At 45.2% G+C, this 144,179-nt stretch overlaps 1 long non-coding RNA gene across 1 annotated transcript; it reads left to right on the plus strand.

Moving 5' to 3' along the window:
- Nucleotides 1-47,991: 47,991 nt before the first annotated feature.
- On the plus strand, nucleotides 47,992-112,045 carry LOC146861425 (uncharacterized). The gene is made up of 4 exons (XR_014979258.1): nucleotides 47,992-48,295; nucleotides 108,998-109,089; nucleotides 110,614-110,736; nucleotides 111,720-112,045. It is a non-coding gene; the product is annotated as an uncharacterized LOC146861425 (long non-coding RNA).
- Nucleotides 112,046-144,179: the final 32,134 nt, after the last annotated feature.

The following is a 144,179-nucleotide window of genomic DNA, read 5'->3' on the forward strand; positions in this document are numbered from 1 at the left end:
TGATAGACTTGCATAAACTTTTAAAATCATACATGCTTAATTTATGTTAATTCTTTTTAGTCCATTTTACCTTTAGAACCATGAGGCTTGTTGCGTATGTGCGCTTTAGACGTAAAATGCAATACCTCAGACTTGTTCCCTCTGCTGTGCAATTAGGGAAAAGTCTCAGATCCTCTGCTTCATAACCTTCCTATGATTCTAAACTGCATCCTTACTCCTGCAAGATTCACCCCACGGTGATGCTGTGAAACTTCTGTATTTGAACACATTTACTTTCCTGACCTCTTTAGAAACATTCCGGCTAGTCTGTCAGTCCTCACATACTGTCTGCATCTCCTGTTGCTCTATACAGTGCTGAGCTGCCCTGTGTGGCTAGATTTATGCTTTAAAATCATAAAATAGGTGGCCAAAGGTGTAAACTCTGCTGACTACCAATAGCTCAATGTCTAGATATCACTTGATTAACCAACCTTTTCCCTTCTGAGGCAGCTGTAGTAACAACAGATCTGTACATGGGCCATTACTATTAAAATGAAGCCATTAAAGTGCTCTGGAAACCTGCAGGATGTTAGATTGCATAGTTAAATCTATTCACCATTGATATCCTTAAAATATAGCACAGGGTTAGTCTAAACTGTTGTGGCTTTGGTGAAGCGGTTCTTGAGCTCCATGTCCTTTGCGCATGAGAACAAAGACCCAGTGTATCAGAGAGAGGGTCTTTAGATATTCTAAGCAACCAGCTCTACAAAACAGCATCTTCAGAGGATCCTCGAAGATGAAGGTGCGATACTATCGTTTAATCATGGCTGCCCTTCAGAAGACGGCGCTCACATCAGACGCGCGCCCACAGGGGACAGGAGGCATCTCTTTGTATTTAGATGGCTCTTTAGAAGAGTGCGTGGCACAAAGATATTACCTGGGGACTCTGGCTGGCATTGTCTAAACAGGTGCCTGACTTCAGAGCTGATTATCAAAGGGCAAAAGCAGTGGAGACAATTGGCACCAAAAGCGCCCCAGTGTTGCAGATCTTGTATCCAGACTCTCCAGGGCGCCTCTGCCAGACATTTGTGGAAGTTAGGCAAGGGAATATTGCTTCAGGTTGAAGGAGAATGAACAATATTGTATACATGCTCACAAGTATTGAAAGACTTTGGTCATGGGAATTATGCATCTTTATTGCTGATTCTGAAAGTAGGTGTGTAAATGCTGTATACTTTGAAAGATGTGTTATGTTGCCGTTAGTTACACAACTTTCAGTTTTCTTTTCCTTGGTGAACATTTTCTTTTTCTTTCCTTTGCCCGTATTATCCCTTTCTTAATTTTCTCTTTCCTTTTGAGAAACGGGAAACGAAAGAGGATTCAATTTAACATGGCATGTATTCCCTCTTGTGTGACCTTTCTTTTACTTTTATGAATTAGTGAATCTGTGTCTTAGAATCTTTTCCCTCTTTACTTGGAACTGTATCTTTTTTTGTAAATCACCTTCAATTGAGCCTATGTTTCTTTTCTTGATGCCCTATAGTATTCCCTTTCTGTCCTTTTTTCCTTCACTGTCTTCTTTTACTCTTTAAATCAAATTCTCTTTTATGAAGTGTTGCTTCCATTTTCTGGGTTACTTTCTTATCATCTGAAGTCTTTCTTTCATTTCTCATAGCCTTTTTGCCTTACATAGGTTATTTATTCCATTTACTTGAAGCTATTTTAACACCTACATTCCATTCTCTGAAGGCTTTCTTTTTTCCTTAAGATGAAATTTCCTTTACCGGAGACGTTCTTGGTGTGCATATGGGGTTTTCCGGAGTCTTTCTTCTTTTTGTGCTTTTCAGGAGACTCCCTTTCTATCTACTTAGTTCATGGATCGTCTGAAAGTGGAACGCAAGAAGTAATTGCAATTTTTGGTGGCTATTTGATGAAGGTTTTGGGGGGGAAAACAAAACTGGCTAATCAAACCTTTTTTTGCATGTATTATGCCCTTACCGTTTTCAGGCAGCATCTCTCTTCAAAGGGGTGGAGTTAGATATGTTTACAGCTAGTGCAGTGCTAGTGCAGATAGTTAACAATGTTGAGTAATGATAGAGGCATATTTTGGGAGAATTACTTTAAATGACCCTCCCTCCAACAGTTAAGGTGATCACAAAGCCAAAGAGAAAATATATTATCCCTACATCAAATGTAATGAGCTGTAAAACTGAATTGGGGCTTAATGTAGGTACAGGAGGGTCAAAACTCCCTGGCTGTACCTCTAACACCTACAGTAACTTTATAAAATGATGAGAACCATCAATATATGAGCATAACGATATCAGTATGTTCGGCTGGAATATTGAACATCAAAAAGAGCAGAGTATTCAGTAATTACTGTGAAGACGATAGTAATGCAAAACAATCCTCTGTATGAGGTCACAGGATCACTGCTTGAGAAGCTGTCATTGGCAGAGAGGGCCAATGAGCAGACCTAAACTCATAGTTGTCAATCAGGGAACAGACAACCGCATTACATGCCATTTTATACAGATAACACAACAAGAGCCCTTTCTTTGCAGATTAATCAGTAACCACCAGATTAGGCACCTTGTTGGCAGACCAAAATCTAATCAGCAGCCAGGACTTCCTAACTGCCAGGCAGAGTTTGACCCATCATCCCAGCCCAGTTTTCCAGCAGACAAATGTCTTACCACGACACTGGATGCCACCGCGGAAGGATCAGTTTTTATAATTATCCCCTGTTTCGTGGACAATGCCTACCATCTCAGTGGATCACAAAATTGGCAGCTGTGGACAGAGGGCATCAATACTAACGGTAAGCTAGGTTTTTTTCCCCACCCTCGTCTGATCTGGAAAGAGAATATGTGGGACACGTCGCTACCAAGAAGTCATCGAAACTTGTCGCTTCTGTAACCAAAAGCAGAACATTACATGCAAAAAGTCATGATTAAGCTTTTCAAGCCGGTCCTAGACCGGATTTTTATAGTTTTACACGCATGCTTTGAATATGACCTTGTAACACATTCTGTCATGACGGATCGTGGAGTGCAAACATTAAGACATTTTCTCCACATTTCATCCAGAGATGAGGAAAATATGAGTTGGCATTTTTGCTGCGAATTAAGCCACTTTTTCCCTCCAATGTATTTCACGTACAGATGGAGGCAACACGCTACTCGCCAACCTCTTAGAGTCCCCACTGACAATAGTCAAGAGCAGTTCTGCAGCTGTGTCTCGCCTAATTATCAACACACAGACGTCTGAGCCGACCTCTTTGAGCTCAAAAGAACTGCATTGGTTCCCACTCCGTGGCATAATCAACTGTAAAGTTTGCGGTCAAATCTATACGGCACTCCACTCTATAAGCCTCCCTTGCCTCTAAACTGAGGATGCCTGGTAGTGTGTGCACTGCTAGTAACAAATCTTGTGCCAGACTGGAAATCCAAAGGTCACACAAAGAAGGCACATATGAATAGGTTTTCTTGACACATGGACCTCCCTTTGCACTCCAGACATGCTCCTTAGCAGTGGAGTAATATTAGCCCCCGTGGTGCGGGGGGGTGAGATCCAGGGGGTCACCTCTGGCACTCTGCAAGGGCAGTGGGCCTCTGGCCTGAGAGCTCCTGGCTATATCTGGAGGGTCGGGGAAATCCACCATGTACTTTGCATGGGGTCTCCTCAAGTTAGGTGGCGCAATGTTGAAGAGATTTCAAATCCAATCGAGTCACAATCTTCCCACTATGCTAGAAAGTGTCCCTTCCCTACCCTGCCTCGCCATACTGTGATGCTATGTTTCTTCTGCAATTATATTAATTTACTGTTCTGCTTCTAAATGTAGGCTCATGTCTCTCTAGCTTCACATTTTGGCTGCTTATCCCGGTGTTTCTACAATGCCCTGCTGCCCTTTGTCATTGGTTGTTATAAAAACCCACAAATACAATTATATAAAATAAAACCTCGGAATGACAGCTCTTCTAGATCAAACCTCGCAGCCTCTTTTATTGTGCACACATGAAGGAGCTTTATTTCCACTTTAACTCCTGGAGCCCACTTATTTTCTTCCTCACACCTAAGGTCTGCTTGCCTCATATTTTCCTAACATTGCATTCTTCTCTTCTTTTTGATGCCACTTCTCCATGGCTTCCTCTTTCCACCATACTTCTCTTTTGTTTTTCTTCTTCCTCTTCTCGCATCGCCTTCTTCGCTTCTCATTCACTTGCTGCACACACACTCCTCCCTTATATTGTACCAGATACTAAATGTTTGGGGACGTTTGAGGGGAATGAATTGGCACAGGGAGTGCTAATGAATTTAAGTGTGCATGCCTTCATGACTTCTTTCCATGCAGAATTGGAACACTTCAAACAGGAGTCCCTGAAATACTGCATGAAAGAGGTCGATGATTGTTACATGCTGGTGCTGTGTGTGTCAGAAGTACCAACTCCTGGTGTTAGTCTTTGGGACTTTGAACTCATACACAAATCTCCTATTCTTTTCATGCCAGGCTTCTGGATCCTGTGATTTGCTGCTGCTACCTGTTGGTCAGCCAAGAGAAGCTGGCTGCAAGCCAACAGGTGTTGGGAGCAGATTTTGGGACTTGCCTACCAGTGCATCTGAGCTTGATAGTGGTTGCCTGACTAATGGCATTCTTGCATCTACTGGGGAAACCCAGTGGGGCACAGGGTCAAAGTGGACCAAATGGATAAGGTACCTGCATAGACAAGGGTTCGTGAGAGACTGCTACTAACTGATAATTACATTAAAAGCAAGGCGAGGAGAGGTTTTCATTGTTATTGTTTTAATACAGCATACTTCCTGTCACCTTTGGTGCCATATGAATGAGAAGCACCATTGAAAAGAACCATCTTTTGCCAGTCTGTCAAGGAGAGGCATAGGTGGAACTCCCTGCAGAAGATGTGCCTTGTTAAAGCACCCAAGGAGAAACATCTGGTAGCACCATATCAAAGGAGGACTTCTGAAGGCACACCTTGAGTAAGAAGTTTCCAGTGGCACCCCCTTTTGAGAGGAGACCAACCGCTTCCACAGTCCACTGCCCCTTGATGCTCCAGACACTTTCTCTAACTCTCTCATGGGACATGAGATGGTACATAATATATATGGTTATCTTTGTTTAAAATTATCTTAAGAAGAAGAAGAATGACTGCAGTTGAGTTACAGATTTAATTCACAGCTTTTGCCTCGTCAAGTGTTTGTGTCCAGCATCCTGATCTTCTCACACTAAGCCACATAACTTCCTCTTCTTGCAAGGCAAGTCATGGCAGAAGGTATTCTCTATTAACTGGGTTTTGCGGTAGACTTTGGCAAGGGTCTCTCCGAGCTGGTGCTGTTTTTAAAGACATGAGAAAATATAAATGATGTATGAATGGGTACAATATTTATCCGGCTTTCAAGGCATCATCAACTAAGACACAGCTTAGTTTAGTTCAATATTCAAAAATCAAAGTTCAAAATTCATGCACTCTTTCAGTGAGGACGGTGTGTCTCTTCCTGGGTTTTCTAAGGTCTTCCCAGACATTCTGGTAAGGAAGATTTTAAATTAAATCAAATTTAAGTTTCTATGCCACAATATCCTTGCTGTGAGATAACATTCAAGACAACAAAAAGGGGAGAAACATTTGGTGCAGCGCATGGATGTTGATTCAGCACCCTTTTACGCCAATAACATCACAAGAAGCAACTTCCTGTGGCCTGTGACCTTAAATCACAGGAAGCTGTGCCACATATGACTGTGATCCTGATGACATGATAATAATTGACATTACTGAATCCAATTGTGCCATAAAGAGAAAATATATTGATAAAATCACAGGGAAATGCACAAAAAAGCAGTCATGTCCACCTTCATTAAATCATATGGACCATAAGTTGAATGTGACCCATGGTATTGGCTTCATTTATTCCTTGACATTTAATAAGGTTTGATTTATGATCATTAATAACACACGTCACTCCTGCAAAGCACAGTGCTGACAATTTTGTTTAAAACATAATATTTCATGTAATCACATTAAGCAAACATGAGAGGTTGTATAAAAATGTGTATTTCTTAATTGCTTCAATTTATGGTGTATTATAAACAGTGTGTATTGCACTGCTGGATTTATTTAGCTTGAAGCACTGAAAGTGTAATGTCCTACGGAAAGTAAACTTCGCAAGAGGACATAATTTATATTCACTTCCTGTCACTGTTTCTGCCGTCTCTTAAATCACAGGTTGCACGGACAGTGACAGGAGTTAAAAGGACAGTACTAGGTGTAACAGTTGCTACCTCTGGCGACTTTTAATTGACGTCCATGGGAAAGTGGCAAGCAGAAGCTGGCTGACAAGGAAGCAGCTGTAGTTTAGTTCAGTCAAACTTTACTCCATTATTTAAAAATAATCTTAACAGTACATACAAAAAAATCTAAAATCGCAGGTAATCAAAATAGTACAATGAATCCTCCGACATATGCATAAATATCAGATTTAAACTGATGCCAAACAGGTTAAGATGATAATGATTTACGAAAATGGATAGCGGCATTTGAAAAGAAATAAACCCTGTAGCATTGAACATCAGCTAGAAGTGTTTGGAGGAAAATTAAAGCAGGTTTTTATATTTTTAAGCTCCCTTAACATTGGTTTTATAAAAAAAAAAAACTTCCTTGGCGCTTCATAATATGTCCAAAAAACATGATATGTAACTAAGATTGCTGTAAGGGGTCATTACAAGGACAGGGGGTCAACCAGCCTTAATTAAACTCATGGTGCAGATGGTGCTGGTTCTAAACCTTGTCAATATGGAGCTCTCCCGTGCGTTAGTAATTAAGGTGAGATACAGCTCCATTCCAGGAGTAGTCACAATCCCTGCATATTCGTTAGCAGCCACATTTTGAAATGCCAGCATTCCTTGCTCTTTTCTCTTTTCCTCTAAAAATTCTCTTTTACAAACAATTCATCCGAACTCACAATCTCTGTTGGTCAATAGCTCACACTTTCCAAGAGCCTCAAGGCTGGACTTGATATAGGATAGCCAAGGAATCTTTAACCCGTGCTCACAGGACAAACAGTACTTGATAATATCCTAATTTGCTGGTTAATCCACAATGAGCACCACAATAAAAGCCAACTTGATTTGATTCTTTAGATGGCCCCTGAACTGTTCTTTATGAATGATATCATTAGAAGTATAGGAGGTTACTCCCAGCAACCACTGAAAGAAGCAATTTTCCTCTATTTGAAAACAACTAACATCCCTGTAGCTCCAAATACTAGAGCATAGCACATGATTAAAGATTTCCATAAGGTCCAAGGAATATTTGTAGTAATGATGATACGCTGGTAAATTGTAATCCAAGTAGATTTATTCAGGTAAGTAGACAGGTCATCATTAACAGGTATATAAGTCCTGTAGAGCAGCTTGTATGCTCTTATCAACAGCCCCACCAGGAGCAGCCTGCTAGCTGCTCAGCCCCTCTCACCAATTGTCACTCCTCATCCAGTCACCCAGGCATTCTACTCAAGGTCCTCTCACCAACATTCCATACAGAAGACACACACACAGGCTGAGAAGCTAGAGCAGAGAAACATAGGGAATAAAACATCATGCAAGAATACTACATATCTCTTTCCTATTGAACAGACGAATAAACGAATCCAGTGCATTAAACTATAAACATAAAAATACAGCAATAATAAATAGTCCACATCCCAAAGATAAAGGAAACAAAGCCCGCATCATAAAGTGGAAATTAACTATATAAAACAGAGTCAAAAGCCCAGATCCAGGGATGATGGGAACACCGCCCCACGAGAGGGAAAGGAACAAAAGACAAGAAGGAAAGATGGTTATAAAATATAATACCCATCCCCCTCCTCAAATACGAAAATATATATACAACAAAATGTCATGTGGACTAAAGGGACAAAAAAAAAAACAATATCCTCCCCCCAACGTAACCTAGGGAAAACAAAGTATGTGTATGCTCTCCATGTAGAGAGACAAGTCGTGTAAACTAGAGGGACTAAAACCCAATGTCCTGCCCCCACCATTAACAAGGGACAACATGTGAAAAATGTATATGCTCTCCGTGTGGGGAGGCCCACAAGGACTGAACCCTACAACAACAACAAAACGTGCGGCACAAGGGGTCTTACGCACATTGGGAACCCGGCCCTGCAACAAACAAATAACGTGCGGCACAAGGTGTCTTATGCACACAGGGAACACAACCCTGCATCAAAATTGATCATGCGGCACAAGGTGTCTCACGCACGCAAGGAAAGTGTCTCCTTGCAACATGTTTAGTGTAAATGGGACCCTGACCCATAACCAAATGTAGTGGGACACGACCCATACAAACCAACCCTGTGTAAGGGTTAAACGTAATGTAAATGTGCAAAAACTCCAAAATATACCCCATGTTAAGGTTACAAAAACGAAATTGTGTATATGAGAACAGTTCCCATGCCCCTACCCATGCCCATCCCTCATGTAAAAGAGTAAGAATGGGAACCTAAACTGTGGCATACTAAAAACTTTAAGACAAATACTTTAGGTCATGGAAACACCAAACAACATTAAGATTGGAAATGAATGCTGACAATAACCACTCTGAAACTAAATATGAAGAATCAAATCCTCCAGTGACAGATGTCTCACAAAATGAGAAAAGGCATACTCAATATTTCGTGCATTGACAGCAAGCCATTAAAAAGTCACAGCTAAGACGAAACCTTCAACAAAGTCAAAACAGAAATAGAAGACTCTGGGGCAGTGTCATGTGCATCCTGGGGTCACAGCCAATACCAGCTGTGTGTCTCCAGTCTCCCCAACCGTGCAAAACATTCTGTTAATAAACATCCCATAAAGAAAAGTACCTTGAAAATCTTGTGTACCAAACAATAAACTGTGGAAAACCAGATGAGAAGGAGTGGAGCCGATCCTTTCACTGCGACATCTACAAATGCTCAACTGTCAGTAATGGAAGGACAACATGGTTGTCGAAGTGAAGACAGATCACCATAGAATTAAATGTACCTCCACCAACCCTAAGATGGCGGTACATTTTCGGCGTCGCACCGGGTGGCTCCCGGTGAAAGCGTTCTTCCCATTATTGACAGCAGCAGGCTGTGGCGCGTAGAGGAGTGTCATCACAGAAGATCCGTGGCAGGCAGCAAGTCGTAGGTAAGTGTATGCGCTAAATGTGACAAGCGCCACTCTTTTGAATATGTGTGAAGCGGTTGAACTTGCGCTCGCTCAAAGGTGGATCAAAAAAATGCCAATAATAATAGACGAAAGCGTCTCACCTCCAAAGGTCAATCCAATGTTCCGACACCTATTCACCATGCGTGGCCAAAGTACTCCATACATCTGTACATGTAGAGTGGATGGCCAGGAACGTGATCTTTTCCAAAATGGGCTCCACACGCTACCAACTTCATTTCATTTTTCATGCACCTCCAAAGTAGTGCCCACATCTTGAAATAAACAGACCATGCGCAGGACAGATAGCCATGTAGAACATGAAATGTGCTGCATCCAAGCATTGTATGCACATGCGGAAAGTCATTTTACAGGAGCAAGCTTCCCTTGATGGTGTAGGTCTTGTGGCAAATATACAGTAAGGCACGCTATTGTTGGGCTCAAAATGTTCATAATAATCACACAATGCGCAGCGTCCATGTAAAAACATGAAGAGGCTTACAGTACTTGAAGGCTCACTCTGCACAGCATTCATGAAGTAAAAGAAACGGCTTACCGTACTTGTAGGCTCAGATCTTCTTGTTCTTGTGACCTCTTGAGAGAGGGTACAGCACGCTTGGGTAGGGGCTGTCCAATGTGATGGACACCGGTGGGGCAGCTTGGCGTGCTGTTTATGTTCCCTTTGTGGTTCCTTATCTTTCTGTGTTTCATCTTGTGGTTCCTGCTTTTTGCGTCTTTTTCCTGTAGTCTGCGCCTGTTGTCTTCTCCCTGTTGTAGCTTGTTCCCAACATGTTGTAGAAGGCATCTATACCAACTGTAGAGCGTGGGGAGGTCTCCAACTCGTCACCAAAATTAATGTAGTAATGATGATACGCTGGTAAGTTGTAATCCAAGTAGGTTTATTCAGGTAAGTAGACAGGTCATCATTAACAGGTATATACGTCCTATAGAGCAGCTTGTATGCTCATATCAACAGCTCCACCAGGAGCAGCCTGCTAGCTGCTCAGCCCCTCTCACCAACTGTCACTCCTCATCCAGTAATATATGTGTAAAGAGCAGAGGGATACCCCTAATTATTTTTCCTAAATCAGGGTAAGGAAGAGCTGAATGTGAAAAAACATAGATTTAGGAAACAGATTCAAAAACATAATCAGCGATACTCTTGAACCCAGAATTAATTAGAGCCTAAATACTTTTTATTAAACATTTTATTTTTATGATTTTGTAGAAAAAAGTATATATATATTTAGAATTTCATATTTAGATTTGCTATTCATATGAGGATTGATCACATTTCTTTAATTGATTATACATGTGTAAATTGTCTGACACAGATAACATGGGAAGTCTCCTCAATGTGAACATCAGTATATAAATTACACATTTGACATGACAATATTCAAAGACTGCTGAGCAAAAGGTTGAGTGTTACTATGGCCTTAGGATGTATCCACAATCCTACGTGCGTTTCGGCATGTGCCTTCATCAGGGGGCCATACAATATGTTCACCAGTACCTAGGTGAAACATAAACAACTGTCAAGAGTGTGCTGAATATTAAGGTTAACAACAAACAGAGATGCTCTCAAATGTCCTGTAGTGGCATTCTCTACGGAATAACATTTAAAATCACTAGTCAACTATATATTATTGGACATCTCTTAAATGTGAACTAAAAAATGCTTTACACCTTATACAAAACCATCACCAAATGTGACTTTTGATTGAATACCCCATTGATTAAAAAATGTCTAGAGATAAGACTAAAAAGTAGGCAGAAGGAAGAGAGAATGAAGATGTGACCATGGACTGAAGCTGGGTCATTTTACAGGGAAGCAATGAAAACTTACGAATAATGAGTGGAATAAGGGGAGCGGGCTTGTGCGCCTTAAACGTGTATCACAGAGATTCTAGGTTCCTTGGTAGGTATACGACTATTTTGTGTCTGGAATAAAGAAAAAAGAGATGTATATGGTGAGAATATATGGAGACCGGCGTGCCAGTATGTCTAAGTATGGAAAATATGAAGCTGACCTACGTCCAAACGGATGGAGTATGCAGTCTCGCTATGAAATTTCTAAAGGTACGATAAACGTGGTATTCCATATAGATTCAGTCTGGATAGACTACGACCCATACGATTGTCTAAACAGAGAATAATGAAAGCAATGACAAAGAACTGGTCTTATGATTGTTTAAGTATAACGTATCTTGAGAGTAATGATATAACTTACAATCGGAAGAATCCAACTCTCGGAGTTTCATATAAGAAGGAGAAGGAAATTGCATACGGAGGTCTAATAATTGAAAAAATACAAAACCGTATGTTGGTAGTTGTAGCTAACATTACTCTCAAGATACGTTATACTTAAACAACTATCCAGACTGAATCTATATGGAATACCACGTTTATCGTACCTTTAGAAATTTCATAGCGAGACTGCATACTCCATCCGTTTGGACGTAGGTCAGCTTCATATTTTCCATACTTAGACATACTGGCACGTCGGTCTCCATATATTCTCACCATATACATCTCTTTTTTCTTTATTCCAGACACAATATAGTCGTATACCTACCAAGGAACCTAGAATCTCTGTGATACACGTTTAAGGCGCACAAGCCCGCTCCCCTTATTCCACTCATTATTCGTAAGTTTTCATTGCTTCCCTGTAAAATGACCCAGCTTCAGTCCATGGTCACATCTTCATTCTCTCTTCCTTCTGCCTACTTTTTAGTCTTATCTCTAGACATTTTTTAATCAATGGGGTATTCAATCAAAAGTCACATTTGGTGATGGTTTTGTATAAGGTGTAAAGCATTTTTTAGTTCACATTTAAGAGATGTCCAATAATATATAGTTGACTAGTGATTTTAAATGTTATTCCGTAGAGAATGCCACTACAGGACATTTGAGAGCATCTCTGTTTGTTGTTAACCTTAATATTCAGCACACTCTTGACAGTTGTTTATGTTTCACCTAGGTACTGGTGAACATATTGTATGGCCCCCTGATGAAGGCACATGCCGAAACGCGCGTAGGATTGTGGATACATCCTAAGGCCATAGTAACACTCAACCTTTTGCTCAGCAGTCTTTGAATATTGTCATGTCAAATGTGTAATTTATATACTGATGTTCACATTGAGGAGACTCCTCATCCAGTCACCCAGGCATTCTACTCAAGGTCCACTCACCAACATTCCATACAGAAGACACACACACAGGCTGAGCAGCTAGAGAAGAGAAACATAGGGAATAAAACATCATGCAAGAATTCTACAATATTGGTTTACCTCCCAATACCAGATGCCAAATTTAACTCAAATCCTACCAACTGCAAAAAGCGTTTTCTAAAATGCAAGGAGGGTTCCCAAGTCCCAGCATCATCAAAAGTCATACCCAGATAGGGAAAATTATGTGCCCTCTCTGACAGTCCTTGATTGAGTGAGCCCTTGTGCTCAATTTTCCACAACCACTGTTAATAAAAAAAGGTTTGCTGAGATTGGTTTCAAGGTTAAGTCAATCCATAAAATCCACAAAGACAGCCTTTAACTTTTTCATGCTGTTTGGGGTTTTGTCTATGCGAGTTGCGTCATCCATGTAGAGGAGTACTGGCATAGGTCTATTCTTAACTATAGATATATCCATCGCCTTCTCAGAAAGCCTCATATCCAAATCATTTATATATAAGAGAAATAAAAACAGGGCTAGGACACATCCCTGTCATACCCTCCTAGACAGTGGAATTGTGCTTGTACATTCTCCATACTCCCCAAACCTCATGCAGGCAGACAGGTCCATTTGTAATGCTCTGAGAAAGTCCACCAGATCCTTATCTTGTCCCTTTTTCAAAATATTAGTTCACAATTTTGATCTATTTACACTGTCAAAGGCAGATGATAAGTTTGTAAAGGACAGGTCTATGGGCCAGGATTTTGCAAAGGTGTATTTACTGATTACCAAATGGAAATGTAGGCATTGTTCTAATGTACCAATGCCTTTCCTGAACACATACTGGACCTCAGTCAAGATGCTTCTGTGGTTCAGGCCATAATTCTACCCATAACAATATGCCCTATGACTTCAACCATTGAATCCAACTCCGAAATGGGACGCTAGGATTGTGGGTCATCTCGATTACCTTTTTTAGGTGGAGCCTAGGCAGCGCATGCACAGTCTCTTCCAGACATGCTATATTCAATCTGTGGGCTTGTAGCCCACTCATTGCCTTTATATTCGTCTCTTTGATTGTCCTTTAGAAATGCTTGCTTGTAGTTGTGAGCCCTTCCTTTTTATGCCTCCATTTGGTGTTTTGTTTCCCCCCATGGAGCACAGCCCAAGTACTGGTATCTTTGCGCTTCCGTGTTTATGTGTTCGGGGTTCTTTTCTTCACTGGATCCTGCTTGTGTTTGAGGTTAAATGGTTTTGGGGAGGATTCTGTGTCCTTCACGTTGTAAAGTCAGCAGTGGCAGCCTCTCCATTAGGGCATTGGTGCGCCGCCCCACTGCTTTCTCACAGCGCGAGAAGCAGAAAATAAAATGGTATTTAAATACCATTTCATTTTCTGCTTCTCGAGCTGCGAGAAAGCAGACAGCAAGGGTATGCCTGGTTGGGGCAGGCGGGAGCATATGCCTGGTTGGGGGCGGGTCGGAGTGGTTTGCACCACTCTGAGCACCCTGACTGCTTGGTCGGCCCTGGGGCTGACCAAAGCAGTCATGCTGTAGTGAAAGAGGCACTCTTGTGGTTTGGCACCCTATGATGACCTTCGACTGCCACCATTTTAATTGACTTTAGTGTGTTATTTTACCCTAACCTTAATGTAGGATGGTTCTGCATATGCCTGCTTCTCTTCTGTCTTGTAATCTTGCTGTCTTTTAGTGGGAGCTGTCACGGAGTAGAACAGTACTATTGGCTTTGACATAGCCTCATGTCATCTTGTTTTCTGACTTTGCCTTGCTTCTGCGTGCACAGCAGTGCTTGCAAGTTATTTGGGTTATGAGAATTATAAGCGCCTACTATTGGCTTTGACATGGCCTCATGTCATCTTGTTTTTTGGCTTTGCCTTGCTGCTCGCACGTAACTGCAAAGTGGGGAGGGCAGGTTTCTGCTCTTCACTTGTTTTTCGCTCCTCACTGACCAGAGTGAACTGGATCTTATCTGTGGAATGTGCAACTCTGCCTCGAAGTCAAAATACGGGATCTTGGCCAGCCTCCGTCTTGGCCTTGACGCAGACTGGTACAGCCAGCTCGGTTCTTTCTCATGAGAATTGAGCGAGGTTTTCGAGAAGCTTTGCCTCACGTTGAATAATGGTATTAAAGCTGGGAGCCTTTGGGGCCAGGTGGAAGTTCACCACAGAATAGATGTATTGCTGTGGAAGTGACGGAACTTGAGTCCTGATTGAACTCCTACCTGGGCTGTTGAAGAGCTTCCCCAGCTTGAGTTGGCAAAGATGATGCAAATTCGATCGGTGAGGTGTTCCTAACCATTCTGTATATATTTTCTACTCTTTGCTATTTGTATATACTGCATTTTATTTCAATTGTTCATTTAATTGTTCACTTGACATTTGGGAATCTGCATTTACTGATACATTTGGCCTACAGTTCATTAATACATTTGTGTGTGTTATTCTAAATGCACCTGAATTTGTTTTCTTGCCTGGGAGTGCTGTGCTTTCCTCGTCTTTAGGGGGTGCTGATCAAAGTGTATTATTTAAAGGTGCAGTGGTATATTTGCCTCCAAAGTGGGAGTGCAGGGTTTGGGTGTGTCCTTTTAGTGAAAAGCACATTCATTACACATGCGCACTCTACAATTTTCTCTATGTAGGCTGAATGCAGCCTACATAGAGAAAATGGACTCCCTACTGGTGCCCGGCTGGGCGCCGTCCGGGACTCCGCGCCAATCACAATGCTGCCATTGCAGCGTTGTGATTGGCATACAGGAGGGGAGGGAGCTGCAGCATGCCTGCCTATTCCTGTTCCAGGAGCAGAGGTGGCACGGACCCGGTCAGGTTAGTTTTCTCTCTATTTTAATATTAAATCCCCCTCCACCCCCGCGCGACCTCCCCCCACGAGACCCCTCCACGCGAGTAGTGCGACCCGTGACGCCCGCGACTGAAAATGAGAGATGCCTCCGGCTAGAAATGGAAACGGATGCTGAGTGGGGAAGGGTTCAAGTACAGGGCGAAGGTAGCTAACCTGAGCGGTTCGTGGCTAAGAGGGTGAATGGTAACAGGCTCCAAACCGCTGATGTTCAGCCCGCTTGTAGCTCCAGTTTGGGGCTGCTAAACAGCCGCGGCCCGTGGAGGGAGTTCCGTGGGGCGGTAAGGCGGGGCGGGGGAGGGGCAGGGTGGGGGGTTCTAAAAACCTGAATATGGATAATCCATATTCCGGTTTTTAGAACCCCCCACACTGCCCCTCCCCTGCCCCGCCTTACTGCCCCATGGAACTCCCTCCACGGGCCGCGGCTGCTGCTAAAGATTAGTAAAGAAGCCAGGGCATGGGACATAAAGTTGGCTTTGTAAGGGTCAAGTTGCGAGTAAGAATTGAATTTGTGCCAAAGAAATGAACGATTCAAGGTCTCTTTTTGCAAAGCACATGTTTGCCGATTACTGATGAACTCGGGAATAGAACAGATAAAAGAGGCACCTTTGTTGCTTCCAGTCAATTTTATCATTTATTAAGTGTGCCTTCAAGCTGGCTATGAGCTTTCAGAAACAGACAGTGTGTTATGGACACTTTATTTTGTTACAGCAGCGAGGAATTAGCTATGGGATTCGTTTTAGCCGCTATTCAAACTGTGTTAATTGGGTTTTTCTCCAACCTGTGTGCAAGTGGGACAGAGAGTGAAATGCTGGTTCCGTGACAATTAATATTTCAGAAGGCGTTATCATTACTTTAGCCTGCCTCAACACCAGCCTGGCTGTTTTTTGCACAGCTTGAGAACCAGATGTCAAAAGTTGGATGTTTTCACCCACATTTTCAGTCAGTATTTATTTAAAAGCAAAAGAAACGCTAGACGTAATCCAAATTTGTGACCCTTTCTGTGAATGTGTGAAATTCAGGCTCCTTTGAATGTGTGGCATGGGTTTGTTGTCTCATTTTAGATTACACCAAGATGGAGTTTCAGAGAATCATTTGTAGTTTCACAGGTGTTGGAAGGTGACGAGTTTAGATTAAAAAATGTCCTTGCTTTCCAGACAAAAGTTGTCCAGTCTAGACAGTAGCTGTGAAAGGCTCAGGGCGCTCTTCATGGCAAATAGTTGTGGTATCTTCTAAAACGTCTAGCACTTGCGGTGGTGTGGTGTACTAGTGTGACGCAGTGTGTGTGACGTTACTGCTTAAAGTGAATACACGTTTGGAGTCATACGCTCTGCTCACGACTAGAGCTGCTCCAGGCCTCAGCCTGGCTTCACCTTCTCAGTTTGTTCCATAATTTTAGAGTATGCCAGGGTATCCTGGTCTGATTGGGGCTGACTTTTACGCCTGTTTTCAAAGATTTTAGGAAACTTTGAGATTCATTTACGAAAACACGTTTTGAGACTATACATGACAGAGCAAAATTACAACAGAGTGGAAATCACTTGGGGGGTTGGGCACGGGAATGGGGGTTTGTATTGTGTTGCACAGCATCTGAGTTGAGAATTTTTGTTTGGAAAAGGGAGGTTAAGTCACAATCTGAGCAGGTGATGAGGAATGTAATTGAAGCATATATTAAGGGTCTGTTTCTATGGAGGGCCTACAATTATGTTGTAACTTAATGAGCATAAGGATTGGTTCAATTAACGTGTGCGAGCTGAACGATCCGCTGAAAAGACAACGTGTCGCGGCTGCTCTAAGATTAATGCGACTGGATTTTGTATGTCTACAGGAGACACATGTAGAAGCCGCAAAGAGTTACCTAATGGAACAGCTTGGGTTTTCATTGTTGGCTTTTTCAAGACAGGGGGTTAGAACTAGGGGGGTGGCTACCTTGTCCAAAAGAAGGGATGTCAAGGTCATCAGAAAGAAGGAGGATCAATGGGGGAGATGGGTCTTGATAGAGTGTTCAATTAATAATCAAATAGTTACCATTGGATCAGTCTATGGTTCTACTGAAGATGACCCGGGTGTTATTCAATATTTAGATTCGGAATTGGCTTTATGGCCGGAACCTATTATTTTGGTGGGGGATTTTAATATAAATGGGATTGGTGGACTAGGTATCGACGAGGGACAGCAATATCGGGGGTGGAAGAAAAAGGTATCCAGAGCAATCATTAGTATGGCTCACCATAACTCTTTAATTGATGCATGGGGGCGCCTGAACCCTTCGGATGATGGTATAACCTATTATTCTGCCCCCCATAGGGTCTGTGTCAGGCTGGATTATTTCTTTATTTCAAATTCTTTACTTTCAAATAGTAAGATTGAAAAACTCCCTCGGCTGGTCTCGGATCATAATCCACTGATTTTAACAGTAAAATTACAAGGAGGTGAAAGGTGTCGGACCTGGACATTTGAGAGGAGGTTACTTAAAGATGAGGATTTTGTCAAATATATGCACAGATGAATAAAAACCTTCTGGGAAATAAATAGAGGTAGCACTTCCGCGGGGATGATTTGGGATGCTTTTAAGGCTGGGGTACGGGGAGAGACGTTAAGTTATAGTCTACATAAGCAAAAATTAGAGCAGGGCAGAGTCAACAAATTGGTGAGAGCTCTCGCAGAGGCGGAACACGAGCTGGCCCTTCTGGTCCGAGCTGGTGTCTCCCCGACTTCGGTATTACTAAATATAGTACGTATCAAGGCAGATCTTATCGAGGGGCTCGCTATAAAGGTAGCTGCAACGTTTCTGTCCAAAAAAGAACAATGCTTTGAGTTGAGTGAGCGGGTGGGCCATATACTTGCTATTCGCACTAGACAGAGAACAACGGCAGGACGGATTAATGAGATTTCTGACGGCAAAGGAGGCAAAGTCACAGATACCGAGGAAATTAAAGAGGTTTTTAGACAGTTCTATGGTAAATTATATAGTAAAGATCAGCTAGGAGCCTCCTCAGACATCCAGAGGTATCTGTTGGATTTATCTCCTCCGCACTTGTCTGATCAGGACAGGGAGGCACTTGATCTACCTTTTAAAGTTGAGGAAATATTAGTGGCTCTCAACAGTCTCCCCTCTGGTAAGGCTGCGGGGCCTGATTTAATTCCTATTGAGTTTTAACGAATGTTTCAAAAAATTCTAATTCCTGATCTGGTAGATACTATTCTGCAGGCTCAGTCTGGATATTCTGTCCCAGAATCATGGGCAGGGGCAGATATGGTGGTGATTTTAAAAAAGGGCAAGCCTTCTCTGGAACAAGGCTCATATAGGCCTATCACTCTTATGAATGCGGACGCCAAAATATTCTCAAAGGTAATGGCTATTAGACTCTCTAAGATAATAGCACAGTTGGTTAGTCCTACACAGTATGGGTTTATACCAGGGAGGGGGATGGCGCACCATGTTCGGAAAATAATTACCTTGCTGGACACAACGGAAGTCTCAGGAGACCCCATGTCGGTTATGCTTTTAGACGCAGAGAAGGCATTTGATCGGGTCTCCTGGGACTACCTTTGGGCTGCCTTAGCATGGTGTGGTATTGGGGTAGACTTCATTAAATCAATACAGGCACTTTACCGGTCACCTACAGCTCAGCTTAGAACTAATGGAGAGCATACACTGCCTCTCCAGATTGACAGAGGCACCCGACAGGGGTGTCCATGCTCGCCTTTGCTATTTGCAGTTTATATTGATCCGCTGATCCGCAGGCTTGAATTAAATGAACAAATCGCTCCGATTCATATTCAAGGGCAGCTCTGCAAAACTCTGGTCTATGCAGACGACGTGGCGATAGTGTCTCCCTCCCCAACTAGAACAATGCTGGAAGTAGAAATGGAGGCTGAGGCCTTTGGACGGATTTCAGGATATGCTCTAAATAGCTCTAAGACACAGATTATAAAGAATATACAGACGACCTGTAACGATGGGCGAGTAGTGGATTCAGCGGTCTATTTAGGTATTAACATCTCGGCAGATGTAGGAAAGACAGGATCCACAATCTTCATCTTTCTTTGGCGGGTCGATCAAATGTGATCAAAATGCTTATTTTGCCCAAATTTCTTTATTTATTTAGGACAATTCCTCTGTTATTTGAAGGTAAATGGTTTCTTGCAATTGAACACTTGATTAATAAATTTATTTGGGCAGGAGGGAAAACTAGGAGGGCACTGCGGTTCCTATCTCTATCTAGTGATAGGAGAGGCTGGGCAGTACCGGACTTTAAGTTATATTACTGGGCATCAGCCATACAATATATGAGGGGGCTTATGGGAGGAGATAACTTAGATATCCAGATTAAATCAGACTCAACTGATATTTATGCAATGCTTATAGGGGAAGATGCTGGCAATTGTTTTTTGAAATATACGGACCCTGGGTATTATAAACGAACTAAATTTAAGACACTATCAGCAGGATTTAAAATATGGGCAGCATTGAGTAAAAAACTTGGGATGGGCAGATTTAATGCTTATACTAGGATCGAGGGGAATAACTCTCTTCCAGGAGAGATATTTGCGGACGGGATCATGAGTGATTGGGGACGGCGGGGGATCTGCAAACTTGGGGATTTTATGGGAGATCAAGGTTTCCTAGAGTTCTCAGAGCTTCAAGGGAAGTATGGTTTCCCCAGGAATAATTTCTTTAAGTTTTTACAAGTTCGGAGGTACCTGCAGAATAAGAAGGGCGGGTCTGCTGGGTTTAGTAAAAATAGGGTTTTTGACATGATTGAGTCTGGAGCAGACTGTTCCATAAAAAAAATTTATGCTGAGTTGTCTTTATTAAAAAGTGATGATTTGGAAAAATATGGAAGGAAATGGGGCGATAAACTTCAGATCAATCAGGACTGCTTCCAGGACTCTCTTGAATTAGGGCGGACCATACTTTGCTCGGCAGCCCTACAGTCTCAGCATTACAAGACGATTTATTCACTATACCATACTCCCGATAGGATTCTTAAATGGGGGGGTACGACGGGAATTACGTGCCCTCGATGTAATAGTAGTGAGGCTGATATTGTTCATATTTTCGCACTGTGTCCCCATCTCAATCTTTTGATTAAGGCTATTGAATCTTTATTAGACATAAGTTTAGGGATTAATGTGGTCCTTACACCAGTATGGATCCTTCTGGGAGTAGGAGGGGCAGAAGAGCAATTTGCCTCATCTCTTTTTCTGTTCGTAGCTATGTCCGTTTACAGAATATGTATTGCATCAGCCTGGTTGGATAAGACAGCTCCAACATTCCATCAATGGTTGGCCAGATTATTGTCAGCATATAATTTGGAAAAAGGGATATACGATAGAAAGGGGAAAAAGGGTAGAGCCTTAGGTAAGCGTATATGGGAACCTGTTAGGAGATAGAAGGAGGCTCCCTGAATATAGTGAGATTGTTGTTGGAACGTAAATTCTTGGGTCTTTGGTTGTCTTCTTTATTAATGTTCCTCCCTTGTATTGTTTAATGCTATGTGCAAATTATTTTGATGTAATGAGTACGGAAAAATTCTAAAAAAATTTATAAAAAAAATAAAATAAAAAAAAAGATTGGAAATCACTTGACCTGGTCATAATGCATGCACTCATTTCTACTTCAATCAGTGGCAAGACTCCCACCGCTCCTCATTTGTGCTTTTTTGATGCCCTTTACGTCGGCATTTTGGCTCAGTCAGTTAGGCTCACACTGACAGAGACATGGGGGAGGAAAACGCTCAGTCTAGATCAGATGTAGTGCTGCCTCTTTATAGAGCCGTATAAACTGTGAATGACAGATGCATACGGCGCACTCTCGGTGTATAAACCACATAGAGCTCAATATAAACTGTAAACAGCAGGTGCATGTTGGCTTCTGTGCTTTGCGCTTTTCAAAAACCGCTCAGCAGAGATAGGGTAGCCAGTTTTATAGGTCTGGACGCACTCTCAGTGGACGTTTATTCGCCTTACCACTTTGAAATGTCACCAGCCGCCACTGAAAGTCAGTGGCTGTAAAACGAATGCACCTGTGCACTGAAAGGCCTTAGGATGTTTGCCATGTCTGCCTGAGCTTCGGTCAGGATGCAGAATGCCACGAACAAACTGGACCTCACATTTCTCGTAATGTTACATGACAGTGTGTGCTGGTTTGCTATAGCAAAAGGTCATGAAAAAGCAGTGACAGATCATTTGTCACATACATTCACCTTCAGCTATGAGGTGCCGTACTGTGGAATCTGCCTGTTTGTTATCCCAGACTGCATGGCTACACAAGCAGGTACACTCCAACAACACAGCTTTCAAAAACCGTAGCAACCCCTCCCCACCCCCACACTCACTACTCTTGCTGGAGTGGCTGTGGAGTCACAAATGAACAAGGGACTGGTGAAAAAAGAGCCATTTTTAAAGGGACAAATCATGCTCTAACAGAACTTTATGTATTCTTGAAGCTAAACATCAGGGATGATTGTATTTAATGTTTCTTTAACAAAATTATACACAAAATGTTCATTCTACAGAAAGCAGGTTATTTTTTACAGTATGAAAAGTGAAATAATGTGTTTGCAATTTCAAAACATTAATAGCGATGTAAACCCTCACACTGTGAAGAAATAATAGTTTCGCTTTTCGGCGTGCATATAATTATAAACAAAAAATGCAGTACCCATTGCATGGGTACAGGCAGGATTTAGTTCAAATAGCTTCCTTTCAATCAATCAATTAGGGACTTATAGAGCGCAACTACTCACCCGTGAGTGTATCAAGGCGCTGGTGGAAAAAGGTCTGGGTCTGCAGTTCAGTCGAAGAGCCAGGTCTTGAGGTCATCCCTGAATTGTGGCAGAGATGGTGCTTGTCTGAGGTGCAAAGGCAGGGAGTTCCAGGTCTTCACAGCGACGTTGGAGAAGGATCTTCCTCCAGCCGTGGTCTTGCAGATCTGTGGGACGTTGGCCAGGGCCAGTTGGGTGGAGTGGAGATGTCTGTTGGGGATCTAGAAGGATAGGCGGTGGTTGAGGTATGTGTTGTGGAGGGCTTTGCAGGCGTGCATGAGAAGCTTGAAGGTGATTCTCTTGCTGACAGATAGCCAGTGAAGGTCTCTCAGGTGGGCAGTGATGTGGTTGCAGTGTGGGATGTTCAGGAGAAGTCTGACAGAGGCATTCTGGATGGTCTGCAGTTTTTTTGGAGTTTCTGGTTGGTGCTGGTGTAGAGTGTTTTGCCGTAGTCGAGTCTGCTGTTGATGAGCTCATGAGTGACTATTTTCATGGAGTCGGTGGGGATACACTTGAAGATCTTACAAAGGAGGTGGAGCGTGTGGAAGCAGGCGGACATGACGGCATTGATTTGGCAGTTCTTTGAGAGCGAGGAGTCCCAGATGATGCCGAGGTTTCGTGCGTGGTCCGTGGGTGTAGGGGGGATTCCGAGCACTGCAGGCCACCACAAGATGTCCCAGGTGGAGGGAGAGGAGCCCTCTTGTTTAAACTACACTTTAACTCCAAAGTGGCGGTGAGGTGATGACGTTGCAATGTGCCATGTACGTACAAGTTTGTCAAGAGGAGGAGTTAATGATGGGGTGGGGGTTATATACAGCAATGCTTATGCAAGGGATCATTCTGAAAGTGGTGTGTATTATCTGTATTGGCTCTGTATGTGTGAAGGCGGCATTGATAAAAGTGCCTATATGAACTCCAACTCTCAACCGTTCATGCTGTGATGCAGTATAACACAGATGCACAGCTAGATCATATCAGGGCACAAATCAGCAAATTATTAATTGTAATGTAATGTAATGTAAAAAGAGCTTATAGAGAGCACTGCAACTCATCGAGCATCCTGGCGCTAAAGAGGGAAAAGACGGGACAGTTATTATAATATAAGCAGAACGATATTAAATTCAGGGGAAAAGCCAGGTTTTGAGTTGTTTACGAAAAGATAAAAGATCTTTCATCTGTCGCACCTTTATTGGCATTTTTTTCCAAAGTCTTGCAGCAGCAACACTGAAAGCTTGTCCCCCCAGCTTAGCTCTTCTGATCCGGGGTACTTTCACCCAGTAAGCTGTAGAGGATCGAAGGCAGCGGGAAGGGGCATACCAGCAGAATTTACTCTGCAATGGTATGGGACCCAGACCATGCAATGCCTTAAACACAACACAGAGGGGCTTAAAATAGATCCTCTGTGCTATGGGAAGCCACTGCAGCTCCGCAAGGGCCTGAGTAGAGGAAGATTAGCGGGGGCGCGCCAGAGCCAACTTGGCTGCCATATTCTGAATTCTCTGCAATCTCCCAGTCAAAAATGTAGGGGATTCCAGCAATAATGAATTACAATAATCCAACCTGCTCAAAATCACGGTCCTAACTACCAGAGGGCGCGTTTGAGCAGGGAGCTGGGGAAGAATCTTCCTCAAGATCCTTACAAGAGAGAAACAGGTCTCCAAAATCTTGTTGACGTGTGTTTCCAAGGTCAGTTTCTCATTAAATGTAACTCCCAAATTGCGAAGTGCCTTAGATGGTCGCAATGGGGGGTCTCCAGGAATAGGCCAGAAGTTGACCGGAAGAGAATGGGATACTCTCCCACCCTCAGTACAAAGGATTTCAGTTCTATCTGCATTAAATTGCAGAGAGTTCATTCTTAACCAACAAACTACACTTAATTAATTAATGGTGTTATTTTATAAAAGTCTGTTCAGCGGTGAGATGGCAGTGGGCGGTGCAGGCCAAGGAGATTGATGAGGCCAAGCGTTTGTCGGCGGCCAGCTGTGCACCTGATTAAGAGAGAGTCTTGTCCTGGGTGCAGCCTATCCAGGGCTGAGGCACCTACAGGGCCTGGCTTGCCTCACCTTGGGAGCAAATTTGGACCGTTATGTCCTGGTGCTCATGCCTGCATGAGGTGGAGGACACCTTGGAAGTGAAAAGTGTCTTGAGGTCCATTTTTGCCTTCTCTATCCATCTGCAGATGGGATTTGTGTGGCAGAAGGAGTATGATTGGGTCATTTCACACATACCTGCTTTCAGGGAGGCCTGTTGAGCCACTCACTGCTTCTAAGGAAGGGCCACTTCATGCATGAGTTGCCCCCTGATAGTGGCTTTCGTTGCCACCCAGAGCATCTGTGTGGATGCGACAGAAGCTGCATTAACATCAAGATTCATTTGGAGGTGGGTTTTGAGCATCGCCTTCTACTCAGCCATTTTACAATAGAGATATAGAGTCTCCAAGGCTTATGGACCAGCCTCATCAATCCCAGGTGAAGCAACAAACAGAGTGAGAAATGATAAGAGACTGAGGGGCATATTCACAAGGTAAGTGGCGGAGTGAGGCGTTAGCCTTCCTGGCTTAGCGCCTCACGCCGACACTTCAGAGACGCAGGGCTGCACCATATTTACAAGAATATGGTGCAGCCCCGTGTTTCCCCCTGCGCTAGCGCTACACTTAGCATCCTAGTGCCAATGCAGGCACCTATGCACCATAGTGCAAGGGTGTCTGCATGCAGGGGAAGATTGTTTATGTGCAGGAAGGTCCTCCTTCCTGCACGTAAACAATCTTTAAATGCAGTTTTGTAACTTCTATGTGTGCTGCTTAATGCAGCACACACAGAAGTTGCAAAACGGCATTTTAAAAAAATGATTGTTTATGTGCAGGAAGGGGGACCTTCCTGTACATACACAATCATTGGCCATTTGCTGTTTTCATGTGTGCTGCACAATGCAGCACACATGAAAAGAGCAAAAACAAGGAGAAATGAAACATTTCTCCTCGTTGCGCCAGGGTATGACCAGGTTTTCCCTGGTCCTAATTCTGGCGCTGCCTCCTATTTACGCCTCCCTTGTAAATAGGGGGCAGCGTCAGAATCCAGGGGTATTGCGTTGAATGCCCACAGAAACACCCATTGCCCTCCCCTTTCACGCTAGGCAAAGCGTGAAAGGGGGCCTTATTTACAAGGCAGTGTTAAGCCATGTTAAGTGGCTTAATGCTGCCTTGTAAATATGGCAAAGCCCGTATCACCACAGGAACGTCGTAAAAAGTGACTTTCCTGTGGTGATAGGGGCTTGTGAATATGCCACTGAGACTTCAAAGATATGGGCATCAAGTACGTGCACCAGGAGGGACTCGGAGATGACAAAGTAGTTGAGTCTGGATTGGGTGTCATGTACAGGTGGCAGATAGGTGTATGATTTTTCGGTTGGATAGAGAATTCGCCAAACATCATGAATGCTATGGTCCATTTGCATGTCCTGTAATGGTGCTCTGTATATTGTATTGGCCCTGTCTAGCAGGTCAGTCCGATCCAGCACAATGTTGAAGGCTGCATTACAGGCCCCCTCCATAGGAATACAGGTAGAGTGCCCAGTTCTGTTAGGGTGTGGTTGAAGCTAAGGAGAATGTTGCTTCAGTCCCCATTGGGGCATGAACCAACCCCACGCACAAGATCTTAAGACGGGCAAATTTATACCTTACCCCGGAATCTGTCCACGTCTTTAGTACAGTACAAGAGAGTGATTTGCGAAGCAGGATGACCACTCCCTATTTCCATGGGGTGGGAGTGTCGCCAGAGGCCGGCTGGGAGAAGTTGCTGCTGTGGATTACTCTACCCACCCAATCCTTTTTAAGCTTGTCTGCCTCTGGGCCTGTGAGGTGGGCTATGTCCACATGTTTGGAGTTCAGATATGCAAGGACTTTTTTCCGTTTGATATAATGGATGAGGCCATAGAAATTCCATGAGAGGACTGTCAAGTGTGTCATTGTCACAACTAATGGATGGTGGGTGGGGCTGCAATCAACTGCCGGGTGGAAAAGGAGCAAGGGGGAGAAGAAGGAAGGCGTGTGTTTATGCGAAGTCAGAAGGGGGACGATAAAGCCCCATGTCCCCACTTAAGGAGGACTGAGGTCATGAGAAGGAGTGCTTGGGGTACGAATAGGAGCATTCCCAGTGGTAACAGGGAGGGATGTCATGTCCGTAGCAGAGACCTGTAAGTTGTGCATAAACTCGCGAATCTTCAGGTTTTTAAAACATCACTGGACTTGCCATCCAGTTTTATCCAAATGCAGGCAAGTTCAAACAGTCCATACTTAATGTCCCACTTATGTAGTGTAAGCTGGAGAGATAAGAAGGCCTTCCATTTGTCATTTTCCTCTCTTGAGACTTCAGCTGAAATGTGGATTTCATGGCCATTGTTGTTGTAGGGTCCATAATTGAGGGCAGCGCCCAAACATTTATCTGACCTACTAGTGCCTCAGGAGGCAGGCTATGCGCAGGCGGGGTGTGTCTCCAGTAATGGGTCTATGGGTGTGGATGTGATGTGCATGTTGGATCGCCAGAGGTGGGGTAAAGGTTAGTTCCATAAGACGCAGAAGTAAGCAACACAGGAAGGCCAGTTCATCATCCTGTTCCGCCCTTACTGGGAAAAAGTGTACCTTATCTCTCCAGCTCCTGTCCTCTATATTGGTGATCTTGTGCTGCATTTGCCAAAGTTCTGGTTCCAAGGGGTTTAGCTGTGTCTCTTGGGTTTCCAGCGTAGTAAGACAGTCATCCCTGGAATGTGCCAATGTTCTGATGGACCTCATGTCAGCAGTGAGGTCCATAATGTTGATGTTCATCAGCTCAAGTCTGCGACTCACCACAATAATCTCCTGTAGGATGTGGTCCATCGGGCCATCTGGCCGACCCAGTGGTGACGATGCAGGAGGTTTTTATTGGGCCATGACCTCCACGAAGAGCAATTAATGCATTGCCTTCCCGGACACCACAAGTGGTGGTTACAGTCAATGGTGGAGGGGCAAATTGATATCCTCCTAGCACTGTGGAGCACAGGAAGTTGAACCTACGCCCTTCACGACCCCCTCAAAACTGCCAGATCTGTAGCCAGGAGGTCTGGGGAATCCAGGGTACGGAGTGACTGTAAGATGATTATGAGGCCGTACACCACTGAGTTGGGAGGGGTGAGGCTCAATTTACCAAAAGGGATGAGAAGAAAGAGGTCCCTTCTGGACTGGCAGTTTTATAGTTGGTATCCGGTAGCTGGATATGCTAATCAGGAGGTACGGAAGAATCCCAAACTTGTATGGGAGGTGAGTGTTCCCCCCCTTGAGCAGCCCTGGAGTTGGCGCAGTTACTAGTGGTGTATGCCCCATCGGACTGGAAGAAGACCAAGACAGGAAGACAGGTCACGGGCCAATTGCTCGGAGAGTGGAGGGAATTATATCTCATCCCCGTCTTTGGTGGCCACCCCTGGAGCGGTGGAACGCGGGGTTTCTCCTATCTTGTGTGCCTCAGAATGTTGGAGGAAAGTGCCAACAGTTGAGCTACCGTGGCTTGACAGAGCCCTGAGCCCAATCCTGGTGACCATGGCCAGCCAGACCAACCCAGGAGATCGCCCCTGTGGAAACCCAATGTTTGAGTGGGGTGGAAAATCTGGGTCAGTGACCGTAGAGGAGGCCTGTGTCAGGGACCAGTCAGGTGACAGCTTCTTATTCGAGAATGCTTAGAACACGACCTCAATAGTAAAACAGCAATGCCAAAGTGAAGAGGAGTTTGTCTTCATGTCCCAAACACACAGTGAGTTCATCCCAGCATTCCCCAATGAACCAGGTGATTTAATGCCAATATTTCCGAAGAGGGGCATGGGCTGTCCTGTCACTGTCAGAAAAATGAAACACCTCGGGCCTGGATGCATGGTCTGTTTTTTCTGTTCATTTCTCTCTCTCTTGCTCTTTTTCATCAGGGCAGTCTTACTGCTCAGTAGCCCTCGTTCACTCTCCCCTGACATCTGGCTCTCAGTGAGAGCACTAATCGTGGCAGTGTTTTCTCAGGCAGGAGGCGCACTGTCACCAACTGACACACACAGCTGTATCAAAATGTATTTTTTATGTAAGAAAATGGTCCCCTTATCACAGTTCAGCCAGAGGACTCTTTATTGGCCACAGGCCATATGAGAATTGATCTGCAGTCTGTCCTGCCGGACCATTGCAGACCGAGTGCCGGTGCTTAATTTGTAAAAGTATAAGTGCTCAGAAGCCCACGGCCAGCGCTACTGGATGTCAAGAATACCTAATTCCAAGGCTGTGTATCTTTATTTCACATTATGCCTTTTTTATCGCTGCCACCACACAGCCACTGCCCCTTTATCTCACTCTTAACAGGTTCGTTTTTACCCCTGCTTTCTCCCTTTGACAATGTTTTCCCGTCTTTCTCTCCCGCCTTTCTACCTTTTGTATCTTCCTCTCTGTTATCCTGGGTCTAAGTCTCATAATGAAAAAAAAATCCGACTCCCCTAAAAATGAGTACTGGTGGGCCCCACCTGCAACTATTGGCTCATGTAAAGTTGTGTTTCTTGTGTTGTGTGACATTCCAAATTAGGGGATGCATAACCCCTTCAAGCAGGTACTATAAACATCCCCTACAGAGTGGATTCTGGACTTCAAAAATGTCAATGCATATTATGCTTCGACGCCAATCTGATAGTGTGAGGTCTTATTTTCGAGGCCTCCTCAGGAGGCATTGGATGGTAAAGGTGTTGTACCTTAATTGCCTCAAGTGCATCCTCTCCTTAGCTGCTCAGCCAGGATGAATGTGATGTCTGCGTGGAATGTTGGAATGCTTGATGAGAGAGAGAGTCGAATGTTGGTGTGCCTGCTTGTGTGGTGAGAGTGGCAGTTGGAGAGAGTGGGCTGAGCAGCAAAGATGCTGCTCCTGGTGGGACCTGTAATATACTTCTACTGAACCAACCAATAAACCTTCTACTTGTGTTATACTTCCTGGCTACCTCTGGTCATCATTGGATCCAACATTGTATCTTTGTATCAAAAGGTTTTGATGGAAGCTGTAATTACTTTCTTATAAGCTTCTTTCAATCAGGTTGAGATACTGAGTCCTCAAGCCTCGCACTCCCAAGCACGCTTTGTGAATCCTTACCTGTCCATCCAAATCCCAGGACGCTGCGTTATCATTCCATACAAAACGTCCTCTTCTCGCGCTCTGACAATAGTGGAGGCAACATCCGGCCTATTTCAAGCGTCTCTCGTCCTCCCTTTGGAGGCTTCTAATCTGTTTTATGTTGATTCAATGAATTGAGAAAACATTTTGCTGCACCGTCGTCAGACAAGTGTGAAATAATTTGATGTATCTGTCTCCAGAATTGTTTGTAGCTTGAGTTTTACATTTTTTTTAAATGTTTGTCTTTCCCAAGTTGTTTGGTTGAATTCCAGAAACATAAATTGATCATGCTCAGTTTATTTTAGGAAGAAAGTGCAATCCTAGACGTTGTGTTCTAGACAAATTAGGGCGTTCGATGCAAAAAAGAGCTATAGTAAAAATCAGTCAATTTACCTATACAAAATGGAGGTTCAAACAGTTTGCAACGAATGTGAGATTTACTCCCAAGCTACAATATATGTATTTTTCACTTCTTGGCAGCTGCCCGCTGGCCTGTCACATGGCTGGATTTCTCACTCTGAAAGAGGTGGGACTTTCAGTCGCAGGCAAGCCTCTTCTAGTCACCCTGTGCTCAGGAATGATGGCAGTCTGTTAAATAACTGCCTTAGATTGGAACGACTGTCATCTCTCCCTAGCACCTTTAAATAAGGAGTAGTTCAGTATTTGAGAAGCCCAATTCAATATGCGTTATTGTTGCTGAATGCCTGGCTCTTCCTGCTTAGAGAATGTAGGTGCAGGAAGTACTTTGCTGTGGCGTAACTAGGTTGCCGGGGGCACTACTGCAAGCGAAGGAACTAGGCCGCCTCACTAGGGTGACATCTCAGTCTGACAGTTGCCCCACTCCTCCTCAACCAACTTAGACAGAGTCTGCATTTGCCATATTAAAACTCACTACCAGTCTCATACTCACACTATTGTATTTCCACTTCCTGCACTGCATTTCTGCACGTCAAAGCCATAACCCTTAAAAGCATTACAAAAGCCAATAGGTTTGGCCCTTGTGAAGTGCATGCACACAATGACAAAACATGCTGGGACCTCATATTCACACTGCTGCCCTCATATAAGCAAATCTCATGTGTTGCACTCACACAGGCGTATACAACACTCTAAACTCACAAGGCACAACTTTCAACATGTGGACCACTTACACTGCACTCACAAAAGACAATGTTAATCCTGTATTCACACAGACACATTCCTCATAATGCACTCATGAAGCATGGTGGCTATCCTGCACTAACACAATCCACTCCTCACACACAGGCACACCACTCACTAGGAAGAAGCAGAATTTAGACAGATGGTGGCACAGGACACACAGGTTGAGCATCTGGTGCATCAGTCCACTAGTGTAATTCAAAGCTCTTGAATTAAGCTACACTGAAACCTGAATGAGCACTGAGGTTATCTAATCTCCGATATGCCACACTTGGACTAGCGCTGCAGCCTATGTGAGTTGGATCTTTGTGGACTTTTTCGGGAAAAAAGTCTTGGCATCAAAAACAATTTCCAATTGCATTCTAGAAAACGAGGTCCTGGTTATATGTGTAGTGCAAGCGTTTTACGTTTTATTAACTTTATTCGACAATAAGTCATAAAAGTATCCCAATATACATAAAACATGTTACAAGTCATAAAAACAAATTTATAAATAGCTAAAATTGTAAAAAAACAATTAAACTACATGTAATTAATGTCGAGTAAGTTTCTTTTTTTAAAAAAAGGGGATGAAGAAAAGATCCCCATAACTCAATTAATTATACCTGGGACAAGCCTCCATATCCTGATACTATTTGAATTTCATATACCTAGCGGTCTTCCTTGACTCGAATTAACCATGCCCATTTCAGGAATTTTGCCATGGCCAATGCAATTGGGATGCTAGAATCAGTGCATAGTATTCTTAATGCCTCTTCATGTTTCCGTAAGCCAATAAGGCGGCATATTGGTTTAACCCATTTATTTCTTGGGGCTGTATACAATGGGCAAACAAACAAGAAATGACTCATCGACTCTATCTTATCCTTACATTTAGGGCATTTATCGTCATCAATCCCCACCCATCTAGACGTAAATGCCCTAATGGGAAGGGTTCCTATCCTAAATTGAAAATAAAGCTTCTGATCTAATGGTTTCTCTATTATATCCCAGTAGGGTTCCAATAGTGGGTAAGATTTAAATTCGAGGAAACGCTCTGTGAGGTGGGCAGAAACATTAACATAACACTTTTCGGTGATAATCATCTCCCAATATATCTTCTTGATTTCTGCCTTAGAGGGGAAAACAGTGTTAATCGGATCATCCCACAGATCCCTCAACCCCATTCTCCCTAGAAGAGATCCAATTGATTTCAGCCACTTAATTTTGTGAAAGCTATCCTTCTCAATTACTTCCTTGAGACCCCTTGCATAATGATACAGTTGCTCCGTGGTCCATAGCCTACGCCAGTATAATACTGGTCGCAGCATGGCAAGATCATACACAGTCTTCTTACTAAGATCACAAAACAAGGGAACTAAAGGAGTGCTTTGGGGGACACAGGTAACTTTCCTCAAAAACTCATTTTCTAAGGTAGTCAGCTGCTTGATATTAGAAAACCCCCACAACACAGCACCATAAAGAACAGAACCCAAAACTTTCATCCCATAGATCTCTAGAACTGATCAAATTGTTTTAGTAAAGGAAGACTTGAATCTTTTGAGTAATACGCCTGCTTGTTGTTTAAACTTCAATATGCTTGTGTCTAGCTGCATATTCCAGCTTATATCACTCTGAAGGTTGACCCCTAAATAGGTGAAGGCTTCAACCCGCTCTAGCCGACAATTGCCCATATATATACTTCCTTTGAACCGTTTTATTTGCTTTTGGCATCTAGGTTCAGTAAGTACCATACATTTTGTTTTTGCACTATTAATTTCTAGCCCTCGCATGTCACAAAAGTCCATAAAACGCTGAAGTGCCTTCTGAAGACCACTTGGGGTTTTAGAATTTATTAGCGTGTCGTCCGCGAACATAAGGACCGGGACACACTCACCTGCCATCACAGGGGCATCAGTTGGAACCAGGGAGAGGTATTTGGCCACTCCATTTATAAAAAGTGAGAACAGGGTAGGCGCCATAAGGCAACCCTGTCTCACACCCCTTCCTACTGAAAAAGCATCTGTAACTTCACCCTGCCTGCCCCATCTAACTCTTACATAAGTGTCCTCATGAAGGCGAACAATCAAAGTTAGCAGTTCCAATGGCATACCTAAATCCTCCAATACTTGCCAAAGCTTCCCTCGCGGGACAAGATCGAATGCTGCCCTTAGATATACAAAAACTGCATAGAACGCACCTTTTCCCAAAACCACAAAACGCCAGTATAAGACAATAAATCTAAAAACCTGATGTATCGTACTAGTCCTTGAACGGAACTCAGCTTGCAACGGGCTGAGGATATCCCCCTCTTCCATCCAGTCCTGGATCTTTCCCAGGACCAATCGCCCCATTAATTTTTGCAATGAATCGATCAGGCTGATGGGCCTATAGTTACTCGCTAAAGACTTATCACCTTTTTTGTAAATGGGCACAATTTCTGCGCCTTTCCGTGAATGAGGGACAGCCATCCCCTGGGCAATAGCATTAGATAAATAGCTTATATATAATCTCCATCTCTCTTTATCACTAAGGAATAAGTCCACAGGTATACAATCCATCCCTGGAGCTCACTCTGCAATTACAGCATTCAGTGCCCTATCCACATCCCCTAGACTAAAAACATTACCTTCATAGAATTTAGGAACAAAATCCGTCCCACTTAGGTTGCCTTCGGTGTTTGCATACTGAGACTTGAAAAATTCAACCCAAGAATTTTGGGGTACATTATTTTGGGGACTATCCGCAAGCCCACCTCCTTCCCATTTATAAATATCCCAAAAAAGTGCCTGGTTCTTTAATAGACATGCGTCTTTAAGATTCAGCCACACTTGGTCGTCCCACTGTCTTTTAGCCCTGCAAATTATTTTCCTATAGTTGCAACGGGCTGCTCTAATTGTATCCAAATTCCTAGCTTTTAATGCTAAACTCAGGCCAGCCCGGGCATCCCTACAGGATTTGTTATACCACCTCTCGGGCTTTTTACTCACCATTAGCTTGGTAGTGCCAACTTTACAACAATGGGCTTTGAGATTAATAAACAAATTATTATGATCATACTCAAATCGGCAGAACTTCACCCCAGAATATACACCGTCTCCCATCTTATCTAATACTTTATCAAGCTGGACATTAATATCAGTAAGTATATCAGCTTGGTTACTCACTTTAGTCCACTTAAGATGCAGCTCATCATTTGATAAGATGGTCTGGGGGACAGGTAAGTCTTCACAAGAGTTAACTATTTCCTCCTGCTCTAACCTAAATAATGCTACAAGAGGGTTATGATCACTCTCGACACGAGTCCTAACTTCCATGTCCAACAGGGTATGCCAGAGCTTCAAGTGTACGAGTAAATAGTCAATAGTGCTAGACCTTATTCCATAATCATAAGTTTTTACTCGCTTCCTATCAGACGATGTCCGACCATTTGCAGCTCTTATTTGGTTACCTAAACAAAGCCCATTTAAATACAGCGCCGCCTCAGTCCATTTAACTGATGGCCCTGCCTCCAATTCAGGAACACCCCATCTAATAATCTCCGCTTCCGACATGTTAGTATTACCCAAACCTAACGGTTCAAAAGTTGTGTTAAAGTCACCCATAATTAATGGTAAAACCCCGTCTGGCAGAGATTCAATCAGGGATTCTAAAGCCGTAAATACCTCCGATTTTGTCCCCCCTGGAACTCCTCGAGCATACACATTTGTTAGATCTGGGGGTCTCTAGTTGGCAGGGTAGGTACCACTGTCCAAGTAGGGACCCTTGCTTCTAGTCAGGGAAAGGGGGATACACTGTTAAGATAACCCCTGCTCACCCTCTAGGTAGCTTGGCCTGAGCAGTCTAGGCTATCAAAGGCAATGTGTAAAGTATTTGTACCAACACTCACAGTAACACAGTGAAAACACCACAGATTTACTCCACACCAGTTTTAGAAAAATAACGTATCTTTACTAAAAACTTCACAAGACCAAATACTACAGACAAACCAACATATAATTCAAAAAGGTTACTTTAAAGATAGTTCAAGAGTTTGCAGAAAGTAATCCAGGCTGTAAAAGTCATTGTCTTGCACAATGCGACTCTCAATGCACAAAATGCGACACTTTCGTGCCCAACAGTATCTGTAGTTGCGATAAGGTTCCCAAAAGCTATAACAAGGAAGATGGCAAAGGCGATGCGATACTCCTGAGATCCTGGGGAGGCTTTGCAGCAGCCCTGCTTCATGCAGCAGAGGTGGATGCGCCGGCTCCGATCTGTAGGGGGAGGATGCGATGACTTTGGCTTTCGTTGCGTAGGTTTCTTAGGGGGAAGCTTCACGCACAGGTTCGATGCGACACGCTTCGATGTGGCACGATGCGTGGCGCAGCGTTGACTTCCGGCGCCGCAACTCTCGATGCGCCACGGAACGGGACTCTGCGTCGGCGCACACGATGACTGGAGACTTTCACGCACCGGCAGTGGTGCGGCTCGCAAACTGGTTCTGCGACGACCCTCGCAATGTCAGGAATCTTCACGCTTCGGGACGATGCTCGACGCACTCGGCGATGCGGGGACCCTGCGTGTTGCGATGGTGCCGCGATTAAATTTTCCACGCACTCTCGTTCTTGTGACACGCAATCGGATGATGCGTTGAGTACCAGTTGCTCTTTTTCACGCTTCTGATTCCCAGCTCCCAAAACAGCAAAACGACCTCCTGAGGCCCCAAGACTGGGCAACCACTCCAAGGCAGGTCAGAACTCCTTCAGCAGAGTTCCAGGGGAGCTGGTGGTGAAGTCCTTTTGTTCCTGGGACTTCTTAACAGGGAGCCAGCTCTTCTCAGGCCCTTGGAGATCAGAATCAAAAGAAGGGGACACACAGCAAAGTCCTTCCCCTCTCCTTGGCAGCAAAGCAAAACAGCAAGCAGGCAGTCTTCTCCTCTTCAGTTCTTTTCAGCTTTCTCCTTGGCAGAGGTTTCTTCTTAGTTCCAAAGTGATCTAAAGTTTAGGTGTCTGGGGTCCTCTTCTTATACCCCTCCAAGTCTTTGTCTCTCTTTGTTCCAGTGGGGGGATTCCCCTGCTCAAACCGGTTCCTGGGTGTGCTCTGCTCTGGAGCACCTGGTTCCTTTCAGAGTGAGGGGCAGGGTCGTTAGACGCTCAGCAGAAGGTGGAGCCTTCTTTGTGCCAGCAGAGGCAGAGTCCTCAGCCTGGCCAGCAGGGGGTGGAGCCAGCATTGTGCTGGCAGGGGCAGCCCTATTCAAACCCAGGGACTACTCCTCCGACCCATCTAAAGCAGATCTCCCTATTCACCCTGCTGCTGACTCATCCAGGCTCCTGGAGCCACCTAGCCCATCACATGACACCAGTCAGCCAACCAGCACACAGGCACACAGAAAGGTTAAACAGGAGAATAGCTACTTTCTAAAAAGTGCTATTCTCACACAGTGAATTTAAAAACCATCTTGCTAAAAAGATGTATAATTAAATTCTGAACACAAAGATACCAAACTTGGATTTTCTATCTTGCCCTTATGGGAAGATAGGGATGTAAACAGCCTTCCCCATTCTATCCTATGGGCAAGATAGCCTCTCAGCAGTGAAAAATGAAAATGGCTGTAATTCACTACCAGGGCATGTTACACACCTCGGTACATGCCCTACCTTTCAGATACACTGCACCCAGCCCAGGGGGTACCTAGGGCCACTATAGGGATGCCTGACATGTACAGAAAGGGAAGGATAAGGCCTGGTCAGTGGGTGCACTGGCCAGGTCGACATGGCAGTCCTGGACTGCACATAGGCACTGCAAGCAGGCCTAAGACATCATTTTAGCGCTACTCCTGTGGGTGGCACAATCAGTGCTGCAGCCCACTAGTAGCATTTGAATCACCAGCCCTGGCACACGCAGTGCACTTTACTAGGGGCTAACAGGTGAAACAAATATACCAATCATGGATAACCAATCAATATAACAATTTATACAGAGAGCATATGCACTTTAGCACTGATCAGCAGTGGTAAAGTGCCCAGAGTCCTATTGCCAACAACCACGGGTCAGAAAAAATAAAGGGGGAAGAAGCAAAAAGTTTGGGGATAACCCTGCAAAAAGGGCCGTTTCCAACACAACCCCCTTCCAGCCTAAAGCCAGGGTAGACCAAGCGATACCTTGATGGGATTCCCTGCTTAGGGCGATAGAACACGGAAACTGGCCCAAACAGCAGGGCACTATTCCTGTTCTACGTCTTCCTGAACCCGGTTGGGTCCCTCCATCCATACTCTCAGGGTCCACCAAGCCAACCCATGTGGAACCCTTCTCCTCACCTGTGGACACCACCTGTGCAGCACCTAGCCTTAATTTGCTCACAGGTGTGTCCCAACAGACAGACAGCAAGCCGCAGTGACCCCTGACAGTGGTCAGGGATGAGACCCAGCCCTTATGCCTCTCAGGGCTCTCAAATCCCTGTGGCGTCAGAGGGTGGGGGGCAGTAGCCCCAGGTGCTTGGCACCCCTTGTCCACTCCCTTCCCTGTCAGGTCGGGTCTGACAACCTTGCACTGACCCACCAGCCCCGGGCCTGTATCCGGTGGCTGGACAGGAGGCTGGGGTGGGCTGTTCCATACCCGGTCCTCCTCTTTCTTGGGGCTCTGTACCCTCCCACCTGGAGCGGTACCCCCTTCTAGAATAGTCAGGGCACCTGTGACAGGTGTCCTGCACCATTCGCCCACCAGTTCAGGGGTTCTATCCTGCAACTGGGATTCCAGGTCAGGGGGGACACCCCGGACCTGGCCCTCCAACCTAGGGTCTAAACCCTCCAGGTGAACCGGGGTCAGAGGCGAGGGCTCCATCCCTCTGCACCCCCTTCCAGAATTCTGCACCCTCCCACTCGGAGTGGTACACCTCAAAGACAAACTGGTAGAGACACTGCTTACGGATGACCCTCCCTCCAGGTCAGGAACACCTGCACCTGGCTTCCCAACCCAGGGACTAAACCCTGCGGTTGCACACCTGCCTGGCATGCCAGGACTTCTGGGGACTCACACAGTATCTCCCCGAGGGTGACACATGACTCATGTGTCCCGTGACAGTCTGCCTGGCGCAGATCTCCCGGTCCCTGTCCACCTGACAGTGCGCGAAGATCCCCCAGGACAGAAGTGGTGTCACCATGGTCACACCTAGGGGACTCAGCCCTTCTGGCTGGTCCCTGACCCACTGGTTCTCCCACTGGGGAACACATCCCCCTCTCACCCCTCAGTCTGGACTTCTGCACCCTCCCAACTGGAGCGGTACCGCCAGACACCAGAACCACTGGAGCTCTGTTTACAGAGGCTCCAGGTTCTCCTGACACTAGGAGATCCTCCTCAAATGGCCTACTAGCACTGTCTAGGCTCCCAACCTGGTGTTCCCTTAAGGAACCCTCCAGGCCCTGAGACTGGGTTTCGGGCACCTTGAGACACACAGTCCCACACTCATCCCTTCTCCACTGAGACAGGACGTGAGCCCCTACACCCCTCCCACTACACTGGGACCTAACTGGGCTACACTGAACCTCTTCCACCTCACAGGTCTGGAAGATATCTGGGCCACTCCTTTTGGGATCACTCCCCAAGGCCTCTCCAGACCTTTTGGCATCCAACCAAAGGTCTGCCTCCAATGCAAGCTCTCTGGAACCAGAGAACTCACACTTCACCGGGTGTTGGCATAGCTCCGGAAAACAGGGACTTAAAATATGCTCTCCAACAAATGAATCACACAGCCCCCCACAGTTGTTAACCAAGCTACCGTTTGCCTCACCCTCCAGTGCCTCACACAAGTACCTCACACCACTCTCCTGAGATTGGCAAGACAGTACCTGACTGTCTCTGTCACACAACTCACACTCTTTTGGGTGGTCTTCACACTCACACACCAAGGTTTCTACCATGGGGGAACCCCTCTCCCTGTACCTCTCATCTAGGGTCAGTAGAGTGTCCCTCCCACCACTAGGAATATGGTCCCCTGTGCCAGTTCCCCAATCCACTTCAGGGGCACTGCACTCCACTGGAACTACATCATAAACCTGAACCCCCTGGTGTATGTCAACCCCCTCCTTCAAGTCAGGTGCCACATCTTGGGGTGTTTGTACCTTTCTCTCAGCACTAGAACTTACAATCTTGCTGCCACCATCTGAGCTGGACTCCACCTCCAACTCAGCAAAGCTCACTTCTTGAGCTACCCATTTTTCTTCTTCAGCTGAGACACTCATGGCCTCAAGCCTCTCGAGCTCCAAATCAAGCTCCCTCATCCTCAACTCATGAGCCAGAAGCAATTTCTTCTCTTCCAAGGCACGGGCATTCTCGCTCTCCTCCGCCGCCTTTTCTACTTCCAATTGCTTCATTTTCATTTTCATTATTTCCAATTCATGGTTTCTCACCCTTTGATTCTCCTCCAACTCCTCTGGAGTGAGCCCCCTACTGGAATGGGAGCTGCCAGCCCTTGAGACTGGTCCGACCACGGGCAGATCTTGGGGAATAAAACCATTCTCTTCATCTGCATCATCTTCCTCTTGGGCCTCCCAACAGGCCTTCAAGAATCTTTGTAGCACATCCTTTCCAGATCCGCTTTTCACAGGGCAACCAAGGTCTTTGCAGAATTACTTGAGCTCCTCAACTTTGTACGAATACAGATCCTCAATGGAAAACTCCAATCCTGCCCTCTCACTTGTTGCCACCTGAGACATGATGCTCTTGAAGAATTACTCAAAAATACAGTATGTGGTTGCGTATTGGTCTGCACTTAAACTAGTGATTTACACCAATTACTGTGGGTCAAGTACAAATACAAGTTCAATCCTCACCGCTGACCACCAATGTTAGATCTGGGGGTCTCTAATTGGCAGGGTAGGTACCACTGTCCAAGTAGGGACCCTTGCTTCTAGTCAGGGAAAGGGGGATACACTGTTAAGATAACCCCTGCTCACCCTCTAGGTAGCTTGGCCTGAGCAGTCTAGGCTATCAAAGGCAATGTGTAAAGTATTTGTACCAACACTCACAGTAACACAGTGAAAACACCACAGATTTACTCCACACCAGTTTTAGAAAAATAATGTATCTTTACTAAAAACTTCACAAGACCAAATTCTACAGACAAACCAACATATAATTCAAAAAGGTTACTTTAAATATAGTTCAAGAGTTTGCAGAAAGTACTCCAGGCTGTAAAAGTCAGTGTCTTGCACAATGCGACTCTCAATGCACAAAATGCGACACTTTCGTGCCCAACAGTACCTGTAGTTGCGATAAGGTTCCCAAAAGCTATAACAAGGAAGATGGCAAAGGCGATGCGATACTCCTGAGATCCTGGGGAGGCTTTGCAGCAGCCCTGCTTCACGCAGCAGAGGTGGATGCGCCGGCTCCGATCTGTAGGGGGAGGATGCGATGACTTTGGCTTTCGTTGCGTAGGTTTCTTAGGGGGAAGCTTCACGCACAGGTTCGATGCAACACGCTTCGATGTGGCACGATGCGCGGCGCAGCGTTGACTTCCGGCGCCGCAACTCTCGATGCGCCACGGAACGGGACTCTGCGTCGGCGCACACGATGACTGGAGACTTTCACGCACCGGCAGTGGTGCAGCTCGCAAACTGGTTCTGCGACGACCCTCGCAATGTCAGGAATCTTCACGCTTCGGGACGATGCTCGACGCACTCGGCGATGCGGGGACCCTGCGTGTTGCGATGGTGCCGCGATTACATTTTCCACGCCCTCTCATTCTTGCGACACGCAATCGGATGATGCGTTGGGTACCAGTTGCTCTTTTTCACTCTTCTGCTTCCCAGCTCCCAAAACAGCAAAACGACCTCCTGAGGCCCCAAGACTGGGCAAGCACTCCAAGGCAGGTCAGAACTCCTTCAGCAGAGTTCCAGGGGAGCTGGTGGTGAAGTCCTTTTGTTCCTGGTACTTCTTAACAGGGAGCCAGCTCTTCTCAGGCCCTTGGAGATCAGAATCAAAAGAAGGGGACACACAGCAAAGTCCTTCCCTCTCCTTGGCAGCAAAGCAAAACAGCAAGCAGGCAGTCTTCTCCTCTTCAGTTCTTTTCAGCTTTCTCCTTGGCAGAGGTTTCTTCTTAGTTTAGGTGTCTGGGGTCCTCTTCTTATACCCCTCCAAGTCTTTGTCTCTCTTTGTTCCAGTGGGGAGATTCCCCTGCTCAAACCGGTTCCTGGGTGTGCTCTGCTCTGGAGCACCTGGTTCCTTTCAGAGTGAGGGGCAGGGTCGTTAGACGCTCAGCAGGAGGTGGAGCCTTCTTTGTGCCAGCAGAGGCAGAGTCCTCAGCCTGGCCAGCAGGGAGTGGAGCCAGCATTGTGCTGGCAGGGGCAGCCCTATTCAAACCCAGGGACTACTCCTCCCACCCATCTAAAGCAGATCTCCCTATTCACCCTGCTGCTGACTCATCCAGGCTCCTGGAGCCACCTAGCCCATCACATGACACCAGTCAGCCAACCAGCACACAGGCACACAGGAAGGTTAAACAGGAGAATAGCTACTTTCTAAAAAGTACTATTCTCACACAGTGAATTTAAAAACCATCTTGCTAAAAAGATGTATAATTAAATTCTGAACACAAAGATACCAAACTTGGATTTTCTATCTTGCCCTTATGGGAAGATAGGCATGTAAACAGCCTTCCCCATTCTATCCTATGGGCAAGATAGCCTCTCAGCAGTGAAAAACAAAAATGGCTGTAATTCACTACCAGGGCATGTTACACACCTCAGTACATGCCCTACCTTTCAGATACACTACACCCAGCCCAGGGGGGTACCTAGGGCCACTATAGGGATGCCTGACATGTACAGAAAGGGAAGGATAAGGCCTGGTCAGTGGGTGCACTGGCCAGGTCGACATGGCAGTCCTGGACTGCACATAGGCACTGCAAGCAGGCCTAAGACATCATTTTAGCGCTACTCCTGTGGGTGGCACAATCAGTGCTGCAGCCCACTAGTAGCATTTGAATCACCAGCCCTGGCACACGCAGTGCACTTTACTAGGGGCTAACAGGTGAAACAAATATACCAATCATGGATAACCAATCAATATAACAATTTATACAGAGAGCATATGCACTTTAGCACTGATCAGCAGTGGTAAAGTGCCCAGAGTCCTATTGCCAACAACCACGGGTCAGAAAAAATAAAGGGGGAAGAAGCAAAAAGTTTGGGGATAACCCTGCAAAAAGGGCCGTTTCCAACAACATTGATAATAACATTTTTTAAGTCACCCATCACATCAAGCCTGACAGCCATAATATCGCAGTGCCCGGATGGAAACAGTTGGATTCTAGAGCTTAAGTGCTGTTTAATCCAGATTATCAATCCTCCATTCAGTCCTCTCACTGCAGGAACATAAAAGTTCAAATAGCCTGGGTTAAAGACTGCTTCGACAGACCAAGTCTCTTGAAAAAGACAAATATCAAAGTTATTAATAAATTCAAGCCAACATGGTAAAGCAGCCTTAGACCCAATACCAGCTAGGTTCCACGATACCACTGAGGTCAGGCTAGACGTGATCTGTGTACCTTCATTTGTTACAATCCTATCCATAGTAGGGCACGGGTATGTTGTCATATACGCAGCTATAGTTAGTGGTTCCTTACTTGGTGCATTCCGGCCTAAGGTAGAACAAGGGTGTGTCATTAGACAATCACCTGTGGTATGAGGTTCCTCAGTTAATACATCCCTAGTTATAATGGTGCTAGAGTAGAACTTCTTACACTTATCCGTAATCGGTGAATAAACTGCCCTATGTAAGCGAGGATGGAGGGGGCTATTAACACCTAGTCGTAGGGTTGTGCCAATGCTGACATTTGTCCTAGGACTTAACCCTCCCTCAACTATACCTATACCATCAAACATTTGTCCTTCACCTTCCATGAAGTTTTGGTCCAGAGATCTTTTTATACCACTAAAGCTTAAGGACTCACCCCCTACCTCCATTTGCTGTCAGTCACATTCCTCCAATCCTGACAAGACAGAAAACCTGTTATATAAGCTTAAGTTCCGTGCAATCGGGTAGCTAGATCGATCGTTCCTTAAAGGCATTTCTCTGAATAGATCTTGCACAGGAACATAAAAATAGGTTAAGGGAAGTGATTGGATCCGAGATCTGGGGTCAATTTGTGGCCAATAAAAAATGTGTTCAACACATCTTCTGTCTCTGAAATTGACAATCACACAATGCCCCCCAATTGTTTTTACACTTCTACCTACCCAAGTTACTCTTCTTACGGACAAAATCTCAGCCCTGTTATGCAGGGGCAACGGCCTATTTGCATTAAGCCAGAATATGCACTTATTTTTTAGCTCTGTGTGTGTCTCCCTCCTACCCGGCCCTAATGATGGCACCCCCGCCAATATAACAACATAAGGGGCAGATTCACGGGGGAGATCCACAGTAGGTAGGTTTGGTATCACAACCTCTAAGGATTTAGTTGGTATAATGCCCCCATTTGGTGCCGATTTACTTATCCCCACACTTTTATCCTTGGCTCCCTGCTCAAGTTGACTAGCCTCAGCAACATTTTCTAGTGGGATAGTAGCACAAATAGACTCAGGCATGTTTACAACAGCAGTACTACCACTATTTGTCAATCCATTTTGGGTATTACCGGCAACATTTTGGCATTGAGATATTAATAACATCTGTTTACTGTTTAACTCGCTAATCCGATTACCCAAAGACTTCTGGACTGATGCAAGCGAAAGTTCAAGACATGACAGTCTAGATTCAATGCGGTCCAGTCTTTCATGAAATGGATGAGTCGTTTTTTTAAGCATATCTTCCAATTTTTTCCAAAACAAAGTACCCGGCTCCTCTAGAGAGTCTCTCTCAACACCCAGCTTAGGGGTTATTTCTTTCCTTACTGGACAAAAAGGACCAGAGCAATCTTTAGTTATGGTACTCTCCTTGGTTAGTCGTTCATTTCCCAGCTTCCTTTTTTTGCCCTTGGGTTTTGATTGAATTAAAGTTTTATCGCCCAGACATTTGCTTTCCACAGACATGCCCTTGGGTTGGTTCATCATACCCTTTTTAGCTATAAGCGCTGATCTAGTTTTGATAATAGGAGAACTCAAAGGTTTCTGGATGGTGTTTTTATTATTCTTTCCCGTGGTGGCTAAAAGCTGTTGATCCGGAACCACATCAAGGTCTTTTGGAGAAACATGTGGGCTACTTGTAACTTCATCCAAGGAGCATAATGTGCAGTCTAGCTCTGTATCGATAGGAACTTGAGATTTGATCCCTGCCAGGCTTCCCATAGATGACCCTTTATCAAAAACAGTATCCAGGGATAGCCTTTTTTCTGTCAGTTCGATATCTTTAGCCAGAGCTGACGACACCCTTATGAGAAAGTTATCCAGGGTGCCCATCATTGACCCACCTATACTAGCATAGGTCACACTATTATCTCGTAGGGATGTTGTAGTAGCAGATGCCATAGTGGATGCTTTATGACCACTACTGTTCCCACAAGAGATTTTAAAAGGATAACCGGGTAGTTTTAACACGGACACTAGGGTAGGGCGAGATAACAATAACCCTCACCTTGTATTAGGCGATAGAGAGGTGGTCCGTCCCGTCCTTAACCGATCTTGAACGGGCTTAAATGGGCCCGCCCTTGGCCCGGGCTTTGCCCGGCGCGCGTCCGCGCTGCGGAGGCAATGATGCGCTATATAGTCGCCGACTGGCAAGTTGGCTCAGGTGAGGCACACCAAGCCCCCTGGGACACGTAGTCCTAGTCCCGCTGCTCTGCAACAACGATGCGGCTCCCGCACCAGCGGGAGCGGCGAGGCGCTATGTAGGCGCCGACTGCCAAGTTGGTTCAGGTGAGGCACACCAAGCCCCCGGGGACACGTAGCCCCAGTCCCGCTGCTCGGCAACAACGATGCGGCTCCAAGCATATGTTTAAAAAAATAAAGAAAGACATAACGAAAGAAAATCAATAATATGCCAACTAAATGTGGAGGGCAAGTGTATCAATAAAAATAATAAAAAGTAAAATTTCAAACTGGTCTGCCATCTTGGAACAGCACAAAATTATGGATTATGCAGAATACCATTTCAAAATGGTAGAAGTGCTTTGAAGTCTGGGGCTCTGCATAAAAAACTTGTGGTTCAGTAGCAAAGGCAGCAGAGCTGCTAGTATTCTCATTGCTCAATTAGGACTAGTCTGCATTTGGAGGTGAGCTGCTGGAGGATGAACCAAAGGAAATATCTCCTGAGGTTAGACTTTTCTGGATTTAGAATAACACAGAGTAAGGAGGCAAAATACCACTGGCATAGCTTTGGGCTGTCAACGCCGGGCGGCACTGTTTTTTCGAGGTGGCGGCAGTCGTGTCTGTCGACTACCACCATCCCCCTGCACCGACCTGCGAACAAGTCTTCCAGCAGCCGCCACACCCCCACCCCCACTTTTACCTGCACCCCTGAGGTCTTACTAGATAGTGGTGATGGAACAAATTTCAGACTGGGGGATTTTGGGATTCTGAAAAATCCAAGCATCACGCAAAGAACAAGTGTCACAAATGAGCCACTCCCATTCAGAAGGGGTGGTAAAGGTGTAATATGTAGCTGGTGTTGCATTTAGGACCACTCTATCACAAATATATTACTAAAACATGGTGTGGGAGACATTATCATTTACAGACAGCACATTTGCCATTGAAATGATCACTAAATTTGCACTGATACAATTTTACTGATAAAACTATGCAGCAAACAAACGATAATTAGTGGAAACTGATTTTCAGCAAATAATTGTCATTTGCGCATCATCAAGTAAAGTGCGTTGATTTGTTTTGACCCAATTAAAATCTTTGTTTCCATCACATTTTAGAATTAGAAAAAAGCAAATCATTTGCGTTTTTCTCTTTGAAAACAAGATCATAGAGCTTTTCCGTTCAAACCACCAAGATTTTCAAATAGTTCACTTTACAAAATCATCACATTTTGCTATAAGTGAAAGAACAGTAAACATCAGTCACCCTGTTAAAAGAATAAGCAGCAATTTCACATTCAGAACTCCAGCATGGTTATTTAGGTCCCCACTCACGTTTCAAAGGGTTGCTGTACTTGGGCCCCCTTCTACCCCTGTGCCCCAGTCCATTGCATTAGCTGCACCACTGGTAGGTAGGCTCCCGGTCATTCGCTGGAATGGGCTGGTTGGACTGAACTTTGTCTCAGGTGAAGTCGGGCCACATTGAGCAATTTTGCCCACCTATTTCTAAGAGAAAGATTGACAGATTTGTGGGGAAAAGGCAATGATTCTCTTCCCCTTCTTGTTTCAATCAAATTATATTTGAAAAAATGTAGACTGTCAAAGGCTGTGGCGTAACATAGGTCCCTGCAGCCCCTGCGGTGCAGGGGGGCCCAAGCTCCATGGGGACCCCTCAGCACAGTATCTTGCCCTGAGCTCTCCTAAGTGAGTCTGGAGCGGGGTCCCTCCCTGTATGTTACAAGGGGGCCCCCTCAAGTTTTGATATGCCACTGGGCAAAGGCACATGGAGGGGAAAATGATTCCTTGAATACCAGGTGCAATGCTTAAAGGAACATTGATCCAGTAGCGACCTTCCCAAAAAATCCAAAGAACAAAATATGGAGCTCAGGGTCCAGGCGACATTTATAAATCACTTGGACTTCAGCCTCATGGTTTGTCAATTACACCAGATTCCCTTTTTTGTCAGCTATGGGTTGGCTTCACCAGAACCAAGAAAGCCAAAACGATGACCATACGCATCATTCAGTGTTGAGTCATCCACTGGATCAAGATCTGCTCTACATTAGCCAAAGAAGACCCTCCACTAGGACCTGATTGGCACCACAGTTCTCACCAGAGGTATCCAGATGACTGACATCTGCTGGGCAGCCATGTGGTCATCCCTGCATATGTTTGCTACACAGTATTGTCTCACAGACCAAACATGCAGTGACGTATACCCCGCAAGGGCTGTGATGCATTACTTGCTTGATTAAAAGGCACTGCTCACGCCCACTTCCCAGTGCTTATTGCTTTGTAGCACATTCTAAAGGTAAGGAAACCACAGGGGGAGGTATACATCACAAGTAAATGTTACTTACATTCAGAGAAGATATTTTTATTCATTACATAATCTTCCTGAAGACTCTACACCATCCTCCCTCTTCCCCTGATGAGTCAGTGCCTTGTGAAATAAGATCCCAAAGTATGCAAATGTGTTATGTGCTGCAGTTGTCAATGTAGTTGATGCTTTCTCGGTTACTCACCTCACACCTTGCAGGAGTGCAGAAAAAATATCAAGAACTGATATCAGTGGGCAGGTTGCTGCTTATTATACACCGGTGATCTCACATCCGGTGGGGAGAGTCGTGACTGAAGCCACATGATGCCTCTTGTTCATATTTGAAAGCTTCTGCTCGAGGAAGAGCTTTTCTAGACCAGTCTGGCATCTGAGGAATATTCTAAAGGTTTGTAATCTCTTAGATGGTTATGTAGTCACCAGAAATCATATATATATATATATATATATATATCCAAAAGCAAAAGTCTGACAAAAAAGAGCGCCTCAACCTTGCGGGTTGGGGCCTGTCTCAGGTGTGCCAGACACCTCCAATATTCCACAAGACAAGATGCACTCCTCCCACAGCGTGAAAACAGGCCAACTCCAGTCGTGCTTCTGAGTATCTTTATTTGAGGCCAGAGAAAGGTAGGCATTACGCGTTTCAACTCATGCGAGTCTTAATCATATGCCACTGTGTGTTTGGTGGGTTCGTTAGATTTTAAATAACGTGACTCATAAACATTGAAAAGGGACAAGTGTCCAATTAATCAGAGATTTTAAAGGGGCAGTCAGTTTATATTAATGGATTTCTCGTAATATATTTTAAAGCAGCAAAAGAAAGTACCATTGTTTCAATTTCAGTCAGGTTCAATCCTTCGAACAAAAGTGTTCATAAATAAACGTTCCACTTTGCTGCATTTGTTGTTTTTGTAGTCACAGTACCACAGTTCCCATAATGCTCCAAAACTGTTGTTTTTTCCCACATTTTATATTTCAATGTTTGCTATTGGCAAAATGTCCTTCGTTCCACTGTGCTCCGAATGCAATCACTGCCTTCGAAGGAAAATTCCATAAGACGGGCACCGTGTTTCACAGGACATCCTGCTACCACCAAAATATCTTACAGTTTATGACTTGCCTTTCAAGCTGGTATCCTCGTAGCATGAAGTGCACAGGGAAATCCCTTCTGCATACCCTGGCTGTAGAAAGGTTCAATCACCAAGTTGCGGCGGGCCTCTGAATGTGGCCCTGCCATCGAAACTCCGGTCATGTCCAATATCGCAGCCGGTGGGCACTCTTTACATGAAATCCAAAAGCAAAAGTGTGACAAAAAAGAGCGCCTCAACCTTGCGGGTCGGGGCCTGTCTCAGGTGTGCCAGACACCTCCAATATTCCACAAGACAACACGCACTCCTCCCACAGCGTGAAAACAGGCCAACTCCAGTTGTGCTTCTGAGTATCTTTATTTGAGGCAAGAGAAAGGTAGGCATTACGCGTTTCAACTCATGCGAGTCTTAATCATATGCCACTGTGTGTTTGGTGGGTTCGTTAGATTTTAAATAACGTGACTCATAAACATTGAAAAGGGACAAGTGTCCAATTAATACCTTTCTCTTGCCTCAAATAAAGATACTCAGAAGCACGACTGGAGTTGGCCTGTTTTCACGCTGTGGGAGGAGAGCGTGTTGTCTTGTGGAATATTGGAGGTGTCTGGCACACCTGAGACAGGCCCCGACCCGCAAGGTTGAGGCGCTCTTTTTTGTCAGACTTTTGCTTTTGGATTTCATGTAAAGAGTGCCCACCGGCTGCGATATTGGACATGACCGGAGTTTCGATGGCAGGGCCACATTCAGAGGCCCGCCGCAACTTGGTGATTGAACCTTTCTACAGCCAGGGTATGCAGAAGGGATTTCCCTGTGCACTTCGTGCTACGAGGATACCAGCTTGAAAGGCAAGTCATAAACTGTAAGATATTTTGGTGGTAGCAGGATGTCCTGCGAAACACTGTGCCCGTCTTATGGAATTTTCCTTTGAAGGCAGTGATTGCATTCGGAGCACAGTGGAACGAAGGAAATTTTGCCAATAGCAAACATTGAAATATAAAATGTGGGAAAAAACAACAGTTTTGGAGCATTATGGGAACTGTGGTACTGTGACTACAAAAACAACAAATGCAGCAAAGTGGAACGTTTATTTATGAACACTTTTGTTCGAAGGATTGAACCTGACTGAAATTGAAACAATGGTACTTTCTTTTGCTGCTTTAAAATATATTACGAGAAATCCATTAATATAAACTGACTGACCCTTTAAAATCTGTGATTAATTGGACACTTGTCCCTTTTCAATGTTTATGAGTCACGTTATTTAAAATCTAACGAACCCACCAAACACACATTGGCATATGATTAAGACTCGCATGAGTTGAAATGCGTAATGCCTACCTTTCTCTTGTCTCAAATAAAGATACTCAGAAGCACGACTGGAGTTGGCTTGTTTTCACGCTGTGGGAGGAGTGCGTGTTGTCTTGTGGAATATATATATATATATATATATATATATATATATATTATCTACTGGCGGTCGCCAGTAGATAGTTATAGCTTGGACCGTTTTTCCATAGGAAATCTGAAAATTCTATTTTGAATAACTTTGGCGCCGGTTGACGAATCCTCGCGAAATTTTCAAAACTAATGGGGCGCTCCGCTCAGCTCCTACCCTGAAAGTCTCGGGGTGATTTGTCAAGCGGGGGCTGAGAAAAAAGGGGGGTCCCAAAACGCGTTTTCCCCATACATTTTCCCATAGGACCTTTAGTCGAAGGTACAGCCCGAACGGCTGAACAGAATTACTTGAAATTTGGCAAAGAGGTAGTCCTCAGGTCAGGGATGTGCCTTTTGTATATATGGAGTCAATCTGCTCAGTAGTTCCTGAGAAAATTGCAGTTAAAAGCACATAAATATCTATAAGCGCGCACCATGCGCGCACCTTAACGTGCGCGAGCGTAATTGTGATTGGTGGTTTCATGTCAGTCAACGTTCGAATCGGTCGAAATCAGGAAGTGTCGGCCGCCATTTTGTGTGTTGTGTGTGTGACAGGGAAAAAGAAAGGTGAAGAACCTGAAAAGGGGGCAGGGTAGAGAGTTCCTGACCCCTAGCCTTTGTCAGGGGGTCCCTGAAGGACCCCGAAGGGTAAAAAAAACATTTTATTTTTTTTTCAAAAAAAACGCGGGGTGCGCGCACCGTGCACGCACGGTGCACGAACTGTGAAAAACCTTTAAAAAAAAAAATATATATATATAAAATATAATAAAACATACATAATTTAGCATTTAAAAAACTTTACAAATTCACTTAAAAAACCATAGGTTTCACACACGTTATAGTTAGGAATTAGCATTTAAAAAACCTTGCAAATTCACTTAAAAAACCATAGGTTTCACACGTTATAGTTAGCTGGACATTTCACTCGAAAAAAACCATTGAAATTCCCCCGTTCTAGTTAGTTCAGATAACTATAACTCGCGCGACCGCCACTCTATCACAAGGATGATGTCATCAGTGATGTCATGAGTGATGCCACTGACCATGTCATGAGTGATGTAATATGTGACGTCATGAGCAGTGGATTGCGGTCGCGCGAGTTATAGTTATCTGAACTAACTATAGGGGGAATTTCAATGGTTTTTTACGAGTGAAATGTCCAGCTAACTATAACGTGTGAAACCTATGGTTTTTTAAGTGAATATATATATATTTATAGATATATATATAGATATGTATAGATAGATATATCTATATATTTGTAATGATTTCTGGTGACTGTAGAAAAGGTTTGCAACAGGGCAAAGATTCTACTTAGAACATACTGAGGGCCTAATTATGATTTTAGCAGGCCATGGGACCCCATCAGACCGCCTCTAGCAGTCTCTGGACCACCCGATTGGCAGTCCACCCATCCTATTGCGAATATGGTGAAGGGACCGCCACAGGAGCGCTGCAACCACTGGGGATCATGGATCCCGCGGCAGTGGCGCAGCGGTCAGAGGCCCTAATATGCTGGTGGTGCCGCTGCAGCACTGCCAAGCATATTAGAAGTTAACTCACCACCACAGTTTTAATGGCGGTGAGGCCGCCATGAAAACTGTGGCAGTGAGATTAGATTAGATTAGATTAGATCAGATTAGATTAGATTAAAGTTTATAGAGCGCTTGGTCACTCCCACGGAGTTAAACAGACGAATCCTATCTACCAACCCCTAGTCCTAACAAATAGACCTATCTGAGAAAAAGACAGAGATTAACACCATGAATGAACCAAGTCTTAAGTTTTCTCCGAAACATAATTTCTGAAGGTTGCATCCTCAACCCCAAAGGCAGTGTATTCCATGCTTTGGCTGATAAAAATCCAAAAGACCTCCCTTCCAAACGTGCCTTTTGGGTTTTTGGCACTACCAATTTAGCTGTGCCTGCGGACCTAAGATTCCGAATCGGTCTGTAAGGGGTAAGTAAGGGGCGAAGATACCTAGGCCCTCTTTCATTGATAATGCTATGGCAGAAACACAGAGCCTTAAAAGGCCTGCATTGGTAGCCAGTGTAGCTCACTCAGGGCTGCTCCCACCGGGGTACGCCTCGGGATGTTCAATATCATCCGGGCAGCTGCATTTTGAACTTTCTGCAGTATATTCAAATAGCTTTTTGTGACCCCTAAATAGAGGATGTTGCCATAGTCTAAACGAGATGTAACCAGGGCCTGCACAATGGTCTTTTTGGCATCCAGATGAAGAATATCAAAAAAAATTCGTAAGATTCTTAGAAGGCCAAAACACGTGCCTGCCAGAGTTGATATCTGTTCTGTGAAAGATAATGTGTTTTCAAACCAGACTCCCACATTTTTAATCTTTGGTTTGCGTGTCGGAGTTGTTCCTAGTTCTTCTGCCCACCATCTATGTGACCAGATGGAAGGCTGTTTACCGATTACCAAGATCTCAGTTTTGCCTAAATTTAATTGCAGGCAGCTGAGCTTCATCCAATTTGCTAGGTCATTTAAGCACGCGCTAAATTTAGGCACCGCCTCTGTATGTCTGCCAGAATTTTAACTTTTAAATAGTGCCACTCACCTGCTCAATTTGTGCCCCCCTGGTCCGCCGCAGCTTGTGCCCTTTGCGTGGATGGACAAGCACCACCATTTTTAGCCCACATTTGACTTTGACATCAGATCAGCACTCCACACGCTGCTGCAGTCCTGCCCACTTCCTGTCTTTCAAAAGGAAGTGCGCAGAGCGGACGCACGCAGCGGCGCGCCAAAGGCAAGCCCGTCTGCACCAGTCTGCGCCTGACCGCCGCCAAGCACCAGTCACTCTACCCGTTTCACCCACCGTTCTGCCTCTTCGAGCCCGTGATGGCTATCCTTCAGTATACCAGTCAGCAACGCCACTCGTTTAACAAAGTATCCCCCCAGGAGGTAGGCTACATCCCCTTCCAACCGATCACAGGTCTTACGACCCACGAGAACTACCCACTCAGCAGGCAAGCCAAAATAGCAAGCTGTAGCACGAAACACTCCCAAATAAATCCCGCAACACCAAAACATAAACACATGATTGGCCTAAACTGCAATGCACGCTCCCTTCCAAAACACGCATTCGAAATTTGGTCCTTACTGGACTCAGAGAAACCTGACTTCTTCTTCATTGCAGAGACATGGCTCCACGAATCTTCACAACCCGACCTCTCCTTAGCCCTCCCCCACGACTACCAGCTGACTAGGCTGGATAGAAAAGATAAAAGAGTTGGTGGGATAGCGATTGCCTTCAGAGCAAACACCAAAATACACACTGTAGAGTCCTTTCAGGCAGAATGGGGCGAAATCTGTATATTCACAATAGAGAGCACCAGCAAGGAGTCCTGGAAAGGTGCACTCCTCTACAGGCCCCCTGGAAACAAAGCCCACTTCTCCAGCAATCTAATAGAGACAATTGCACCGCACGTGCTGGCCGCCGATAACTTCATCCTATTAGGGGATTTTAACTATCAAGCAGAACTCCTATCTGATCCTCACACAAATGATCTTACCACCAGCCTAAACACATTAGGCTTAAACCAACTGGTGATAGGTCCCACCTAAAACGATGGTCACACCTTAGACCAACTATTCACAAACTCCCCCTATGTAAAGATTGACCAACTACTTTCAGTCCTATGGTCTGATCACTATGTAATAAGGTTCCATATACATGGAATATCGACTCAACCACATCCCATAAAAGTATCCAAACTAAGTAGGTCATGAAATGAGATAAACTTAGAGTCATTCTCAGCACACTTTGTCCCCCTATCTCCTTCGAAACTGGCCCACCCCAACAAGGCAGTCAAATGTCTTGAACTAGCCATTAGCATGACCCTAGACATAATCGTGCCTAGGAAAAAAACTAAATGTCCAAGCAAACTTTCCCCCTGGTTCACCCCAGACCTAAAAATTGATAAACTCGCAGTTAGGAAGGCAGAACATAAACAGAGGCATACAAAAAACAGAACAGACAGACAGCACTACAAAACCCCACACCGGCATTATATGGACTATATAGCCACAGCTAAAAAAGTCTACGTAGGAAATAGAATAAATCAGGCCTCCAACTCTCATACAGAGCTGTACAAGATTGTGAAGGAATTCACCAACCCCCCCTCCTGCCAACTAATTCAAAACGCTTCCCAGGAGTGGGTCGACTCCCTCTCATTCTATTTTGTAAACAAGATAAATGGCATTCACAAACTCTTTCCCCAGCCAAACGATAAACCACCAAATCAGAGAAACACTGAGATTCCTCCCTTGCACACAAACTCTCAGCAAATTTCATGCAGTCACAGAGGAAGAAGTATCCGCCATTTTAAGCAGGATTAAATCCGGTTCACCGACCGACCCCGCCTCTTCCCAGATTTTATCTAAAATTGGACCTGCCCTTCTCCCCAATCTGACCAGAATTTTCAATCTCTCACTATCGTAATCCACCGTACCTACACACTGGAAAGAGGCCATAGTCAGACTGATCCTAAAAAATCCGACAGCCGACCCTAAACAGCTTTCAAATTACCGACCAATCTCTCTCCTACCCCTGTTTGGTAAAATCATGGAATCACTGGTCAATAACCAACTATCTAAATACCTAGAAAGCAACAATCTGTTGGACCCATCCCAATCGGGGTTTCGGGCTTTCCACAGCACCGAAACTGCCTCACTAGAGATAGTCGACAACATCAGGCTTTCTCTCGATGCGAGACAATCTGCCATCCTGATCTTACTTGATCTATCGGCTGTTTTTGACACCATCTGACATGGCATCCTTTTGGAGCGCCTATGGGAGTTTGGTGTCGAAGGCTCCGCACTGAACTGACTCAAGAGCTACCTGAAGGATCAGTCTTCCATGGTCCAAATAGGAGATTTCTCCTCCAAGAGCCAGCAAATCGACAAGGGAGTCCCTCAGAGATCCATCCTAATCCCCACACTCTTTAATTTATATGTGTCGCCCATGGCTAAGATAATCAGAGCCTATGGTTTTGAAACAGTGTCATACGCTGATGACATGCAATTACTAATCACCCTCGGACCTGATCCCACTGGCACTAAACACAGATTTAAGCAGTGCATGATGGCCATAAATGACTGGATGACAAATAACCACCTATTACTCAATGCTGGTAAAACAGAAATCATGCTCTTTGGTGATGCACAGAAACTATGGACCAACGACTGGTGGCCGCCCTCTTTGGGACCCTGCCCCCCACCCAAGACAGCAGCCCGCAATCTTGGAGTGATAATAGACAGCAAACTCTCCATGGCGGACCACATCAACAATGTAGTTGGAACCAGCTATGGTCTAATGCGCAATCTTCGAAAAATCTTCAAATGGATTCCCCTTGCCTCTCGCATGCCCCTTGTACAGGGACTAATCATTAGCCACTTGGACTACCGAAATGTGCTACTGGCATCCATAAATGAAGAGCATCTGACAAAGCTTCAGGTCCTGCAGAACACTGCGGCCAGGCTGGTCCTAAACTTCCCCCCCCCCCGCTCTCCATCGGCACCGAGTCTGAAGACCCTCCACTGGCTCCCCATCAGAAAGAGGATCAACTTCAAACTCTGCTGTCTGGTACACAAAACCCTTAGCAGTAAAGGGCCACAATATCTAGCAAAGAAACTGATAAACCACCAACCAATTAGAACCCTCCGCTCCACCAGTAAACAACTCCTAACTGTTCCCAAGGTCTGCACAGTAAGGAACGGTGGCAGATCCTTTTCCAGAATTGCTCCTGAAATTTGGAACACATTGCCTTTACATCTTCGAGTGGAAAGCGATCTCAAGAAATCCCGCAAGGCCCTCAAAACCTGGCTATTTTAGCTCTGTCGCCTCACCTCTCCTGGTTTCTGAGTATCAGCTAGCGCTATGAGGCCTATGCGTAATACATGCGCTTAACAAATACCAAATACATATATACATTTCCTTTTGCTCCAATGTGATAATCAGCTCGGTGTCTTCGGCATATGACACCACTATCACCCCATGTTTCAGTACAATATCTGCCATTGGGCGCATGTACACATTGAATAATGTTGGGCTGAGGGCAGAACCCTGTGGTACCCCTTGGGACAAAGCGCGTATCTCAGACTTGAAGTGGCGTTGTAGAACCTGGAAGGATCTATTCTGTAGGAAGTTTTTGAGCCACTCCCATATGTCACCTCTGATACCGGCCTCTCACAGACGTTCCAGTAGAAGGCAGTGCGATCCAACAAGAGAATGCTGCTGTCCTTCGCTCATCAGCTGCTATTTTTAGTGCCTCAGAAGCAAGGAGTAAGACCGATTTGGTGCTATGTAGCGCCCTAAAGCCAGATTGAGTTTCAGGAAGTACCTGGTACTCTTCCATGAACTTAGTCAATTGGGTATTTAAAAAATGTCTCAGCAATTTTTGCAAAGAATGGGAGCAATGATACTGGTCTTAGATTTTCTGGAAGTGCAGGATCCAAAGATGGTTTCTTTAATAACGGCACCACCATTACATGTTTCCAGTTGTTTGTAACCAGGCGTGAGCTGAAAGAAAGATGCAGCAGGCTTGTTAACACCGGTGCAATAGCTTCCCTCCCTCATAATAGCATATATGGAGGGATAATATCCATGGGGGAACCCGATTTGACTACTGACAAGTTGTAGTACGTCTCTTTCCACTGGTGGATGAAAAAGTGAGGAAACAAAAGGGGCCCTACAGGGTTCCCTGATGCCTTAGGGCCTTGGGGTGCCTTCAGGGGGAACATGTTAAGCCAACCTCAGTGCAATCATCCCCTTTCCTGCATAGCATGGACTTTACAGTCCACTTTACAGTCCCCAATAAGTCTAACAGGCTTTGGTGTTCCCATTGCTATGCCTTTTTAATAGGCACCGCTGTGGGACCACCAAAGGACCAACAGCCAGACCACGATATTAGTCAAAATATGGCGGGTGGCCGGTGGTCAAGTTTTGTGGTCCTGGAGCGGGAAGCTGGCATGGCGGCCCGCTCCAGGGCCACTAAACTTGTAATCAGGCCCTTAGTTTTGTAAGTAGCCTTCAGTTATTAGACAGAATCGCTGCAACATGACTATTTCTACATAGCATAGAAGACAGTGTGCACCAGGTATTAAACTGTTAAATGTGCTACTTTTGCTTTAAAAGATGGTTTATCTGTAACATTTTCACCACATTATGAAGGCTTCAGGTAGTGTAGTCTTTAGCATCTTCAGACATTTATCTTTAGCCAAGTTTTGGATATAGTCTCCACTCTTCTTAATAGAAACTGGTGGTGTATTTCTCATGAGAGTTTCACTGTCTGCAAATAGTGTGGCACAGAGAAAACTCTCTCCATAGAGTGCATACTACTAACAGTACCCACTTCTCTGCTCATATCAACTTCATTTCTTAATATAGGTTCAGTGACTGTTAAGGGTTCGATACAGGTAAAAGGCTTTCCCTAGTAGGGCATTTGTTTTGGTACAGGTGTTCAGTATTTTTAGGAACTTGGATTTCTTTGAACAGTTCTATACAGATTGAACAGAGTATGCAATAAGGATTTCCCATATATAGTTGGTTCATTGATAATGTGAACTGCACTATCCATGAAGTGCATGGTATAGGGTCAGTTTTGCACATAACCTATGCTTTCTACACCTAAGGGAGAAGTATCTGTGATGGTATGAATGATGCATCCTATTCTTCTGAGCTGTTTTGTGCTTACTTTCAGGCCTCCTTTGCCATACTAATTTATAGAGCAATATGTACATAAATGAAGATTGGATGATGTAATCACTGATGTCATTTAAGATGCCATCAATGATGTCATAAATGATGTCATAGAACATGTTATGTGTGATGTAATATGTGAGGTTATAAGGACTTCATGAAGCGGGTGCAAGTTATAGTTAGCTCTGCTAAGTATACCTGGTGGATTTCTGTGTTTTTTTAGTTCAAAAGGTTGTCACTGACATATTCGTCTAACTTGACATTAGATCAACCTTCAGTCAATTTCTAAAATGTAAAGTAATATTTCATTACCATACGTAAAGCCAAACCACCCCCCCCCCCCCCCTGGGCCTTATGTTTTTTAAAGGGGGGGGGCTAAGTGTCCCCCCTCCCTGAGCCTCATTAGGCCCTGGGGACCCCATCCTATATGGCCTTTTTTTTTTTAAAGGCAGATGGCGCCACATGGTTTTCCTACCTGAGCCTCATTATGTTTTTTAAAGGGGACGGGGACCAAGTGGCATCCCTCCTCAAGGCATATTAGGCCCTGGAAGCCTTATCTCCCAGGACCAATTTTTTAAGGGGAGGGGGGCTGCATGGCTACCCTTGCTGAGATTGATTAGGCCCTGGGGACCCCACCTGCCAGTTTTTTTTTAAAGGAGAGGGGAAGCCACATGTTTCTCCTCCCTTAGCCCTATTGGGCCCTAGAGACCCAATCCCTCAGGACTACTTTTTTTTTAAGTGAAGGGGGCTACATGCCCCCCCCCCCCTAACTCATTCTCTCAGCATTATTATGCCCTGGGGAGTCTATCCCCCACTTTGTTTAAAGGAGAGGGCCATGGGGAGCCCCACCCCAGGGCCAAAACTTGCAAAAAGGGAAGGGGCCGCAAAGCCCCCCACTCCCGAGTCTCTTTAGGCCCTGGGTAGCCCATCCCTCAGGCCCATGAAACAGATCAAAAGTCTGCTTCCAGCTGGCAGGAGAATTTCTAAATCTCTCTCCCCCTGGGAGCAGACTTGGTGTTTGATACTGCTTAGCAGGAGATTAAAAAATTATCCCACCAAGCGGGAGCATAAACAAGTTTCCTTGGGGCAGGGAACTGCTATGTCCTGCGGTGGGATCCCCAGGACATGTCTAGTTATCTCGCCCTGCGGGATTGGGTACCCAGGGTCATTAATGGTACAGGTAGGGGAACTATGCAGCCCACTCCCTTTTAATTAGATTAGTTGCCACAGGGGCGTGGTCCCCTGGGCCTTATGAGGCCCCCTTCGCATTATTTAAGAAATGTCATCCCTGGTGTGGGCTCCCCGGAACCTGTGATGGCTCGGGGAGGGAGGTCACACTGCACCCCTTCCCTTTTTAAGACATTTCTTCCCGGGGGTTTACTTCCATTTTGTTTAGTTTTTTACAATCCTGCAGACGTCCTGCAGGATTGCTACAATTTGTGCCAAATTTTGTTTTTGTTTTTGGCCCCAGGAGGACCTACACTCTCCCTTATATTTTTTTGTGACTTGTTCAGTACAGGGGACTAAGTCCCACAGTCCTGAAAAATAAAGGTTAAAATGATATAAGTGGCCTGTGTAAGGATACCATGACCCCCTAGCTGTTGTGCGGGGCTCCCAGAGGAACCTTCCTGGGCAGAAAGTTCCCTTCTCAAGCAATACCTGTGCCATTGAGAGAGTAGTATCAAAGGGAAATCCAGAGTGCACTCATGTATCATGAAGGAAACAGCAAGGCTGCTCACTTGGCAACCCCCTGATAGTTTCCAGCCTCTAATTTATTCATTCTTTGGAATTGCTGCATGTAATGTGGTCAATAATACAATGTCTTCACCCATTGATCATTTCCAAATTTTTGATGATGATAAGTTACTGGAAAAAACCGCATAGCAAACTAATTTGTATGCTGAATCAGTTTGAGGAGGCATGAAGCCATCTGGAACCTGATTCTAGTGCATGCTTATGGACTACCATGTCATTAGTGGAGTGCAAAAACTTTGGGGGAATTAATTTTCTCATGCTTCTATTTTATAAGCCTTCAATGTAGTCTTACTGGTCTTCTTGCTCGGTTTTATCAACATCCAGCTTATCATCTGTCGTGAGCAGAGAGCAATCTTTTATTCTGCAACATATTATGTATTAAATAGTAACTCTGCAGCACTGGCATGCCATCTGGACCAAAGGAGACTGTTAAAAATTCAGATGGCCATGAAACAGTTTATGCAACATTTCCTGTGGTTTACTCTTCAGAGTAGAGTATAGAGGTGGATGAGTCTTTAGACCTTTACAAAGGGAGGGTGTTGTTCAGAGAGCATATACTAAGTAAGAGAGCTCAGTATGGCCTTTGGATTTAGATGTTGTGTGAAAGTTCCACTGATTATGCATACAGCCTTAGAATGAATTCTGGAAAGGACTCCAGTATAAAACCTGCTATTTGGGTGGCAATTACGATCCGGTAAAAAAAAATTCCGTACGACTCGTATCCGGTCTTTTTACCGTACGAATCGTACAAGTGCCGTACAAACTGGCAATCACGATTCGCATGGTAAAAAGCCCATACGAGTCGCATTGGGAATAATTCCCCACACGTCCTTGGGTCGGAAAAAGTGTCCGACACGTCCTCGGACGATTTACCGTACAAACGTGAAAAGCGAAGTCCGACCGGGGAATCTCAATCCGTCCCGGGCGTCCGAATGTACAACCGTATGGTTAAAAGACCGTCCGCACCGAACTCCTATAACAACCATGGAGACGTCCAAACAGGTGCCCGGTACGTGCCGTACCCCCCCCAGCCCCCGCATGTACGCGCCGTACCCCCCCCAGCCCCCGCATGTACGCGCCGTACCCCCCCCGGCCCCCGCATGTATGCGTCGAACCCCCCGTGTATGTACACCGAGTACGTGTCGAACCCCCCCGTGTATGTACACCCGAGTACGTGTCGAACTGTACGTGTCGAACCCCCCCGTGTATGTACACCCGAGTACATGTCGAACCCCCCGTGTATGTACACCCGAGTACGTGTCGAACTGTACGTGTCGAACCCCCCGTGTATGTACACCCGAGTACGTGTCGAACCCCCCCGTGTATGTACACCCGAGTACGTGTCGAACTGTACGTGTCGAACCCCCCCGTGTATGTACACCCGAGTACGTTCGAGTCGTACCCCCACCCGTGTATGTACGGTGCGTAGCGCTGGGGGTACGCACCGTACATACACGGGTGGGGGTACGACTCGAACGTACTCGGGTGTACATACACGGGGGGTTCGACACGTACAGTTCGACACGTACTCGGGTGTACATACACGGGGGGGTTTGACACGTACTCGGGTGTACATACACGGGGGGGTTCGACGCGTACTCGGGTGTACATACACGGGGGGTTCGACGTGTACTCGGGTGTACATACACAGGGGGTTCGACACGTACTCGGGTGTGCATACACGGGGGGGTTCGACACGTACAGTTCGACACGTACTCGGGTGTACATACACGGGGGGGTTCGACGCGTACATGCGGGGGCTGGGGGGGGGGTACGGCGCTTACCGGGCCACCTACTCTGGTCGTTTCGCGCCGTACTTCGCTTTTCCGGCATTTTTTGGGTGCCGTAAAAATATTGCCGTCCGGACTGCTGTCGGTTCGAATCGTACTTCCTGGGTCGTGAAACGCTGCCTGGAAGCGTCCCGACGTCACGTCGCAGCATTCCCGGATCACATTCGTATGCATATTTTCGTCGGTCGGTGTTTTTTACGATTCGTACGGAAATGGTGTTTCCGTGCGAATCGTAATTCCATGTTTGTAATGTTTTACAACCGAGTACGAGTCGGACGGAGAATACGCTCCGACCGACGGTTCGTACCCGGTTTTTACCGGATCGTAATCGGCACCTAGGTCTTCTTCAAGAGTTACTATTGGGGATTCTTTTGTGACGTCTGGCCCACTCTGTCTTTCATTAAGTTTATAACAAATATGAAAACTATTGCTGAAAAGGAATACATCTGTTGAGCAAACTGAACACTGTACAACATTGGCGTTGTGATTTTTGGAACAAATGAAATTAGTCAAAAATTATTCCCTTGGAAGCTGTGGGCCATATCTATCATTCCAAATTGCGATCGCAAACGCCGAAATGTGCAGAATTTCGGCGTTGCCGATCGCAATTTGGCTCAGTGGTATGTATTAAAGAAAAACTGCCTCGCAAAATAAGGAATCGCAAAATTCGTGATTCCTTATTTTGCAATTGCATTTAAGGAATCGCAAATTGCTATTCCTTAAATGCAATGTAAGAAGCACAGAAAAAGTGCAATTTGGCCATGAGGAATCGCAAATTACCACCAAATTCAAGTTGGTGGTAATTTGCGATTTCTCTGAAAAATACACTTTTTTGCATTTTTCAAAGTGCCATGTGGCGCACATACATGCCCTTAGTGCATGTATGTGTGCCACATGTGCACACATGCACATTTCAGGGGTGCAACAGGGTGTCCTTTTGACACCCTGGAACCCTTGAAATTGCATTCTCAATTTGCGATTCTCCAATTGAGAATCTTAGAATGTCTTCCCATTCATTCCTATGGGCCTCTTGACCCATAGAATGAATGGGGAGGTATTCCTTAATTGCGAATCGCAATTTGCAATTCGCAATTAAGGAATATGTAGGATTCGCAAAATTATTTGCAAATCCTACATACATAGCGTTTTGCAATTCTCAAATAGCGATTCGCAAAAAAATCGCTATTTGAGAATCGCAAAAATGTATTTTCATACATATGGCCCATTGTTTTTTAAACAAAAACCTCCCCAAAAAGTCAGTGTACTGAATTGCATTGCAAAAGGCTTCTATTTTGAAATTCTGGAACAGCGGCAAGGTAAATGTTTTCACTACAATTCATGATAAGAGTATTTCTCTTGTCATGGTTTGGGGTCAGTTGGTAGAAATACATATATATACTTGATAATAACGTGAGCACGGGTGGAGTTGATAAAACTGACTAGTTGCTTCAACTATGTGATGAGAATCATAAAACCAGCATTTTGTACAAGAAGTTGGCTGTCTACTTGATCCATTTGGCAGCTCATAATGCTTATGTTGTCTATCGTCAGTCTAACAATGGTAGACTGATGTCCGTCAATGATTTTGAGTTAGACAATTATGCTTAGTCTAAGTGCTATAGAAGTAGCGGCTTCCACCTAATCTGCTGTAGATTGTGGTGGATTTTGAAAGGCTGAAAACATTCCTGCAACAGTGAAGAAGATTAACCATATCAAATGCGATATGTCAAGTTTTCTATGGGCTGTTTTTTATGCTAGAAAGAAAATGTCCTACTGTCCTTAACTTGCACTTTATTATAGTTCAAAAGAGATTAACTGATTCCTGATGTGTTATTACTGTGTTTGAAGGAATTTTTAATAGTGTGACTTATTGTACTATTTTGAATTTACTACGAAAAAGTATAAAGTATTGAATTGAAATTGATTAACCATATCAAAAGTGCAAAGTTTGTACTTGGCAAGGAAGGAGGTGGAAGACATGGTACTGCTGTCCACAGTGTCCATTTAGGCTGCACCTGTGCATTTTGACCTGCTTCAAATTATACCACACAAAGCAGACGTTCTGGAGAATTGATTGAAGTGGAACAGTCAGTGTGAGAGTTAGTATACAACTTCAAATGTGAGCTCATAGTCAACCACACAAATGGGGTATTGTTTTTTTGGGGAGTGGTGTGGGACTTTTGTCGATCCTTGCAGATGCCAGATCATTCCATCACCGCAGTGTGAGGAAAATGTATGACTTTAACCAAAGTTGGACATTTGCCGGATAGTGGGTGTACAGGCAAGCCTTACTGCCCTGGCCTTCACCCGGTATCTACTTTTCATAAACTGAAGGCTTTGGTAGTTTTTCCTGGGTGCTGGCCGATCCCGGGCTTAGATACAATAGCTACAACATCCCTGGATTCATTCACATACAATAGAAACATCTTGATATTTTAATGTTGCAGTTTGGGAACTTCCTGGTCTTGGGCCATAGGCTGACCCACACAAGTAGAGTACCATTTTTAGCGGGAGAAGAGTGGGAAGGCTGGGGGCTAAGGGTTTTGTCTATCTTCACGGATTTCCAAATTTTCCCTTACTAAAATGTGAGGGAAAAGCTGTTTCTTTAGCCAAAGTTTGACATTTGTGGGTTGTTCTACATACGAAAAGGTATTGGGATCCACACAAGTTTCATCGACCTCGACTTCTATGTGTGTCTAATTGTCAGAAATGTCTGAAGTTGATAGGATTTCCTGGGTCGTGGCTGACTCTAGGTAAAAAACAACTGGAACTACCCACGTCATCTTAGTGATTGAAATTCAAAGGGAAAAGTTTGATGAGTCCACATTGCATTGTGAGGCTATTCAAGCAAGCCTGGCTGAAGACGGCTGAAATACCAGAAACCGATCCTAGGAAGCTTGTTTCCGGTCCAGGGAAGACATGGCTTGGCAGTTCGGGCTGGACTGTTCCCATGAGGCACAGGGTCAGACTGATTTGCATATGGCCATGTCTGAACTGGGGTGGCAGAGTGGGCTAAAGAACGGTGATGGATTAAACCCAGATCAGTTGACTGGGGGTGAGTAGTTTACGTAGTGGGTCGCGACACTGCTCGTCATACTAGCAAATAGCCCCAAAGAATTCTGGATAATGTAGTGGCAGCGGTGAGTACGCCTATGCCACGAGTATGTGAAATAATGCCATCCCTGGACACGTGTTTCGAGGTAATTGCCTCTCGTCAGCAGGGAGCAGGTAGGTATGCGGGGTGCCAAGTAGACTGCCAAAATATATAAGTAAAGTACCTTTCAAGGCGCGCAGGTGCAGACACCAGGCTCGTCAGCCCAAAGTCGCTCGAAAGAGCTTTAAATAGTTTACGTAGTGGGTCGCGACACTGCTCGTCATACTAGCAAATAACACTCCGTCCATCATTTCCTTTGGTTTTGCTTTGTTCGCCATAAGTTGGCAGGGTATGCTCAGACGTGAGTCCCTTGCTCACTTTGCCACTGGATTCAAGCAAGCCTGGCTGAACACGGCTGAAATGCCAGAAACCGATCCTAGGAAGCTTGTTTCCAGTCCAGGGAAGACATGGCTTGGCAGTTCGGGCTGGACTGTTCCCATGAGGCACAGGGTCAGACTGATTTGCATATGGCCATGTCTGAACTGGGGTGGCAGAGTGGGCTAAAGAACGGTGATGGATTAAACCCAGATCAGTTGACTGGGGGTGAGTGCTTGCAATGTTCAACACTCCGTCCATCATAAAAATTCTTTTTTTTCATTGTGAGGCTATTCATATCCAAGGAAATAGACCCATACAATGTTTGTCTGTAGAATGTGAGGAAAATCTGTGACTTTACCCAAAGTTTAATGGTTGATTGGCATTCTGGACAAGAAAACATAGAGAAATACCTGCATGCCCCCAGGTGTCTAGTTTAAAACAAAATGTCTGTGTTTCCCTGGGTGGTAGCTAGCCCTGTGCCCAAATACTGTGGCTACACACCTGTCCAGATTGATTGACGCTCAAAGAAAAATTATTGATGTTTCCTTAATGCATTTTGGAGAATTTCCTGTCCTGGGCAATGGGTCCACCCACACATGTACGATGCTGTGTATATCAAGAGAAAGTTAGGCAAGCTTAGTCATGGGACTTTTATCCATCTCTGTTGATTCATAAACCATGCAAGCAAAACTACCCAGGCCCAAAATACTGCAGCTATCCACATCCCCACAATGATTCTCAATGCAAAGAAAGAATCTTGATGTTTCCATGTTGAATTTTGAGGCAATACGCCCACACACACAAGTCAGGTGCTATTTTTATCAGAAGGGTGTTAATGCTGATTCAAGAACTTTCTCTTACCGAAATGGGAAGACAATTTTTAAATTTAGCAAAATATTATGTTTGTAGAGCATTCTGGGTAAGGAAATACAGCAGGACTGATGGAAACCACTTAAACCTGGACTTCCCCGGGTACCTATTTTTCAGAAATAACAGGGATTAGTTGGTGGTTGCTGGCCACTTCTAGGTCCACATACTGCAGTTACTCAGATCCTCAACCTGGGGGCATGTTTACAAAAAAGTGGCGCAATGCTGCACAGCACGCAAGGTTGCTGCAGTGCGTTGCATCACCCTGAGAGAGCCAAACTGCATAATTTTTCAAAATAAATGGTGCAATAATGCTCTCTCCATGTGCTGGCACACTTCGGGCTGCTTAGCGAAAATACAGTCACCGTTGTGACACAGTGCAAGGGTGTCTGTGTTCATGATAATTTTGGTGCTAGAGTGCCTGTATTAACTGGTTTAACTTATATGTCTCCCCCCCAGCCAAACGTATTCACTCTTTTGGGCAAAGGCCTTGCCGTATTCTGACGACACACAGATTACAGTGTTGATTTCAAAGATACAGGTGCCAACTTCAACAGCTGCATGAAAGTAGTGGCCACATGGATGGGCAAGAATTGCCTAAAGTTGGATGGGGACAAGATGGAGGTGTTGATGTTTGGGAGTCAATCATCCATATGGAACCAGAATTGGTGGCCAGACAGCCTGTGGACACTGCCCGCCCCAACAAATGCAGCAAACAACTTAGGAGTCAGCCTGGATAGTGACCTTTCTCTGGAATTCTGGGTCAATCATACTGTGGCGACCTGTTTCTGGCTTATCAGAACCTTGTGGAAGATTTTTCCATTTATTCCTTCTCCTATACCCAAACAGGTAGCCTTAGTAACAGTCTCATCCAGTATTAACTATTGCAAAGCACTCAATCTTGATGCTAATAAGACAACTCTAGCCAAGCTGCAACTTGTACAAAATGCAGCGGCAAGACTGACATTAGAAATCCCGGAGCATCTGTCAGTCGCAATAGGATTGCTTGAACTTCACTGACTTCCTGTATAGAAGCATGTTACTTTCAAAGCTATGTGCATAGTTCATAAAGCACTGCACACTGCCAGCCCATGTGGAATCAAAACCACGTTCCAGTGGCATTCCCCTAGAAGACATCTTCGCTTGGCAGCCTTCAATTTAGCTGTTATTCCCAGTTTCGGAGAAAAAGATTTGGTTTGGTTGAGGCTGCCAGGCTCTGGAATTCCCTCCCCAAGAAGGCCTAAAAAACCTGGCTCTTCTCTCCGTAAGAAAATTAAATACCTTGTTATGGGCTCCCTTTATGGGCCAAGTCTACTCTCAGGATTAGCGATTAGCGCCTTGATTCCTCTGGGAATTTGTTGCACTGTATAAATCTACATCATTTCATTTTCCTTTCAAGGTCAGCATAGTTTTGTGCAGGAAGTAGTGCCTTCCGGCACAAAAACTATCTTTAGAAACTATTTCCTCTAAGTATGTGTCCTGCAGAATGCAGCACACATGCAAAAAGGAAATAACCAGGCAAAATAAAGATATTTCTCCTCATTATGACTGCATCAGTCAGGCACGCCATTTAGATGCAAAACCATGTCTACATCTCTTTTTAAATATGGGTTTGCATCAAAATCCATTGGTGGATGCACAGGACACCTATGCACCACCCGTAGAATGCCAACTATACACACAGTAACACAAGACATTGCAATCTACTGGTTTACGTCACTTTTTATTACAAGTTTAACTAAACAAATGATAGACAGAATGCTGAATGATACAAACATTCTCCCCGAGTCAAGAGATCTGGATTAAATCCATCATTCTTTTACCCACTATGCAACCCCTGTTTGGACTCAGCCATATGCAAATCAGTCTTGAGCCTGTGCCTCATGGGAACGGTCCAGATCGAACTACCAAGCCAGGTCCTCCCTGGACTGAAAACAAGCATCCTAGGACCGGTTTCGGGCTATGTCACCTTTCATCGACCAGGCTAGCTTAAATCCAGTGGCACAGTGAGCAAGGGACCCATGTCTGGTCATGGCCATCTCACTTAGGGTGAAAAGTGTAACTGGAACAAATGATGGACGTAATGCTGAATGATTCAAACATTTTCCCCCAGTCAAGAGATCCAGTTTGGACCCAGCCATATGCAAATCAGTCTTGACCCTGTGCCTCCTGGAAACAGTCCAGACCAAACTGGTAGCCTTAGTAATAATCTCATCCAGTATTGACTATTGCAAAGCATTCAATCTTGATGCTAATAAGACAACTCTAGCCAAGCTGCAACTTGTACAAAATTCAGCGGCAAGGCTGACATTAGATATCCCCAAGCATCTGTCAGTCGCGAGAGGATTGCTTGAACTTCACTGGCTGCAGGGCAGTGTGGCAAAGTGACACACTGCGCTATGCTGCATCAGAAACTACTAAATAAGCCTCTGAGTGTTTTTGGGCAATTGACCAACACACTGTATCTCAGTGACCAAAAGAGTCTGACAGACATAACAGTATATTGCTTTTGCACAATGCATTTATGAGTATGGAAAGTTGTACTCTTATAGTACCATTTTAAGTTGAGTTTGGTTGCTTAGTGTACTAATTCATCCGCGTGGGGCCTGTATTTGATCTCATGGCCACAGGTTCAAATCCCGGTGGGTCAACTCAGACTTTCCTTCTTCTGAGGTTGATAAAATGAGTACCATAGAGTTGGGTAACAATAAACATCTGTTATTCAGCGCCAAGATACTTTTGGGTGAACGTGCACTTTAGAAATACATGTTATGTGAAGTACACTTACACGATTTACAAATCAGCTCTGAAATGTCCAACTCTGTATTAATGAAAGTGCAAACAAGGCACAATCTTTTTCTAGGAAACTAATTTTATATGAATATACTCTTAATTATCCCATTTTATTCCAATTTTAAATATTCTAAGGCCAATTCATAAAAACACGTAAGAGTATGTAAAATGCTAGTGCACAAGTACTACACTATGCGATCCAAAATGCCTTTGTAAATAGGCTTTGTTACCTATTTCAGTTTATTGCTCCTTATTTTTCTATGTTTTAATTTTAATGATTAGTTTCTCTGGCAAAACTGTGCCCGATCTATATAAATTTCCCCTTTTTTAATTCATAATGTTTTTTACGTTTCAGGAATGTATAGATTTTTCAGTTTGCCCATGTGTTATACTTCTCTTTTACCCATAAACTACAAATATGGAAAAACTGCAATAGTAGAAAATATTTACTACCAATTATAGAATTGCAGAAACTGGTGATAGAAAGGTTGTTTCACTTGTTTCTGAAAAGAGGGAAGCGGTCAATCTTAACATAGCAAAACTTGTCTTTATGCTATTTTAAGAAAACAAAAACACATTTTCTTGCAGTGGCATGGTAAATTTTCCAAGGGCCCTTATGACAGCAGGGAAACTTTTGCCAGCTGTATCTAGATATTAAGAGCGAGCAGTGATTGTGATGTATTTGGTCTCTCACGCACCATTGCCTAGGGCCGGACTGGGTACGAAAACCCTCCCTGACAAACTGCTCGGTGGGCCCCCTTTGGGGGAGGAGGGGTGCGGCAGAGCTGTTTGCTAGGGTCAGTTTTGGCTGATTTTGTTACAGGGGGCCGATATTGCCAGACCCGGTAACAAAAACGGCCCTCTTGGGGCCAAAACCGGCCCTCCACCCTGGCGGTCCACCAGGGAAACGCCCGGTGCCCGCTACGGCCAGTCCAGCTCTGCCATTGCCCCAGTGCCAACAAAGCTGCTGCACAATTAATAACTATGTCCCAATTTCCATGTACCTTTTCACCCACATGTTTCTGCATATGTTTTTTGCCATGCCTTGTTTTTTCCTTCGAACCCCCGTACTGTATTTCTAATTAATACTTCTAACCCAGATTCTTTGCCTTGTGAATATTCCCCAGGCATCAGACTGGATCTGGACACTCAAAAGCAGTACTGCTGCATGCCAGTAAATGGCGTTGTGTGGCTCCAAGTCAGTGGCATTCCACTCCAGAAGTGGCAACAGAGTTAGAGATAGGTTCCACCCGTGCTCGCTATGGTTTGTTCTTTTCTTTCTACACCTTCAGACACAGATCAGGAGCTCTACTACTTCATCTATGACAAGGTTTTCCTAAATTTCTTTTAAAAATGTTACCAGTGTACAAGGGAAATGTTCCCTCATAAAATAAGATTTAAACATTCTAGGGATTGTCCCAAACAAATATCTGTGAAGGATCCCCACCAGGTATGTCTTCGGTGCTTGGGGTCGGAACACAACTCAAGGACCTGCTGCAACTGCGCCTAGCTAAGCCTGAAGGACATACAGTATAACAAAGTGAAGTTCTATGTTGCTAAACACTGCAAGACTCCACGCCATTTCCATTCCCAATGTCATTCCGGCAGCTGATCCACATTGTGGTCAAAGTCTTTGTGTAAGTCCAATAAGAAGCATGAGAAATCTAAGCAGAATCGGCCCCTTCCTCCCACTCTTATTCTTCAGAGAAGTGAGGATGTCAAGGTGCCACCAGATCTTTCTACCGAAAGTTGTCAGTGATGTTTCAGCAAGTTGAAGCCTTCAGGGAGGCCATGCGGAGTATTGCCAATACATACTGGTCCCCACAGGTTCCGCTTTCAGCCACATGAATTGGTAGGTGCCTCCATTCGAACTTCCACTGGCAGGTTCACCCTCAGTGTTGATTGCGCCCATTGAATTAGCTTCAAATTCTTGGCCTTCTTCATTGCCAACTTCAACCCAGGTGCCAGTCCCTACACCAGTACCTTCACCATCTACACTGGCACTGACACTGCTGTTGCTGGAAGAGGAAGCGCATTCCTTAGTGGTTTCTGACTCTGAGCCAAACTCGTCTCAACTTCAGCCAAGACCTTGCTCCAAACACACAAAGCCAATCCTAACAGAAATCCTTCTAATTCTGACACACTAACTACCATGCGGCCGTAATCACACTCTGCAGCAACATTTCCGATCGGAGTCTTTTGAGAACCAACACTATGATGATGGGGAGCAATTTGTCCCAAAGTGTGATAAGGACAATGAGTATAAAGAATTGCAGGATGCTACTGTGCAGGACACCTCCCCAGACACCAGACTGGTCTCTCTCCTCGCCTTGCCACAGAAAAGAGTGCATCTTTTCCTGCTATGATCAGATGAACTGCAATGGTCTGTGAACTGCATCTCACCACTATGGAAGTCAAGACTAAGGTCATCACAGAGGTCCTTCAGCCTGGTCAGTAACCTAACTAAACCTCTCCTGTCCTTTAATGAGGCAATTATGGACACACTTTTGGGCTTGTGAGCAACACAATGTCCTGGCACTCCGGTCAACAGGCAGGTTTTCATCACCACAGATCAGCTCTAGGTGAACCAGCATTTCACACACAGCATCCTATGCAGGAGATCTTGGTGTTTCAGACATCCACAAATGGTGTTGACCCTAACGCATTCCCTATGACCCCCCCCACCTGACTATGAATCAAAACAGATGGAAACATTTGGCAAGTGTATGGTTTTTATCTATCAGCCTTACCCTACACTCAGGGCCTGATTAAAAAAGTTACATTTATGATGTTTTGCAATTTACAAAGCAATTTTATGAGTAGCATATTTAGACTGCCTATCTATTTATGTGCGGAGTCTCCATCACAAGTGCAGAGACAGCAGTCGTAAAGATACCTCTCATAAAATTTCTTTGGGAATTGAAAAAAACCCATAATCGTACACAAAAAGGTACGCTTACCTTTGTGAATTAAGCTCTTAGTGGATGTAAGCTGCCTTCTTGGCAGCCACATATATGCTTTATGGTTGATCAAAACTTACTGGTGGTCTGATAGGATTTATGGGGATCTGTGACCCAAACTAGTCAAGATGGATGGGATACAGCTAACTTTGTCATCCTCACAGGCCTGGATATGGCTGATTGCTTGGGTTGGGCAATTGGCAATAGTTGGGTGCTTCAGTGCTATTATAGGATGAGGTTTACAGGCTTCACTGGGGATGTCCAGGCATCCTTGATAGATATGCTATTTGATGACTCTCGCCTCTTTGGTGAGTAGGCAAATTCAGCACCAGAGCGATTTAAAGAGAGTTGCTCCCCAGCTCTCTCATTGAGTCTCTCTCGTCCTGACAGGCAATTTTATTGATTTCAGGGATACACCAGGGGTTCCAAATACCATCAACATCAAGCCCCACAGCCGGCACAGCAACTTTTCATCCCTTTTTAGGGTAGAAAATGCAACTCCCAAAGGCAGCGCCTGCGCCAACAGAGTCAAAGTAAAGCTAAGCCCATGGTTCCTCCAGCAACCACTTTAGTGTATCTTTTCTGGCACACAGCCACCCTGTAGGAGGCAGGATCTGACATTTCAACTAGGAATGGCAAGACATTACTTCCAACAGATTCGTACTCCAGATTGTCCACTGGGGCCTCACCCTCCCATTCATTTCTACCCTGCTGTACCTTCCACCTACATCAGTGCAACTGACGGAGGACCACATGTCTGTTTTGCAGCAGGAAGAGCAAGCCCTTTTAGCCAAAGAAGCCATATAGAGGGCTCAGGCCTCAAAGCAACAACTGAGTGTTAATCTAGATACTTCCTTGTGCTGAAGAAGGATGGAGGCCTATGTCCTATTTTAGACCTTTTCCCTCTCAACCCCTTTCTGCTAAAGGACAAATTCAAAAAGCTCACATTGGCCAGGTTCTGTCTGCCCATGATGCTTGAGACAGAATGATAGTGCTGGACATGCAGCACACTTACTTCCACATCCCTGTCATGGAAGCCCACAGGCGCTACCTGCGATTCACAGAGGACCAGAAGCATTTGAAGTTTGTGGTGCTCACTTTTGGCCTCACCAGTGTGCCATATGTGTTGCCAAAAGTGATGGCAGTGGTTGCAGCACACCCTTGTAAGTTGGGTGTTGCACCCTCGACTGCTCAACCTTCACCTCTATGTATGGGGACTGAATGATGGCAGCTGATTGAATATGATCTCCCTCCAGAGGTCATTGATGATATCTTGGGGCCCGTTCACAAAGTCAGTGTATGATGGGAGTTGGGACAAGTTTGTGGTTTTGTGCACCAACTTCCAGGTGGACCCCTTGCAGGCCAAACTGTTGGATGTTTTCTTTTTTTGTTGTTCGCTATATCTTTGGCCCAGCAAGGACTTGCACTGATCACTGCTAGATGCTACTTGTTGGCTCTTTCTGTGTTTTCACAGTTGCTGGATCATCCTTCTTTGTTCAAATCACCTAGTGTGATAAGATTTCCTAGAGGTTTACAGCATATGTTTCTGTCAAAGCCCTTTGTGATGCCACGGTGGGACTTGAATTTGTTTTTCTCTTTTCTAATATGCAGCCCCTGTCAGCCAATGCATTGGTGTCAACTATGCCTTTTAACCCTGAAAACTGTCTTTTTGTTGACAACAACATCATCATGTCATGTAAGTGAGGTGCAGGCACATTCAGTCCAATTGACTTAGACACATTTGTCCTAGATAAACATGCTGAGGCCTGCCTAAAGTAGTGACACCTTTTCCTGTTGGGTAGGATATCACCCTTACAACATTGTTTGCACTGCCTCACACCTCGAAAGTGTTGGAGGAACACTAATGTTTGGATCCGGAGAGAGTCCTTAATTTCAACAGTGATAGGACCATAGAGCATCAGGTGACAATCAGCTCTTTGTGGGCTTTTTGTGAGTAAAGAAAGGCAAGGAAGCAGAGCGGCGATCCATCTCTAGGAGGATAGAGCTCTACTTTAAAATCTACTAAGTTCTAGCTAAGAAGCAGACCAAAGAAAGGATTGAGGGCTCAGTTCATTTGAGCCAAGGCTGCTACTACTGCACTGGCACATGGTGTGCATGTCTTGGATATCTGTCTGTCTGCAACTAGGGAAAAGGTGCACACATTCACGAAGAACTACTGCCTCCACAGCCAGGTCCATAGAGTTAGACACATTGTCCATGGTTCACTCATTCAATATCGATGTCACAAATATCGATGTAAAAAACATAGATGAAAAAATATAGACTACAAAAATATCGACTCCCATACCTGAACAAGTAAGAACAAAAACTTTGACTCAAAATTATCGATGTAAAAAACATAGATGTAAAAAATATTAAATTAAATAAATAGCTGTACCCCCAGCTACGCGCTGGGGGTACGGCGTGTACATATGGGGCTGGGGGTACGGCGTGTACATACGGGGCTGGGGTGGGGGTATGGCGCGTACATACGGAGCTGGGGGTACGGCGCGTACATACGTGGGTGGGGGGTATGCTTGGAGTAAGGTCCGTACATGCGGGGCTGGGGTGGGGGTACAGCATGTACATACGGGGCTGGGGGTACGGCGCGTACATTCGGGGCTGGGGTGGGGGTACGGTGCGTACATATGGGGCTGGGGGTACGGCACGTACATATGGGGTTGGGGTGGGGTTACGGCACGTACATACGGGGCTGGGGGTACGGTGCGTACATACGCGGGTGGGGGGTACACCTGGGGTACGGTCCGTACATACGGGGCTGGGTTGGGGGGGGCCGTACGACTTGTACCCCGGGCACAATTGTACCCGGGGTAGGGGTCGTACACAGTTCGCTCCGTACGGGATGTTTTCCATACGCTTGTGCATTCGGAACGCCGGTACAGATCGTACTTGTGCGCTCGGACTTCAGTTTTACGACTCGTACGTAAAACTGTCCGGGGACGTCTTGTAGACTTTGCCCGAGGCGATTCGTATGTATTTTTCCCGTACGAATCGTACTTCACCGTTTGTATGGTACTTGTACGATTCGTACGTAAAAAAATACGGATACGAGTCGTACGGGGAAAAAAAATACAGGATCGGAATCGGCCCCTCTATTGGGAGAATCTATGAGAAACAGTCTGTGCCAAGGGTGTGTTTTCTTGATTGCTGTCTGGCTCTTGTGAGAGCATCAACAAAACAAAGATGAAGATTGGCCTTACCGAATGTCGGGCGATAGACTTGAAATTTACAAACAATGAGCAGGTACAATTGCAACACATTTACAAAGCTTCTTTTTTTTTTGCAATAGTTTAATATTTTGGTGTTTTCTAATGTAGTCATTAGCCAGCACCAGGAAACAGGGGACTCCATCAAAGATTGTCATCTATTATGTACCAAATATTTCTATTTAGTTACGTGTATTCCATAAATGTTGCTCATCATTATACTTCAATGTGAAATTACACCTTTTCATGTATTCTGCACTTAAATAATGCTATTAGTAAAGTCTTTCTTGAGTTTGCATCCTTTAGTGAAAAGTGTACTGTAACCAACTAAAATAACATGTATTCCTGACAGTCTCTGACAGGATTTGATAGTTGCCCCATATGTAATTACATTTATATAGTGCTTACTGCCCCTGACGAAGCGTCAAAGCACTTTTTGGCAAGTAACACGTCTCTCCGGATCCCAAAAGGATTAGTGGTGAATTGGTATAGAGAATATAAAATCGATTTGAGTGGTGGACATGCGAGTCTGTTATGTGGACTGAAAATGGATAGTGGGGAGATAGAAGAGGGAACAGCTGCATTTATATCGCACTTGCTACCACTGATGAAGAATTGAAGTGCTCTTCGGCGAGTAGCACACTACTCCAAAACCAAAACAGGATTAGTGGTGAATTAGTAGCGGTAAATATGAAATTAATTTGAGCAGTGGACATGTGAGTCTGTTAGTTGAATTGAAAAGGATAGTGGAGGGATGGAAGAGGGAATGGCCTAGAAAGTGTTTTTGGGAGATCATAGAAGTAGGAGGAGATTTGGGATTAGTAAAGGGGAGGTAAGGGGAAGAGTCAGAAGGAACGGTTTAGAAAGGCTTGTTTGGGAGATCTGAATAGTAAAAGAGGTTTGAGATAATGAAAGGATGGATAGAGGAGGGAAGAGTCTAGAGAGGATTATTTTGGGAATCACAGTAGTAGAATGGGGTCTGGGATGAGTCAGAGAGTGAGGGCAGAGGATATATTGAGAGAGGTATAGGGTGAGAAATCGGGTAGTGCATTGCAGAGAGTGGTGAAATGAGGTTTGGGATGAGTCATAGAGTGGAGATAGTGGATATATTGAGAGAGGTATAGGCTGAGATAAAGGGTAGTGCATTGGAGATGCTGAATTAGGAGTAAAGTAATAAATATAAGGATACATAAGTACAATGAAGGTATATATGTATAAGGAAGGTAATACATGAAGATTTAAGTTGTTTAATAAACTCAGACTTTCAGGTGTTGCTGTACTTTAACCTAATTTATTTGTTTTTATAACTTATATATTTTTTTAATTCAATAGTGGAGCAATTTTAGATAATTATGATAAAAATATACGTATTATGCAGTAACCTATAAACATGTTAAACATAGAATAATATATCCATAAGTAATATGTAAGCAGAAACTAACAAATATCTATATATTTTTAAACAATTATTATACACAATTATTCAAAGGAATTCACATATCTAGGTACACATATTTAATCCAAATATATACACAGGCCTATGCTGTATATTTCTGTTTGAGTATTGTGGTTAGGTGGGGAAGAGCCAACCAACTCTTGAGTAGTCTTCTGAAGAAAAGATAGTTATCCATGGATCTTATGTTTGGGAATTAAGAGTTCAATAGTGTGACTGCTCGAACAGAGAAGGATTGGCCACCTATAGTTTTATTCTTGTATGGTGGGATTTTGAGGCGAGGTGCCAATCTAGAGTTGAAGTTCATTTGTTGAAAGTATTTGGATGTTTTATTCCTAATGAAGAGCAGCCCTGTTCTACATATTGTGTTGTGGGTGATACAAAGAGCTTGAATGTGGATCTGCTGGCAACCAGTAACCAATGCAGGTCCTTCAAGACAGGGGAGATGTGTGCTTGTGGCTTTACAAGTAAGAGTAGTCTGGCAGCAGAGTCCTGAATCCATTGTAGTCTTTTCATAGTTGTTAAAGATGATCAGTGGTAGAGGCTATTGGCATAATCTAGTTTGGACAGAACAAGAGGGATAGCAGCCTGGGCCTTGTGTGGAAAACCCAGGTGAGGGAAAATGCATTGCAGAAGTTTTATAGTAAGGAAGCTTGATCTTGCTAGTTTGTCCACTTGGGCATTCATTGATAACGTGGACTCCATGGTAATTCTGAGATTTTTTACTTCCTTAGAAAATGTAGGCGGTGTTCCCACATCGTCAGGCCAGGTTTCGAGTCGGATATAATTTTTTCAATCACCACATGTGAGTATTTCCATTTTGGAAGCATTCAATTTGAGATGGCTACATGTCATCCACTGCATCCACTGATGAACAGAGAAAAACAGGGGAAGAGATGTGGCACCGCGGCCAGGGCGACTGACTCTAGAATCTGGGGATCACGGTTCGATCCCCGGCGCCGGCGGCAGATTAGCCCATCACCATGTGACTCTGGGCAATTGCTTGCTTAATCTTCCCGACAGCCCCCAGTGCCTAGAGACCCTTACGGGTGATTGTTCGCGCTTTACAAATGTGGATTATTATTATTATAACAGCTCTAAGGCAACTGGAAATTTGTGTGTTTCCAATGTCTTTGGGGTTTTTCAGCTTAAAGAGTATTTGTGTGTCACCTGCATAGTTAAAGCATGTAAGGTGAAATTCATTGATAAGTTCCGGTAATAACTTCATGCAGATGTTGAAAAGCATGGGGTAGATGATTGAGCCTTGAGGGACCCTGCTTTTGTGAAGTACGTAAGGATGGGAAAAGGGGAGTATGGATTACATTAGTACTGTATTGAAGGTAGGATGTGATCCAGGTGACAGCAGTCCCCTCTATGCCGGCTTCGTAGAGTATTGTATCAGAGTGTCATGGTCAACTGCATCAAAGGTAGCTGAGAGGTCCAAGAGAAGTAGTGCAGCAACCCTGTTCCGGTCAACTGTGTTCTTAAGCTCATCCCAGACGGCAATGAGGACAGATTCTGTGCCTCTCCCTAGACGGAATCCTATTGGAAGTCTGAAATTATTGAAATTGTTAAAATGTGACATCTGGGCGAGTATTGATATTGCTATCAATTTGGCCACGAAAGGTCCATTTGCAATTGGCCTGTATTTGTCGGGGTTAAGCGGTTCCAGGTTTGTTTTCTTTAGTAATGGGTGTATGTATGATTTCTTTAGGTCTTCTGGAAATATTCCCATTATTAAGGAAATGTAGATGATTATTTGTACGATGTGGCAGCACAGGTAGTTAGAAGAATTTTCTTGAAGGTTTGTGGTGCACACAGATCAGAAGCGCTGCTGGCAGGTCTACTTGCTTTGACAAGGTCCATAAATTGATTGTGTGATATTTGTTGGAAGGAACGCAGAGGCTGGGTTAGCCTACTCTTGGAGAGGTTTTTGGAAAATGTTTGGTGCTGGTGGTTTTTATTTGTTTTAAATAGAAGTCCAACGTGTCTGCTTTGGTTGTGTAATAATTTGCCAGTTTGTATATGAGTAATGGGATAGTCTCCTTCTAGGCAACTTGGTTTATGAAATTTGGTGAGAATTTTATAGAATTATATGCCTGCGTTTAAACTGGGGTGGCATGGTGAGCAAAAGAATGATGTGGGGTCCTGGCATCACTGTACAACTCAAGTCAATCTAGCAAGGCTGATGAGGTGAGAAACCTTGAAACCGATCCCAAAATGCTTGTTTCTGGTCCGGAGAGGACCTGGCTTGGCAGTTCGGGCATGACTGTTCCCATGAGGAGCAGGGTCAAGACTGTTTTGCATATGCCTGAGTCTAAACTGTGGTGGCATAGTGAGCAAATGAATGAAGGATTTAACCCGAATCTCTTGACGGAGTGAATATTTAAGTTGGTTTGCATTCCATCCATCCTTTGTGTGTCTTTTTGTTTCCTCACCCTAAGTGCACCTGGTATGCCCAGACGTGGTTCCCAGGCTCACTGTGACACTGGATTCAAGCTAGCCTGGCTAATGAGGGGTGATACCCCAAAACTGGTCCAGAATGTTTGTTCCTGGTCCAGGGGAAACCTGGCTTGGCAGTTCCGCTTTACTGTTCCCATGAAGAGCAGGGCCAAGACTGATTTGCATATGGCTGGATCTGAAATGGGGGGACATGGTGAGCAAAAGAACGATAGATTTAACCCAGATCTCTTGACTGTGGGTGAATGTTTGATTTGTTCCGCATTCTGTCCATCATTTGTGTGGCTTTTGTTTTCTAGGCCTAAGTGTGCCTGGTATGTCCAAATATGGGTCCCGGTCTCACTGTGGCACTGGATTTAAGCTAGCCTGTCTATTGAGGGGTGATACCCCAAAACCGGTTCCAGAATGCATGTTCCTGGTCCAGGAAGTACCTGGCTTGGCAGGTCGAGCTGGACTGTTCCCATGAGGAGCAGGGTCAAGACTGATTTGCTTATGGCTGGGTCTAAAACTGGGGTGGCATGGTGATCAAAATAACAATGGATTTAACCCAGATCTCTTGACTGGGGGTGAATGTTTTATTGACTCCGCATTCCAGCCATCATTTGTGGGTCTTTTGTTTAAGGCAAGAGAGCAAGAGTAAGAGAGCAAGAGTGAGAGAGCAAGAGCTGAGATAAAGAGAGAGAGCGAACTAGCAAGAGAGACAGCAAGTGAGACAGTAAGAGAGAGAGAGCAAGAGAAAGAGAGACAATAAGAGAGAGAGAGCAAGAGATAAATAGAGAGAGAGCAAAAGAGAAAGCAAGAAAGAGAGAGCCAGAGAGAAAGAGCAAGAGAGCAAAAAAAGAGTGAGTAAGAGAGCAGGAGAGCACAAGAGCGCAAAAGCGAGATCAACAAAACAAGAGAAAGAGAGGGAGAGAAAGCAAGAGAGAGAGAAAGATCAAGAGAGAGAAAAAGAGAGCAATAGAGAGGGCAACAGAGAGAACAAGAGAGAGTGAGCAAGAGAAAGAGAGCTAGACAGAGACAGTGAAAGAGAGAGAGAAAGAGAGACAGAGAAAGAGAGGGTAAGGGCGAGAGTGAAAGACAGAGAGAGCAAAAGAGAGAACAAGACAACAAGCAATCACACAAGAGTGCAAGAGCGAGAGAGCAAGAGAGACAGTAAGAGAGCACGAATTTAAGAGGGAGTTTGCAAGAGATGGAGAGCAGAGAAAAAAAACAAGAGTGAACAATCAAGACCGAGAGATCAAAAGAGGTAGAAAGAGAGGGAGCAAGAGAAAAAGCAAGAGAGAACACAAAAGAGCAAGATGAGTGCAAGAGAGAGAGCAAGAGAGAGAAAGAGATCGAAAGAGCGCAAGAGAGAGAGAACAAGAGCAAGAGAGAGAAAGAGAACAAGAAAGAAAGACAGAAAAATAGAGAGAGAGAGAGAGAGAGCAAGAAGGAATGATAGAGAGAAGGAGAGCAAGAGAGAAAGCGAGAAGCACAAGAAAGAGAGCAAGAAAGGACGAACTAGAGAAAAGAAAGGAGGGGAAAAAGAGGACAGAGAAAGAAAGGAGGGAAGAGTGAAAGAAAGGAAGAAAGATAAAGAAAGGAGGAAAGAGAAAAGAGAGGACAGAAAGGAGGATGGAGAGAAAAAAGGAAGAAAGAAAGTAGGAAATAGAGAAAGAAAGAAAAAAGAAGGCTTCAAGAAAATAAATTTAAAAAGTATTACAAGTGCTGCAAATTCAACACAATAAAGGCTGATTTTTTCCTGAGCATTTTTGTGATGTGTTTCAACTATAGTGACCACTACACCAAAGTGGATTGCTGAGGGACCTCTTGATGTCTCCGTATAATAAGTTGTAAAACTGATCTGCAACAGAAAAAAGAAATTATAACCAGATAAGACTTACATTGAGTTTTTGGGTACCTCAAGTTTATATATCACAATCTGAAAGCACACCGTTTAGCTGCCGATGCGTTTCATGGGCATGTCTGTACCTGTGAGAAATAGAACACTTTCTTCCTCCTCTGCCATTTATCACACCATTCAGTTTGTGATTTTATCAGCAGAGAGGGAGCTGCGTACTAGAGCAACTGTGTGGAATTACTGAGGTGCAAATTAAGAAATAACAATTTAACACAGGACAGTTTCAAATTGGTGTAATTTGTTATGCTGTGAAATACTAGCAGTCACTAAACAAAGGTCACTTCAAAAGGAATTTACAACAGCATTGGCAGGAGACAGGAACTGATAAAGCATGAAATGAAGCCTGTGCTCACATCTGGTAGGACTGACCTACCTAAACCTCAGGCTCTAAACACAAAGGCAACACTTAAGAAAATATAAAATTAAAAGAAATACAGTGGCACTGAAGAGAACTGCCTTGTGTGCAGATGTGCTCTTAGTGAAGGAGCAACATGCAATCACTCAAAGTGAAGGAGGCTCACCCATTGCCCCAACCTTTATGCTGTAATGAGCAAAAGCAAAACATGAATAACACACAACAGACCAATGGATGAAGAGAAGTAGAAAGCCCCTTTAAGCAAATATATTATGCATATATTTTTAGTAAAATCAAAAGGTCTTGGCTAACTCCAGGCATACAAAATGTTGGGAACACTAGAGAAGGTGGGATCAAAGAACAGAGGGGCAATCCACAGCACTTAATGGGGTAAAGCAGCCCTCCTTTTGTCGACATGGCCAGAAGGGGGAAGGCGTCCTGCATAGCATGTCAACAACGAGGTTTGCACAGAATTTAAACATTTACAATCCGGTTGTACGTGTTTAAAACGTGACAGATTTGTAATTTTTTGGGGACTAGTTAGTGTAAGTGTTAGAAATGGGATTTCTAGTTGGCTAGGGCAAGCGCCTAAGCCAGACAGAAACCACTACTCTAGTCAGGGCAAGGGAGTTACACGCTGAAGATAACCCCTGCTCACCCCCTTGGTAGCTTGGTAGAGCAGTCAGGCTTATCCCAGAGGCAATTTGTAAAGTGTTTGCACAACACACACAGCGGCGACACACTAGGCACACCACAAAGGAAACTCCACACTAGGTTATTAAATAGCCTTTGTATTATCCATAAAAAAATATTAGAACATAGTCAAATATATATACTGTGCCACAAGGCACTTGTCATGTAGTTACAGGTATTTGCAAAAATTACCACGTTGCCAATCGGGCAATTGTCATAAACATTACATTTGGGGATTATCAGTAACTATTGGTAGCCTTGTACCTTGGCACAACACATTAGGCATAACCCAAATAACGACACTGAGCATAGTACATTTGCTCATGCACAGAATTAGCAACAGTGCACCCAAGGAAACACTCGCAGTAATGTACCTTAGCCCACAGACTTCCTGTAGCGCATGTGGGAATAACACATAAGTTATGCACGTAATCCACGGTGCCCTGTTGTGGAAACCTAGAAAAGGCAATCATATCCCCACTGGGAATGACCCTTACGACTCCTCTTTTTCCCTTATAGAGGAGTGGGCGTCTCCATCAAGGTCTCGCCCTGGCCTGACCCCCAAAGGAAAGACCCCGGTGCCCAGCACACCAAATACGGGGGGGGGGCGCAACACACCTTGGCCCCTTTAATAACAAGCATTGGCATAGCCAATAGGTCTCGCTTTTGGGACCTTATAAGTATTTAGTTATGCAACTGCTGCATGGCTAAACACTTATAATGTCCCAAAGGCGAGACCTATTGGCTATGCCAATGCTTGTTTTTATAGCCATGGGTAAAAATTATAGTTTGGGCATTGTACATGCCATAGCAACAAGACCTTTCTAGTAATCTGGCGACCATTAGCCTACAGTTATCATCAAGGAGCGCTGGATCGGAGTGCCATTGCCTCCCTCTACTCATCCAGTGCCCTTCTGTTGAGATGTCGGAAGTGTTGAGAAGAATGTGTTTTCTTAGTGCGAAAAATCCACGTGAACATCCTTTCAGGGACCAGGAGTGTCTAGTGCCACGCGCTGGTGCGCCGAGGTCCTGTCCCTAAAGCACTGTGTTCCTCGATGCCAGGATTCTATGCTGATGTTGGACGCAGCTATTTCAGAATGGCTTTTCGGCTTTCTGTTCTTTCTAAATTTTTCCTACCACATCCCTCTGTAGAAGAACGAAGCTTGGCTTGCGGTTACAAAAAAATTAACATCTGTTTGAAAACTAAACATAATTTTTTCTTAACATGATTTTACCGAAGCGTGCAGCAGAGACAGCAGGGCTGAGACACAATCTGTGCACTGGGTTGGGCGTGGGGAGAGGGTGGGTGAAGATGAAGCCTCACCCACAAATGTATCGGTAACACACAGCGGCCTTGAAGTAGTCACACAAAGGGGGTCTTTGTTTCAGTCTTTGCTCAGTGATTCAAAGACGAGGTAGAAGAAGATACTGTGGAGTCTAAAGGGAGGGAGAAAACAGAAACCACATAGAGAGACCAGCTGCACAGCCACGAACAGATCGGCTGTGGGAGTAAGAGAGCGAAAGCCAAGAAGGAAACTGTGAGGAGGAAAAACACACAGGGATAGAGGGAGTAGCAGAAGGGGGGAATCAAGATGAAAACAGAGAGGGAAAGATGCATGAGAAGGAGAGGGAAGGAGCAAGCAAAGAAACAAAGGAAAGGGAAAAGGCAGTAACGAAAGGGAAGGAAGGATGCAAACAATGAAGAGGACTTAAAGAGAAGGCGAGCCACAATGGATGCAGAGTAGAGGAATAATACAAAGGAAAGGGGACAAACAGTACAGTAGAATGAAAGCGATAGGTAAATGCAGGAGAGCAAGAGAGCCAGGATGAAAACAGAGATTAGAAGATGTGTAGGGAAATTGAGGACAGCAAGAGCGCAAGAAAACAGAGTACAGCATGAAGGAAAGGGAGGAAGCCAGTCAGAATGTAAGGAGAGAGGAACTGGAAGGCAAGAGGAGGGTGTGCAGGAATACAGCGTGGACTGAAACAGAGGAAGGAAAGTACACCGGGAGGCGAAGAGGACCGAACCAGGAGGGGAACGGAGAGGATAAGAAACAAGCATTAGCCGCGCGGCCTGAGAAAGTGAAAGTGATCGCATCGCGATCAAGCACTGCGGAGGAAAGACACAATGGCGGCTGCGCGTGTGCACACTCATGTGCACGCAAGCTTTAGGCCACAGGCAGCACTTTGAAAACCCGTACACAAAATGTCTCGGCCAGACAAGCGCATGCTCTGGATCAGGCGAGACCTAAAAAATGCCCCTGAGGCTGTAGATGAGAGTACAGCTGCCCACGACCATGCAGCACAGCTGCGATAATGCCAAGGGTTTCCATGCGCTTGCGGCCAGTTCCCGATCGGGGGCCCGTCCTGGGCTTGCCCCGCAATGACCACAGATGTCAGGATGGGGGCCCCTCCACCCCTTACCCATGAGGTGATCACCAGCCAGCTGCCCGGGGTATCTGAAGAACTGCTGTGATGGGCACGGATTCTGCCCCAACCTCCTCGGTGCGGCAGACACGCAGTGAAGTCTCTGTCAACTTTGCTCCTCCGTTAGGCATCAGCCTCCAGCCGGTCAGGGCCTTCCGGGTCCCGAGTCCTGACTGGCAGTGAGATCACAGGGGGGGCAAGACACAGAGCAAAGTCTCCATTGGTCCCGCTGTCCCCGACTTCCTGCCTCCTCCGGAAGTTGGCACTTCCCACAACCAGGCGCAAGAAGCACCCCTGCCTTCCGGTTCTTGGTGCAGCAGTTCTCTCCGCGTTCCACAGAAAAGACCAATTCTTGGCTCAGGACAGTGAAATTAAAAGCACTGGGGGCACAATCCTGAGGAAGCGCTCCCCACGCAGCACTGAGGAATAAGCACACACAAAGGCTTGGGGAACACGCGGGGCTCTCCTCATCCTCACGCGAGCCCCACCCACAACCAGGCAGCTTCCGCCTGGCTTCCTGTGCACCGCGAGGCTGCTCTTGCTGCGTTCCCTGTGAGAGCCCCCTTCTCAGGCTCAGAAGGCAGAAAGTGAAGCGCCCATCATGCGCTTCTGGTGTGCGCACAAAGGGAGCACTCCCTGTGCTTGGCCAACGAACAGCTCCTCACATAGGTGTGAGGGGGAAGAACCACAGCGCTCACTCCAATCTCTCCCAAGGCCAGTCACACAGCCCTGGTAAATCCCCAGAGACCAGGCTCAGGCAGGCCAGCACACAGCTGAGCACTAGTCCCTTCAGCTGCCCACCAGGCATCAGTGACCCACCACACTGCATGGGCCGCAGTGTGGCGGGTCCTCCCGGCACACTGAGGCCCATGGAGTGTGCTCCCGTCACTTCCAAATAAGCACAAAGTTCCTCTTTCATGGGGACCCAGACCCAATACTTATACCACATCAAGTGCCCGGTCCAAACCAGTTCTTGGGGGTACTTCCATACATCTTTTCAAGTGCACCACCACCCTTATGGTTAGTGTAGGCTCTGGCCCCAGACACACCACAGGGGGTGGAGCCAGCATTGTGTAAGGCAGGCACAGTCCTATTCAGGTCCAGTTGCTACTACTCCCACTACTATAAATACAGATCGGCCTATTTAGCCTAGCACTGACTCAAACAGCCCCTCTGGAGTCAATGCACCTCCCCAGCCCCAGTCACTCCAGAGCCAGACATGCAATACACAACAGGCAGGCACAAGGACACATAGCACACAGAAATGCCCACTTCTAATAGTAGTACTTCTAAAATAGTGATGATAAATCTGCGAACACCATTACGCAGCATTTATTACCACTATTTCAAACATACCAAACTTGATCACGCTACTCCTCTAATATCAGGAATTACCACTGAAGCACATATCAGGGAATCCCCACTGCATTCCTATGAGAGGGCAGCCTCACAGCAGTGAAACACCAGAATGGCTGTTTGTCACTACCAGGACATGCCACACAGTTAAGGCACATGTCCTACCTTTTACCAGCAGTGCACCCTGCCCATAGGGCTAGCTAGGGCCTACCTTAGGGGTGACTGATATGTGGTAAAAGGGGAGTCAGAGACGTGGCTACCACTTTATGTGCCACTTCACAGCGACAGTAAACTGCACGCGCAGGCCCTGCATTGGCAGAGGTCTGAGACAGGTTTGAAAGGCTACTTTGGTGGGTGGCGCAAGAAGCGTAGCATTTAATTTACTGGCCCTGGGTATATCAGATACCACTTTACAAGGGACTAATAGGTATATTAAATACGCCAAACAGGTGTAGACCAATCTTACCATGTTTACCATAGAGAGCACACGCACTTTACATGGACAGCAGTGATAAAGTGCCCAGACTCCTAAAACCACCAACACCAGGTCAGAAAAAATCTCAAGAGCAAGGCAAAACACTCTGGGATGACCCTGCAAAAAGGGTCAAGTCCAACAGTAAGACTCAAAATTAAAACAAAAACCAACAGAATTAAAATGGGCTTTATTTGGGGTTTGATTTGCATAACTTTGTGGAGAGGTGTGGCTCACTGGTTAGAGGTGGCAGATCTGTAAGCAGGGAATCGGCCAGAGACCAGGGTTCAATTCCCGACACGGCAGGGTCGTGGACCAGGGTCAAAACAGACTCGATAATTCTTGCCTCGGTACCTACTCCAACCAGGAACACACTCGGCAACTCTGGGCATTAAGCTTGCCTCATCTCTACAATGGCCCCCCACAGACGCTGGGGATGCCTGGTTCCACCTTGAAGATACCCAGAAAGGGACCATCTCACAGGGATAGCCAGGACGGGTTCCCCAGTGGTCTACAGCGCCGGGACGCCCCGTTGCTGGGGCAGCTGTGCGCTTTACAAGTCTACAATATTTACATTTAACATCTGTTGTGGAGCAGAGAGGGATTCCAGCAAGGAAGTTTGGACAGCGTAGTAAGTGTATCTATGTCTCATACTCATCAACCTCTCTCTCTCACTCTTCGTCCACTTTTCTCCTCTCTCTTTTCTCAACGTTCTTTCTCCTGTACTTCCCGCTCTTTTCATTGTCTCTCCCTCTCACACTTCTGTCTCTCTTCTCACTGCTCTCTTTCTGACACTGTCTTCACCTTTTTCTCCTCTTTCCATCTCTTTCTGTGGCTACCGCTCTGTCTCTCCCTCCCCCCTCATCCTTACCCTCCCCTCTCCGTGATTTCCAGGGCTTACACATTAACATGCTCTGTCTCCTAGTACCTCCTACTTTACCCTGAGGTGTGCCAGGAAGCTCCCGGAAGGGCGCTCCACTGTGATTCATGGACTGCGGCTCTGACCCCTCACAGAGACCCGAGGAGAGGCGAGGGAGCCATAAAACACAACGAGGAGCATTAATCTATTCAAAGTGAAGGCTCTGCGCCCAAAAGCAGAATGCACTGAACCCACAAGAAGGTCCCTTATATTTTACACCAAGGAGAACATTATGCTTTTATGCCTGAGATGGCCGCTTATTAATCAATCGAGAAGGGCCTTTTTCATTTACACAGGGGAGATTTACACAGTTACTTAATTTTTTCTTACTACTGGCGCCAGGTTGGTTTGGGATCTTTACAGTGGACGTTTTTTTTTGTCCTTAACGATACATTATTCATATTTACAACCATAATTGCACTTAATTTGTGAGTTATGTGCTCGGAGACATTTCGGTGGCAGACATTCTCAAACACCGCCTCCTAGACCAGACTGGGGTGCAGGAAAAGTGGACGATTTTATGGCTGATGCCTTTGGGGCCAGCAGGAGTGTCCAGGGCGCGTCTTATCATCCCTGCTGAAATGCGGATTTACTTTTATTGAAGTAAAATTCCCTAGGCAATTGACTAGGTCTATATATATCTAGACCTTTTTTTTAAAAAAACATGATGTTTACAGACTCAGTGTACAACAATTATCAGTAAAAAAATCTTTTTATAATAATAATAAATAATAAGCCCATTTGTAAAGCGCCTGGTTACACTCGGCCAGTGTGTCCCCGCGCAAAACTGTTTAAAATAACCATTGTAGGGTCAGTGGTACTTCTTGGAAAAACATAAAAGGTAATTACATCACAACATAACCGACAATAATGACAATGATAAATGTATGCACCAAACAAAGCCATATATCGTATAAATATGGTCCATATAAGAAAAATTGTACAATCAATCATAAAGTAAACTAATTAAAATTTTATGTAGATATTGATAGACAAATGAAAAATCAAAAATTCATTAAATCGAAAAGTGCAATTGAGTGGCTTTTGATTTAATGATGGATCTTCATAGTATCTACGCACGTTTTGGCGAACAGAGCACCTTCATCAGGAAAGCCACAATAAATCCTATGCCAAGACGACATAGGATGGTGGTCGAAAAATGTGTATCATATATGTACATGATAATTGGAATGTTGTTAATTAGCTTGTTGTTTAACCCGTTGCGTGCGTTCGTCAGCCAACGGCCGTCGCGAGCACTACCTCCGTAGTGCCACGCACGTCCATTGTCCGACGCGGCCCCGCACACTCCGCTAAACTGCCGCACCGCGGCGGAATTTCAGCGGCGGTTAAAGAGTTAAGTAAAGCGGCACTAGAACCGGTCAAGCTATAGGTTGCAGCCCAAAGTGAGATGTGTATCGGAAGATAAAAACAGCAACTTTAATAGTGTTTGATCTGCATGTTGAAATGGAACTAGAAACGGTATTTCCAAATAAGAGATGGCTATTTGTATTCGCAATATAGATTTCCGTATAACTCAATGGGCCTCATTTATGAAAAGTGACGCATCGCTGCGTGAAAACAGCGATGCATCACTTTTCATTGCGCCCTCCTTACGACATGCTGGATGCGTCATATTTACAGTATGACGCATCATGTCGCAAGGAGTTACAGATACATCAGTATTTCTGACGTATCTGAAGGCGCAAAAATTACGCATTGCTGGAGTGCGCCACGAAAATGATGCAACTCCATCAATGCGTCATTTCACATGGGCAAGTCCCATCTACCTAGATGCGTCACTTTGTAAATATGACGCCACATGGCACATTTTTTACCCTGCTGTTGCGTCGCAAAAAGTGACACAAGGGCCCCAATGTTTCCAAACCATGCCAGATAAATCAATACTGGACTGAGGAGTTCTGCTACTCAATGTGTCGACATCAAAGGTTCAAAGGTTAGAAGTGCGGAGTTACTGAATATTCATTTACTCGTCTGTTTCAGTGTATTTACCCACATAAGACCGCCTCTTCTGTGCGAGATCTCTCTGGAAACCCCGCTTTTCCAAGGCCATCAGTGACAGGGGAGACCAGTCTTCCTCGAAGATCTATTTTGACAGGGCCCGTCCCTTGAAGACATGTGAGCTGAATTGTACAGGAAGCAGTACACAGGGGCGCATTACACAAGCAATAGCATGGTATGAGCATTGGTTTAGCGCTTGCTACGCAGATGAAGCGCTGAAGTGCTTTGCAGATGGGTAGCATGCTGTTCTGCTGGAACAAAGTGTTAATCATGCAGTCATGGGTTATACTTTGTCATGCTGTTTGCATGCACCGTTTTAGTTTTGCAGTATTCATCTCTTGCAAATCTATTGTGTCACTACTTATACATGGATGTTAACATTATTGAATATTTAAGATATTTTCAATGCATCACGCCATTGGGAAGTTAGATATGCATATGGATGTTATTGTTTATTTATTAGTTTTTATAGAGCGTCCAATTCCCGAGGGTCTCATAGCACTAGCAAATTCATATACCCGATGCACCAACTGTATACTCAATGGCTATAAGCAAAGCCTATGTAAACAAATGGGTTTTTAGAGCCATGCAAAATTGTAATGTATTCAATTCTAAGTGTAACGAATAGTATCAGCTCATTTGGGAATGACACTTCTTGCCATTAGTTGTTGGGGTAGATCAGTTGTATTGGAATGTCCTAACATTGCCAATTAGTTTGGTAAATATGGTTGTTTTAAGTAATGAGAGTGCTCATTCATGCAGTCACTTAGGGGCTACTTTAACCCTTGCTTGTCTTTACCCTGTCTGTCTGGATGGCTTAAGACATTACATCCTCCACCCTGATGGACAAAAATCTGCCATCTTTTCAGTTTACCACTGGCCCGACGGTAATCTCTGTAAATTCACAGAAGTCACCGCTATTGTGGCGCCTGTGCAGGCAATGAAAGTTTGTTGCTCATCATTTAGGCGGCCATGCACCAAACATTTTTCAGAAACTCCGAAAGCAGGAATTTGTTTCTGAAAAATAAAAACAGTAATGGCCGACACAATCTGGAAGCTTTCTCTCAAGTGTGGGGGACCTTATTGTTTTCAGTTCATGGCTTCCAGGTTGTACCAGCCAGGTTTTACCTGGTGGTGGACAGTAAAACAAAAGGACTTCAGACCATCTGCTCTAAATAGTGGTGGCAGTCTAATGCCATTATTCTGATAGCCACTACTCTTTTGGACATCAGAGTAGGTTTTCTGATGACTGATAAAGCATGGCGCTGCCATCAGAAAATTGGTGGACTGCCTGAATCAAAAGAAAGCAGGTGAGCCGGAGGTTTGGCAGGTAGGGTACCCTGTCACATTTGATGTGTACTGTACTGTCAAGGCAAGTAGAGATGGAATATGAAAAGAAAATCAATGTTTTCCGATATGTGCTTAACTTTAATGTAAAGCGGTATTCGATACCATGGAGTGGATATATGTGCTTGTTGAAATTAATGACCTCATAAATGTGACAAATAGCCTTTAATTTTCCCACCTCAGAAGGAGGAAAGGCTGAATCCTGGCAGGTCTTAGTCTGCAATACTGGAACATCAGTGCATCAATATCACTTCAGATGGTCATGAAGAACATATCCTCATTGAGCTAACTTCCCTCTATGAATCGCTTTCCAGCTAGAGAACTTGTAAGTTGACCACCTAACAAAAGATGTGCCAAAGACCCTTTAATAAAAATGGTGCTCATGAATGGAGGATCCTCAGAAATGAGTGCTCCAAGGTTGAACTAAAAGTAGGTACCAAACCACTCGATCATGCCTGGGTTAACCCTGAATGAATGAATGAATGAAAACAGATTTATATCGCGCTACTATGCCCAATGGGCGTCAAGACGCCTAACCAAAAAAACAGATAAAAATAGGAAACTTACTGGTAGGCCTTTGTAAAGTACCAGGTCTTGAGTGCCTTCCTAAAAAGGACCAAGGTTGGTTGGGACTTAATCTCCAAAAGGAGAGTATTCCAGAGCAGCGGGGCAACAATAGAAAAAGCTCTGCTGCCCCATCTGATCTTTTTGAAACGAGGGACTACCAACTGATTAGAGTCTGAGGAGCGGAGACGTCTACTGGGGATGTAGCGGGTAAGGAGAGATCCGAGGGCATCCGAGGGACCAGCCAAAAGAGCTCTATACGTAAGGCATAGAAGTTTAAAAGAAACCCTGTAATGGATAGGAAGCCAATGTAGGTTCTTCCTAGCCATGGACGCGGAAGCGCCCCTTGGGAGTGCCAAGACAAATTTGGCGGCCACATTCTGCACAACCTGAAGGCGCTGAATAAGGCATTTATTGATATTTGCATATAATGCATTGCAATAATCCAGCCTGGAACCCACCAGTGCGACCACTGTCTGCTTACGTGCCTGCGGGGAGAGATAATGAAGAATTCTTTTGAGGGTCATGATGACTCCCCAACAGGTGGCAACCGTCCTGTTGACCTGGAGATTCATAGACAGCGCAGTATCAAAAATACCTGGGCGTAGTTCGTGTAGTAGCGCTACGCGTAGCTACACGAGGTGCACTTTGCACTACGCGAGATATGTGTAGCACTACGTGAACTGCGTAGTTCGCTGTTCGCGATGATTGCACAGTGCCGGATGCTTGTCCGCACTTTGCAATCATTAAAAACGGCATCTTGCACAGTGCGAGCTGTCGTTTTCTGCCGCTCGAGTAGTTTTTTACTCGAGCGGCAGCTGTCTCAATGCAGACTGGTAGTTTCTCATCGCGAGCGGTCGCGAGCATACGTGACCACTCGCAATGAGAAATCTGACCTCCCCGCTTTGAGAATCTCGCCGGGAGGTTTATTTTCCACGCTCGCGATCGGCAACTTGCTCGCTCGTGGTCGCCAACTTGACGTTGAGGACCACGAGTGAGCAAAAAATGCCAACTATGCTATGCTACCCGATTTTGCACTGTGCTACGTGCAATTCACGTAGCGCAAAGTAGCACAAACTACGCAAAATTTGCGAGCGTAGCGTAGTTGTCCGCCCAGGGTTAGCCTGGGTTCTGGTGCACATGTAGATTCTTATGAACTTCCTCACTGGGACAGCATTTGGACTGTCCTTAACCCACGCATCAGATTAGTTTTCAACATAGAAACAACAGTAACAACTTCAGGGAGAATAGAGAGGTTACAAAATGTTCCAGCTGTCTGCAAATGCAGGGATTTCCTAGCCTCATAAATCACAAGGGTACACCTTCATACAGGGGTAATTCTATGGAGTAGAGCAGGAACACTTATGTCTGCGTTTGCATCAAGTAGATGATATTCCCTTTCATCTAGTCAGTGGTCTTCTCTTATGATTTGTGAAATTTTCAATAAAATGGAGGCAGCCATTTTTAAAGTTAAGCTAAAGCTGTAGTCTTTTTATTGCACCCTAAATCCATTTAATGCATGTCTCCAAATTATCGTGAGTGTGCAATGTATGATAGTACCGTTTTGGAGATGTTTAATTTTTGAAAATTTGATGACATGCACATTTTTGTGCAACATAACTTTTGAGAAGGATTATGGGATGCTGGGGAATTTGGGTTTTGAGATTGATTCACACCACACACAAATTATGTATCATCTGCATACATGTATAAAATGTTTCTCATATTCCGGAGGGTCCGTGGTAATTGAGCAGACAGATGTTGGACCATAGTGGTGAGAGGATAGAGTCCTGAGCACACCGAATTTAATAAATCTGGTACTAGAATGGAAAGGGGGACAAACAATAGTTTGGTTTCTCACATCAAGAAAATATATAATCCAATTTAGTACTAGATCAGCAATACCTATCGCATACAAACTGTCGTTGAGAATAGTGTGTTTGATGGTGTGGAAAGTGGAGAACAAGTGAAGCAGTAGGAGACCGGCAACCTGTCCATGTTCACTGTTCTCCTGAGATCATCGAAAACAGATACCACCATCATCTCTGTGCTTTGGCTGGGTCTGAACCTGGTGTTATGTGGGCCTACTAGTGTACTACCTTCAATAAATGGTATCAGTTGGAAATAGGTCCATATTTTCAAATAATTTCTGTGGGAAGGTAGGATGCTTCTGTATGTGTACCCCCACTTTTTGCCTCCTACTAAGCTGGTTTTTAACTAGTCTTACTGGGATTCTGCTAACCAGGACTCTAGTCTATCTGCTTTCTCCATAAAATGTTGTGTTCAGTACCTAGGTACATCCCAGATTGGGTACTGGGGTACCCTTACCAGCCCTTAGTATATGGTACCCATGCACTCAGGGCATAGGTACCCCACAGGTCTCCCATGGGCTGAAGCATACATTATGCCACCCATGAGAAACCATGCAAACTGGAACGACAGGCCTGCCATTGCAGCCTGTGTAAGTTGGTGCATGCACCACTTACTAAAGATATAGGTTTACTAAATCTAAGGGTCACTGTACTTAAAACCTATAAGTCACCCCTAAAGCATGCTTTTACAATCTTGAGCGGTACAAAAGGGGGTGGTGAGCAGAAAAACGATGGATTTAGGCCCAGATCTCTGTACTGGGGTGAATGTATGACATTGTTCTGCATTCTGTCCATCAACTGTTTTTTTTGCATTTGTCACCCCGAGTGGGAAGGGTATGCCCAGACGTTGGTCCCTTGCTCTCCATGCCACTGGAATCAAGCTATCCTGGCTGAAGAGGGATGAAACCCCGAAACCGGTCCTAGGATGCTTGTTTCCAGTCCAGGGAGGACCTGGCTTGGCAGTTCGGGCTGGACTGTTCCTATGAGGCACAGGGTCTAGACTGATTTGCATATGGCTGGGTTCAAACTGGAACGGCATGGTGAGCAGAAAAACGATGGATTTAGGCCCAGATCTCTGTACTGGGGTGAGTGTATGACATTGTTCTGCATTCTGTCCATCAACTGTTTTTTTTTACATTTACAATCTTGAGGGCAGGGTGCTTGGTTCTAAGTGAGAGGGTGACCCTGCATGAGCAGGACACCCCTGCAGCCAATTGAGTCCATTCTCCTGGGTTGCCAGTGAAGCAGCCATATACTAATATAGAGGGGCATTACGTGACAGCGCGATGACCATCTCGAAAACGGCTGCAATGAACCCTATCATGTTTGGTGTCAAACATGTTGGAATCATACCCCCACACCATTACCGGTGTGGGAGGTATGATTCCACCCACCAGAGGGAGAGCCCTCCGTTAGGCTCTCAGTGTTCCCGGTACCAGCCTTCTAGTCCAGGACAGCACAAAATGGTTGCTGCTGACCAGAGACACATTTCTGCCCTCCTGCTGCTGAGCCAAGCTCAAGCAAGGGAAGGCAGAACAATAGGCATCCTGTCACAGGGAGGTGTGACCACCTACCAGTCAGGATTTAGTGTAATAGGGCTGGGTGGGTGCGCTTGCCAGCGACTGAAAGTCTGCATGAGGGGCACATTTGGTGTCCCTGTGCATAGTCCAGTTCAAACCAGTCCTGGGAGCTGTTGGCTCCCGCTCTGGCACGAAACTGGACAAAGGATATGGGAGTAACCTCCCCCCTTTCCAGACCCTTCCCTGGGAGGCTCCCCTGAATCTTCCCAACCCTTTCTTTAGGGTACTAAAGGGCTTACCTGGGTGTAGATCCCTAGATTCATCATGGACAAGATTCAGAACTGAAACCACTGCACTTCTACCGTCTGGGCACTCTGGACTTAGCTGGACTTTGTTTGGGCCTAACCTCCTCTCCCTCTCAGTCTGCTGCCTCGTCTGTGCCTGTGCACCATACAGGATCTGTGCTGGACCTTTGGAGCATCCAAGACACTTGAAGATAATCTCCCTTGGAGTGAAGGAGTCACTCCCCTGCATTATCAGGAACCGCAACACTGCTGACCGGTCTGCTGATCCCAAGCACCTACAGACAATGAAGGGTTCAACAACACAGGAGGTGGGTTTCTATATGCCTTGAGGCCAGAGCTGCCCTCTCACCCAGTTTGAGGCCAGAATCTCTTGTGGGGTTGCAATACTTGAACGCCTGTGCACCATGTACTTTTGCAAGTGCAAATGCTTGTTGCTCCAAGTAGCTGCAACCTATGGCAACCTCTCCTGTAAAGATCTTTAACCCCATCGCACCTTGCGCTCCATGGCCTCTTGTTTTGTAAAGCTGCATGAGGTCCTCTTGCGACTCCAGTGTCTTTGACCTGTGGGTCCTGTGGAGGGTCAACTACATTTTCTTTTGGCTCCCCTGATTGCTCTGAGCTTTCCCTGACTTCCTTGCTTGTGGTAAGTCTCTTAGACCTTGCTGGTCCTCTTTCTGCAACTTCTTGACTTCCTGTGTGGGTTGCTTTTGCCAAGGCTTGTTGGTGCTCCCGCTGGACACCAACCCCTCAGCACTCGACATCCTTCGTGGGACAGCAAGTATCCAGCTCCTGGTCATCCTCAGCATCGCCTGGTCCCCACAGCTGCGGAGTCATGGTCATCAACATCTATCCTGAAGCACCCAACATCGGTGGGCATTTGTCTACCGAGCCCATGGTCCCTCTCAAGTGAACCAGAATCTGTCCTCTCTGCTTTCAGGTACTCTTCATCAAGAATCCATATTTGGATTCCCACAGATACTTTATCCTCTTCTATCAGTGGCACTTTCCTGAAGTCCTCCATTGGGTTTGACGGCGGTTTCCGACGCCACTTCACACCTATGCACCATGCTCCCCTGGGATAGGTAACTTGGGTATCACAGTATCCATGGGAGGGGTGGCTCTCCAACCTTCTGTCTTCCACAGGGTTTTCTCAGGGTCCACTGGGAAGGGCCCTTAATCTTTAAAAATCCAACCGCGACCTACACACAGAGTTGTATGGAGCCCGCAGTTGTGTTCTCACACTGCATGCGGCCTTCATGGGCTTCCTTGATGATCCACAATTTAAGAAAGAATGGTCGCTTATCGCTTGGAGATGCTCACGTGATTGGCTTATTTTGATAATCAATACAGCCAAACGATTGTCAGAGGCCCTACTGATAAAAATAAAGATCAGTGAGGACTCATTATTGACAGAGATCAAACTAACTCTGTACAAAAAGAAACTTGAAGAGGTGAATAAAGAAGTAAATGAACATAAAGAGTACCTGATGCAAAACAAGATCAACAAACTGCAGAAAGATCTGAAGAAATTCAGCCAAGAGAAGGTTTATCCTTATATTAAAGATGACTACAAGAGCCAAGTCCCATCTGATTCAGGATCCACACGAAGCGAACAGACAGGATCATCTGACTCAGAGTATGATGACTGGTCGAGTGATGGATCAAATAAGAGCTGGCGTGGAAGGGCAAGGAGACCACGTAGGGGGAATTACAATCAAAGATACGGACACCAACAGATGTTTCCTTGGCCAGCCCCTTTTGGACCGGTCCAATACCATGGCCCACCTCAATTCCCAACAGGACCATACTATCAGCCGGACTTCAACCAACATTTTTTAGGTCAGGGCGGAAGAAGAGGGAGACGAGGAAGAAGGGGGAAACGGATTCAGTGGGAAGAAGAGCGGAGCTCAGTGAACACCAGGAGCAACACCAGGGAACAACAGCCGAGCACAAGCAACACGAGGGATTAATTGTAAACCTCACAGATGTCATCCTTACCACAGACGAACAAACAATTCTGGATAAAGGTTTGGGATTCGTCCCTACTACCTACCTGGACAAATTCCGCCTCCGATGTGAATTAGGCGAATTCTTCAGAAAAATACGATTGAAAACTTTTTTTCAGGACAAAGAGAGACCTGTTGAAGAGAATACTTACACGGGGTTGAGACCTAAATCCTCTTTTCTCCCCCCTACCAACATGATGCCTCCAGAAGTATTAGCTTTCGAAGAAGCAGTCAACAAGGAAGTTGAACTACTCCAACCCAAGAGAAACGGGTTCAATAATTTAAGCAAGAAAGAACGTGCGGCTCTGACCACCCTACAATCCAGAACGGATATAATTATTAAACCAGCGGATAAAGGTGGAGCGACCGTGATACAAAGTACCAACGCTTACAGAACTGCATGTCTGAATCTTCTGGCAGACACAAAATACTACAAAAAGATCAATAGGGATCCTACACAATGGATAAAAACAACTATCATGACATTAACAACAGATGCCCTGACCAAAGAATGGATTACGAAGAAAGAATATGAATTTCTGAATCAGGAGAACCCCAGAATTCCTCTGTTCTACACCATCCCTAAAATACACAAAGGGAAGACCCCTCCCCCTGGGAGACCCATTGTCTCAGGGATTGGTTCTATTCTGGAACCACTGTCAAAATATACCGACTGGTTCTTACGCCCCCTGGTAAAGAAGATTAAATCATATGTTCAAGATACTAAACACCTCTTCAATCTTCTGACACAAGTAGAATACAATCCAGTAGACAACTTTTTGGTATGTTTGGACGTAGAAGCCTTATACACAAACATACCTCAGGCGGAAAGTATCAGAGTAATCCAAGAGATCCTCAGACAAGAAGATTGGTTGTGGGCAGCACCGATCGAGTGGGTGATCACCCTTATACATTTGGCATTGACAGAAAACTTTTTTACCTTTGAAGATCAATTATACCTACAAATACATGGGACATCAATGGGGAGTACATTCGCCCCAAGTCTGGCTTGCCTGTACGTCAGTTATTTTGAAGACCTACATATATGGACTCAAAATCCTTTTAGTAGGAATATCTGCAAATGGTACAGGTATATCGATGATGTCCTGATGATCTGGAGAGGTGATCTAACTAGTCTTGAGAATTTTAAAACATGGATCAACTCACTGAACCCACACCTTCATTTCACTATGAATGTGAATAAAGAAAGCATCTCATTTCTGGATGTCACTTTCACAGCTAAAGATGGCACTCTTGAAAGCTCGCTGTATACAAAACCTACGGACAGGAACAGTTTATTAAGATTTGATAGTGCCCACCCACGATCCTTAAGAGAGAATTTGCCAGTAGGCCAATTCTTGAGGATTCGTAGAAACTGTTCAAACATTCAAACATACAAAAAAGAGGCAGCTATTCTTAGTAACAAACTCCAACAGAAGATGTACCCTAATAAGATCATACAAAGAGCAAGCAAAAGAGCGCGCAATACACCAAGGGAAGCTCTGTTAGAAACATACACAAAAGAGCAACCAGATCAACTCAAATGTGTGACAACATACAACTCCTCATCCAATGACCTGAAAAAAATAATTAACAAAAAATGGTCAATATTGACATCTAACAGGTTATCATTTGAGAAACCTATGTTCTCGTTTAGAAAAAATTCTAACTTGAGGAATGCCCTGGTACACACCAACTCCTTTACTCCTAAACCAACTGATCAGCAGACATTATGGGGTTTATCACCTGTTGTAGGACACTACCCGTGTGGGTCATGTGTGGCCTGCCCTTTTACAGAACACACCAAAACATTGGATTTGGGCTTAAATTCTCCATGGGAACAAAGGTCACACACAAATTGTAACTCTGACTCCGTGATCTATATGATAAAATGCCCCTGTGGACTGGTATATATTGGTATGACTAGTCGTAAGATCAAAGTTCGCATCAGCGAACATAGAAGCACTATACGTAGATCAGTCACAGCAACTAGGCTTACTGCCCATTACCAGGAGAAAAAACATAAGGACACAGAGCTGAAGTGGACAGTACTAGAAAAGGTCACAACTATGGGGAACAACTTGCAGCAAAAACTCTTAGAGCGTGAACAACGATGGGTCTATCGTTTAAAGACCCATGAGAAGGGGCTCAATGATTGTATACCCTGGAACCAATTGAACAAGTAGATGTAGTACATCCCTCGTCATGACTACTGTATGTACCTTAAATGGGTGATCTATAATATTATGGGAATCTTCCATATGTCACTATCCCCCCTTTTTGGAGATTGGCTTCCACTATCATCATACATAAACCTTAAGACTCATGTAATAAATATACTACACTTCTTTAAACGTCCACTGTCTCCCAATTGTGAAATGCCAATATGTATATACTACACCTGCGTAGTGTCTATTGCGACATTGCTGTCACCCAGTGTAAAAATACCTTTTTAAATACTTTAAAACACTCAACTATTGATGGGATCAAGAATAATGAATAGCGCTGGCTATGTATCTTACACGGTATTAGTTATATCACCATCAGTAAATACATAAACTACATCTCCCATCAGCCGTTTGAACTGACCACGAAGATCGCCCTCGATTCGGCACGGACAAAGCACACACACTATGTAATCCCTTGCCCGTTAGTAATTGCACGCTAATCAAGAATATGAGTCCCTAACAATGCATACTACATTCCTTTGGGTTATTAAAATAAGGACGCTATTATGAATAAACTGATTAAAATACACATCTGTTTATTTCGGCGTTCTTCGTGTTTACACACCTTCCTATTTGCTGACATTTTGGGTCACAGGTCGTGGCTGACCTATCCCGTTCGGGAGACGTCACCGATCACATGCACGCATTGACCAATCTAACCTTCCGCTTTAAACAATACGGAAGTATAAACTTCCCGATCACCGTAACACGGCGCGAAACGCCGGGGATCGGGTCCAAGTAGGTGGCGAAGCGGAGCAGGACTCTTGACGAAGTAAGTCTGTTACTCTAGGACTATTAGCGTAGCATTTGGTCCCCCACCAGAGAAGGAATCATCTATAAATACGTTTGGTCCTGGATGCCCTAACTTGATGATTCTCAAACCACTCCTCTTCATATTTCCCCTGGGGCAAACGTTAGGGTTTGACTACAGAGCTACTCCATTAGCCCTTCCATCCCCTGAGAAACGACTACCATTCGAAGTCCGGGTAAGCAAGTATGCAGGAATGAGAGATACTTTCACAATTACCCATAGGTTTTAACAGTCACGCATGCTTTTTAATGCTGTGTTGAATCACAGATACGGTGTGAATGAGATGTGTGTGGGATGATTTTACGAGAGTTTCTTGCCATTGATAGCATCCACTTTTTGGCGTCTGGTTCCAGATAGAATGCGAGCATAATCGCCACCGCACAATATATCTGACACGCCGATTAACTGTACATAGATACAATTTTTGAGTGACACATATGTGGATATAGCTGCACACTATTATGCCTCTATGACCACCTGGCACACATAGGTGTGGCTCTGGATTCCAAACACGATTTTGAAACACGTCATTTTGGAAACACCATGATGCAAACCGATTTGTATAAGTTGGATATGTGTTTCTTTGTGTTTTCTTTTACAGATGGATGTACAACGCAAGACAGATTAATAAATCAGTCTTTCACACAAGGAGTAGCTACTCTACCCTTGTCCATAATAAAACAGAATAGGGAATTCCCCCTTCTGAATCCCAGGGTGGCCTCGTTTGCCCTGAAGAAAGGTCTGGACCTTTATGGCCACTGTGGACTGAAACATGTTGGCACTAGGGTCATAGGACCATAATACTCCTATATATACCCCTACTCTTATTATTTTTAATCAACCCAGACAGACCCAAAAAATAAAGGGAAACTGGGGATCTGCCTGAGGTTTTTTATCTTATAGCCTCCCTGGTCTGCAATTTCTTCAAAGCGCTCCCAACACTGTGGTCGAGCCCACCCCGACTTTTAGGCGTCGGGGTGACCCGATGATGAAGCATGACACCACTAGGGTGTGTGAGGGTACCTAAATCAAAAGGAATTGCTTCCTTGCTCACCTAGTGGTGAAGTTATAAGTTCCCCTGTTCATCATATCATTCCATCTACATGTAACAGTAATGACCATTGTATGGTTAGTTGGAGTAAAATTATTTGTGTAACTATTTATACTGGGAGGTGTTACTCTGACCTATATCCTCTCTACCCTTTGGGCACGAGAAATCAATTTTCTCAACAGCCTTTGTATACATAAGTCCCTATTTACGTACCTTGGGTGGTTCCTTGGGTCCCCAGCAATTCTACAACCTCTCAACATTGTCCTAACTCGAGTTGTGGTTCTTAAACCACTTTCTTAGTATATGGTTTAGCTCTCCCCACAGCCCACTGTGTATATGGGCTATTTATTTACTGTGATTTCTTTGATATAGTATTTTGTGCTTTGTGTTTATCTCCATGTGGGAGATACAGGAACGTACTAGAATGTATTATATAATAAACACATATTTTTATAAATACCTTGTGTGGCTCTCTTTCACTTAATAGATACTATAAGATTGCATTCTGGTAAAACAAGCTGCTTTACACTCCTTCAAGACTAAGCCTGAAGGCTGCTCTCCACAGCTATCACTTGGATAGCTTTCTAAGGTTATCTGAGACCTCTTAAATCAAAATTAGAGTTGTATGGACTGGTGCAAGGTGCCCAATTACATTAGTGAACATCATACACCAGGCCAGCTTCTCACAATTTTTTAAAGAGTCCAAGGAGAGGGATTGGCCTCTAGTTATTCAATAGTGTTGAGCCAGGAATCTTTTAAAGAAAGAGCTCACCACTTATTATTTCCACAAAATCTCCACTTCAAACTTCTATTAAGAATAGGAAGAATTAATTCTAGCTTTGAAGAGATAGTGGCTTTGAGGATTTTGACTGGATTAGGTCATTCAGCGAACCCAACACAGGCGTGTTGGATAGGTTCCAAAACTTCTGCGAGTGACATTGGGACACTAACAGGACACTTTTTTGAATCCCTTAATTTAACTTCTACATTACTTCTGTTAAGTTTAGTACTACTTGGAATATGGATTATAACAGGGATGAAAAGGTGATCACTCCAAGTTACTTCACGCGTGTCTTCGAGTTTATTCATTCTGTAGGAGGACAAGATAGACTTTAAGAAATTACTGCTTTTGAATTCTATGTCAAGACCAGAGGCGAGGATTCTGCTTCACGCTTTCTTCACTTTTTTTTCAGCAGCCATTTTATTACATTTCAGCAAGAACAGCATTTCCCATGAAACACTGGGAATTGGTAAAAAAAACAATGGACAAGTAGCCCAACAGTCCATCAGTGTCCAATCAGGCAGCAGCTTATGCAACATAGTCCTTTGCCACTGTCCACGCTGCTCGCAGCCCAGATAAGTTACTTTTCTTTTCTCTCCTGACTTCACTGTTTTAAAAATGGCTGTTTAATGGTGTAGTATGTGTGTTTACATGGCTGCGGGACCGCTTAGGTGCTCCTACGCGACTATCATTATCCCTGGTTGTTGCATAGTGTGGACGAGCACTCCACTGTGGAAAAGTAGGTCTGTTATCTTGCCATTCACTCCGCCATTTTGTGCTTTACCCTACATGACTGACCTTCTCTCTCTTTCATGAACACTCTGGAGCTCCACTTTTGACCTCCCACATTCCTGCACGGACGCTCAGACCCTGTTCGTGCTTTGACCTGCCACAAACTGACCAGCCCATGCTCAACCAGTCGGACAGGGAGTTTCCCAGATGTTTATTGTCCTCACCCTGCACACTATGCCCTGCACGCGTCCAACAGCTACCATCTGCAGGCCTATCAGTTTGACCTCTGCTTGCTGTGTAATCATTCCTCTCGCCTGTGCCCTGCAGGGGTCCAACAACTACCATCTGCGGACTTATCTGATCGAACTTAACTTGTAGTATAAACATGCTTTTCGCCGACACCCTGCAGGGGCCTCACCGCTACCATCTGTGGACTTATCAGATTAACCTTTCTTTGACATATAATCAGGCCTTTTTCACCTATGCCCTGCAGGGGCCAAACAGCCACAACCTGCTGATTGTATCATAACTGACCATTGCTTGTCTGTAAATTATTGGTGTTTGTTATTGTTCACCAGCACACACATGGTGGGGATAAAGGGTATATAAGGAGCAGAAGCAAAGCACTCAGCAGATTGCCTCCTCAGACAAGCTGCGGGTGTCTGTTGCCGATGCTCTCTCTCCATCCCATGAGATTGTAATAAATATTCTTTCTCTCGGCGCTCCAGTGTTGGTCTCAGTTTGTATCCCGGACCCGTGGACGAAGGGTGGACCCTGCACCTTTGGGTGGTCTTCCAAGGAGACCTCCAAATCCACAATTGGCGCCCAACATTGGGCCCGTTCAGCGACGCGGCTGCCCGGTCGAGGGGTCCAGACGAGGAAGTTGAACGTACGGCGGTAAGGCATGCCTACGCAAAAAAGACCCTCATCCTCGTAGTCACCACCCGACCTTCACTACATCTGGCCCATATATGGTTCTTTTTAATCTCACAAAATTGAGGCTGTAGAAATACAGCTCTTTAGACAAAGGTCGCGACAAGCTATGTTTGACGCCCTAGGCCAATGGAAAAAGGAGGGGGCTGAAAGAGAGAGAAGGGCTCAGGCGAGGCTACAGAAAGAGACTCGAAAGAGCGATAAACAGACATTAATAGAATTACAGCAGGAAAAACCTGCATCCAACCTTGAGCGCACAGACAGAGAACACAGGTTGAATGTGTCTGGTCAGTATCCTGTGCGTCATACACCACTAGCGTGAGCAGACCCCCATGAAGAGGAGCTTCTCCTCCATCCATTGCCACCACCGTACCATGTCCCTCCCCATCCTATCCCAAGGCCGGCCGATGGAAATGTACCCTCCGAAAATGCCCAACCCCTGTCTCCCGATCCCACTGCCCCTCCCGCTCAATCTGACCCCGAGACCACATCTTCTGCTCGATGCCACACACCCCGCATTACATCCGCACAGAAACAGGCCTTGGATGGTCTAGTTCACACCTGCCTGGAGGATCTTTTCACCTCTAGCCAAATCCGTGCTATCTATGAGGCCTATGCACCACCTCAAAAGGGCTACTTCCTACAAAAATTTGCTTATGAAGTATTCTCTCTTAATGAGAAACGCCACGAAGTGACACCAGCAGACCATGTTAGATGATTGTATCATAAGTTGACAGAGGGGGAAGGAAGTGCTGAGGAAAGCAACAGTTTGTTAGCACTCACGCTACAAATGATGGAGGGTCTAAGGAGAGAGCAGAAGGAAGAGGAAAAGCCACTAGTAATGGAGGGTGCGACTGGAGGTTGTATGGCACCAATAAGGGAAGCAGCTCCAGTCTTTGTCCCCGCTCGAGGGGCAGGTACTGCTGAGGGACTGGATAGTCCAGATGCCAAAAGTAGGACATTATATAATTGGGTGTACACTCCGTGGCTTCGAGCTGACATCTTAGCTTTCAAAAAGGACTTGCCTGACCCCCGGAAGAATCCTACGGGATTCTACGAAAGGCTGGACACAGTTATTACCACTTATACGATGACCCTGACTGACATAGATCAGTTCTTTGGGTTAATTCTGCCCCCAGATATTTGGAGACCCTTAAGGAAACTTGACGAAGAGGCCTTGTTCAAACATAAGTGGGAGGATTTGACGACAATGGATAGGGACAGAAAACCAGGTGAAAGGCCTGCAGAAGCTATTTTAGAGCTGGCAGGTAACATAGTAAAAAAAAATTGAAGGCCACAATTCCAGCAATGAAAGTAGATTGGACAGCCATCACTGCTTGTAAACAAAAATCTGAGGAAACTAAATCTGACTACTTCTCCCGCCTCAGCCAGGTGTTTTTTGACTATAGTGGACAGGACTCGACGACTGACACTTACTAGTTCAGACTTTTGTTAAAGGATTGTTGCCACCCATCTCCACAAAGTTACAGAGTAGCGAAAGCACGTGGCCTGCTGCAACACCCACACAGATCTTGACTATGGCCCAATATTATGAACATCTGCAGAATAAGGTAGAGGAAGTAAAAGATAAGAAAAGAAAAGAACTCAAAGAAAAAGTAATGCTTTCCCAAATAAGCATCAGAGGGGGAGGAAACGGTAGAGGTCCACAGTATAATTATAAGCCCGTGACTGCTGGAACACACCCACCCCCACGTCAACTGTCCCAGGACCAATGCGCATATTGTAAGGAACCAGGCCACTGGCGTGCAGATTGTACTCTTTTACAGCTAAATACAATGGGTCGGGGAAGGGGACTGAGTAGAGGTAGAGGAAGAGTCCCACCCTCCAACGGACAACGCCCCAATGTCTTCGATAACAATAGACAGGCTTTTGCACACGATTTTTCTGGTGACCACTTCCCCGATAATGAATTTGCATGAGACAGCCAGGGACAGGGAAAGGAACCAGTGGAACTTCCAGTTGATCAATCAGGGCCCTATGTCACAGCTTCAGTGGTTGGAACTCAGGATAAATTCTTGGTCGACACAGGGGCCTCTAGAAGTGCCCTCTCACATAAGCTGATTCCTAGGACGACCCTGTCTGGCTTATCGGTCACATCTGTAGGATTTGACGGCACGCCCTCCACCAACCCCCTTTCTACTGAGGTTCCCCTTGACATACAGGGGAACGCAGTGATGGCCTCTTTTCTGCTCTCCCCAAACTGCCCAGACAATTTGATGGGCATTGATCTCTTAAAGCATTTCAGAGCCACCATTTGCTGTTCTCCTCAGAATGTCAGAGTCATACTGTTTGATAATGATTGCCCCCTTGGTTATGAATCCCGCCTTTATTGTCTCACTGATTCCGAACAGCAGGATTTGTCCCAGTTACCGGACACCCTGTGGGCCATCACAGACACCGACGTGGGGGAGATTGTGATGGATCCTGTCCACATAACAGTAAAACAGAATGCACCCCTTCCTCGCCTCCCTTAGTATAAAATTTCTGCAGACGGCGAAAAGGCTCTCATAACTATAGTACGGGATATGATTGCAGCTGGGGTAGTTGAGGAAGTTCTGTCTAACATTTGCAATAGCCCCATCCTTCCAGTTTTTGAAACGTACATCCACTTCTGAGAAAATATACCATTTTGTCATTGACCTCCGCACAATTAACAAAATAGTGGTGCCACAATATCCTGTGGTCTCTGACATAACAACTATATTGACAATGATCCCCTCAACTGCTACCACCTTCACAGTAATAGATCTCAAAAATGCCTTTTTCTCCATACCAACACATCCTGAGTCACGCTATCTTTTTTGTTTCACCATAAAAAACAGATCGTACAGATTCTGTCGGGCTCCTCAAGGGTATACCGAAAGCCCTAGCATCTACAGCCAGGCCCTTAAACAACAGCTCAACCAGATACAGTTACCACCCGGCGCTGTTCTCATCCAATATGTCGATGACAATCTGTTGGCTGCAGACACTCCGGCCCTGGCTCGCACTGCCTCTCTTACTACACTGCGCTTTTTAGCATCACAGGGCCAAAAGGTATCCAAGAATAAGCTACAGTATTGTAGACAGCAGGTGACCTACCTCGGCCATCTGCTGTCTAAGGAGGGATGTACTCTCACACCTGACCGCATCCAAACAATACTACACCTTTCCTCTCCCACCACCCAAAGAGATGCTTGTGCACTAATTGGTCTCACTTCCTTTTGTCGCCAATGGATACTGAATTTTTCCCTCATAGTTAAGCCACTCCTTGCTTTGCTTACAAAAGACACACCCACACCTCTTCCTTGGACACATGAACACGACCAAGCCTTTCAAGACTTACGCCACGCTCTTTGCTCTGCACCAGTATTGGGCACACCTGATTACTCTAAACCCTTCTGCGTCTACACCCATGAGCGCTCAGGATGTATTCTCTCAGTCCTGACCCAAATTCACGGCACCGAACAACGCCCATGAGCTTACTTTTCGGCCACCCTAGACCCTGTGGCCCGAGGTCTGCCCTCTTGCCTTAGTGCGGTTGCAGCAGCAGCCGTCTCTATCCGACAAAGTGAAGGGATTGTGTTGGGATCTAGATTGACGGTATTAGTTCCACACGCAGTCGACATATTACTGAATCAGACAAAGACACAACACCTCACTAGTGCACGACTAACAGGATACAAACTTGCACTGTTAGCACCCCATATTATGCTAAAGAGATGTGCAACCTTGAATCCTGCCACACTCCTGCCCACACCAGATCCTGACATCCCAGACATTCCACATGACTGCCTCTTTCGAACAGAAGAACAGGCTAAGGGATGGGTAGACTTAAAAGACACCACTCTCATGGAACAGGATGGGCAATTGTGTGCGGACGGGTCTTGTATTAAACTATGAAACGGTACCACATCTGCTGCCTATGCCGTCACCACTACCAATACCATTGTTGAGACTGCACGCATACCTCAGAAATTGGCCCAGGCCGCAGAACTTATAGCTCTCACCCGCGCTTGTATCCTTAGTCAGGATCTCGCTGTCACAATCTATACCGACAGCCAGTATGCCTTTGGAGTAGCCCACAGTTTTGGTATCGTTTGGAAGGAGAGAGGGATCTTAACGTCACATGGTACGCCCATTCAGCATGGTGACTTAGTCACTGCATTGCTCCAAGCATTGATACTACCCAGAACATTAGCTATTGTTAAATGCAAGGCACACAAGAAGGTCACAGACGAAATAGGATTGGGAAATGCCTTTGCTGATGAGACAGCCCGGGCTACTGCACAGGAAAGAATACATACCCCTATGTACATAGTAAAATCCCAAGCAGAGAAGTGGCATGATGTTAGAGAACAGATACGGGACATCCAGCCCACTGCCACCTCTGGAGAACTTCAATATTGGGAGAAGGAGGGCATGCTTGATGAATAAAATAGCTGGCGATCCAAAGATGCAAAACTTTGGAAATTGCCAAATGCTTATCCCCTCCCATTGTTGAACATGACTCATTTGCCAGCACACACCAATGCTGCCACCATGACTAAAATATTACAGGAAGTATGGGATAACAACCAACTCCGGTTTACCGCCTCCAGGCTGGTCCAACAGTGTTTGGTTTGTCTCCGCTACAATGTAGGTAAAGGGACTCGGTACCTCGGGCAGGATATGCCATCCTCACATCACCTTTTGAAGTGCTGCAAATGAATTATATCCAAATGGAACGATGCAACAACCTTAAATATGTTTTGGTGGTTGTTTGCGCATTCAGCAAATGGGTAGAGGCTTTAGGGGTGGGCGGAATTTGCGAAATTAACTTTCGCAAACTATCGCGAAAATCTCTGCAAACACGCCGGAAATATCGCGAAGACGGAGAAGTTTTTTTCCCGCCTGTTCGCGGTATTTTTTGCATGATCGCGGCTCGCCAACTTACCCATGCGGTTGCTCACGGGCGCGGCCATCTTGTTTTCACTTGTCCCGCCCTCTCGCGATGCCTACTTCCTGTTCCGGGTCGCGCAATGCATGTTCGTGCCCGTTCCCGGTAGATATTTCCTGTTCGCGACTGCTTTTACTTGATCGCGTTGCTTTTTGCTTGCTCTGGGAGAAAATATCGCGCAAACTTGCGCACATGGTCGCAATGGGTGCGGCCATCTTGTTTTTCATTCTATTGCATGGTTCTGGGGCCAGATTTTGAATCCTCCCTACATCTTTTCAATCCTTTGTTTAAAGCCACTTTTTTTTGATCATTCTTATTTATTTTTTCTATAACTATTTTCCTGCTTCTATATTTTTTGTTTTTGTCTACTTTTTTAGTTTTTTAGCTACTTTTTCTCTCTTTCTATTGCCTGCTATTTATTTCCTTTATTTCTTTAATTTTATTACCTTTTCTTTCCCGCCCGTCCCAGAACCATGTCAAAGGGTAGGGCTGGGCATCGCAGCCAGAGCTGCGACCGCCTTCCTTGCGGAAGGCGGCGCACACAAGAGGTGCAAGCACGGGCCTTATTTGGGGAGGTGGAGTTGGCTGCACTCATTTTCTTTGTGCAGCGCCACCTCCCCTCAACACTGGCAGCAGGTGGCAGGCCTGGGTCCGGGTTTGGCCTCCGGGAGCGTCGGCAGCGGTGGGGGAAGGTGCGCCGGGCAGTGTCGCGCTTCTCTGGGGTCCGGCGCACCCAGGCGCAGCTGACGCACCGGTGGTCTGACATCCTGGACCGTGAGCAGGACCTGCTGGACCTGCTAGGAGTGGAGGTCCCGGGGCTTGGTGAGTAACTATTTAATTATTACTAGGTTAAGAAAACGATGGAGGGTAGTGCCTTCTTAATTGGTCCACGTCAGTGGATAATCAATATCAGAGACATTGCTCGAATGAAGATCATTTGTGTTGTTTTTATTTATCTTTTTATCAAAGGAGCGCAAAAATTCCAAATTCCAGAACTTTCCACCCATACAGCAACCTATATTTAATTATTACTACTTTGTGTCTGTTCTTCTGCTCTGTGTTATATATTGCGAATATCTTTTTTTTCTTCCAACCAGCTAGAATGTTGCTGCTTACATTCCAGGTTAATTACGTTTAAAAGTCTTCTGTGATTATGACACAGGTGCTCTTCTGCGCTACTACTAATCTTACTTGTTTGCAACTTTGCGTTTGCACTCGCTTAGCGTGATTCTGTAAGAGTTTATTTTAGAAAAATTAAGTTACGTAATGCTACAGTGACTCTAGTCCACTCCTTACTTTGTCCTGGCACTAAGAGATAGGGGCGGATTGATACTTAGGTTTAGGTACTTTGTATGAGTTTCTAATTTGTTAGTGGTATGCGTGATGCCCCCTGAGTTAGGTGATGTGCTGCTAGTTAGGGGTGGGCGGAATTTGCGAACTCCACTTTCGCAAATTATCGCAAAAATGTTAAAAATTATCGCAAACACGCGGAAATATCGCGAAGATGTGGAAGTTGTTTTCCCGCATGTTTGCGAGATTTTCTGCATGGTTGCGGCTCGCCAACTTACCCATGTGGTTGCTCGCGGACGTGGCCATCTTGTTTTCAGTTGTCTCGCGGTGCATGATCGCGAGAAGAAAGACGTGATCGCGTGACGCATGACGTCAATGCGGGGGCGAACTGTCGCGAGACAGCGCAAATGGCTAAAAACAATACAACATCTCATGGAGAACGTGACCGGATCAAGAAAACTTGTCGGCGAGCGCAGGGATTCAGGTAAGGCGATCACGCGCGAGCGAGAATGTGTTATTTTACAGCGCGAGCAAGAGACAAATTATCACCAAGCTGCGGAATGCGGAAATTTAGACATTTCCGCGCTTTCCGGAACGCGAAAATCTCAAATTATCGCAATTTCCGCGAACGGAACAAAATTTTAGCCCAGGTCTACTGCTAGTACGGCAGTCTTTATTAGAACCTTTTCTAGTTTGTTCAATGAGTGGTGGTAATTGGCTTAGCACTAGCAGAACATCAGCATCAATCAATCAACCCAAAATATGGTGTATGCAAAAACTGTAGTCATGTGTCCTCCATTTGACCATATGCATTGTTGAGGAATAAAAGAAGTGGGAATGCATACTTAATGTACAATTGGCATACCTGGAATAGGTGGGCTAGGTCGGGTGGTACGTCGTACTTAGGCTTAGTTGTAACTTAGTATTCTGGAATCAGAATGGAAGACTGGATCACTGTTGATAAATAGTAACTTAAGTAGTCGATCCGCGAATCCCCCGATACTACTTGTGGACCAGATGAGATCGGCCAATTTAGTTATTGCAATTGTTGTTTACATAAATGTTTGTCTCTTTCTTATATCTTTCCTGTTCATCAGCAGCCAGGGGCAGACAGACAGGGAGTGGGCAGTCGGCGGGACAACAGTCCGAACGCCACCACCAGAAGGACACCAATGAGGGCTCCTCTGCTGGCCCCAGTAAGTCTTCTTGTTTTTAATAATATTTCTTATTTCATAACTTTTACTGCACCATATTTTCACGAACTATTGTTTCAGTTTCCCAATGCTATTTTTTACCAACAATTATCCTTCCATCTGTACGGTTTTAAAAATCTTGTTATCCCTGCCTCTGCTATGATGACTCTCAGTACTACTACTACTACCAGTCTGTCTGTACTGTAGTAGCTAAGCTTGCCCAGTTGGCCAGTGCCACTCTTTATGTGAAAGGTTGTAATAAAACTCAGATTCACCAGTAGCTCTAGCCATTAAGTCCAGTCCTTTGGGTCGTCCTCTTGTACTACTTCTAGTCTTATTGATCTTGAGTCTTTGATAATCTTGAGGCTTTGACAATTTGACAACAAATGCCCAACCAAATGTATTACTATTTTGATATGATAGCCTATAGGACATACTACTACTGTTGTAGGGATCTTGCACATACAGACCTTTGCACAAGAAAATAGGATGTTGGTGATGGTAGGTTGGACCTTCCTCACACACCTCAATCAGAAATTGAGAACCCACCCCAATCCCCTGCTCGACTATAGTACTGTCTTTTCATAACTATTAGGTCTCCGAACCCTCCCCCAAGATACCCAACAAGTAGACAACCCAGAACATAACACACCCAACTTCTCAGTCGTGGAAGCAATGCACATGCACACCCTTACTTTAATTTGCTCACTCGTGTAAGTTAGTCCACACCAAATACCACCAAGTCTATGTAAGTTCAAAATGTTTATTTTAAATTGAGAAGCTCTGTACATTGTTCTATATAAAATGCATCACCAACCGGAAAATCAATAACATTAAAACAATAAACATTGTTACACTTACTTACAGTTGGGAATTAAATCATGATAACTGAACAGTGGTGGAAGGCAGCACCACCATCCCCTAGGAATTTAGTTTATATAAATTTATAAATGAAGATCTGAGTGAAGGGACCCCTCACCTTAGAAGAACCTAGTACTGGTAGTTGTTGCATGATTCATAAGCTCTGCAAAGCTCTGGTTTGTAGAAGGGAATCTTCCGTCTGTAATGCGAAAAATTAAATGGTGCGCGTTAGTATATTGCAACTTGCAAGCATTTCTCAGCCGTGCCAAAAAGTGTAGCATTTATGGATAAGCAATATGTACTAACAGCACACCAGTACTTCATAAAAAAGTGGCTTGTTAATGTTTTTGTTGACCGCTTGTACGCAGCGCGTAGACAGTAGCAGTGTGAGGCAGGTCATGTGGGCTCAAAGGTGTCTTATACAAAAAGCTGCAAGGTAACGTCACATGTGCAAAAATAAAAGACACAAAGGTAAAATGGTTGCATGGCTCGGGCTAACTAAGCAGAGGCTAGAATGACCATATATAACTTTTAAGGTCTACTCTACTACTACCTGATTTGTACTAGTGATGTATGTTAGTATACTATTAACTCATTTTTCAACCTTGCTACTGATCAATAGGGGGAGGTGTATATGACGCCTAATAAATGTGTAATGTTTTCTAGGCGCACTACCGACCACCATTGCCGGGGCCAGCGAAGGCGACGCGGAGGGAGAGGATGCAGCAGTTGCTGCAGATACAGACGATGGAGCGGTAGGGGGAGTGGCAGCACCAGTGGTGGGCGGTGGTAAGTTAGATTCATAGTCCTTAACTATTGTTGAACTTGACAGTACACTCACTGCAAGGGTGTACTGTATGTATACTGTACTGTTGAGACTTAGGGCCCCATTAGGATGGCGGGCATATTGCCCCCGCCGGGCCGGTGGTATTCACCGCTGACACCGCAGGGGCAAACTTCCCGCCAACCCTGTAGAAAAGAGTCAGACCCCCCACATGTCGACCAGGCGAAAAAGGGTTTAATATGGTGGTGGTGTCTCTCTGAACACACCGCCAGCCATATAATCTGCATTTTGGAATGCCTTTGCGTGGCGGCATTGCCGTCCGCCACGGAAAGGCATGCAGACATTACAGAGTATGCTTGGGGGCCCCCATGGAGGGTACCTATGCTATGGTACCCCCCTGCCCTTCAAAGCAAAACGTGACAGGCTCCGCGCGGGGCCTGTCATCTTGTGCTTGGAAAAGCAGCACAACATGTATTTTTAGCATTGCTTTCAGCACCGTCAACCAGAATGTAAAATAAAACAGGATGCACCCGCCACTGTGTCGGGCGCATCCTCCTAATTACTTGTCCCCATGGGACCCCCACCCTTTTTAGCGTGAGGATGGCGGGCGGACAAAGTCCGCCCTCCATCCGATGTCCTAAGTAAGTATGAGTTGTTGTGAACGTTTGAAGACTAGAGTGAACTAGAAGACTAGAATCCCTTTAATTGGCATAGGAGCGGGAGTATTGTGTAACCAATGGCCTCATCTATCTGATTTCAACTCCGCTTTGAAAGTTTTATGGAGAAGAGCACCTGGTGCACTGTTCAACTAAAAAGTGAAAGAGGGGTGGAAGGAAGAAGGACGAGCGAGATTAAAAATGTTATGTACCACTGTGCTTTATAGTGCTACTCTACCATGCCACTATGTGTATAAATAATTAACTTGTCTTACTGTTTTTCTAAGAGTATATTTTACAATTGTCTTGTTTTTTTTCTTTTTGATACACAGCTACTCCTAAACTCAATCGAAAGGAGTTGGCCGCCAAGGCACGGCGTCGGAAGCTGGAGGCAATCCAGCGTGAATACCGGCGGCTGGTGGTCTTGGCAGAGGAGGAGGAAACTGTAGCAGCACTTGAAGCCTCCTCCAGTGCCCCGGGCCCCAGCCACCGCCCTCCAGCGGTACGGCGCCACAGTCTGGCGGCTGCCCGCCGCCACCGCAGTGCCATCTCTGGTGCCCCCCCACTGTGGCTGCAACTGCCGCACCCTCAGACACCGCGTCGCCCGTTTAGAGGGGCAGATGCGTGTCCTCCTTCAGTCCCGCCCCACACCTTAGTCCCTGTCTTCAAGTTCTGCCCCTTTTTTAATTCTTGTTTGGGTGGGTTTTTAGTTTATTTGTGTTAGGGTAAATTAAAAATATTTTTCTATGTTACATGCAATGTTGTTAATGTTTTGTAGGTGGGGTTACTGTTTTACATCACACTGTTTCCTGGCTGGTGCAGGACCGCCCATAGCCTGTGTTTGATTTAAATAATTGGCTGACTGTGTAAGACACAAACAGACAGATGCGACACACCTCACTGATTGACTTGTCCTACTAGTCCTTTCAGTCTGTCCTCTAGTCTATGCATTTTTTATCTGGACTGGTGTGTGAAATTGAATTCATTGAAAACATGTCCATTATTAATTCTGCCTCCCCCAAACGTCTCTCTTACCTGTGCTTGATGTTTATGTTTAACTTAGGCACAGTAATGGCTGCATGGTGAAGATGGTTTCCTTTTTCTAACATGCCATGATTGGGGTGGTGGTGGTAGTATAGTAGTAGTAGTAGACACTGGCAGGGCGGCAGCATTTGCAAAAAAAAGAAGACAGTAAATCGCGTTTGAGACTGAGAGACTGTTAGAGGAGTAGTAGAATGAAGTACAGTACAGAACTTACCGAGCAACAATAATATGCTAAAATATTTTACAACTAAACATAATGGTGGTTGGGATAGCTTACTAGACAGAGTTACAAACTATAGTTGTGTCGACTCGAGTCACTTGACTAGGCCTACAGCCTAACATGTAGTGCTGTGTATGAGGAATGACAACAAATAAATCCAATCAATGCCGGCAATTAATGCTGAGGTATATGTTCCTTTGTTAAATAAAATAACCTCTAAAATATCCTACTCATGGGTGAGCAAGCAGAAGAAGATCATCGCTCTGCCTTGAAATTGAAGTACTGTTGCTTTCGCCACATCCGCCCCAGCAAGTGTGTGATTAAGTATTGGTGTACATTTAATTTAGTCACACCGATAATAAGTCACACAGCCCAGGGGAAGAGGGTTAGGGTTTGTTGAATGGATGGGAAGGGGGTTTTGGGAAAGGTTTGACATTGAAAAACAGTATGCATGGACATCAAACGACAATCTTTGAAGACTAACATATCCATATGTTAAGGGAGAAAAAGGAAATGCATGCATGATGATGAGAGACCTGGATTACATACACTTCTTGTTCTGTTGTTCTGGCCTTAATACTTTTACAGATAGCAAATAGAAATTATAAATATTGGTAGGGAAGAATCGTAAACAGAGAGCAAACCTAATGATGATAATAACAACAACAAGAACACACTGTTGTAAAGATTGTATACAAAAAAAATTATTCAAATTATTTAAAAGAAGATAAAAGTTGATACTGTTACTGTGTTATCCTGGTAAAAAATGTGGACTGGATTTGCATCTCGGCATTCTTCTTGGTCCTCTCGTCCATCAATCTTGGGTGTGTCGCCACTCGCCACTGCCCGGCTGGAAAAAAAATGTCGATTTATTGGTAAGGTAAGTGTGCAGTGTAATGTTTTCCAAAGTATAGGGCAAGGCCCGGCCTGTAATTGTAGATGGAAAACCAAAGGGGATATTGAGAAACAAAGTTGAAACAAATGCACAAGTTATGGTGTAGTAACACTTTCCGAGGTGGCATGTATGCATCATCTCTACTCTAGTCTGTTTCCAGCATTGTCCTGCAACAATAACAGGGGAGAGCAGGCCCACAGTGACAGGCCTGACGGCACGTTGCTTAGCAGTAGCACATCCTACGTTTAGACTTTAGAGTACTTTTTTTTTAAAGAGTTGGAGAAAGGCAATGCACATTATCCATTCCAAACATAGCAGTTTACAGTTTAAGTTAGTAAATCAATGCACCGCAGTCATCCCACCGTTACACTCTATTCCACTTCTACACATTCATTTGGGTCTGCTGTGGTTGATGTTGACGTGTTTACCTTTAGGCTTTTAAGTTTTTCTTTTATGCCACTCATGAAACGTCCTCCTGACTTCATCATCATCTCCGATACTTTTACTGACTGACTGTGAAGATCGGCCTGCAGTAGAAGTAAACTTGTTATTACACCACAAGAGTAGAAATAATATTGACTTGATTCAGTCTTTAGTGTGTACAGAAAGATAGATTACTAGTACACTATGACTTCACTTTGTGCACAACAAACAAACAACGAAAACACAAACACCAATCGCTCAGAGTCAGGTGTCCAATGCATGCCATTAATTGTCATTACCTGTTCCTTCTCATCTTAAGTTAACGGGCCGTCTATTTCGCCATCATCATCATGGACGGTGCTGTTGTCTCAATCATACTCATTGCGCAGATTGAGTGAGTCCCCTTCCTGTATTTAATTAAAAGCAATGTATCACCAAGCTGCAGGAGAAGTACAAATTTCTTATTTGCAAGAAGGGGAACATTGAATTCACCTTGAGTTAAGTTTAGTGTGTTCTGTAGAAAGATGATTAGTGCACATTTACATAACTTCATGCACAACAAACACAACAAAATCATTCAGTCTGCAACTCTGCGTCCAATGCATGGCATCAATCATTACCTGTTCCATCTTATTTTCAGTTAATGGGCAGTCTCTCTCGGCTCTGAAAGGAGGATAGCTATAGAAGTCATCTGATTCATGCTCCACTTCTTTTGGCAGGACTAGGAAAGTTTGAGTTTGTTCTTCTAGTATTTATCATCATCCAATCATCATTCATGAGGGCAATGGATTTGGGCGGGAGATTCAGTATGATGGAGCGGAGGAGCTGGATTCGGAGGACTGTACTGTCAAATTGCAGACACCTGAAACTTGTATATGAAATAAGAAGAGTAGAAGACGGTGGTAATGGATTTGTTGTGATTCACAAGTTTGTAACCGGGACGACAGATACACAAATAAAGGGGGAAAAAAGGGAGGAAGACAGTAAGTGCAAGCCTAATTGTCAGGGAAGTATAGCTCGTCCTCAAACTCTGGGGGGTCAGCCAGTAGTAGGTAATCATCATGTGACACACTACTTCAGTCACCTGAGCCGCTGTCCTCATCTTCCTCCATTCCTTCATGTATTGTGTAATTCGATTGTATGAAGTGCTGATTCATTTTGATCATTGTTAACATCTCCACGTTTTTGGGCGAGAGACTGGTCCTTCTCAATGTTACCATGGAACCAGCAGCACTGAAAACATGTTCGGAAGAGAGACTTGCGGCAGGGCAAGCCAGATAGCTTATCGCCAGCCTGCTGAGCAGTGGCCATTCAGACCTTTTCCTATACCAATACTGCAATGGGTTTTGATCAATGTACACCTCTGTTGGGTCGTCCAGATAGGCCTGGACCATCCGTTCAATGTTCAGGGGTGCTGCTGGTAAGCTTTCGTGCTCTTTTCTCTGTGCATCAGCACTGTGCTTATTAATGCCTAACTGTACATACCAATCATCTAACGATTGTACTGGGCCTAATGATCCAGTTATTGTTGCTGTTGTCGATAGTGATGGTGAGTGTTGTGATCCAAACGCACTGCCCTCAGCCGACGAAGTTGCACTTGATCCTGCATGCCCTGCTGCAGTATTTCTTATGGGTTGATCTTGCGGGCTTTTAATTAGCAGCCGTTCGTTTTCCACCTTACTGGCTGCTTCAGCTATACAAGTTTTGTGGCGGGCAATATCAATCTCGGAAAAAGCAAAGAATGTCTTCAGTCCAAATTTTGCACGTGGATCCAGAATTGTGGCACAAATGTAATGTTCTTGTGACAAAAGTTTATTTTGTATCCTTACATTTTCAGCAAAGCGACGGGCTAAGCTCCCCACCAAGTCATAGGCTTCCCTTTTGTCCTCTACACCTTTGTATGATTCAGACACATTCTTCAGCTGATGCTCTAGCATTTGCAATAATGGGATAGCTTGGCCCACTGTATAGTCCTCCTTGCTGACTTCACGTGTGAAGACCTCAAAAGGACAAAGCATCTCAGTCAGGCATTTAATTAGGCTCCATTGCTCTATCTCAAGGTTCATGCCTTTAACAATAGCATCCCCTCTTCTTTTCCAGACATATTCATGGAGTGACCTGTACTGCTCATACAGACGATCAAGCATGTAATACGTTGAGTTCCAACGTTTTGCCACCTCCTGGATGAGTGCCTTGACTGGCATCCTATGTTCACGTTGGATAATCCTCCGCTGCTTCCGGGCTTTAAAAGAATGGCTGAAATGAGTGCATATTCTTCGGCAGATGGCCAGTAAATTGCTGACTATGGGTTCTTTTTTCAGAAAGTCTTGAACTATAATGTTTATGCAGTGCGCCAAACACGGAACCCTGAAATAGGAACCAAGTTCCATGGCCTTAAGTACATTACTGCCATTGTCTGTGGCAACAAAACCAATACTAAGCCCTCTTGGCCGCAGCCATTCCAAAACCTTGCTTTGAAACTCATCCAAAATGTTTTCAGCCGTATGAGATTTCTCCATGGCGAAAATGGCTACAGTTGCATGTTTCCGAGTACCTTTAAAAATCGCAGCTGTGTCAACAGCACCTCGTGCAGATAGCTTATCTCTAACCCCCACAAAAGAGACCCAGTGTGCCGTGATGCACATGTAATCTGTGGCTTGGCAACTGGTCCACATGTCTGTTGTCAGGTGGATATTGTGAACAGCACTCTGCTGCAAAGCTTGTCCAACCAATTCCATCACATCATGATGTAGTGCCGGAACAGCAATTCTTGCGACATAGGACTGGCTGGGAACCTTCCATTTAGGGCAGATGGCTGACACAAATTCAAGGAAACCCACCCCTTCCACAAATGAAAAAGGAAGAAGGTCCAGCGCTAACATTTTAGCCAGCTTCGCATTGTACAACCGTGCCGTTGGGTGGTTGCATTGGACCTGCCCCTCCAACCTAAACATGCTCTCAATGGTAGGCTGGATTACTTTCCTTTGTGGTGCTGTTTTCATTAACCCACTTAGGGTCAACGACACAGTTTGTCTAATTGCGGTACTCGGTCGCCTTGGTGTCTCAGCCTGACTCTGAGTATGGCTCGTACTGCGGTGCCACTCAGATGTTACTGAGGAGGATGTGGGCGGTACCACTGCACTACTGGGGACAGGGCTAGAAATGCCTCCCTCTTCTTCACCTTCCACCGCAATAATATCGCTCCCTGATTCTTCCTGACAAACTTCAATGGGTTGAGTTTTTCTACTTTCTTTTAACTGAAGTAGGTGATTCCCCCACACGATAGTGTGGTGTATTCTGAGATGACTTGCTTGGCCTCCGGTACCATAGTTTGTACCAAGCTTACCCCGCCGAACACCTTGCCGACAAATTGAGCATATAGCAACGTTCTCCTCCTTGGTGGTAACAGAAAAGAAGTCCCAAACTGGGGAGGAGAACTTTCTGACACTGCTGGATGTGCCACTTTTAATACCAGATGAACTGGAGGGTGTGCTTGAAATGTGACCCTGTGCACCTAGACTGTGACTTTTACTACAACTACCTACTGAGATGGTTGAGCTGGATGTAGGTCTCTGCCGGGCCTTGGAAAATATGGCAGCTGGAGGTAGTGGTGGTGTAACCTGTGTTGATGATATCCGTGCTACATCCCGGTCAGTAGCATCCTTTCTGGATAGGGTGAGAATGTTGGTCTCCAATCCCTTTGGGGCAGGAGTAATGTGCGTGATGACTGGCTCGTCTTCATCAACATCAGCATCACCCCCCTCTTCTACATCTACCTCCATAACTCTAAGTTTTTCTGGGGCCTTCCTTTTCAGAAGCATTGTCTTGTGGCGTATATCACTCTCAGACTGAGCTGGTGGGTGCCAAGTGGCATCACGATCATCAGAAGCAGGGCTTGAAGAAGAAGATGATGGACTAAGCCTCCTTTTCCTTGCTGGTGGTCTGGAAGACAATAGATCTTCTGAAACAGTGGTTTGACTTGCTCTACTTTGTCTGCAGGAAGCTCGATTTCCTGAAATGCCCCTATGTCAGGAGCAACAACTACTAAGGTGGGCTGTTGCGGCTGCTGCTGTTCTTGTTGCGGCTGCTGCTGTTCTTGTTGCGGCTGCTGCTGTTCTTGTTGCGGCCACTGCTGTTCTTGTTACGGCCACTGCTGTTCTTGTTACGGCCGCTGCTGTTCTTGTTGCGGCCGCTGCTGTTCTTGTTGCGGCTGCTGCTGTTCTTGTTGCGGGCTGCTATTCTTGTTGCGGCTGCTGCTGTTCTTGTTGCGGCTGCACACTTATCTGCTGAGTTTGCGCCTGTGTTGATTGTGTACTACTTTGCGATAATGACATTTCTTCAACATCGCTGCTCGTTAGTAGACTGGCTACCTCTGCAACACTAAAGCCCTTGGGCCTAGGTTGGTGGGGTTGGACCGCTGGTGCTGAGGTGCTGCTCCCAGCTTGGTTCCCGGACAACGCTGCGGCAGGCGTAACTTTTTTGGTGCCAAAAAAAACATTGTCCTGCACACCACCAGTCGTGGTTAATGGCACTTCCTTTTTCTGTTCCTTCTTCTCACCGGCAACTTTCTTGGTACTGGACCTGGTACCTTTCTATGGGGCCATCTTCTTCAGATGTCAGGCAGGATGCAGATGCACAACAAGTTCTGGCCACACGTGGACGTGATGCGCAGCAGGACTTCTGTCTGGCTGCCAGTACAACGGGTAGCCGGGTGATGCTGATGACACCTCCTCCTCTGGCTTTTTGTGCACCTAAAAGCAAATAAGCCAGGAGAAGAACGTCAGTGAAATGTTGCATTTGTTGTTGTGGTTCAGTTACTTACTACTGTACTAGTGCAAACAAAAGATATAGCCTAGCCATTTATGATTTTTTTTAACAAGGGCTATGTTATACTACTGTTTACAGTCAGTCACACACTACACTCTCAGGAAGGATAGGAAAGGTAATAAGAACCACCAAAATAAAAATGTAATGGAAGTGGGGTGGACCCTATTTGCCATTAAATTATTTGAGCATCTCAGCATCCATGGAGCTGCTGCTGACAAAGGGGGCGTATGGATGGAAGCAGTAAGCCAATAGGAAAACCATGCAGGCCTATATGGCAAAAGCAGGACACTAATAACTCCCAACACAAAAAAAGGCCACCAGCCACATGGACACTCACAAATCACAAACAAGCAGGGGGGCTGGGAAACACCAGGAGCTGACAAAAGGCCTATAAAAGCCAGGTAAAGGATGCATGCTAAAGCACACTGCTCTGCCTTTTTAATGCAACAATATGCAAATACGAACATTCACAGGCCCCAAACACCAACACACACCAGACACACACAACAAAAGCATGTCTTTAAGACAACCAACATCAGAAAGCCCACCCCAAAACAACACACTTCCCCAACTCAATCCAATGCCATCCATGCCCTAAATGATGTCTAAATTCAACAGACCACATAGAAAACACTTGATTAATAAAGCTGTGGCTACCTGCTCTGATCCTACTGGATGAAAGCAGGCCTGTTGGCAGACAAGGCCAGGCAAGCTTGCAGGCCTAGGCTTCAAAATGGCCACCAGCCACATGGCCAGGCCCAAAAACATCAGAAAGCCCACCCCAAAAAAACACACTTCCCCAGCTCAATCCAATGCCATCCATGCCCTAAATGATGTCTAAATTCAACAGACCACACAGAAAACACTTGATTAATAAAGCTGTGGCTACCTGCTCTGATCCTACTGGATGAAAGCAGGCCTGTTGGCAGACAAGGCAAGGCAAGCTTGCAGGCCTAGGCTTCAAAATGGCCACCAGCCACATGGCCATGCCCAACAACATCAGAAAGCCCACCCCAAAAAAAACACATTTCCCAACTAATTCCAATGCCATCCAGGCCCTAAATGATGCTTGAAAATGAACTACATTAAAAAAACACCAAAGGAACATTTGCTTCATCATGCACACACCCATGAGGCCATGACTAGCTCGGACCTACTACTGACTACTACTACCCACAACATTTTTAAAAAAAGGAATGATGATAGTTAGCAAAAATAAATTGTAGTTACAACAACTGCAATGCCCACAACCAAACAGAACAACAACCACTTACTTGTAAAATATCCAAATAAAAAATCCTCAAATCCAATTGCAATGATGCAGCAGACAAAAAGAGTGATCTTTCCAGCTCAAAATCCAAAGGCAGAATGAGCAGGAGATGGACAAAGCACTGGGAGGAGCCTGCTGGACAGGAACAGGAAGTTGGAGATTCTGTTGCACTTCCTCCCTCTCCCCACCTTTTTAAAAAAGGACTCCTTGCACAAAAAAGGACAGCCAAATGTCAATCTGAGGAGTTGTTTTCATCCAAAATCATCATTTGCAGAAGGTTTCATGCTGCTAGAGCTGATATTCTTCTCCAAATTGGAAATTTTACATGTTCGAGTTCTCGAGCTTCACATTACTTCCGCCGGATGTCGATGGCGCGTCCAAAATAACTTGATCGTATTCTCTCGCTCCCTGTCGTGTTGGATATGACGTGTTTGGGGTCTCTTTCTCCTTTCCGCGTTCGATTAGACGTGCCTGCGTCCTCACGCTCTCGCTCGCGGTGGAGAATGACGTGTTCGAGATCTCAATCTTCTCATACTCTCGCGGTGCATGATTGCGAGAAGAAAGACGTGATTGCGTGACAAATGACGTGATAGCGCGACAAATGGCGTTAATGCGGGCGCGAACTGTCACGAGACAGCGCAAAATGGCTACCAACAATCCAACATCTCGTGGAGAACGCGACCGGGTCGGGAAAACTTGTCGGCGAACGCGGTGATTCTGGTAAGGCAATCGCGCGCGCGAGAATGTATTTTTTTACCGCGCGAGCAAGAAACAAATTACGGCTAAGATGCGGATTGCGGGAATTTCGACATTTTCCCGCTTTGTGCGGAACGCGAAAATGCCAAATTATTGCAATTTCCACGAGCGGAACGGAATTTTGGCCCAGGCCTAGGAGGCTTACCCGGTTAGAGACAACACTGCCCTAACCACCTCCAAGATATTGCTGAAGGAATTCTTTCCCCGCTAAGGCCTTTGCCGAGTCCTATGGAGTGACAGTGGGAGTCACTTCATTGGAGAAATAGTCAAGCATATACTATCAGGATTAGGGGTTCAACAAAAATGTCATGCCGTCTTCCACCCCCAATCAGCAGGCCTAGTGGAAAGATACAATGCCGCGATCAAATCCAAACTAGCCAAAATAGTCGAAACTACGGGGCTAAAATGGCCAGATGCGCTACCACTGACCCATCTATCAATAAGATCTGTCCCGCATTCCCGCACCTCATTGACTCCATGTGAGGTGGTCTTTGGACGCCCAATGAACATCTGGGGAGCACCCCCGCTACCACATTGTCTGATTCCCCTTGTGAATTATTGAGTGATTATTTGTCCGTACTTACACAAACTATGTCTTCCATTCATCAGCAGGTCCAGGAAGCATTGCCTGATCGATCCACTGGGCCGGGACATGCCATCCTACCGGGGGATTTTGTTCTCGAAAGAAGACGCTGGAACCCCGGTGGAGAGGGCCCCTGCTAGTCCTTCTGACCACTAGAACAGCCCTGCGAGTGGAAGGCAAGAAATCCTGGATCCATGCTGTGCACTGCCGGAAGATCCCCAGCATCACTCAAACTGATCCTACCTTGTTCACTTACAAGGAAGTTTTAACGTGCGACCACCTTGTGTGTGGTCTCCCAGAACCAGAACTGGAATTATTCAAAGATAACACCGTGCCAACTAAAGAAAGATGCAGCCTCCGCCCACACACGGCCTCTGGAGCTCCAGCGACCTGACAGGGGAGGTGAGCCAAAAGTCGCAGGGCGGTAGTATTATCTGGAAGGGTGGATTGGTACTCCAGGTAATGGGGTACTGAGAAGCCTAGCCAGGAGAAGCAACCACCAGCTACCGGCAACGCGTAGGGCTCACCTTTTCTCTCCAACAGCTGTACAGCCCAAAAGAAGACTGATTATGACAAACAACGAAACCATGGAACTTTCCAACAAGAAGATAGCACTATGTAACAAACTGCATAATAACAGGTCAATAGCTTTGACGACAGTTCTCCTCCTCACTATTATCTTTGCCATCCTCTTCTGGATCCTAGAGGAAGGGGCACCAGCCAAGGATACCATATTGCCCACTGATGCCACGCCTCCTGAACACTCCCATGTCTCCTTGTCCCCCTATCTCCAAAATAGGCGACAAGAGTTTTGGAACAACACCTTCATCCAAATGTTGAATCAACATTATGAGGTATTGAATAAAACAAACTGTTGGGTCTGTGGTCTCCTGCCTCACTCCACGGAGAATAACATACCCTTCCTCCCTTACTCTTACTCTATACTAAGCCTGGGCAAAGCACTTCGCTACGCTCGCATAGTTTGTGAAGTTTGCGCTACTTCGCACTACGCGAATTGCACATAGCACAGTGCAAACACGCGTAGCGTAGTGTTGTGTAGTGCAGCGGTCATTTTTTGCTTGCTCGCGGTCCTCAACGTCAAGTTGGCGATGGCGAGCAAGCAAAATGACACCCCGGCGAGACTTTTTCCTCGTTCGCGATCAGCAACATCAAGTTGGCGATCACGAGCGTGGAAAATAATCTTCCTGGCGAGATTCTCAACGCGAGGAGGTCATATTTCTCATTGCGAGTGGTCGCGTATGCTCGCGACCGCTCGCGATGAGAAACTACCAGTCCGCGTTGAGAAAGCTGCTACTCGAGTAAAAATCTACTCGAGCAGCAGAAAACTACAGCTCGCACTGTGCAAGATGCCGTTTTCAATGATTGCACAGTGCCGGTTGCTTGTCCGCACTGTGCAATCATTGAAAACGACATCTTGCACAGTGAGAACAGGGTACTACGCAGTTCACGAAGTGCTACGCGTAGCTCGCGTAGCTCGCGTAGTGCGAAGTGCACTTTGCGTAGCTTCGCGAAGTGCTACTTCGCGAACTACGCCCAGGGTTACTCTATACACGCCTCTTGCGCTGCCTGGATGTCGCTCATCATGGGCGCCCATCGGTCCAGCGGCCTTGCCGACATCACTCTCCAACAATTGCAAGATGAGTGGTGGCAGAACAAAACGGGCAATGCTGTTTGTCCAAAGAACAATTCTACACGCATGTCTGACGTCGAGAAGTAGGAAATGCTGGTATTCGGCTCTACCAGTAGAATACGCTTCTCCAGCTTCAAAGCAAGGACACTCGCCAAGCGGACCCCATCGCTAGCTGTTGTTTCCATTCCTGGACTAATGTGTATCAGAGGCTTAGGTATTGAGTACGTTGGGGACAGCTCTTGTGCCATGACAACAACTCTGAATATGACATTTCCACCGCCCCTTGTTGCCTCCCCAAACACCTACTTCATGTGTGGAACAAAGGCTTACACTTGACTTCACGAGAACTGGGGAGGCACATGTTACATAGCTTTCCTCCTTCCCCCTGTCTACATTGCTTCTTCTCTTCATCATCACGCCCGCTGCAGCAACGATGTGGGTGAACAAACAGACACACCTCTCAACAATTCCAGGATGCCATGAAGGGCATCCTTCCCTTCTGGGGACCAATGGCAAACAGCGAAGCCATTCGCCACCTCACCAGAGTCATGGAAGCCACCGTCAACAAAACAGCTGGTATTTTGACCAACAACACTGCGGAGCTCCAAGCGGTACGCCTCGTCACTCTACAAAATCGCATGGTCCTTGATGTCATCCTAGCTGACCGCGGAGGAGCATGTCGCATCATCGGCACCAGCTGTTGCGTGTATGTTCCGGATCATTCATCATCTGTCTACGAGGCTATTTCCGCACTCCATCGAATAGCCTCTGACCTCCATCAAGATACTGACTCATGGTCCCTTGGTTCTTGGATATGGCAACTTCTGCTGACATGGGGATGGAAGGTTCTAATGATCATCCTGATACCTCTTGCCCTGGTTCTCTTTTGTTGTCTTTGCCTTCAATGTGGTCCCCCACTCTGTGGCCTCTGCGCAAATGCTATCAAGTCAGTCTCCGTAAATGCACAGGTCAAGAACGATAAAATAAGGACTGAACGTGAGACACAGCTATTGATGAACATTGTAATTGACTAAAAAAAAAATGGTTTCGCTTATGGCAAAAGGAGGGACTGTGGAAAAGTAGGTCTGTTATCTTGCTATTCACTCCGCCATTTTGTGCTATACCCTACATGACTGACCTTCTCTCTCTTTCACAAACACTCTGGAGCTCCACATTTGACCTCCCACATTCCTGCACAGACGCTCACACCCTGTTCGTGCTTTGACCTGCCACAAACTGACCAGCCCATGCTCAACCATTTGGACAGGGAGTTTCCCAGATATTTATCGTCCTCACCCTGCACACTATGCCCTGCAGGCGTCCAACAGCTACCATCTGCAGGGCTATCAGATTGACCTCTGCTTGCTGTGTAATCATTCCTCTCCCCTGTGCCCTGCAGGGGTCCAACAGCTACCATCTGCTGACTTATCCGATCGAACTTTACTTTTGGTATAAACATGCTTTTCGCCTACACCCTGCAGGGGCCTCACCGCTACCATCTGTGGACTTATCAGATTAACCTTTGTTTGACATATAATCATGCCTTTTTCACCTATGCTCTGCAGGGGCAAAACAGCCACCACCTGCTGATTGTATCATAACTGACCATAGCTTGTCTGTAAATTATTGGTGTTTGTTATTGTTCACCTAGCACGCACAGGGTGGTGATGAAGGGTATATAAGGTGCAGAAGCAAAGCACTCAGCGGATTGCCTCCTCAGACAAGCGGCGGGTGTCTGTTGCCGATACTCTCTCTCCATCTCATGAGATTGTAATAAATATCTGTTTTCTCAGCACTCCAGTGTTGGTCTCAGTTTGTATCCCGGAGCTGTGGACGAAGGGTGGACCCTGCACCTTTGGGTGGTCTTCCAAGGAGACCTCCACATCCACACCCTCCACTAGGTGGCACTGTGGTAGTACAGATTCTCTATGGTATGTGATGCTTGATTTTGGAAATACCCGTCAGAAAGGGTCCAGAATTGCCTGCAACTTGCCTGAGTCTCTGCTGGCCCTGTAGAGTAACGCCCCTTGTTAGGGTTATGTACAGGCATAATAGCCTGCCAACTTGAAGGACTATGACACCCTTTACTTGTAATCGGTTGGTAGTGAGTGAGTTGAGGTAACACCTCCTGGGGTATGTATCCATGTGTTAAGTCTGTGCCTAGAGGGGACACTCTCCCAGGTGGGTGATTTCACCCCAGTTAATAAAGTAATACCAAGGGGAGTGGTGTCCCCGGTGCTTTGACCCCTATAGAAGTGTAGCTTTGCCCACCTTTGACTCGCTGGACCCCCAGCACTACATTTGCAGTGCCTATGCCCTTAACTGTAAATCTTTGAGCCCTGCGTTATTTAATTTGTATGTCTCTCCACTTTCCACCAATATTCGTTCCTATGGCCTGCATGCGATATCATACGCTGACGACACCCAAATTATTGTCAATTCCGAAGAACTCTGCAGCTGCAGCAGCTAATTTCTCACACTGTATGTCTGCAGTAGCCGAATGGATGGGAAGTAATTTCCTTAAAGTTAATGGTGAGAAAACAGAGGCACTGCTTTTTGAAATACATACCTCGATCTGAAATAATGCCTAGTGGCCTAATTCCCTTGGCACTTTGACAGTCCCAGCTGAGAAAGCTAAAAATCTGGGAGTGATCGTTGATACCGAGCTTTCTCTTAATGGACAGGCCTATTGCACAGTTTCAACTTGCTTCAGGCTTATAAGAAGGTTAAAGAAAATCTTTCCCTATTCCCATATCCAGGCTGAAGAAGATTGCTCTGGCGTTGGTTATGTCCAGTGTTGACAATTGTAACACTCTTTATCTGCACTCTAACAGCAATAGTCAAGCAAAATTACATGCAGCACAGAATGCTCTCACTAGGTCTTTTCTTGATATTTCAAAGCGTCAATCTGCTTCTGCAGGGTTACGCGAGCTTTACCTGCTGCCTATCTGAAAGCGAGAAAGTGAATTAAATTTAAAGCTATATGCATGGTCTATAAGACTATTTATCATGGGATAAGGCAGATGTTCCACTGTTACACTCCAAGGAGAGATCTTCGATCATCCCATCGCATTTGGGCCACCTTACCCATAGTTTGCAAGATAAAAGGGGGAGCAGAGCTTTCTCATTTGCTGCTGACAGACTCTGTAACTCACTCCCCCAGTCCCTGACTTCAAGCAAGGGACCCTTGCCTTTCAGGAAGGCATTGAAGACCTGCCTGTACACAGCTTAGGCTGTCCTATATTATGGCCTCCTATTTGTGTGATTCACAACTGGAAAGTGCGAGTTGCTGTGACTATAGCACATTGACGCCTATGGGCATTTGTCACGCTTTATAAAAGTAAAATTAAATCAAAGCGCTGGGCACAGGCTTAACTCAAGGCAGTTTTTCCTGACCTGCCTGTTAGTGCTTGCTGTTATGGAAGGTAAGGGCGATATCCAAAATGATGGGTTTCCCTTGGCTGTCCTCCTATGGGATGATGAGTTGTACAATGCTGTAGATGCGTCAGTCTATTGGGCAATAGAGGAGGTCATGGCCCACATGGAACAGTGCTTGGTGCAGAAAATTGTACTCAAATGCACAAAACTGTCCAATTCACAGGGTCAGGCAGCCCGAACCCACCCTCCCCCTGCCCAGCCCTTGAATACCAACCAGTTCCTGACAAATGAGGCCATGAGGCGAGGTTGATCACAACACCTTTTCAGACTTTAGACAGGCATGTCTGGCCCAGGCCAAACCTTCTCCCAAACCCAGGGACTCATGTGACTTAGCAATGGAGTCATCAGGCACGACCTCATCTGATTCCCCAGATGATGATGCTTACAGGGACACTGATGATAATGCTAGCTCGTCCAGGACTTGGTGTTCTCAGCTACACCCACTGCCAGTGATCCTAATGCCCTTGATGATGGGTCAGACATGCTAGTCCAGTAGGAACTTCTCCATCTCTGTTCATCTGAGTGTGCCCTCTCCACAAAGGTAGCAAACTCTGCGATAAAAGACCCTTAAGAGAAGGAGGCTCATAGTTGCCTCAAGGCTGAGTGTCCTCGCCCCAGCTGGATGGGAAGGTGGGCCTCACTCCAGAACTAGACCCCAGAATGGCCACCTTTTCTGGCCAATTTATTGGAGACCCCAAAAAGGGCACCAATCGGTCCTGCAGGGTGTGGCAGGATAAGCTCCTGGACACCCTTGGCTCCTAACTAAGATCCTCAAGATGGCGGAGGATGCCAAGGCTTTGGGATCCCTCATCTCACAGGAGGTCCTCTCTAGTTGGGCACAACATGTAATTGCTTTCATGGGCAATGCCAATGGCATGCTGTCCATGGAACTACGAAGTTCTTTCTTAATAAAAGTAGACCCAAAAATTGGGGACCTTGCTGATTCTGAGGTGAGGACGGTGGCACAAGGGGGGCTTTTTGGTGAGCGCTTTATTAAGGAATTGGGAAAGTTTGTTAATACTTTCATGTCACTGGACAAAGCCCAGTCCTCCCTCAAAGTTTTTTCTCCTCCTATGTTTTCTGCAGGGCCTGTTGGGGCTGGGGCCGCTTGACTGGCAAGTACTTCCCGCTGTACACTTCTAGAGGGCAAGGCTCCTGGCACGGGCAGTATCAAGACGATACCCATTTCGGAACCTTTCACCTGACTCGCGGAAGTTGTTTCAGAGGCTGAGAACAGAAAAGATTTGACACTGCCTTCAATTCCGGTCAATGTTCACCCATCTTCCTTTATAAAAGTAGGGGGCCAGCTGACGATTTTTTTCCATGTCTGGCAGTCAATCACAAGTGATGCATGGATCCTGCAGACAATTCCGTGGGTCATGCAGACAATTTGAGGGTGCCATATAAAAATTTTCAGGTCCCCATATCAAGTTGCATGCCCCAGACCGCTCCAGTTCTGGCAGCAAGAAGCGGAGTTGGTGGATGCGGAGGTTGCCTCACCCCTCAAAAAAAGAGCTATTTTTCCTACCTCCTCTAGTCTGTATGGACTCATAAACAACCTTTTCCTAGTCAACAAGAATGACAGGGGTCCGAGACCGGCAAGAAATGTTTGCAAGTTCAATGAGTGGCTGGTATTCAGCCATTTCAAGATGGAAGGTATCCACTTCCTTATGCATGTGTTACGTCACGCAAACTGGATGTTCCGCCTGGACCTGAAGGATGCTTACTTGGCCATACCGATTTTCTCTTCCCACATGCACTTACCCCAGTTCCTCTGGTGACTACTGGGGGAACTGCCAGTTTCCCCAGTTCCCTCTGTTCCCCCAGTTGCTGAATAATTTGGCCGCAGTGAATATGCCTCATCAGATACCTGGACGATATTCTCCTCCTGGCACAAGACCCCAGGCAGTTGTCGGTCCAGCTGCAAATGTTAGTCAACCTGCTCAAAAGCCTCGGCTTTGTCATAAATGGGAAGAAATGTCTCCTGATCCCCTCTCATAGAGCAATTTTTCTGGGGTATGTCTTTGACTCTACCAAACCCACCTTGAGCCTTCCATTTCGGAAGATGATGAAGATTCAACACAAGTTTCGGGAGCGCTAACCCAAAAATAGTATCCTTGCTACTGATTGCTTGCCTGGTAGGTCTCCTATCATCATCTATCCAGGCCATTTTCCTGGGACTCCTGCACTATCGGGGTCCTCAGAGGTTAAAGGCAATGCAACACACTTGAGAAAGGGGCTCTCTTATTCCCAGTTGGTCAACCTGTCGGACGACGGGCTGGAGGAGATTCTTTGGTGGCTGCCCTACATGGACGCAGGGAATGGGAGAGCAATTTTCATTTCGACGCCAGATCTCATTATAGAATTGGACACCAGCAGGTCAGTTTATGTTGCACGATGTGATGAGGTCTCCACAGGAGGGTTGTGGTCCCTCAAGAACAGAGATTACATATCAACTGTTTAGAGATCCAAGCCGGGTCGGTTGCGGTCTGGTGTTGGACTCAAGACAAGCTTCAGACCTGTGCCCTGCTCAAAATGTACCACATTTCAGTAGTCAGGTGTATTAATCACTTGGGCGGCACTCACTCTGAAGTTCTCTCAGTTCTGGCGACCAACTTCTGGCAATTCCGCCTGGACCATCAGATCTCATTCATGGTAGAATTTCTTTTCGGTCAGGAGAACTGGGTGGTGGACTGGCAGCCCGTCACTTCCTGGACTCCAGCTTTTGGCAACTTCATCTAGAAGACCTGGCCGGCCTTCAGAATCTGTGGGGTCCTTTTTCAGTGGACCTGTTTGCCTACTGATTGGATCCTTAACTACCCACGTTCTTCAGTTGGAAACCAGATCCTCTGGCTGCGGCTACGGAGGCATTACTCCAGAACTGGGAGCCGGAGATGGGGTATGCGTTTCCCCCATTCACAGTGATTAAGAGTGGATCAGCCTAGATCAAATGCCAGCAAGTGGATGTAGCTCTGGTCTGCCCGATTTGGAAGTTTCAAGTCTGTCTTCTAGTTCTTCTAGAATTTTATTGGGATTTTCCAATCCATCTCCCCCTATTTCCAACTCTTCTTCTCAACCCGGATCAGGTCCTGCATTAGACGGTGCTGAGAGTTCTCTCTGCCTAATGGCATGGCAGATTACAGGGGCCGATGGTCACTGCCGGGACTTTCAATACAGACTGAAGACCTCCTGTAAAAGGCCTGGTCCGATGGCACCATCAAGCGGATGTGTGGGTGTCGTTGATGCATGGGATGTGCTTGTGATCCCATGGGCGCCAAAATAGTTCAGGTCCTAAACTTCCTGGCCTGTTTAGTGCAGAAAGGTATGGCATACAGCTCAGTCAACACATTCCGTTCTGCTATTTTGGCCGGGCATGTGCCTGGGGAAAGGTACCCTGTGGGGAACATCCTTTTGTGTCCTACCTTTTCCGTGGCATCTGGTTATTCTTGCCTCCAAAACTACACTATTCGGCCCTTTGGGATACTAATAAGGTGCTTAATCTTTTTATATCAAGGCAACCCAATAAAGTCCTGTTGAGGAAGGAACTCTCAGCGACACTGGTAATGCTACTATGCAAGAAATCACGCATGGGGCTTTCAAATGTTCGGGCCCTAGACATTGGTGGAAGGAATTTTTCACCCTCAGGGGTGTCAGTTAAGCTGAGTAGGTGCACTAACTCTAATACTAGGGTCATAGAGTACCCGGCTTTTCCATACTCTCCTAAGATGTGTGTTGTTCAGTGCCTAAAAGCCTATGAGGACATGTCCGTGGAATTCAGGCCCCTGGGTAAGTGGCATCTCTTAATTGCCCTCTGAAAGCCGCATAAAGGAGTGTCTTTCCCAACCATTGCCTGCTGGGTGTGGTGTTTTATGCAGGAAGTTGGAGTGGATCTTAAAATCTTTGGTGCACATTCCATCGTGCTGCAATGACCTCAAAGACATTCAATCTGGGTGCCCACCTGGAGGATAATATGAAAGCGTCCGATTGGTCCTCAGATTCTACCTTTAAGAAGTTCTATGTTAAGCCTTTGTTGGATATGGCTCATTTGGTTGTAAGTATGCTTTAAGCTAACATAATCCTTGCCTCCGGTCCTGACAATGAATGAAAAATGTCCTAGCTATCGCAACGGAAATTTCAATTCTATTAAGGACTCGGACGTGGGCCTGGTAGGCTTTGTTCGTGGAGTTTGCAGGGTTTTCCGCACTCCAGGGCGCATGCAGAGTTACAAAAATCTTCCCTCCGCGAGTTTTATCCTGCAAGATGGCAAGCGAGGAAAATCCAACGCTAGACCACTTCAAAGCGAGATTTCTCTACGTAGGCGGTCATGGATGGTCTCATTGAGAAATCATCCATTTGTGTTACGGAAGCTGCTGCTCGAGTAAAAGGTCTACTCAAGTGGCAGAAAGAAGCAGCGCCCACTTGCACTGCACATGGTGCCATTTGCGCTGGACAAACACCTGGCGCTAAAAATCAGTGTGAACGGCACAACCTAATGCACTCCACTGCTTGCGGAAATTCACATGATGCAGCAGAGTTTTTGGGACACTTCGCGGAGTTCCACGTAGCGGAACTCCATGAAATCCACCTAGGCCTACTCGGAGGCGAGGATTATCTCATCCACAGATTGCTCTAGGAAACCCTCCCAGTGACTAGAAGGTGCTGAGTTATATTACCATTTGACATGACTATTGTAAGATTATGTTGATTCAATGGACACATATTGGCATACCTTGCTTAAGGTGTAGCCTTGTATGCTGGTTCTCTCTTTGTAATTGTATCTCTTTTCCAAGAACAGAAAATAGGAAACAGGACTCTTGAGAAAAGGGCTAAGGCGTGACTCGCATGACGAAAGAGGAGCCAAGGACAGTGGCAAAGGACTATGTTGCAGTCGCTGCAGCCTGATTGGACACTGATGGACAGTTGGACTACGTTGTCCGTTGTTCGTTTTTCCAAATTCCTATGACAGACATGGTTCTTGTTGAAATGTAAGAAAATGGTTGCTGAGAATAAAGTGAAGAAAGCGAAAAGCAGTGGCAGCTCCTCCACAGGGGTGTTGGGGCATCGCCCCACTGCTTTCTCACAGTGTGAGAAGGCTGAAACATAAAATGGTAAAACTTACCATTTTATGTTTCCTCTTCTCGCACTGTGAAAAAGCAGAATGCCTGGAGTGGCTGGTTGGGGGCGGGTGGTTGGGTGGTCCTGCTCGAGGGCAGGGGGGAGTGGCTTTGCCCACTGTTGTGGGTACTGACTGTTTGGTCAACCCCAGGGCCGACCAACTCAGTCATGCACACTCCCCCTTTTCCTCTATGTAGGCTGCTGCATGCAGCCTACATTCAGAAAATGGCCGGCTGGGGCGCTCTCTGCTGCGCCAAACCAATCACAACGCTGCGATTGCAGTGTTGTGCTTGGCTTGGGTAGGGCGGGAAAGCTGCCTGCTGGCTGCTTCCTGTTCCTGCAGCAGGCACATGTGGGAGTGGGACCCGGCTGCACCATTACAGCGAGACCGGCCAGGAGCGGAGGCGGCTCGGTAACTGGCAGTAAGGTACTTTTTATTTTAATTTTTTTATTCCCCCCCCCTCCCTCCTGCGAGCATGCCGGCCGATGCTGTGGAAAGGGCAGTGGAATACATCCCTTCTGGGCTCTACTGGGGAGTAAAGCTGTTTGAAAAAATAGTTTTTTTCAAAATCATGTATGGAGGACATACAACTTCCTCCAAGTGTGGACTGTGCTCACAATTTCTCAGTTGGATGTTCTGGTTTTGCAAAAACCGTTGTTACTCGAAGCCCTGGTGTCCTCTGCAGAGAGCGGCAAGTTCACTTTGGCGACAGTATTTCTAAAGGAATCACGAGCTGCCTCATGCGCCCACCTTACATGCACGTAACGTAAACCCAGACTGTAAATCACATTTAGAACCACCCCACAGTGAAAACAATCATGTTTCGTTCTCATTTGTGGAGTGTTACAACGCGCTGTTCAGGTACATTTCTTTTCCAGTTTAAGCATCAATTAATAATAATAACCACGATAACCATAATACTATTATTGTTGTCAGCAGTGTGAGTGTAATATTTGCTTGTTTTCTCTTTCTTTAGCTAGATAGTAGGCAGAAAATACAGAGATTTGTGGTCCACGTGTATTTTCGACCGTATTAACCCAGGTGAGACCTCCTCTGATGACGGTGAGTGAGACAGCACTCAGACTGTTTACAAATAAACTCCCCGCTCTTTGCTTAAACGTGGAGACACTGTTTCTTTATTTATGAAAGTTAATTTGTCAAGGGGGAGAGGATGTGGCATACCACCAAGAGCTGCCTACTTTGGAATTGGGAAATCAAGTTTTAGTCTCGGCGTCGGCTCAACACCTTGTGATTCTGGGCAATTCACTTAATTTCCCCATGACTAAAATTTTTTTTTTTTTAAATTAAATGTGTCCGTGTGTAATCTAACTGGTTGGTGCTCGCGTAAAGCACTCCAGTACCTTCGGGTCCAGTTTGCACTATATAAAAGGGACGCTGTCGAAGCAGAACTATCACTAGGCATTTTGATTATACTTACTGTTGCCAACACAGTGGGGCACATTTACTCAAGCTGGATGAAATGCTGAATCCACTCTGCCGAGGCTGTGAGCAGCTGGTACTCATTTCAGCGAGGACGGCCTGTGAAGCCTGATGAGAAAGTGTCTTGATGTTAAATGAGGTCCCGGATGAAGATGGATGGTCCAGGGGGGTTCCTCTCTCAGACCACTGGGTCAATCAGAACCAGTCGGACAGGTATGAAAGGCCCAGAGACAATTATGGGGCGCTATCTCCCTCAGAGCCAGCACAGGCCACTGGACATCTGATGTGTGTGGTGATGTGAGGGCGAATGCTCCCAGGTTAATGGTTAACGCTGCTTCTGCTGCATCTCGGAGCTTCACTGCTGTCCCCCACCCCTGACCGAGGACCCCAGCAGATGTACAGTGGCTGACAGGGCCAATGGTTAACTTGGATCCCCCCATGCTAGCTACCCAGAGGGCCCCGGAGGATGTACAGTGCTGACAGGACGAATGGTTACCCGGCTCTCCCCATGCAACCCTGTGGGCCCCGGAGGATTACAGAGGCTGACAGGACGAATTATTAACTCATCTGTCTACTCATCTCCGCTCAACCCCTCTGCAGCCCAGAGACCCTCACGGAGGACCCCAGAGAATGCACTGTTCCTGACAGGGTATCTCAAAGGCAATCTAATCAATTAGTCAAAACTGGTTGTCTGCCTATATGCCCTACCACTTTCAAATGTCACTAGCCGCCACTGGCGTAAAGCATAATCCTCGCCTCTGAGTCCTTAATAGAATTGTTATAGTAGTTATGACATTTTTAATTGGCCTATCTACTAACAGTTCAAGGCCAAATGTGATAATGTTACAATGAAATCAATCACTAAAACCCACTGCCTGAACAGACCATAGGTTGAATTCACCAAGAACAGTTAGGTTTTGTGTTTCAGAACCAGGGTACTAATCTCAGTTATTTTACAAAAAAACAGTGAGGGAGTTAAGGGTGGTGTTAGACCTGGCACCATTGGCGTGGGTCTCCCCAGCTTTTTTTGCTTTTGCCTACTGTGTTTTTGCTGTGTGTTGGACTCTGTTTTGATGGTCTAGATGCTTTGGGCACTTTGCCACTGCTGTTCAGTGCCAAAGTTCAAGTGCTCCCTTTGTGAACTGTTGTTATAGATTAGTGACTCCATGATTGGCATATTTGCTTTACTAGTCAAACCCTAGTACAGTGCATTGTGTGTGTCCAGGGCCTGTAAATCAAATGCTGCTAGTGGGCTGCAGCACTGATTTTGCCACCCACAGAAGCAGCCTGAAAAATGTAACTCTGGCCTGCCATTGCAGAGCCTGTGTGCAGTCTCGGACTGCCATATCGACTTGGCAAGTGCACACACTTGCCAGTCCCTAACCTTCCCTTTTCTTGCATGTTAGTCACTCCTAAGATAGGCCCAAGGTACCCATGTGGGCACGGTGTATTGTATGTGAAAGGTAGGACATACTCTGATGTGTGTGGCATGTACTGATAGTGAAATACTGCCAATTTAGTTTTTCACTATTGCAAGGCTACCTTCTCCCATAGGATAGGATGGGGAGTTTGTTTATAACATCTTATAAACATAACTACCCCTGGGAACAAAGTTGGAAAGTAAAGTTTGATATGCCTGAACTCAGAATGTTAAAATGCATCTTTTAGTGAGGGTGATTTTTACATTCTGTCTTTGAAAATATCCATTTTTGAAAAGTAGGTATTTTCTTGCTTAGCCATCCAGTATGCCTCTGCTAGGTTTGTGTACTGCATGCCTGCCTTTTGGATGACAGGGGCTGAGGAGGAGCAGTGGCTCCAGAGAGCCTGATGAGTCAGGGCTGGGCTGAATAGACCTGGGCTGCATTTAGAGTAGGGGGAGGAGATTTCCTTTCACATGAATGGGCCTGGTCTGCCTTCAACAATGCCGTCTCCACCTCCTGCCAGGAAGCTGCACCAGTGAGGACAGAACTGGTTTAGGCTGGGTACAGACACTTTCTGCCTCCAGAGAACAAAGGGTTTTTGTGTATAAAAAGAGGGGACCACACCCCAGACTTTTAGATTACTTTTGGGAAATCAAGAGAAATCTTTGCCACGGAGAAGAGCTGGAGAAGCTGAGGAGGAATACTGTTCCTATGCTGTTTGCTCTCTGAGGTTGGCCTGCAGTGGATACTTGCTGCCCAGGAAGGGAGAAAGGAATTTGTTGTTTACTGCGTCCCCTTCCCGAGCAAGATCTCCAAGGGGTTTAAAACTGAGCTTGCCTTCTGTTCTGAAGTCTCAGGGACACAAAGACTTCAAAACCAGCTCCTCTGAAATTCCTTGCTGGGAGTTCTGACCTGCAAAGAGGTTCATGCTGTTGTTTTGGACCTCTAAAGACTGTTTTCCGCTGGGAGCTAGAAAAGTAAAGTAACTTCGCAGAAGCGAGACACATCCCCACCTGTTTCAGATGTATTGCCGAAGAAATTATCACAGCACTTGCCGCAGCTCAAGAAATTGCAGCACGCCGCATCGAGTGCACCGATATCCGAAGTCCGAGCTCATCGCACCGAATTTGATGCAAGGCCTGCTGTGCAGTTCATGCATCATTTTGGATCGTCGCATCGCATCAAGGCACCAAGTTTGTTGCATCGTTGGGGGACACAGTAAGAAACCGGCCATCACCTCCCCACGCAGTAAGAAACCGATGCATCAACTCCTCTCCGGTAAGGAACCGAAGCATCACCTTCCTTGCACTGCAGTAAGGAACCGACGCATGACCTCCCCGGAGCAAGGAACCGACACATCACCTTCCCTGAGTGTAAGGAACTGATGCATCACCTTCCCTGCAGCCCGTTTTGATTTTTGCATGACGCATCCCCGGTACTTTGTGAGAAAAGTGTCCCAGCTGCAATTTGCTTTGAACTGAATTTTTTCTAGCATCTGAAAATCATATTTTTATTACTGTATCGTATATTTTTGTCGTTTTGGGGTTTGTTTGGTTTAGATAAAGATTACTTATTTCTCTAAACTGGTGTGGTGTCCATTTGTAGTGTTTTCACTGTATTACTGTATGTGTTCACAAATGCTTTACACACTGCCTCTGAGATAAGCCTGTCTGCTCGTGCCAAGCTACCAGGGGCGTGAGCAGGGGTTAATTTAAAAGTGTACCCCCCTTACCCTGACTAGAAGCAAGGGTTCCTATTTGGACAAAGGTACCTACCTCTCCCAACTGGAGACCCCCATTTCTAACAGGTGGAAGAATGACGCCTCCACCCTATCTACTGTGTTGGTCTGATCTAAACATGGGATTATGAAATTCTGAAAGTCATGTTCTATTCAAACAGAGTAGATCTAAATCATTATTAATACATAGGTCTCAAAATGTTGGTGAGCTATAGCTGATTGAATGTTACATAGTATTGCTTTAAGATGAGTAGTTTCATTATCTGAGGATGAGAAGTGGCATGTGGGGGATATTCACAGAGCAGTCCCTTCTTTATTAATTTGGTCCTTGTTACTTGGTTCAAGTGGTGTTTGTCAGCTAAGAATGAAGGAAGTTTAGAAGGAGTATTGGTTAACCACCTTTTACTACAAATTTGTGGAGAGCTTACTTTGGAGGAGCAGGATTTGTGGCCGTTGCTTACATATAGGTGTGAACTACTGTGGATGGGCTTGCCTTTGGCATTTCTGAAGCGCACTTGAGTTGTGCATCCACTTTACACACACACAGCTGCCTCCATGTTTATGGGGTCACACCAGTAAAAAGTAGAGCATATGTTCGGCACTTGACAAAAATGGCTGCCACAGTAAAAATGGTAGAGAGACTGCCCGATAAGAAGGTGTTCTTTGTCCCGATAATACAAGAAATCATAGATTTAAAGAGAACTCCCCCATAGCTTTCAACATTCACCTAATATCACATTTCAGTCTCAAATTGATCTAACTAACATTAAAACAATTTTACAAAAAAACTCTGTCTGAAAAGTTAAAGTAACAGTGTGCAGTCAAACAATTTGGTGTCAGCAAGATCTCTGGTATCTGTCTTCTATGTTATTGGTAGGGAAACTGTGGGTTGGTAGTAGGAGTAGCCTGGTTTGCAGCACTGGTCTTATCAAGCTGTAGAGGATGGTGATCCAGACAAGAGATTCCTTTGTTGCCCTGTCAGATAACAACGATGTATTGAGCCAGGTGGGGTGACAATATTTTTTGTTTTTTAAAAGTGCTTGGTTTGGTGAATTACAGATTGTTTTTGAATTGGACTAAAGATGTGGGCATGTCTGAGGATGTTGGGGAATTGGAAAAGCACGATAAAAGGGTAGGGAGCGCAGAGGAGCACCGTTTTGATCGTCTCACTGTTTAGTTCAAGTTTATTGGGCTTCTTGTAACTTAGCATGGAATTGCAATAGTTTGAGAAGGAAGACAAGTGAATGGGTAACTTTGGCTTGACGCAGAATGTTTAAATGTACTTGACAAGCTGAGAGACTTTTGCATACATCATAATAAGTAACTTTATTCAATCTATCAAAATAGACCATAAAAGTACAAAGAAAGAAAAAATATTACAATACAGTAAATAGACAATATAATTTCTGATACGTTATAAAAATGGTTCATAAAATGGTGATAACATATCATTCATCACACCTCTTTCTAAAACATCCTAGTAATAATTTTAACTTTAAAGCTAAGAATACATTTTGAACTCATCATTAAGAATATAAGCACAGGTAAAAATTTGAAAACATGCCACACTTCTCTCCTCAGTGTAGTTTATAAGTCTTGGAGTGATTAGTGAGGGCGGATTGTAATCCGGCAGCTGGTGGCCAGGCACTCCAAATTATACTTCATATGATCAAGAAGAATATCCTGCTACACAATTTGGAAAGCCAGTCATAGATGAGAAGGGCAATCACCACTGGATATCCAGTTCTTCCAGCAGCCATTGGCTCAGGTCTGTCATAGCTGATTACATCACATGCATTGGTGGGGCCCGGATGATGAGAGTCGAGTGACTAGCCAGCCTCGAGCATCCTTCAAGATTTTGATCCGTATTGGATCAGCCTTGGGTAGCTTTAAATCAGCCTTTATTACCTTTGCAACAGCCTTGGGTCAGGGGTAGACCGGCCTTGGATCAGCCTTCTTTGAACTTCAAGCCAGCCTTGCACCAGCATTGGATTAAGTTGGACCCGTCTTCTACCCGCTTTGATCTGAGCTCAGGTCAACTTTGGGCCACCCTTGTATCAGCTCCAGTGCACCCATGTATCTGCTTTGGACTAAACTTGCATTAGCTACAGTGCAGCATTGCACCGGCCATGAATTAGCAAAGGACAAACTTGGAACTGTCTTTTATGAGCCTTGCGACAGATTTCGAACCACTGCAATTTAAAGCCTGGTTCCAAACTATGTCTTGCCAAAATCGCGATGTTACATAATTTATTAATGTACAAGATGTTCTGCCAAACATACTCTTACAAATATTAGGCTTGAGTTATCGTACTATTCTAACTTAAGTCGTATCTTATTTGAGAGCAAGAGTTTCATTTCAAGCGATCTGCAGTGGCAGCGCTTCTGTACAGTAACATAGGTGGCATTATTTACCTGCCATTTAATAAACTCAACCTTCAGAAGAAGCACGTTGGTCAACGTGCATTACCACTCAAAAACACTACCACATAATGCCTGCCTAGGTCTTCTTCGCATTATCACAAAATAAGCCAACACCCAACTATGGGGCATATTAGCAAGGGCGTGCGATAAATATCGCAAATCACACTTAGCGCATATTTTTTTATCGCGAGATAGCGTGTTATTACCAACGTATATCTCCAATGCGATAAAGGATCCAGCGATAGCGGCGAAATCCACCAAAAACACAAGTAAAACAGCGATAAAACGTTTATCGCTAACGTAAAGCTTGTTAATAGGCAGGGGAGGATTCAGCCTTAGAATCCACCCCCCATTGAGGATAATGGCTAAGTCAGGATTTGAGCAGGTGTAAAAATTCCTGCGATAGCCCCGGTTACCGCAACTTTTATCATTGCTAACCGGGGCCGGGGCCTCATTGCTAATAGGCGTTGGGTCTGTTAGCGGCTGTTTCCGTGGTCTTTTGGTCGGGAACGCCTACTTTGCATGTCATTTGCGATGAATATCGCTGACATGCAAAGCGGCCCCCAAAACGGTTGTTTTCGCCAGAAAGCTGTCGCAAACAGCTGTTAGCGACAGCTTGCTGATATGTCGATTAAAATATCGCCGCTTTAGCGGCAAAAAGTGCCACTAAAGCGGCGAAGACGCCCTTGCTAATATGCCCCTATATTAGTAAAAAAATCTGGATCTGATAGAAAGGAATGCATGTAGCCTTTCTTTTTCCCTCGGGGTGCTGCAAATTAAGCTGGGGTTATTCAAGAGAGGTGCTCAAGCAGGAACATGGATTTCCTGGCCTCAGGTCACTGCGCGCCATGTGGTGCTGATGGTTTTGCACACCAGCCCTACACTCTGAAAGGTAGCTAGGGGTGATCACCTATAGACATGGCTTTCCGGCGAGGTGAGTGGTGAGTCAGCGAGGCCTTCATCCTGGCAGACATGTGACTTGGAAAGTGCTTATATATCTGAAATGCTACAGTGAAAGCTGGATGACGTGGCAGTAAAGAGCGGAAGGAGCTCGCAAAGTGTACATATATGAGCCCACGAGCAAAGGGTCGAAATAGGATAGTGTGTCGCTATGCACTTGAGTGTTTGTTTATCTCTGAGATGTTGTTAGTTGGGCTGTTAGAGTTGCGTTACATATATCAATGTGATGCGCGATGTTATGCGTTCGATGTATGAAGATGTCATTCAATATATGCCACACCCCTGCAGTGTGTGTGCATATGTGGTAGGAAGAGGTGAGGAGGTTATGTTACTGCAGGTTGGGATGTGTGAATGTGGGATGAGTAGTGGTCTAATGGATTGTGGAAATAGTCTTGGGAGAACACACAAAGTATGTGTGCTTACAATGCAGTCTATGCATTTGTGCTGAATAGAACTCATATGAGTGTAGTTAGATGTGCCAGTGTATGGTAGGAAGTGTTCACTTATTATTCGTAGTAAGTGTACATATATGGTGTGAAGAACTCACACAATATTTCTGAGTGTATTGTGTTGGATCGAGTGTGATTCATGGGAATGGTTCACTCAGAATATCTGAGTTTTTGCTGGTTCAGTTGTGTGGTTGAGTTTGCTGTGTCGTGGAAAGAGCTCATACAGTACTTTGTGGTACTGCATGGATTTGAAATGGGATGTGATATAGGAAGTACTCACAGCAGTTATTGAGCCCAGTGTGTGGTATTCGCAGGTGGGGAGGCAGGTGCATACGCCATGCATGTGAATATACTGTGGTGTTGTGCTTGCACTCGTGGTTGAAAGAGCATCAGCAGGCTACGTGAATTATTGATTCTGGGGATAGAAAAGGTTACAGTACAGTGAGTGTTGTGTGGTTGAGGGGTGTGGTGGGAGAAATACTGAGGTGTGTGGACGGGTTGGAACAAGCATGTATGTGTGTTTTTACGGTAGTATGTCCATGTTCCTATGTATTGGATTACATACATAGGAAATATTTTAGAGACATGTTTGCACAACCAGCAATCCCTGCTCACTGTCACCATTTTGCACATAGTGAATGGAAGGATGGAAATCTAAAAGCCTGATTCTCAAATTGACTTTGTAGTCCGTTTTGTAGCATTAAATCATACTACAAAATGCAAGTTTTGCCTGCGCTTATATGTACGGAGTTCTCCACCCTGACTGCTGAGTCTCCGCACACGTAAGTATAGATTTTAGTAGCAAATGTGGGAGGTACACATGGTAGTGAGTGGGAAAAGGGGCAGATTTACTACTAAAGGGGATGGGATTAGGGAGGAGTAAGAGGGGTTACGAAGAATCAGCAAGGGTTTTAAGGAGGGACGTTACTCACCCACACAATAATAAGCCAATTGCTTTAAACTGTGGGTAGAGTCATGTAAAGTTCCCTTTTGTAGTAAGCTTACACTTGAAGTTTGTGAACACTCAAAACAAGTAAACTTACTATGAAGTGTGAATTTACTCAAAAGCGTAACTTACCTTTGTGAATTAGGCCCAGGGTGTCTAAGGATGCAACTCTCTGTTGGACAGTCAGCCATCCTCAGGCAAGCACTGTTCAGATAGCTTGGGCAGAGCAATTTACATTGAAGCATGTGCCCATCTGTTGCATATGCAAATCCAGTTTGTCAATGCAGCTATCCAAACGGTTTTCGTGGAGCTCATGTACATAGTGGAGTGGAGTGGGTGTGACATGTTTATGCTTGTTTCAATATGTGCGGTTGGTATCCTATCCATGTATAATGGTTTTTGAGGAGTGCTGAAATTTGCATACACATTTGTTTCGTTTTGTGCGTGTTAAATGTGTATGCACATTTGTGCTGAACACAAGTGTTTATGCTTGTATTATTGCATCGTGCATTGTGTGGGGAATGTATGTGTCATTACTTTGTGCACTGTTGTAGTATGAGTTCAGGTAGTTGGTGGATGGATAAGTGTGTGCTTTGTTTATGTGTGTGTATGTGTGTAGAGAGTATCTATTCAATCAAATAGTGGTCTCAGTTTACAGTCTAAACATTTGGCCAGTGTAGGCATCAAACGTTTTGTCTACTTGGAAACTAGACTTCCTAGTCTGCTAAGATGAAAAATCTTCTTTTTGAGGACCAACATAGTCACATTCATGTCACAAACTAGAACAGATATATGATATGAATATAACAGAGAATGTGATAACCCTGGAAATGATGATCCATGAAGTGATGATTCAGGAAGTAGTAACAGAGGAGGTCATGATCAAGAAAGTGATGTATGCAGCCTCAGCCCATCCTTACAGGCGGAGGAGCCATGCCCTCCACTTTTTTCCTGAACAGAAGAGTGTCTGTCAGGTTGAGCAAAGGTCAGCCTGACAGACACTTTTCTTGCTCAGGTCTGGCAGCTAGGAGCTAACCAGGGGCTAAATGCACAGGCTTCTGGCTGCCTGAGCTGACATCTGACAGACTGAAAATGTAACAGCTTCTGTGGGTGTGACCTCTTCAGCCTGGCATAGTACTTGATGACCTCTCCTTCCTGATGAGGGAGAGTCATTGATCACTTCAGTTCTAATCCTTGAAGTGCCCAGGGCCGAGTGTCTATCACTCATACCTCATCACAGAGTGGGGTGGGGTCAGCAATTCTCAATGACCCTATCTCACTCTCTGACAAGGTAAGGGCTGCTTAAGGACAGCCAATAAGAGGAGACAGAACAAACCCTGCTGGGACCACCGAGCCTTCTCTCCGGGAGAGCTGCAGCAGGCAAGTGTAATTGTTTTTAAAGTTTGGTTTTAATATTTGGGAATGAGTGCTGTGAATAGGTGTGTGTGTGCGCATGTGTGAATGCATATAATGTGAATGAGTGTGTATCTGTCTGTGTGTGAACCACTCGCCCACCTCTTTCGCCCCTAAAATTACTGGTCACCACTTTATATATGATTCAGTGTTGTTTTTTACCATTGGCAGGTCTGTCTTTTCTTATACACATTTGGTCTCCAGGTACAGCTTTTATGAGGTCCCTGGTGTGGGTAACACGTTCTTCAAGCCAGACATTCTATTCTTATTGTTTAAACATTCCTTGCTGAGATAAGTCATTGTCTCTAAGCAGCACCTGTGGGTATGATTGGTTCCTCTTTTTACAGATATGCACCCTGATTCTTTAGGTTATTTCCCCAAACCATCCTATGACAAAATCACTGACACTGCACTGGTGACAAGCATCTCAAACTCAGCAGTATCTAAGTATTCTAAAGCTCGAACTAAAGGGTGATTTTCCAGTCCAGCCTACAGTCCACAATTCCTCTAATGTGTCCAGTAAAACTTCACATGTTTAATTTGTATTCTTATTATACTTTCTGCATGGTTGAATGCCTTCCTCTGCAAATATAATGCATAGGACTACACCGTTAGCCCCAACAACCCACCATCTGTAAACATCGTACTAGAAACGAAATCTCCACTGGGACCTAATAAGTCAAAAGGTAACTGTCATGTCAGTAGCGCATCTAGGATCCTATACTATGATGTTTAGGTCTTGCCTGCACAGCACTTGCACTGTGCTTGTGAAATCTATTATATTTAATATAAATCTTAAAAGGGACTTACATCCCGCCCTTACTTTTCATTTGTTTGTGTGCTTGCGACTTAATTTTCCTCCATTTCTATTGGTTGTAGCATACTATTTCTTGTTCCTCTTTGTGTGCTCTTTCTTATCAGTGTCCCATAGCCCAAGTACTCATTTTCTACAGCTTTTGTGGAACTCTTTTTTAAAGGTTTTGGCTGCACAGCACTTGCGCTGTGCTTGTTTTGTGTGTCCGCCGCCCTTAACTTAATCTCCCCATGGTAGCATGCATTTTAAGCGTGGTTGTCGGCTGCTTGTTTTTGTTTGTTTGTCTCAGTACATTCACGTTCCATCCGGCTGCCCTAACGTACCCAGGATGATGAAAGTCGCAAAGGAGTGATGCGGCCTCTTAAGGACCTGTGGCCACACTGGAAGCTCAAAAGAAGTCACCATGCAGGTAAAAAACAAAAACTATTCACCGCGGACTGCAACACAGGGGGTTAAGTATGGTGGTTTGGGTTACATATAAACTGGAAGTCTCGAGCACAAGGGTCAGATTAAGGGTGCCACTCCCATGTGCAGCTGCAGACAAGAGTCTCCTTGGAGACCACACCCCCTCTAGTTTGAATCATGCCTGTATTGGCAGCAGTTCACTTAATTTCCCTGCGACATCCCCCTCCACTAACACTTCCTACATGTAGCTGGTTGTTATTGTTTCCTGCTCGTGTCTTAGGTGTGCCTGTTTCTCCATCTGTGCAGAGCCTCACTGGCTGTACTCTCAATGCTTGAACCGGAGCGTGGAAGGGAAGCCTCTTATTTTGCATTACGTAGTGCCTGGGTTTTCATGAAGTGTGTGCTTAATTACCTCACCATCCTCCCTGGGAGCTGCAGAATGAGCCCCATCCGTGCTCGTCATCCCGCTCATATTGTGAACAGAGTCCCTCAGACTCCTGACACCATGGTGTCCATAGATGTGTCTCCAAGTTGCGCTATTGATTACATTGCAGACAGC

This window comes from Triturus cristatus, chromosome 3_1 (genome assembly GCF_964204655.1).
Source record: "Triturus cristatus chromosome 3_1, aTriCri1.1, whole genome shotgun sequence".
Lineage (NCBI taxonomy): Eukaryota > Metazoa > Chordata > Amphibia > Caudata > Salamandridae > Triturus > Triturus cristatus.